This window comes from Chanodichthys erythropterus, chromosome 20 (genome assembly GCF_024489055.1).
Source record: "Chanodichthys erythropterus isolate Z2021 chromosome 20, ASM2448905v1, whole genome shotgun sequence".
Classification (NCBI taxonomy): domain Eukaryota; kingdom Metazoa; phylum Chordata; class Actinopteri; order Cypriniformes; family Xenocyprididae; genus Chanodichthys; species Chanodichthys erythropterus.
This window is the reverse complement of record NC_090240.1, coordinates 3,254,686-3,398,864: the sequence shown is the minus strand read 5'-3', so window position 1 is coordinate 3,398,864 and position 144,179 is coordinate 3,254,686. Positions and strand designations below refer to the sequence as shown.

General features: G+C 40.1%; 4 protein-coding genes and 1 long non-coding RNA gene across 8 annotated transcripts; 2 read left to right on the top strand and 3 right to left on the bottom strand.

The window, feature by feature from the left end:
* Nucleotides 1-27,308: 27,308 nt before the first annotated feature.
* si:zfos-905g2.1 (uncharacterized) lies at nt 27,309-47,848 on the top strand. The gene is made up of 8 exons (XM_067370843.1): nt 27,309-27,967; nt 33,688-33,821; nt 34,568-34,726; nt 34,887-34,949; nt 35,052-35,111; nt 40,744-41,218; nt 46,517-46,720; nt 47,655-47,848. Exons 1-8 carry the CDS (start codon nt 27,718-27,720, stop codon nt 47,846-47,848), a joined length of 1,539 nt encoding a protein of 512 aa, XP_067226944.1. The 5' UTR covers nt 27,309-27,717.
* Nucleotides 47,849-48,399: 551 nt separating this feature from the next.
* On the bottom strand, nt 48,400-61,539 carry zgc:113423 (uncharacterized protein LOC569178 homolog). 4 transcript variants are annotated; one of them, XM_067370839.1, is made up of 11 exons: nt 61,352-61,539; nt 60,046-60,167; nt 59,675-59,743; nt 59,439-59,516; nt 58,808-58,900; nt 56,730-57,081; nt 54,755-54,958; nt 51,994-52,115; nt 51,310-51,511; nt 48,685-48,888; nt 48,400-48,540 (listed from the first exon to the last, which is right to left on the bottom strand). In XM_067370839.1, exons 1-11 carry the CDS (start codon nt 61,362-61,364, stop codon nt 48,401-48,403), a joined length of 1,599 nt encoding a protein of 532 aa, XP_067226940.1. In that variant the 5' UTR covers nt 61,365-61,539; the 3' UTR covers nt 48,400. The 4 variants fall into 4 exon arrangements, with proteins under 4 accessions (XP_067226940.1, XP_067226942.1, XP_067226941.1 ...); XM_067370841.1 differs by having other exon boundaries at nt 48,685-48,771; XM_067370840.1 differs by lacking the exon at nt 59,675-59,743.
* Nucleotides 61,540-76,231: 14,692 nt separating this feature from the next.
* On the top strand, nt 76,232-104,284 carry tnnc1a (troponin C type 1a (slow)). The gene is made up of 6 exons (XM_067370593.1): nt 76,232-76,360; nt 94,015-94,045; nt 97,439-97,585; nt 102,465-102,579; nt 102,663-102,799; nt 103,624-104,284. The coding sequence occupies exons 1-6, from the start codon at nt 76,337-76,339 to the stop codon at nt 103,653-103,655; spliced, it is 486 nt and encodes a 161-aa protein (XP_067226694.1). The 5' UTR covers nt 76,232-76,336; the 3' UTR covers nt 103,656-104,284.
* On the bottom strand, nt 76,419-81,597 carry LOC137009207 (uncharacterized). The gene is made up of 3 exons (XR_010892856.1): nt 81,484-81,597; nt 81,307-81,406; nt 76,419-81,224 (listed from the first exon to the last, which is right to left on the bottom strand). It is a non-coding gene; the product is annotated as an uncharacterized lncRNA (long non-coding RNA).
* A 2,220-nt stretch (nt 104,285-106,504) lies between the features above and the next one.
* Nucleotides 106,505-136,121, bottom strand: atp6ap1a (ATPase H+ transporting accessory protein 1a). Its single transcript, XM_067370592.1, has 10 exons — nt 135,999-136,121; nt 135,434-135,560; nt 134,896-134,970; nt 134,385-134,575; nt 131,534-131,574; nt 131,314-131,399; nt 128,837-129,099; nt 110,327-110,377; nt 107,873-108,110; nt 106,505-107,157 (listed from the first exon to the last, which is right to left on the bottom strand). Exons 1-10 carry the CDS (start codon nt 136,115-136,117, stop codon nt 106,948-106,950), a joined length of 1,401 nt encoding a protein of 466 aa, XP_067226693.1. The 5' UTR covers nt 136,118-136,121; the 3' UTR covers nt 106,505-106,947.
* Between the last annotated feature and the right edge of the window lie 8,058 nt (nt 136,122-144,179).

Sequence of the window (144,179 nt, the reverse complement as noted above, 5' to 3'; positions counted from 1 at the left end):
GCCACATAAACCACTTGAAATAAACAATGAAATAAACAACAGTGACTAGGCAACCACATAGGAAAATTTAGATTGGCTTACTTTTGATGATTAGCCTATAACAGGAGACAACGGGCTTAGAGTTGAACACTGCAATGATTTAATTTTAGTCCAACGATTCAGTCAGTTCTCTCTCAAAGGAGTGCAGGGACATAGGCTGCGTTCCACTCCAGTTTTAGACACGCACTCGTGAACTTCCCTAAACACTTCCCCTCGGGGGAATCCCTGCTGCCATTTTGAAGTGCGTTCCACTTCGTGAAGTGAACGAGGGAAGTTTATATGTACAGACCCCTCGCTCCCTCGATTTTGACAGAGGGAGCGAGTCTACTTCATATGTACACTTCAGGCAGCTTCATAACCCACAATGCAACACGATTATGATGTCACCGCATACCGCGTTTAATTTACCCTACCACAAACAACTCTATGATATATTAATTATTTTTTAAACATTTAAAACACACATCTATACATATAGAATGCTGTATTAAAAAAATTTTGTAAGCGGAAAAAATAAATAATAAATCAGCTCCATTGCAGATTCCAAGTCAGCAAGGGCTTAGGACGTTCCAGTTCAGCCCATTGCAAAGGTTCCGTCAGTAGTGGGCACTCGTGCAACGTAAGCAATGACGTACATCCGAGTCAACAAGACTGAGGGAAGTTAGCGAGGGAAGGGCATTTAAAAAATGTCTGTGTCTCAACATTGTTGCTCTGATACCAGTTTTTATCTGATTTACAGTTGAAAACAATCGTTCAACAGTACAGCTTGTTATGTGTATTGTGATGAAGGCTGGTAGGAGATGGTTCATTCTTGGAAAGATATCACGTGGGCATGCATCAAGGACCTCCACAAGTGATGGAAATGACCTGATATTTGATACCTTTCTTTCCAGCTGCTGAACAAACACCTCATGTTCAGAATCCTCAACAGCAATGTTAAAGTGTGCACCGGCAGGCTGTAAGTCTTTTTGCCGAAGGTGTTTGACTGAGGCAAGCAAGCACCTGCAGCTCTCATTAAGCCGTACATGTCAGCCTTAAAAAATAGGTCTTCAGTTCCATGATCTGCTTGTCTAGTATATCATTCCACAATTGTTTGTGGTAGACTCGATCAGCGTTTCACCCAACTTAGCTGGCAACTTCCTCTTTCGGGCCCAGTGACATCCCAATTCACAATGGCATGCTTTTTCATCAAATCATCCGTCAGTACATTCCTGAATGTAGTGTAGCTCTCCTTAAGCCCTTCGATTAGATCGATGCAATCTGTTACTGATATACCGGCAGACTACAAACCGTTAGTGGCATAGTCACTCGTTTCCGACAACTCATTGAACGTTACAAGTTGAAACAGAATTTTTTTCGTTTGCATTTGTTGCAGTAGTGACTCTGCCTCAAGTTTTGTCTGGCCTGAGCTTTCAGAAAATTCAGCAAGAGTCTCCAATACTGGACCCAAAAGTGTCAGCACTTTACTCACTACACTTGACCATGAGCTCCATCGGACATCACAGAGTCTCTCTGGCTCCAAAATCGTTTTTCCTTGCCTCAGCTGTTGCTGGATTTCCATAAATCTAGCATGCCTATGTGACCCAATCATGAAACTATGCAAGTTGTTAATGACATTAAAAAAAAATTTATACGCTAGGGGACACCTTTGATGCTGTGCACAGGACGAGGTTAAGGCAGTGGGAACCAGCTTCCAGAAGAGATCAGGTGTGCTCCAACAGTAGCCACATTCAAATCCAGACTCAAAACACATCTTTTTACTTATGCATTTGCTGATTGAGCACTGTGCTATGTCCGAACTGTTTGCACTTTATTTTATACATATTATCTTTTTATTCTTTTAATTCCTTTTCCTGTTTTTATTTCATTTTTAATGTATTTTATATCTTTTATGTATCATCTTGTTATTCTGACTTTTAATGCATTATTGCTGTCTGGTTGAAAGAGCTGGGAGAATTAGGAAGAAATTGATTAGGTTAAAATTTGGTAAATTTGACAAACCATGGGGAAATTTAAGCTGTAGTGCATGGTTAAGATATCTCTGGATTACAGTCAGGACACTTTCCAAAGGGGGAAATTTCCAAAGGGGAAATTTGAACTGCGTTCCATAGGTAAGATATCTCCGGAAGGGGGATTAGGGCTGTGTGGTGCAGTTTGAGGTGTCTTGGCAAAAGGGGAGATTGAAACTATGTTTATCAGTTTGAAGTGCCTTAACAGGTAGCAGTCCTGTTGGATGAGGAAGATCCATTCTGATCTGCTTTGATGAATAGATCCGTTTAGATACAACTCTGATGGATGACAACAACAACAACAACAAACTCCCTGAGACTTCCTAGCTCTTCCATCCAGATAGCAAAATTCTCTGTTTTTACTGTTATTTCTATTCCTTATGTTCTATTTTTATCATTCTTTTTTATGTAAAGCACTTTGAATTACCATTGTGTATGAAATGTGCTATACAAATAAAATTGCCTTGCCTTGCCTTAAAATTCGCAAACATTAATTTATTGCACATTTATTGGAAAGTCTGAATTTATCAGAAGTCCGAATGTGCGAATATAAAACCAACTTTACTTAAGTTAACTAGACTCTGATAAATGCAAAACAGGAAATCAATAACTTATGTTGTTAACTTAGCAAGCCTTGACAAAAACCTGTGATCAATAAACAATAAATAAATGTTTCTCATTAATTTACATCCTTTTATCTTTCACCTTTTATACCCAATACAAAAAATACATTTTTCACCAATCAATAACCAACAGCACAGAGTTGGAAATCTTATCTGTTTTCAGGTGGTGTTGAGATGATGATGATGATGATGATGTTGTTAATAACAATGAATGTTCCTTCAACACAGCATACGAGTCAATGTCCATGAAAACCAATGTCCAAGAACACCATCCAAAAGTTTCCCAGTGCAACCTGTACTCCTTAGTGTCAAAATTAGTCCATGCCAAGTAGAAAGTCTCTTAATTCCCAAGTGGCCAAATTCAGTTTAAGGATCCACTGCAGTTGAATCAACTCATAGCCTCTAATCCCACTTTATCTTTCTGACATGGGTCAAAAACAACAGGCATAAGAACAAAAGGATAAATAAACAGAATGTGTCCTTCTATAATTTAGAATAAATAAATTACATTAGGAAAATAACTCCACATAAATTAACCAGTAAACATTTAATAAATACAAGAAACTAAACAATGCTTACTTCCGATTGAGCATAAAACTCACGGTTTCTCAATCAGGACCAGTGATTGTTTGGAGCCATAAGCCATGCCTAATGCCTCCATTACAAATCTGACTTCATGGCTGCGTCCGAAAACCTAGAGAGCTGTCTTGCTGCCTCGCTATCTTATAAGAGAATGACTTGTACGGCAGCGTTTGTGCATGAAGGTACCTCACGAAATTGATTTCGGACAGACTTCTGAGGCAGCGTAACAGTTTAATGATCTACAGCAATATAGCGCAAGCTTTGGTGAGAACTAAACAAATATTTAATTACTACAGTAGTAATTTCTCGATAGAAATGATATCAAAATTGAAATATATTGAACAAAATCGTACATTTATACACAAACTGAGCAGCAAACGCAACCTTCGGACGCCATCTTTATTTTTCTAGCTCAACTGTAACAGAATGGAAAGCACAGGATTGTGGGATATCAAAGGCAGCTAAGGATACATCTATGCTTCCTTCAAAAATCGATCTGATGAAGGTATCTCATGAGAGAGGAAGTGAAGCTAACATTGGATTCGGACGTGCCTTGATGCCTTACTACCTTGAAATGTGTCCTCGGAAGGCAGCATTTTTCAGTTTTCGGACGCAGCCCTTCTTCTTCTTCTGTAGTTTTTATTTGCAGTTTGCAAACAAGATTTGCAGTTTGCAAAGAAGATGGCATTACCGCCATCTTCTGGACTGAGGTGTGAACTCATTTGGATAACAATTATATTATGCTACCATATGTGAGAAAAAACAGCCCACTATATTTTTTACCTATTACTTCTTTTTGAATGCTGTACAAATGTCTTCCTTTCTTCTCCTGATCCCATGTATCCTGCCACCTTCTATTTATACTATCTTTAATAATAACTTTAATTTCTGACTTGCTTAATGGTACTTTTATTTCTATTTGATCTGCCTTCAGAGCATCTTTTGCTAATTTATCTACTTTTTAGTTTTCTTTAATACGTGATAATGTGCTGGAATCCAAGTAAACTCTATATAAATGTTTTGCTGACCTAATCTAAAAATTAATGGACTTATTTCATCTAGAAGATCTTGTCTACATATAGACTTCCCACTTTGAATACTTGACAAGGAGGACATGGAATCGGAACAGATGACTGTCCTATGTGGTTTTACCTCCTCCAGACATTGCAGTGCTATGATAATGGCCATTATTTCTGCTGAGAAGACAGAGAGGTGATCTGTAATTCTTTTTTGAATCATAATATTATATTTTGAAATGAATACTGCTGCACCTGTTTTCCCAGTAATTGGGTCTTTAGACGCATCTGTATCTGTACTGCATCATTATACCAGGTTTCTATATATTGTTGGATATTTTGATATCTGCCTTCATTTTGTATAATATTTTTCACTTCCATGTTTACTATAGGGTAACAAAATAGCCATGGAGGGATGGCAGTAATATTCATTGTTTTACAACATTCAATAGTGTCTATCCCCATTTCTTTTGCCTCTTTTCCCCCACTCCATCCAAAACTACTGACATTAGTCCGACCATACTCCCAGCACTCTTCAAGTACCTTTTTTGAAGGATGTAATTTTCCATGTCCCTGCAGACTTATCCAATAAGACATTTTAAGTTTCAGTCATCTAATCTTCAATGGCATCTCTCCTACTTCTACTTGTACTGATGCTACTGGCGATGTTTTAAAAGCTCCACAATACAAGCGGAGGGCCTTAGATTGCATCTTATCCAAGACTGTCAATAAGGATTTAGCTGCAGAATTATACACTAATCAAAAACAGATCAAATTAGAGCAATATATATCATCTTCATAGATGCTCCAGATGCACCCCAATCATATCCTGACAGAAATTTAAGTACATTAATACCTCGTTTACATTTATCCACCATTTTTTGGATATGGATTTTAAAAGTATGTTTATTATCAAACCATACTGCTAAATATCTTATTACCTTTTCTTGTTTGAGAGATTGTCCATACAATTTAATATCTAATCTAGGGTTTTCCCATTTTTTAGAGAGACATATATATTGAGTTTTCTCAACTGACAAGCGGAATCCCCATTCACGTGAACACTTTTCAACCTGTTCTATTGCTTTCTGCATTCTTGACTCCAGTACTTTAATGTTACGGACCCTTACCCATAATGCCCAATCATCTGCATATAATGCTTTACTCATTCTCTGTTCAACTCCAGAAAAAATATCATCAATCATAATATTAAATAATATTGGGCTACATATGCTTCCTTGCGGAGTTCCATTTTCTATTGGGTAGATATTTGAAGATTCCACACCAATCCTAACCTCAATAGTCCTTTCTCTTAAAAAGTTTCTAATCCAATTAAACATTTTACCACCTATTTCCATTCTATTCAATTTAATTAAAAGCCCTTTCCTTCCATAACATGTCATAAGCTTTTTCTATATCAAATGTTGCTTTATTTACTTGTGCTTTCTGTATTTCATTCTCCAAACAAATTACAGGATCCGTAGTTGTTCTTCCTTTTCGAAAGCAGCTCTGATAAGGAGATAAAAGGTCTCTTTTTTCAATTTCATATACTAACCTATTAGTTATTATTTTTTCCATAAGCTTACAAAGGTTAGATGTCAAAGCTATTGGTCTGTAACCTTTAACATCTGTTTTATCCTTTCCAGGTTTTCCTATTGGAACTATTACTGAATGCTTCCAGCTAGTAGGTATCTTCCCTTGATCCCAAACTTTGTTATAAAGTTTTAAAATTAAATTTTTAGCTACATCACTCAGTTGTTTAATCATTTTATACACAATACCATCTTTCCGAATGTTGAAGTATTTCTAACCCCTAAAAGTGCTCTTTTAAGTTCAAACAATGTTAACTTCATATCAAGTGGGCTGTCTTTTATTTCCTTTGTTCCCAATGCATCTTTGTTTTCCCCAATTACCTTCTTTCTCCATGCTACCTCCTCATTAGATAGATTTTGAGAGCTATGCACTTTAACAAAAGCCTTCGCAAGCATCTCTGATTTCTGTTTGTTTGTAATTGCAATTACATCATTGCACAGGCAAAGAAAATTCCCTTCTAATGCCTCCCATTTTCCTTATTATTCCCCAAATCTCACTGACCTGGATTTCTGTCCCAATATTACAACAAAAATCCCTCCAATATTTCCGTTTTGCTTCTCGTACAATTCTTTTAACTTTTGCCTGTGCTTTTTTGTATTCCATTAAATTGTTAAATTAATGATTTGATCTAACAATTTTAAAAGCTTTATTCCTTTCCTTTACTGCTTTTTTACACTAAATTGACCACCATGGTACCATTTTCTTTTTCCTTGCCCTAGATGATTTACCTATAACTTCTTCTGCTGATTCCTGTATTGTATTTGTAATCACCCTATTTATTTCTTCAATATCATCACTAAAGTATGGCATAACCTCTATTAGTTTATTACTTGCTTTAAAACTATACAGATCCCAGTTAGCATCTTTTATTCTCCATCTTGGAAGCCAGTTCTCCTCTACTTGTAAATTTTGATTTCTTATTTTGATCCAGATAGGACTATGATCACCATTTGTGCTTTCTTCAACCACATCCCACTGACTTTCCCCTGCCAACTGTTCTGATACTATTGTAAGATCAATAGCTGACTTCTTACCATGAACTACATCATACCTAGTGCCTCTTCCATCATTCAAACATACTAATCTGTTTTCATCCATATATTCCTCAATAATCATCCCATTCTCATCTTTTTTTGTGCTTCCCCACCTATGTTATGAGTATTAAAATCTCCACATATTATAATTTGCCATTTCCCTCTCTATGTATATTATCAAGCATCTCTTTTGTTATCTTTTGCCAGGGATTATAAATTATTATTACTATTTTAATTTTTGTTTTGTTGACCCATATTTCAATTATAACCATTTCCAATTCTTTTTCAACACTGACATTTCTATAATTACAACATTGTTGAATGAAAGTAATCACTCCACCTCCTATTGCAGAACTTCTATCTTTCCGTATTGCTGTATAACCATATATTATAAAATCAAGTGAAGGTTTTAACCAGGTTTCTTGAACACATATGATATTTGGTTTAACAGGCAATTCTTCTATAAAATGTTTTAGTTCTTGTCCATTAGCAATTAGACTTCGTTCCATTGTAAAATGGATAATACCATCAATGTCCACCACCACCACATGTTGATTGTGTTTCAGATGTCCCTGCTGTTAACGTTGCATTGATTGATTCGACTGATCGTTCCTCTAGGTATCTTTCTGCCGCTTTTGTGATTATCTTGATCCTTTCTGTTCTACTCCTTTGTTTGGGCTGAGCAGTTGATTACTTCTACTATAAATATTACAAATTTCTTCTTTTCCACAATTAATGTGTCATTTGTTGTTTTGCAGCTTTTTTTGTGTTACATTTTGACCTGGGTATTGAAACTCAGATACTGGTCTAGGTCTTGTAGTTGTTTCCACTTTCCTAACTGCTTCTGCATAAGTAATCTTCTCTTTCATTCTCACACTCTTAACCTGCACTGCTCTTTTATGTGCTTCACAACCTTTATATGCTGCACTGTGTTCCCCTCCACAGTTACAACATATAATTTTTGACCCTTCTTTGCATTTCCCATACTCATGCTCTCCTCCACACTTTGCACAACGAATTTTGCCCTTACAAGCTGCCGCAACATGTCCATATCTCTGGCACTTATAACACCTTGTAGGTGGGGGAATTTACGGTCTTACCATGTAGCTTACATATCCAATTCTAACCCTTTCAGGAATTTTATCCTCATCAAAAATCAACATTACTGACATGCTTTGTTCCCTAACTCCATTCCTTGTGTATGGCAAGCATTTTACTTTAGTCACGCGAATTCCTTTTATGTTTCTTTGTATTTGTTCTTCCGTTATCTCAGTTGAAACTCCTGATATTACTCCCATGACTTTTCCTCTTTCTTCCCATATCTGTGGTTTAATATCCTTCCCAAGTAATGTTTTACACATTAGTCTTTGTTGTTGATCTCCGTTTTTACATAAAATCAGCAAGTTTCCATCTCTTAAAGTTTTGACAAGCCGTACCTCACCTATTAATCGATGAATGGCATCACTAACTTTCAAGGGATTCATTACACATGGGGATTGGAATCAAAGTATAACTTTTATTTCTTTCCCTTCAGTTTCTCTTTCACTTTTATCTTCATCTGAATCTCGTTCCTTCCTTTTCTTTTTCTTGCGATTCGCCTGCATCCATTTTCCAGTGTTTGTATTTCCCTCGCTAACATTACTCCAATCATCAACATCCTCCTCATATACATCAATCTCACTTCCTGAATTCACCTGTTAATCCCAGATCACACCTCAGTCCTCCTGGATCGATCAAGGGGTCTCGCCCAGCCATCTCTCCAAAAAACCCAGAGCGTGGTAATACACTGTCGGCTTTCCAACCATTTAGGTCTAGCAATGTCACTCCCATCTGACTTCTTCTACTCTTTATACTCATTTTATACCTGAGAGTATAGCTCCTTGTTGCCCCCTCATGGAGAGTAGTATCATTACAAAAAAAACAAAACAAAACATGTTAACAGGTTTATAACTGTTACAAGGAAAGGTTTTCTTTAAAATCACATGTAATCCTCCTTTATTACCGGCCATAACTGATGCCCCATCGAACCCAAATCCAGCGCACAAAGCTGGGTCCAGCTGCAACTGCTCCAATACTTCCAGGATCTTTGCTGACATAGCCCTTGAGCTCATGTCACCTGTATCTACACCCCACCTGTATCTAAACCCCACAGGCCTTTCCTTCAACATGCCTTTATCGGATACAGACAGCCACAAGCTCTTTTTTTGATAAGTCTTTACAGTCGTCTGATAAAATTGCATAGTATGTGTCTCCGTCTCATCGTGCAAATCCCCCTTTATTTTGCGCATAATTAATGATGCTGCAATTTCCAGTATTTTCTTTTGGATATCAGGGCTAGTGAGTTTTGTGTTTCAAGGCAATTCGTCCAGTCACCTTTTTATTTCTGGGTGATAGTTCAAGATCAGTTTAAATAATTCTAAGAAGTTGCCTTTGTTCAGTGTCTCTTTGTTTTCATGATGCCCACGCAAGACATTGTCTTGTTTTGCACAGAATAAAACAAGGTCTATTACAACTTTAATGTGTTCTCTATTCCTTTTCACAAACAAACTGTTGACAGCATCTTCGTGCAGCTGGTTAATTATATTTCCCCGTACTGGTTTATGGCTTTGTCTCTATCCTTCAGACATGCCCAGTGCTGTAGCATGTGCCCAGTGCCAGCCCTAGCCTCTTTGGCGCCCTAGGCAAGATTTTTTTGGCGCCCCCTTATATTGCGATTTATCCAAAGGGGTGAATCTAGAATATTATTTATAGGGTGGCATGAGGTCTATGAGGGGTGGCAATACCAAAGCAAGTGCTCATGCATAGTTTTTGGAGATTTATAGCCTTACATACACAATTGTGTTCACAAACATTGCATTACCAGAAAGTATCTATATACTGTTTAAAATTAATAAATAACAAAATTTCAATATCCATCTTGGCACCAAGTAAATAAACTATATGAAAAACTTCTAAATGAGTCTGAACTTGTATCACTAAAGGAGATGAGCAGTTTTATCAGTATTACACAGGCTACTTCAATGGTATAAATCACATTTTAGTGCAAGAGCAACAGAACAATTTTTGAGTTTCTGTTATTAACAGAGTTGGGAATGTCTGTGTGTGTTCACTACATACTCTAGCAACACCCCAGCAACTGCATAGCAAGAGCCTAGCAACCACCCAGAATCTCCTAGCAACCACCTAGCAACACTTTAGCAATCATCCACAACATATATTCTGGACAAACTGACCAAAGTTCTTACATTTTTTAAACAAGACTTGAAGTTGGGTTTATGACAAGCCAACATAAATTTGTCCTTAAAACTTTTCAGTCTCTATTGTTTTTCTTGATTGCTAATGCACAATTCATGAAACAATTCAACATTTTCTCACAGCAAAATACAATATCAAAACTATACACCAAATTACACAAACCTCAAACGTCCAGGTCAAAATATGTTCTAGTCAAAAATGTATTCTTGTCTGACAAAATCAAACTTTGGCATCAGATGACACACAAAACATAACAAATACACAGACTACTGCACTGCCCAGTGAACACTAAAATACCTTTTCATTTTACTATTATAAATTGATCTTTGTGTCAAAATGTTGGTTTTTGAGGTAAAATCATACCGTATATATTGTATTGTTATATATTATGTTGACAACTCATCAATTAAATATTTCCCATCTTATTCTGCATTATTGGGTGTTTTTCAATAAACAACACTGACAAAAACTATACTATAAAAACTTTATACGTTTTAGGGCTGGACAATATGACGATATAACTTTGATATAAGTGATTACGCGGATTTAAACCTACCGATATTTGTATAAAATATTCACAGGCATATTTGCTTTATGTGTCTCCCCGCCGTCGAAATCAGGCACATATAAATGTCAGGAAACACGATTCCAGGCTGCATGTCAATATCCAAGGATTAGGTTTATTTGACAAGTTGTAAGGAACACATTAAATTCCAACTTTTAGCGTAATTCGTTCCCTTTCGATACTTCACTCGCACTGCGTATGGGGAAAAGTCTCCCTTTTTCCCCGTCACTGAAGCCTTTTTCAATAACGCAGTGTAACTGCATCGTCATTGGTTCACTCATAGACAAGTCGTTGAACCAATGACGGCGCGGCATAGCTGCGCGGCCTATGGCGAGAGAGCACGCAAACTTTCCCGCCGAAATGGGCGGGGCAAAGGACTATATAAGCAGGCGTTTCGCCATAGGATTTCAGTCCTTTCTCCTTGAGCGACGACAACGCATCTCTTCGCTGATCTCCGCCTGAAGCCTGAGGAAGCTCGCCGCCTTCAGAAGCTCTCGCCGCCGTCTGAAGAGGCCCCTCAGCGGACCCAGCTGAACTCGCCGGTCGGAGACAGCGCCGGCGCCCTCGCTGACTGCCGCCCCGAGCGCCGTCCTCGAGACGCCCGCCTCCCGCTCCCGCTTCCGGCCGCCTTCTCAGCGTGTCTCCTGCCGCCATCCGGCGCGCCTCTGAGAGTTTCTCCCGCGGCTTCTGCCGTTCTAAAAGAGCGTTCCTCCAGCGGTTCTACCACTCTAAAAGAGCTTCCGCGACCCTCGCCGCTCTAAAAGAGCCCCCACAATCGCCGTTATAACGGCGCCGGCGTTGCTGCAAATGCCGCGCCACTCCTGTGGCACTGCACGACGACGACGGACACAGCCTCATGCCCGCACTGCGAGAGCATGAGCCTTGGATTCTCTGCGCTCGCGGGTCGCCTTCTTCACTGAAGGCGATCTCGCCGCTCGCGCCCTCCCGTCTCCTTCCTCCCGCGAGCCGGCCAGGAAAAGACAGCGGGGTAGAGCGACTCGGCGCCCGGAGTCGTGCGAGCTCACGCCGGCCCAGCCCCCGCGTGCCTCGCCTTCTCCCTCTAGAGAACAATCTCCCGTCCTGTTCTCCCGACCAGAGCAGCGTCCCTCTGCAGATGCGAGCGACCTCGTCTCGTTTGGAGGATCCGACGAAGAGCCCGACGACTCCATGTCTCTTGCGGCTTCTGAAGCGGAAGGATGGGCTGGCGAGCCAGACGAACCCGCTCCCCCGCCTCCTCTGGAGCCCATTGAACACGGCCAGGGTATGGATGCCGAGCTCTTCCGCATCCTATCCAGAGCAGTGGAGGAGATAGACCTCGACTGGGCCCCGCCGGAGGAGCCATCACGCAGCCGCCTGGATGAGCGGTTCCTGCCAGGCCGTCGCCAAGCCCCTCGCCAGCGTTCCGCTCCGTTTCTTTCTGAGGTGCACGAGGAGCTTACGAAGTCGTGGCGCGCTCCGTACTCCTCCCGCCTCCACACAACGCACCGTTCTGCCCTCACTGCTGTCGACGGTGCAGCAGAAAAGGGCTATGAGCACTTGCCGCTCCTGGATGAAGCGGTGGCAGCTCACCTTTGTCCTCCCGCGGCTGTGGGATGGAAAACTAAAAGAGCCCTGCCTTCCAAGCCCTGCAGAACCACCTCTACACTGGCTGGAAGGGCCTACACCTCTGCTGGCCAAGCTGCTTCGGCGCTTCACACCATGGCGATCTTCCAGGTGTTCCAGGCTAAACTCCTCCGCTCCTTGGACGAGTCCGGCACTTATGCACCTGCCTTCAAGGATCTCCGCAGCGCCACCGATCTAGCCCTGTGGGCCACGAAGGCCACTGCCCAGGCCATTGGGCGTTCCATGGCCAGCCTGGTTGTGCTTGAGCGCCATCTTTGGCTCAACCTTCCGGAATTTAAGGACCTGGATAAGACGGCCTTTCTGGACGCCCCTGTCTCCCCTTCCGGTCTTTTTGGGCCAGCGGTGGATAGCTTCACTGAGCGCTTCACAGCAGCGCAGAAGTCGTCTCAGGCCATGAGACACTTTCTGCCCAAGCGCTCCAGCTCCGCGTCTGCTCCCAGCCACCCCAGGACTGTGCCGGCTCAGCAGACCAAGCCTGCACCATCCGCCTCTCAAGCAGCACTGCCTAAGGAGCATCGTCAGCGGCCTCGCCCTGCTAAGCGCCAATCCTCCTTCCCGAGACGCCAGGGACCCCGGCCCAAGATTGTGCTGGACCCGGTGACTCCGAAGACGTCCTGATCCAATAGCAGGAAGGAAGAGGGTCGGGGAATGTCTCGTTACGACCGGACCACCCCGAAAGCTCCCTCGTGCAGTCTCCCCTCCGCCTCGTTTAAACCCGGGCGCGGGAGAAATGCTCTTTGTTGTAAATGGGCCCACACTTGTTGCGCCCAAACAAAACGCCGTTTTCACGGCGAACACTATTTTACTTCCTCAAAAAGAGAGCAAATTTCCTCTTCCACCCCCTTCGGTGCACGGCCCCCTTCCCAGCGGCCTATCACCCGACATCATTCAACCCCTTGTCACTCGGGCCGAGGCCTGGCAGGCCATCCCCGACGTGTCAAGTTGGATCCTGGTTCTGTTCGCTGGATCTGAAAGATGCATATTTTCACATCCAGATAGCCCCCCTTCACAGACGATTCTTGAGATTCGCATTCGAGGGAGTGGCGTACCAATACACGGTCCTGCCCTTCGGGCTGTCTCTGGCTCCTCGCACTTTCACCAAGTGCATGAACGCGGCGCTTTCCCCTCTGAGACAGATGGGAATCCGGGTTCTGAATTATCTCGACGATTGGCTCGTTCTGGCCCATTCGCGAGTCGAGCTGGAACACCACAGATCCGTACTCCTCAGCCATTTGCAATGCCTGGGTCTCAAGGTCAACTTAGCCAAGAGCTCACTGCTCCCCAGCCAACGCATTTCGTTTCTGGGGGCAGTTTTAGACTCAGTCCGCATGGCGGCGGTGGTCTCGCCAGAGCGCGCCCTGGCAGTACAGCAGCTCGCGGCTTCCGTCAAGAACAAAGCCTACCTTCCTCTGAAGCTCTTCCAGAGGCTCTTGGGGCTGATGGCTTCCGCCTCCCCAGTTCTGCAGCTCGGCCTTCTCCGGATGCGGCCGCTACAGTTCTGGCTGAAATCCCGGGTCCCCCCACATGCCTGGCGGCATGGCCGCTTTTGTCTCAAGGTCAATCGGGCCTGTCTTTTAGCCCTGAAACCTTGGATGAACCCTGCTTGGTTCAGTCTTGGGGTACCCCTACAGGCAGTGTCACGAAGGACGGTGCTCTCGACGGACGCATCCAACTCAGGTTGGGGGGCTCTGTGCGAGGGCAGACCGGCCTTCGGCTCGTGGTCCCACGAGGAAAGCCATCTCCATATCAACTGCCTCGAAATGTTGGCAGTGATGAAAGCCCTGCAAGTTTTCCAGGCTCACTTGACGGGACGCCACGTCTTAGTCCAATCGGACAGCATGACTGTGGTGTCATATATAAATCACCAGGGCGGTCTTTCGTCCAGCCGCTTATGCGCTCTGGCGAAAAGTCTTCTGGAGTGGGCAACACCAAAGCTTCGTTCGCTTAGGGCGACTCAAATACCTGGCAAAACCAACCTGGGTGCAGATATGTTATCCCGGAGCAACGTCCCCTCAGACGAGTGGATGCTCCATCCCCAGATGGTTCTCAGGATCTGGGAGCTCTTCGGGAGGGCGGAGATAGACCTCTTCGCCTCAGAAGACAACTCTCATTGCCCAACATATTTCTCAAAGGAAGTAGATGCGTTGGCTCACACCTGGCCCAGCACACTCCTGTACGCATTTCCCCCGATCGCACTGATCCCGCAGGTCATCAGGCAAGTCAGGGAAGACAGACACAGAGTCCTCCTAGTGGCCCCGCTCTGGAGGAGCCAGACTTGGTCCTCAGAGCTGTTCAGGCTCTCCACGAGAGCCCCATGGCCCATTCCCCTGAGGCGGGACCTCCTCTCTCAGGCGAACAAAACAATCTGGCACCCACAGCCAGAGCTCTGGGCTCTACATCTCTGGTCCCTCGATGGGAGCCGACTAACCTTCCCAGGGACGTTCTAGAGACCATATCTCAGGCGAGAGCTCCGTCCACGAGACGCCTCTACGCCCAGAAATGGTCGGTCTTTGTTGGTTGGTGTTCTACACGCAACATAGACCCCATAGGATGTGACGTATCTCCGATACTGTCCTTCTTACAGGAGCATTTGGATCTGGGGCGCTCCCCCTCAATGCTCAAGGTATACGTAGCAGCCATCTCGGCGTTTCATGCTCCTATCGCTGGCCAGTCAGTGGGTCGAAACAGCCTTGTGGTTCGTTTCCTGAGGGGTTCTAGGCGGTTAAATCCTCCTCGTCCCCTTACTGTTCCCACTTGGGACCTTTCCTTGGTCCTTAGGGCTCTCAAAGGTCCCCCCTTTGAGCCGCTGAGTTCAGCTGACCTCAGGCCGTTAACCCTGAAAACCGCTCTGCTACTTGCTCTAGCATCGGTCAAGCGCGTTGGCGACTTGCAGGCCCTCTCTGTGAGCCCTGCGTGCCTCGAATTTGGGCCTAACGACTCTAAAGTCGTGCTGAAACCTAGACATGGCTACGTACCCAAAGTGCTCTCTACTCCGTTTAGAGCTCAGGTCATTTCGCTCTCTGCTCTTCCTCCCTCCACGGATGAACAGGAGCTGGAGTTACTCTGCCCTGTCAGGGCATTGAGGACCTATGTAGAGCGATCGCAGCCTTTCAGGCAGTCAGATCAGCTCTTTGTCTGTTTTGGTGGCCGCACCAAGGGGTCTTCGGTCTCAAAACAACGTCTCTCGCGTTGGATAGTTGACGCGATTAATCTCTGTTACTCCTCCTTGGACATGCAATGCCCCTTAGGAGTTAGGGCTCATTCCACCAGAGGAATGGCTTCCTCCTGGGCTTGGTCTAATGGAGTTTCCATTAAAGACATCTGTGAGGCGGCCGGCTGGTCCTCGCCGTCCACTTTTATCAGATTCTATCATCTGGACGTTACGGCCTTGCAAGCCCGGGTCCTCTCGGTGTAACTAGATGGCCTCTTCGAGTTCCATCTCTCACCGAACAGGAGTTATCTCCTCTTGTAGTGTAACAAGGGTTACGACGGCTTTGCCTTCCTACTTGCTCTCTCGGTCCCCCTTCGGCGTCCAGAACAAGTTATGTCGTTCCCTGCCGTGGCACGGCGTGGTTGAATTCGTTCCCCATACGCAGTACGAGTGAAGTATCGAAAGGGAACATACTCGGTTACTAACGTAACCACGGTTCCCTGAGATACGGAACGAGTACTGCGTTACTTGCCGTGCCACGAGGCTGCGGCTTCAGTGTCGTCGCTTCAGTCGATTGGCCTGAAATCCTATGGCGAAACGCCTGCTTATATAGCCCTTTGCTCCGCCCATTTCGGCGGGAAAGTTTGCGCGCTCTCTCGCCATAGGCCGCGCAGCTATGCCGCGCCGTCATTGGTTCAACGACTTGTCTATGAGTGAACCAATGACGATGCAGTTACACTGCGTTATTGAAAAAGGCTTCAGTGACGGGGAAAAAGGGAGACTTTTCCCCATACGCAGTACTCGTTCCGTATCTCAGGGAACCGAGTACGTTTGTTTTACTCGCGTTTTCACAGTTTCCTCTATTAAATCCAGTCACGCAGCAAGTTCTTTTGCCACTCAGTCCACCTGAGGGAGCGCGCTTTCGGCGGGAAAGTGACGTCGATGCATACCCTCTATAGGCAGCTGAAGGTTTTTTTCAGGGTTGGAGCTAAACTCTGCAGGACAGCGGCTCTCTAGGATTGCCTACCCCTATACTAGCTATTCACTCAAAACATAACATGCTGAGGACATCTGCTGGTTAAAGCCATGTAAGTGCAACAAGAACAGCAAAAACATGTTTGCACATTTTGAAACCACAGCATGTGAGCTTTTGCCTGGCTATCACCAGACCAAGCTCAATTTAAAATTGAACATTGGTCCTGGGAGTCTGTACGTATTTTCTACTGCACAAGAGGCGTGATCAACGAGCATTATTCACGCAATTGGATAGTCCTTCAACCAATCAGATCAACGATCCGGGTGATGTACTTTGCAGAGCGACGCGAAAACTTCAGACAGGTTTAGTTTGTATTGGTTTGTAGCATTGATCAGCGGTTTGCAGAAGCAGCAATGGTATCAAGCGATTTTTGCAGGTTGTGCAAAAAACAAACAAACATGAAAGTGAGTGGTATTTACACCCACTCGAGCGATTTGTTTGCTAAAGTAAAGAAGTGATTCAGCATCGTCGAGAGGTTAAAAGGAATTGGATTGACGGTCGTGTGAGAGACGGGTAGATCAGATAGAGTTTGCAATCGGTTTGCAAACAGGATCTGCTTGCTTTCGCTACTCTATCGTCATCGTGTTATACCCGCCAATAGCAAGCAAGGTGGATAAGCCAGTCTTTGATTGGTTCCCGCAAAAGTGTAACAGAAGTAGTAAAAATGAATGTACGGGTTTCCAGACTGAGTTGCTGGGCGAAATCAAATCGCCGGCAGATCAGGCTGGGTTTACCCAGTCTATGTGAGCTTAATAAACAGACTGTTATCGTTCATTGGTGTGGAAGCAAATATAGTTATCATTATAGTTATCTTAATAGTTATTGTTCTTGGTGTGAATGGGCCTTAATGAAGAGTGAGAGAATCACATTCAGCTGAGGCAGATCTGAGCTATGTCCTCCTGAAGATGAAATGTGAACGTCTGAAAAAACCCAACAAGATGTAAGAAAATCAATCCAAAGGGCAAGAGAAGCGAATGTCAGCTGACAAAAGGTAGCTTGTGCAGGTGCTTTATACACTCTGGTAGGGACGGCCCTTTCCTGTCATTGAGCATGTACTTCTGTCTGTCAAGCCAGACTTGGTGAAATTGGATGCTTCTGCAGAGGTCAGGTACAGATGTCCTGATCTTGAACACAAGACAATGAAAGAGAACACCCTGGAAAGTCCATATAAATATTATATTGTAGTGAATGTGACAGACATAATTCACCTTGGTTATTAAGTGTAGTTCAGTACACTGTGTTTCTTCATAACTGTTCCGGGATCGCGGTCCCTTTACTGTGACCACTTCTCATCGGCAGCAGTCTTCTGGCGCCCAACAGCCTTCAGGATTGTGTTTCTATCATGCAAAGTTTGGAACCAAGGCTAACAAATGCCGTCCACCATGCAGTTTCAGTGTTTCGGGAAATGCCAGGGCCGGCGCTCAGTAGTGGCCATGAGTGTCGGCCACGTTGGCAGGCTGCTTTTCATCCACGATAGCATATCCAGACGCCGTTTTCTGTGTGACACGGGAGCACAAAGGAGCGTCCTGCCTGCATCCCGTTTGAACATGGTAACCGACAGCCATGCCCCCCTATGGAAGCTGCCAACGGTAGCCCCATCCGCACATATGGAACGAGGTATGTCGAATTGTGTTTCGGAGGACAGCGTTTCGGTTGGGACTTTGTTACTGCAAAGTTTGCCGTGCCCCTCCTCGGCGCTGATTTTTTGTGTGTATGTTTTCAGCACACCTGGCTGGCAAGGTGATTTTTTCCAAGGTGGACCTTGTCCGGGGATATCATCAGATGCCAGTACACCCACTGGACATCCCAAAATGGCAGTGATCACGCCGTTTGGTCTGTTTGAGTTCCTGCACATGCCGTTCGGCCTTAAAACGCCGCCCAATCTTTCCAGCGCCTCATGGACTCTGTTTTGCGGGACCTGCCTTTCCTTTTTGTGTACTTGGATGACATCCTGGTAGCGAGCACGTCCAAGTCTCAGCACCTGGCGCACCTCTGAACCCTTTTTGAGCGGCTTAGCCACCATGGACTAATTGTCAAACCCGCCAAGTGCCAGTTCAGTCTCTCCACCATCGACTTCCTAGGACACAGAGTCACTAAGGATGGGGCAGTTCCTCTCCTATCAAAGGTACTGGCAGTCGTCCAGTTCCCATGCCCATTCACTGTCAAATCCCTACAGGAGTTCCTCGGCATGGTGAATTTTTATCACCGCTTCATCCCTCGAGCCGCTCAACTCATGGGGCCCTTGCACGAGGCCTTGAAAGGTAAACCCAAACATGCTGTGGACTGGACTGATAGCAGAGTCAAGGCTTTTGATGCCACTAAAGCAGCATTAGCGAACGCCACAATGCTGGCGCATCCTTCTCCTTCTCCTACGGCCCCCATCGCCATGACCTCGGATGCCTCTGATTATGCTGTCGGTGCTGTTTACGAGCAGTGGGTAGGTGGGGCCTGGCAGCCGCTGGCTTTCTTTAGCCGTCAACTGCACCCTTGTGAGCGGAAGTACAGCACTTTCGATCCGGGAGCTGCTGGGTCTCTACCTCGCCATTAGACACTTTCGTTTCCTGCTAGAAGGCTGACACTTCACTGCTTTTGTGGACCACAAGCCGCTGACTTTTGCCATGGCCAAGGTGGCTGAGCCGTGGTCCCCCCGCCAGCAACGGCATCTGTCTTACATTTCAGAGTTCACCACAGACTTGCAGCACGTTGCCGGTAAGAGCAACCACGTGGCGGATTGCCTATCACGGGCTGTGGCAGGGGCAGTCCATCTTGGTTTGGATTACAACCGCATGGCCGCGGCTCAGATCACAGACCCAAACGTGCAACATCTGAAAACCTCGACTACAGGGCTGCAGATCAAGGACGGGTTGGTTTTTGGCAATGCAGGCACAATGCTCCTGTGTGACATCTCCACAGGTAGTCCTTGGCCTATCGTTCCCTCGGGGTGGAGGCGTCAAGTTTTTGATGCCATCCATGGTCTCTCCCACCCAGGTGCAAAAGCTTCACAGAGGCTTGTTTCAGCAAAGTTTGTGTGGCATGGCCTCAAGAAGGAGGTTAGGGACTGGCACTCAACCTGTGTTGAGTGCCAACTGGCCAAAGTACACCGCCACACTAAAGCCCCGTTAGAACCGTTCCCAGTTCCTGAGAGGCGTTTTGACCATGTAAACGTGGATCTGGTTGGTCCTCTGCCCTTCTCTCAAAGCTTCACAAATCTTTTAACCATGGTTGACAGGATCACCCGCTGGCCTGAGGCTGTGCCACTGAAGTCGGTGGCGTCTGTTGAGATGACACGAGCATTTATTGGCACCTGGATTTCCTGTTTCGGCACCCCTTCAGATATTTCCTCTGACCGAGGCGCGCAATTCACATCCGAGCTTTGGGACGCTGTCGCCCAGAGCCTCAGAGTGAAACTCCACCGCACGACTGCCTATCACCCGCAGGCTAACGGACTCTGAAAGTTTTCATAGATCGATGAAGGCTGCCCTGCGTGCCAGCCTCAAAGACAGCAACTGGGTCGACAAGCTCCCATGGGTGATGCTGGGTATCAGGACTGCACCAAAGGAGGACCTTCAGTCCTCGTCTGCGGAACTTGTTTACGGACAGCCACTGCGTGTACCAGGGGATTTTGTCTCTAGCACCACGATTCCCTGGTCTGCTACTCTCCAGCGGTCTACTCTACTGGATAATGCAAAGCTTTTTGCACCTGTCCTTACTTCCTGTCACGGCCTCCCTCAGTCGCACATCCCCACTGGACTTCAAACAGCCGACTATGTTTTCATTCGCCACGATGCCCACAGGGGACCGCTACGCCCACCCTACGAGGGCCCATTCCGGGTTCTGGAGACAGGGGACAAACACTTTGTGGTGGACAGGGGTGGTAAACCGGAGCGACTCTCCATTGACCGCCTTAAACCAGCTCATTTGGACGTGGCCAGGCCCATTGACCTGGCCCAGCCCCCGCGACGAAGACGGCCCCCTGCTCTGCCCCCACCCCGTGCTCCCATCCCACCCAAGCCTCCCACACCCCATGCCCCTCACCCGTGTAATGACGGTACACGGGCTGCAGTGGGGTCTCCCTGACCTCCGGTACAGCGCAGTCGCTGTGGCCGGCTGATACGCCCACCTCCCCGTTGACTGTTGGGTTTTTCTGATATGGTGAATTCTGGGGGGACGTGTGTAGTGAATGTGACAGACATAATTCACCTTGGTTATTAAGTGTAGTTTTGTATACTGTTGTTTGTATACTAAATACTACGAAGGAATTTGACTAAACTACTAAGGAAAAATGAGTAAACTACTAAGAAAATTTAATCAATAATCAAACAGAAACTACAAACTACAACACAAATGGATGTTAACAAAACTGAATGCCAAGTAGATGAACAACGGATTGGACGAAGCAATGAATGAGTAATTAGCAGTCTATGAGGGAGTCAATTGTGGTCTTTCTGGATGCTTGTATTGAAAATAAGTAAATAAGCATTTACTCTGAATACAGATAACGTGTCTAATGTATCTATCTGTGTACGCTGACCCTAGACAAACAGTCTCTACACAAATAGCAATCTCATTTAGCAACAACCTAATGCCAAGGCTTTTGGAAAAGGTTTGGTTAGCTTATATTTACGTTTCATTTGGTCGGGTGATCAGTCCGGGAATGGGAAACGTTGTCCACTGGTATCCTTCCGTGTGCAGTGGGAGACTGGATTGCTTTCCAACAGCTGCAGAGCTGCTCTGAGTGCTGGAGGTCTTTGTGTAATCCAGAGAACTGTAGGTCAGATGGTGGTCAGTCCGTAGGATCTTCTGTAGGTTGGAGGTACTTGGGTTATGCAGGTCAGGAGTCAAAGTCCTCTGCAGAAGCACTTTGGCTGCTTGATCCGTGCGGTGAAAGGTTTACTCGCAAGAGTCTCACCTTGGTCGTGCTGTTGTTCTTCCCTCGTCAGGTCAGAAACTCAGAACAAGGGTCTGTTCACTTGGGGAAACTTTTATTCCTTCTCATTGGGGAGGGGATTACTAATCCCACCTTTCCCGATGTGGTGATGTTATTGGGTCACAGCATTCCAGGTGTGCATCCTTTAACACGCCCACCTTACATCCTGTGAAACTTGTTGTATTGTTCCAAAATACACAGTTAAATAAGACAACGTCTTTAGGACCTTGGAAATGCTTTATTTCTTTTTCAAACCTTTCTCAAAGTCCTTGTGGCAGTGTTCTGAACTCGTAGAGTCCAAACTTGATGTGAATTGGTTGAGGTATCACACTTCTGTCTCAGTGGGTGTAGTTGCATTGGCTTTTATTCCAGGTGTGGTTTCTACTGTGTGTGCACAGTTTCCTGGATGAGTACAAGGACACATAGGACATGTTCCTTACAGTATTCCTGTCCATTTTTGGTGATTTCAAGCCAATATGTTTAGAAAATGTCTTCCTTTCGGAGCATTTCTTTGTTCTTGCTGTGCTCTAGCCAGAACCGGTTTGGCAGCCCTAGGAGTCCATGGTCATTCGCACCTTGAACTAAGTGAACAAAGGCAACTCGTGATGAGATTAGCCTATCATCAATGGGCCGTTGATGTCATCTTTCCTGTCTTCCACCTTTGGCAGTCCTGATTACAATAGTCGTTTACTTGACGTTGAGGGTCCGATCACATTCTTTTGATTAATCAAAGTGGGAAAAAAGAATGTCTGTTGTGAAGCTCTGGTGCCATCACGTCTGTTGTTCACTACACTGTGTTTCTTCATAACTGTTCAGGGATCGCAGTCCCTTTAAATGACGTAAGACACTCTTATCTTTCTTTTTCTTTGTTTTCCCTTAAAAAAATAAACTACACGCATTCATGTGCTCAAAGTGAGAAGTTGTCTCTTGCAAATTACTGCAATTTCCACGATATAAGAAAAAAAAAGAGAATATGGGTTTCATGATTTGAAAGTGTAGATTGGGAAGAAATTGTCTGTGGAATGTGCAGAGAATATTGTATTAACTGAGAAGGGAATTTTGGAAAGTTGAGCTTTATGACCAATCATACGCATTTCTGTTGAGTGCATGAATGCAGTGGCCAAACAAAGGCATTTAGATTAGTCACCAATGATAAACAAATCCACCGAAAAAGCCTGATTTTGTTCAGAGCACTGAGTTCTGCAAATTCTCTCATTATAAACAACGTAAATTTCTGACTCTGGTTTAGTCCAAGGCATCAATCTCTTCCAGCTTAGAAGTGCCAAGAAACCCCTCTAAAACTCACCAATATAGACAATTGTGACCAAGTTGGGAGACCAGCAAACAATCTTTGACTGGTGAAAGCAATTAAAGGGGTGGTTGATTATGATTTCACTTTTTTTTTAACAGGAGTTAGTGTGTAATGTTGCTGTTTGAGCATAAACAACATCTGCAAAGTTAGGATGCTCAAAGTTCAAAGCAAAGTGAGATATTTTCTTTTAAAGAATTCTCTGTTTAAGGACTACAACAAATGGCTGGTAGGGACTACAACAAGCTTCTTCCTGGGTTGGTGACATCACAAACCCTAAAATGTACATAAACCCTGCCCCCGAGAACACGCAACAAAGGGGGTGAGGTCATGTTATTGCAATACAGTATAGACAGTTTTCTTGTAAAGTATACAAACAATACTGGATGCTATGCATTCAGGGGCAAAACCGCTAACAGGTGTTATGCCGAGTTCTGCATGCACGCATGGGAGGTAACAGTCATTTATGCTGAGAAAAGAGGTGGATGCAAATCTCTACAGGTAGCCTACAACATCTGTTCTGCTGAATTATTTATCACCATTAATGAATCCCACAAAGAATATTATATCGTTTTTAAACAGTACTTGGAGGTACATGCAATTCTTGGCATGTAACGTTATGCAGAACTCGGCATAACACCTGTAGAAGATTGTAACGTTAATCAACCATTGTAATTAATGTAGATTTCGCATTGTTTGTAAATTCTTGTTGACTCAATAATAAACTGCCATTTCAGAGTTGGATCTGTTTGTTTGTGTTTCATTTGCATATTAATATAAGACCTTAGCTAACAACAGTTGACTAGTAACCTAAGTTATAACATTAGTCATCAGGGGCACGTTCAAGCTCAAACCGGTATGCAGCGTTTTGCTAAGGTTTCCATGTTGAACGACATGTTTCCTGGAAACGGTGTGCAACAGGTTTGAGATACGTTTTCTCTTGTTTGGTGGGTGTGTCAAAAATGTTAGCCCAATCAGCATCAACATACATATAAACCACGCGGTATTAAAGAAACAGCTCATAAATGTAATTAACATCAAAATAAATTTACAAGAGCAAGTATATTGTTTGCACATTTATTTACATTAATGGCAAAATAACTTAAGAGCACAAGTATAGAATGTGTGCTAGACACCGATTAATGTAACATAAAAATACCTTGCTGGTTATCTCCAGGTTATTTTTTTGACTCTGCCTCTGTGGTTGTCCCAGTTAAGACGGCAGAACCTGCGTTACGAGACTAACAAGAAAAAAAATGACAAGGGCTCTCAAGTTTTGAACTGAGTTCAGAGTGAGGTTTCGGAGTGTTGTTTTTCTTCAACATTGTAATGTTAAACAATATAAACATGGTAACCATATTCCGACTCTAGTGTACCTTATACGTTACGTTCGGCATGATAACTGGCGCGCTCTGCTTTACTAGTGTTTTGTCCCGCTCGCTGATTGAGCCTATAATGCTTTTATTCTTTAGGCCTATATTTTTTGTTTACACATATTGTTTAATGTTTTAAACTGAATGAAAACCTTAAGATAAAACACAAACTTGTTGTGTATATTACCTAATCATAAGTTTGTTCAGAAATGGTGACGACAACTTGAATAAAAAATTAAAATAAAAAACGTCTCTCATTTTCTCAAAATAATCGTAATTTAAAGCTGCTGTCCGCGATTTTTGGCCCTCTAGCGGTTAATAAACAGAACTGCGAAGGAACATAGGCGGAGCTACTTTTCTCCTTGTATGTCTCATGGTATGTCTATGGCGAGTCACGAAGTTACATACTCTGCGGCGAGTCCTACCAGTCCGGTCTGAAATAGTCTATAAACACTTATTATAAGTGTACCGTAATGATTCAGGATAAGACAGAAACACGTTTGGAAAATGGATTCATGTATATTCTCATTATATAATTTTTGTACATTTTTAACACAAAAAAAGTTGCGGACTGCAGCTTTAATACACGAATATTCGTTTTTTTACTAGCCCAAAAATATTCGAATACAATATTTTGGAAAAATGCCCATCACTACTAGCCAGGCAAGTTCACGTAAAAGTACTCTGGACAAACTGTTAACTAACCTACAGCTGCCTGGACACAAATATTGCCCAGCAATTTGATGAGATGACTTACTGTATATAGGATATGGTCCCACATCGATCACGATCAGTCTGTAGCCAGATGTGAATCAATGTGACTGACAGATGTCCTCCTCTGTTGCTAACTACTTCAGCGGGCATCTGAATCAGTGTGCGAGCCCGGGAATCACAGAATGTGTCGTTGGAATCAGAACATAAACATTTTTGTGGCGGGAATATCTAAATCTTACCCGGATACAGTATTTCTATTTTCTGATTGGCTGTTCGGTAGCTATTTTTTTTTTATTAGATTAACTGGTGCGTGGCAGGGGGAACTCTATGGGGAACTCGCTTGATTCCTCTAATAGCGGCGCAACTTGTTGTGCATTATCCTGGAGATTTCTCTGCGTGAGAAATACAAGGTGTGGCGTGTGAGCGTGTGAACGGGTTGAAATGCAGCCAGGGCTCTCAAGTCTCACGCATTGGGCGTGAGACACACGCATTTCAACCCGTTCACACGCTCACACGCCACACCTTGTATTTCTCACGCAGAGAAATCTCCAGTATAATGCACAAGTTGCGCCGCTATTAGAGGAATCAAGCGAGTTCCCCATAGAGACGTCTGCAAGACGTCTGTTAAAGATCACTTCATCTGGAAAGCATCTGCTGTTTACAAACATCTAATAGACGTCTTTAAGATGTCAGTTTAACATACATTCTAAATCATAAACATCTTAAAGACGTCTTCTAAACGTCTATTTGACATCTAACAGGATATGTCCTATAGACGTATTCCAGATGAGCAAACACCCTAAATAATACGTCTTCCAGACGTAAACACGCACATCAAATAGACGTCTCTGAGATGTACGTGTGCTACAACATGTTCAACTTTGACAGGGCTGTACGTGTGTTTGTCATTTTTGGCACACAAAAAGTATTCTTGTTGCTTTATAATATTAAGGTTGAACCACTGAACTATTTTAAATGTGTTTAAAGGGTCTGAATCATGATTCAGATTGTGTGTCAAACTGCCAAACGGCTGAAATCACGTGACTTTGGTGCTCCGTACAACAGATTCGACATGTTAATTCATTTATGCTCCGATGCTTCCTGATCGGCCATCACTATAAGTCGTTATTTTTTTTGGCGGACCAAAAATATTCTCGTCACTTTTTAATATTAATATTGAACCACTGTACTCACATGAACTGATTTAAATATGTTTTAGTAATGGATCTTGAGAGAGGAAATGTCACAGTGCCATCGGATTTCAACTAAAATATCTTAATTTGTGTTCCGAAGATTAACGAAGGTCTTACAGGTGTGGAATGGCATGAGGGTAATAAAGAGTAATAAATGACAGAATTTTCATTTTTGGTCAAACTAACCCTTTAAATATCTTTCTGGGCATTGAAAAAGGGAGTGTTATTGCTGGCGATGCAGGCCTTACTGAGCCATCGGGATTTTATCAAAAATATCTTAATTTGTGTTCTGAAGATGAACGAAGGTCTTACGGGTGTGGAACGACATGAGGGTGAGTAATTAATAACATCATTTTCATTTTTGGGTGAACTAACCCTTTAATCAAAGCTGCTATGTGCTAACATGAGCTCCTGAAACTCCGCCCTCTTCTTGAGAGCAGCAGCTCATTTGCATTTAAAGGGACACACACAAAAACGGAGCCTTTTCACTCACCCTCAAAAAGTGACAAATTTAACATGATATAAAAATGATCTGTAGGATCTGTAGCCTACATAAAAAGAAAACTGTGATTATGCTGATAATCATAGTACATTGTAAAGTATACTGAATATACGTTGTGTCTGTTCAACTCTAAAAGCATGTATGCGCTACTGCTATCATACACATACACTTCCAGTTCATCTTCATCCATGGTCTTCTTCCTCAACATCCCATATGACTACCTATGCAAGTAATAATTTTTAAATGAAAACATTTTATCTGACTCTGTACTGACCTTGATTTTGAGAAAGAAGAATTATTCCATACAGCCTATTTTCCAGTCATCATTTAGGAGTAAAAATAGTCCAAATTTGGACTTCTCATAATATTCCAAATTATTAATAACAACAATCACACACATGATCAATTAAACATTTTTAATTAAAATTATTTGTTAAAAATAACAAAACTATGAAGCTTGTTTCCGCCACACAATATGAATGAATGAATGAATTAGGTATTTGTGGCTTTTTATCTCACAATTCTGACTTTCTTCTCAGAATTGAAGATAAACAAATTAAAGATATACCTGTAACTTCAGAAGAAAAAAAAGTCAGAATTGTGAGATATAAAGTTAAACTTAGAAATGTGAAAATATAAAGTCATTACCTTTTATTTTTACTCAGTGGCGAAAACAAGCTTCCTTGCAAAAACTATTGTTGTTAAGTGACAAATTTAACTTACCCATTTTTAGTGAAGAGAACATAAATGATTTATGCCTCCTTTATCTCTGGTAAACACTCGTGCTGTTGTAATGTGTAGCCTACTAGGCGGAAGGGAAAATAGTTCCTATCCTGCCAAACTCATCGTCGACATAGTACATTTTTTTAATTTCGCCACTTGTGATATGCACTCATTTCATGCTAAACAATTATTAAAATTACTAGAAATATCTAGTATCGATATCTTTAAATGAGGATATATCCTAGAGTATTTACGTCAGCTATTTAAACATTGATCCATCCGCCCATTCCTACTGAATTCGACACACAGCTAACTTACTCAAACGCGCTAGCTGCACTCTTCATGAACGTGAGCCTGTCTTAAACTTAAAAACAGGCTACAAATTCTTTGGTAAGGATCGAACAAGACTTTGCTCTGTAAAAGCCTCGATAGTCCGCGTGGTTACTCAAAATGAAGGTTATACTTCATTCTGACGCTGACTCGCGCCCTCAAAGTTTCTCAAACAGTGACGAGGGCGGAACAAACAAGTTCTGCGACAATCAATATATCGTTGTCAAGCTCGAAGATGAAGATCCAGAAACTGAGATGGATCTAAGTATATTCGCTCCTGTCGAGTCCTCAGAGTGTGAGGAAGATGATGATGATGAACTCTCAGACTCATCCGCAGTTTCTACCTGGAGCAGAAACATCCGAGAGCGAGGTTTGGGTTTTTTGACCTAACGTTACATCTGATTATTTAAAATCTTATACATCTCTGCCTGCCTTCCACTCAAACCTAAAGACATTATAATACAAGGTTTTAAAGTAAGGAATTGCGTTATAGTAGTATATCTTCATTTTTTCCGAGCTATTTTCCAATAGTGTTCTGGTGATTTTAGTACCTTTTTAAATGTGTTCTCAAATTCACCCAGGTTTAGTTCATCACATTAACTATGTCAAACAATAATGTTTAAAAACCACAAATAGTCCAGGTAATTTTTATAAAAGCGTTAACCCTCTACTGCACACATGTTGATGGCACATGAAGAAAAATATTCCACATCATTTTACTCGGGTAAAGTTGTTTTTATATTCGCACATTCAGACATCCGTATTCAATAGCCTTGTTAGTCACACTACATTGGACATTCAGTGGACATTCACAAGTAAATATGCCATTAAAACAATACTTGCCTATTTTGATCGACTGTGAAAAATGTAAGTTGACAATCGTTGGTTGTCAATATCATGTCACTGCTTAAAATTCGCAAACATTAATTTACTGCACATTTATTGGAAAGTCTGAATTTATCAGAAGTCCAATGTGCGAATATAAAACCAACTTTACCCAAGTCATCATTTTTTGGTTCATTTGGTATTTTATTGATAAAAGAAAAGTTTGCCCCACACCCTCCCCAAACTCCAAAATATTTTTTCCTTTGCCTCAGGGCAACATTGTGCAACAATGGAACAGAGTCATAGAGAAAATTATAATCTATATATATATATATATATATATATATATATATATATATATATATATATATATATATATATATTATTTCAGAAATCAAGAAATCATTAAGTAAAAAAGGAAAAAACACTTGAAAGACATTGATATATTGAATTTGATACATGCATAGGTCTGTATCATGTAGTGTGCTATGCCATATAATGTACTTCATGTAATAAGATTTCACTCTGTACACACCTCCAAAAAGCAGTTCTTCTCTGCTGTGACATAGTGGTGTATGTTACAATTTTTGCACATCACTTTGGGTGTTCCTGCACATCCTGGAAACCCTGCATCTTCCCTTCTTATAATACATTGTGGCCAATAAGAGGTACTGTCTAAAACCTCCTCGAAAAGTACGTCTTATCACACTACATTGCCCTGAGGCAACAAAAAGAAAAACTGAATTTCTGAACATGCAAAATAAAAAAAACTTCATCTCTACACCTTCATATACATACACACACACACATATTTTTTATGTACAGTTCATGTCGTTGTAAATAAGATTACTAAAGCAAATAATATTGCCTTCTCACACCATGTGCTCATGTGACCATGTGTCAGAACAGGACGTCCCACCTTTAAATGGTGCTTGATATTGACTCCAACACCTTACTGAACTGTTCTTTGGTACTTTCTCGATCTTTCTAATTGGTTATCATTTAAAGAAAAATTTACTAAACATAGGGCTAAAGAAAACTTTCCATTGCCTGAGGGCAACGCTTTGCTGTAGAGGGTTAATTTTGGTACACTTGTCCAGTTTGGGGCCCTGAACATTTTCAGAAATGGAGCCATCGCAAAAATGCCTCTTATTTGCCATGGCAACCATTTTACTTTCTAGCATAACCAAATTATGTATTTTGTATCATATATCCTAAATCAAACATAACCCAGAAAAAGTAATGTCTACTCCTATGTTTTGATGGTCAAGGATTACAGTGATACCATAAAACATCATAAACTGTTCAGGTGAATAGTTAATAGTGATGTAAGTGACGTGAGAAGGAAATAATAACAGTATCTAAGAACCGTTTTATACAGTCTATGCTGAGAACCTAGGCTAGACTTTATAATATCATGTCTGTTGCATGCATGTTGTGTAGAGTTTCAAAAGCTTAATCCTTTTGTTTAGTAACCCTGACAATACAGTGACTTTAAAGAGCAGAATATTCAGTATGACCTTAGCAACATGGCTTAAAGGTGTTAAAGAGGATGTTTTGTTTTATACATTTTTGCAATATTTCTTGAAACTGTCTTTACTAACTGATAAAAGACTATTTATTAGGTGCACTGAAAGGAATAATATTAATATACATCATCTGTGGACGAGGTAAGGCCTTAAAAACATAAGCCAATCGTTTACGCGATCATCGCGTAAACGATTGGCCCTCTGGCTTGTCAATCACTGCCGTGACATTCCTTGTGAGAGACGTGCGCAGATTGGCCCTCTGGCTTGTCAATCACTGCCATGACGTTCCTTGTGAGAGACGAGCGCAGCTGCGCGCTCCAGTAACTTTCCACACTCCACAGGCACCGCATGTGATTTTTTTTGTCCGGAGACAGGAGTCCGACATAATGAATCCACTAACACGATACAGTGAATGCCGGTGGTAAAGCGTTCCCTTGAAAGGAGGGGCGGTTGTTCTTACGCATGCGCTCATTTCAAAAACTCAGTAACAGTCTTTGGTTTCTCAGTCGACGAAAAGATCCTCTTTATCACCTTTAAAATGATAGTCAAACAAAGATTTACTTAAAAATCTACACTGCTCAAAATTTATAATAAGGGAACACATTGGATTTCAGTGAATGAAATATTCAATTTGAAAATCTTTTTTCATAAACATTCTGTAATTTGTTAAAGTCCATGTAAAGTCAATTCTGAGAATCGTTTCTAAACTTATTATAAATGTTACAAATGTATTGCTGAAACGCATTACAAAGACTGTGAACTCTAGTACTGAATTGTAGGGGTGTAACGATACACTCAGGTCACGATACGATACGTATCTCGATACGGAGTTCACGATACGATACGTATCACGATATTTTGAACAAAATGAAACTGAAATTCAAACAAGATTTATTAAAAAAAACATTAACAAATTTCAATAATTGTCCTTGTACACACAAGATCACATTTCAATAAAATAAATAAATATAAAATTTTAATAACCTTCTGTATTCAAATTAACAGTTGAATAGGGCTGTCTGTCACTAAAAATTTTTTTTTAAATTTAACATGAACTTAGAATTATGAATAGGGGCCGTTCACATATCGCGTCTAAAAACGCGTGGAAGGCGCGGCCGCACCGCTTCTCCTTCTTTCCAAAGCGCTTGCGCTCCCGTGGCTTCGGTCGTTCCTATGCAACCTTGAACTGGGCTCTCCAAGAGGATCAGGATGTTTCTGCAAAGGATAAATGGTTTCTAGCCCTTGCATTAGTTTTACTACGAGATATATTGATGGAGATAAGATATAAAAACCACCATGTACAGCTATGATCAGCTGTTCGGCTGAGCTTTTGATGTTTTGTTACGGAAAGGCTAACTGATCGGTTGATTCTTGTCACACGACCTGCGGTGCGCTTGCGGCATTCTGAGAAGTTGAGAATTGCATGCGCGTCGCGACCGCGTTGATCCCATTATGAGCGCGCCTGCCGCGCGGCTACATTTGAAAATAATAACTGACTTGCACGCGGAAAAGACGCAATATGTGAACGGCGCCACAGAACTTAAAGCAAAGAATCGCAAGCGTCTTTTGCTTTTCTGTGAGCACAGCTGTTGCTGTGCACTGCGGTGAAAGAAAGCCACGACTTTTCTCACGCGACCATGCAAGAGACTGACATGAGAAACGTTTAAACCTGCTTGCAAGATTAAATGTGTGCCCGAAACACTTACTGAACTAGAGAGCTGATTGAGACACACCATCTACGATAAATCGTTACACCCCTAATACTTATAGTAATTTAAAAATGTGGTAGCATTGGATCTGGACAGGAAGGATAACTCTGGGAGTTGGAAGGGGTGTGTCGCGATTCTGCCTTCTCACATCGCGATACAGGTTCGTGGACCTGCGTATCGCGATTTCGATTTCATATCGCATATCGTTACAGCCCTACTGAATTGTGGAGTTAGACCATTAAACCATTTTTCACCAATAACAAAATTATGACAACAGTCAAAGGTAACCAAAATCATCAACACAATGAGGGCTGGGTTAAAAAAAAATCATACAAAATTAATGTAAAAAAACTGAAGCTGCAGGCTGATCCAACTTGCATGAAGTTCATCTCAGCAACTCATAATGTAAGTCAGTAGTGTGTAGGGCTACACAATGAATCAAATTCCTAATCGATGCCACAATTACGTAATCATTTAAAAGTGCAAAAAACAAAACAAACAAAAAAAGTCCACTTACAGTACATTATTTTGTGTGCTTAAGGTTTTTTTTATTATTTCTTCAGGTTATCTTAAGAGGTCTTTTTTTTTTTCATTTTAAATTTTAGTTTTAGTATAACATTATAATACCATATACAATATTTTTTACTTTTTTTATTTAAAAAAGAAACCAAACCAATGACATTTGAGGCTTAATGCCATAGTAAAAAGTAATAAAGGTTTTTCAGGAAGAGTGTTTTCAGCTTGCTTATTTTCATATAAAAATATGGCATGCAGTTGCTTCAAACAATTGTGTAAAGCTATTCAAAACATTATTAATTGTAAACTGTGTTAATCGTAACTAATAATTACAATTAAAGTTTCAAGGCAATTATTTTTTTTTGTCACATCCCTGAGGTTCTCAATTGGATTCAGGTCTGGGGAACGTGAGGGCCAGTCAGTGGTATGAAAATATTATTATTATATTTTAACTGGTCAAGTTAAAATTTCTTATAATTTTATTTATCTTAGCTGAGTAACTTAAATTCATATTTGAAGTTTACTTAAATAGTCTATGTGTGCAAAAAATTGTAAAAGTAAAATTAAGTAAACTTTCTTTATTTTATTTTATCTTGCATTATTGGAAAACTTTGCAAAAAATGCGCTCCACGGAGAGCGCGTTTTCCAAGATCATGCTGATCTGCTTGGCAAGAGCTCTCTTTGCCATTATTGCGATAAGGAAAAAACACAATCATGTGATTTTACAAGGGAAGTTTTGTCACCATATATGGTTAATTGGAGGCGTTTCTGAATGCTAATGACCTTGAACGTGAACGAGCATGGTACTTACGCACACATGGGATTTATCAACAATGATTGCTTACTCATGTGCGTAAGAACTGTGTGCGCACGTTTGATAAATGCGGATTTTCTTGTACTTGGGCACATTCTAAATTTCATTCGTTGGACAAAATATAGAACCTTTTCTATGCACTGTTGATAAATGAGGGCCCAGAACTTTATTCTTTGGTTTTACTCATTGTGATGAATGATTAAGGGAATTTGGCCTTTGTGTTTCCTCATGTTTATACTCCTGTGGAACAAGAAGTCGTGGCTGGACATTTTCATGTTCTTGATCACCCTGGTGTGCTAAAAAATGTAAATATGAATGGCAATATACTTTAGAGATATTTTACTCATAAGAATTTCTAGGGGTGCCAATAATTGTGGCCAACGTGTTTTTGAGAAAAACATTAATTTAATAATGTTTTTTTTTTTTTTTTTTTTTTTTTCCTCCACTTTCAATTGTTTTACTTCAATGAAAGGTTAGATTTTTCAGAAATTTTTGAATGAAAGATCAAAAGGATAAACAATGCAGATTTATTTTCACAGCTGCCTTTGCTCATATTTACTAAGGGTGACAATACTTGTGGAGGGCACTGTAAATGCTGTTTGGTTTCATATTTTCGGATCTAATGCAGTAACATTAAGTGTCTGTATATGGACATATTTGGGTCTGTTATATATTTTTCTTATAATTTCTATCTCAGAAAACCAGGAGGATTCTGCAGCCCCTGAGAAACAGTCTTCCAGGAGGAGTTTAAAAGGACACCATAGGAGCCGACAAACCTTTCTGGCTGAGCAGAGACAAAAACAGAGTCTTGACTGTAGTGTTGCAGACAGGGTATTGTGCCAGATACTCATATCATTACATTCTTAGGAATAGTTCACCCAAAAATTTGTCATCATTTATGGGTCATTTGGATCCTACGGAGACACTGTAATGGGAAAGAAATAGGAGATTGGAGGAAAAATTATATTTCAATGCTTTTGCATTCTCTCCCAAAAGTATTGAGTTCTCCCAAGTAAATTTGTGTTCACTTGCAAAAGTACTGAAATATAGTTTTTCCTCAGGGGAACATGAAACTGTTGCTAACGAACAAAGTCATGGGTTTGATTCCTAGGGAATGCAAGAACTAGTGAAATGTAAATAGCTTTTGCAGCATTGCTTTAGCAACTGACAAATGCAGAAATGTACATTTACTCACCCTTATGCAGTTTCAAACCCATATCTGCTGTATCTTAAATCAAATGGTGCCTCAGTCCACCAGAGGTGATATCAAAATGATTGTTTTTTGCATGTAATATGACCAGTCACTGTTTTATTGTTTTGAATTGACCGTGGGTATGAATTAGATTTGAGAGCGAAAAATGTCAGTCTGTTCCCCAAATAAAGGTATTGTATGACTTCAGAAGCGCTGGAATATAGCACATAGACTACTTATATTCTATTTTTATAATGCTTTTGTCTGTTTTTTTGTTTTGTTTTTTGTGTGTGTGTATGTGCTTGGCTGTAAAAGTCATCCTTTAACTTAGAGTATCAGATAAACAATGTTGTTCATGGCAGTAATGATCATTCTCTTTTCAAAGAACATGAATGCTGGACTCCCTTCTGAGGAGCACACATTCCACCAAGCTGTGCCTCCATCTGATTCAGCCAGAGGTCCTGTAGAGATGTCTGGACTGAACACGGCAGTCAGCCCTTTAGCTGCCATGGAGCCTCCAGTATTTCCAAATGCGCCAGTACAGGTTTATTGAGACTCATAAAAAGTGTTGATGTTGACACTAGTTAATTCAGTTCATACATGAACCCATTCAATGCATAAATTACCCAATTCACCAATACACTGTTACACAGGTAAAGGTCAGATTCCTTTTTCATTGATGTCCTAATTATTTTCTAAACTAGAGCAAATCTGTTGTCGGGGAGGATAAGCAGAATATACTGCTTGAGGTCCTGAACTACTGTAGGGTAAGAACTTCTGTTTTCAACTTTAAAACACATTCAGATGTCTGATCAGACTCAAGGTCTTGTTAAAAAAAGTTAAATGCATCTCATCTGTTTGTTTTTCAGTTCCTCCATGCAGCAGTGCAGAGGCTTGAACAGAAGATTGACATACAGATGTCAAATGAGGTGCTGTATACCCTTTACCCTTAGTGATCCAGGGCTTATATTTATGCATCAGTTATGTTTGTGCATGCATGTTAGACCAGAGTTTGAAGACCTCTGTGTTAGGCCGGGTTCACACCATCAGCAGAGCGTAAGCAGCGCATATTTTTTTCGGCTCCCATGTTAACAGATGAGAGCATTCACACCGCACACAGAGGCTGCGCAGCAGCGCGTAGCAGAAGCAGAGCAGAAGCAGCAGTGCCGTGATCGTTTCGGCGCTGGGTCTATTTTTGCTGCGCTGCTGATGCTCAAAACACCTTTGATGGACAAAATAAATATGATTTCACACAAAAAGTGCTCAAAATGCACAGAATAAGTATATCTAGTGTGTTTTAACAAGAATTGAAGTATGTCAGAAAAGAAAATTAATATTAACAATTATATTTATAGAAGATTTACTCATTTAAACTTGTTTTTAATTATTCAGTTTGGGTTAAAGTATGGTATATTATAAAAAACTAAACTAGCCAGAAAATATGATATATAAACATTATTTTAGTTATTACACAGACAGCAATCTTGCATACCCAAATCAAACCTGAGTTTGCTGCCTTTTTTCGCTGAGTTTGCTGTGTTGTAAACATGTTCATGTGTCAGATGATGTAAAACACAAAGCTTACCTCATTTGTGTGCAACAATGGATGACACAAAGCTTTTTTTTAATTTATTTTACGTTTATATGTGAGTGTTGTACACCTTGCATGTTAACAAACTTTCAAGACTATCAATTTTAACAATGACCAACTTATAAAAACAAATTTATAGCTGTCTTTGTAAAGAAATGCCCACTTTATATGCATTTGAGCCGCTGCTGTGACGCTGTACAAACGCTTCCAGTGTGAATACTCGCGAGTCTCTGCAGCTGCAGTTCATGCTCACGTGCTGCTGGCGCTTGCGGTGTGAACTCGGGCTTAGAGGGTTTTACAGCTGCTATTGCATAGTATGAACCCTTATAAAAGTTTTTAATTACTTAAAAAGATATTTGTTGTAAATTTTGTAAAATATTGTGAAGAAATCTTAAAGGTCCCGTTCTTCGTGATCCCATGTTTCAAACTTTAGTTAGTGTGTAATGTTGTTGTTAGAGTATAAATAAAATTAGGGGTGGTTAATCTGTCTGATTTCCCGATTCGATTCGATTACGATTATTGAAGTCCCGATTCGATTACAGTCGATTTTCGATTATTAACGATTCTCGATTAGCGATTATTGATTTTCCATTTCACAACAGTAAACGAAAATACACTACAAAGTGATTGCAGTATTAAAAAAAAAGTCAGCTACTGAATTACTTAACTCTTTCATTGAGTAACAACAACTCAAAGCACTTTCTGTGTCTTGTAGTTATAACTTCAGAATTATTTGTATGTAGCTTATGTTCTGTAGAACACAGAAATGAATACATCACATTGTGTTGTGACTCATCAAGTTGAACTAAACAATAACAAATAAATGAAAGGCTTATTTCCTTTAGGAAGTAGATCAGAACCAACATACTGTAGAAATTGGACAATTTTCTTCTAGAAAGACAATGTGTTCAGGTGGAGGAAGACTGCAGGTTGCAGTCGAAACATGTCAAGGTAAAGAAAAAGTTTCGGTGGTTTAAATCGGCGCTTGTGACTTAAAGTCGAGTGCTTTTACTGTAATTTAGGCAGGCGCGCTCATAATAGAAGCGATTGAGAGCGCGGCTCATGGTTGCATAGCAACGACAGACGCCACTGGAGCGAAAGCGCATTGGAAAGGAGAATGCGGCGCGGACGCGATATGTGAATGCCCCTTAGAACGGCGACTTTTTCTTTGCATATCAGACAGGTAGCAACTAGAGAATAAGAATAAGAATAATTTAGCGGGCCGGATTATGTTTTATTTTTGAGATCAGTTGCGGGCCGGCAGTTTGAGACCACTGATCTAACGTCTTTGCTGCTTACTTGGCGGCCACGGCCAGTGCAGCTGGCATCCAACTTTAAGGTGCATTGCTGCCCCCTACAGTACTGGAGTGTGAAACAGATTAGTGGGGGAAAAAAACAGATGATGACTGCGTGCGTGGCGGTGGGTGGTGGGCCGGCCCGCCGGCCGTCCTGGAGTACCGGCCGTTCTGTGATTCTCCAGATCACACAGATGGCCAGTCCGCCCCTGGCTGGGTGGATCGGTTGGTTGCTCGTTCCTGGTTCTTCCATTTTACACACCTGCTCTGGCTGCCGTTACACGCGCTTGCTAACTGGAACTGGGCGCGTTCGTGACGTTCAACTCCCGGTATAACATTTTTTACAAAATAAAATAATGCAAAAAAAAAATAAATAAATAAAAAATCGATTTTTGAAAATTTAATAATCGATTCATACTCGTCCATAACATACTCGCGGTTAATCAATAATCGATTTTTTTCACCACCCCTAAATAAAATCTGTAAAATTTTAAAGCTCAAAGTTCAATGCCAAGCGAGATTTTATTTAACAGAAGTCACCTACATCGAACGGCCAGTTTGGACTTACATCCCTCTACTTCCTTTTTTACTAACCTCCGCCCACAGGAATACACAAAAAAGGGGGCATGGTCTTGTTGCGCTCCCATGGAGAAGAGCAAGAGTTGCGTTTGTAGAGTGTGTTTGTCGCCATGTCGTCGAAATGCTGTTATTTTCATCCCGCAGTCCAATCACCTTTGTTTGGTCTTCCCAGGGACGCTGTACTTAGAGATCAATGGTTACAATTTATTGTTTAACTCGGTTCCCGAAAATTATAATTGTGGTATCCTTACTGCAATAGTTAATGTTGGACTGCAGTGCACATAATGGCCACAAGAGGGGACTATGTTTATGTATATGGCTGTTTTCCGTATGAGGTACTCTTCTGAGTGAGTGCTAACGTTGTACATTTTCTGTCGCTGCTTGTGGAGATTAAAGAGTTCAGTCTCTCGGGCATTACTGTCTTTTGTGTTCATTCGGCACAACACCACAATAATCCACATGTAAAACGATGTGCAGCACACGTTATGGTAAGAGGCGTGACCTTTCCAGGCAAGGAGCGCTAAGCTGCTGTCGAATCACAACACAGGAACCGCTGGCACAATCAGAACTCGTTACGTATTTCTGAAGGAGGGACTTCATAGAACAAGGAAGTCATCATTGAATCATTGGGGCATTGAATTTTGCATGGAAATATTAATGCGAAGGGCCTTGCATCACCAGTGCAGACCACCATTAGAAGCTGAAAGCACGCCTGGCATCGGCGATTTACGTGACTGAATTTGGTGAGTGATGGTTTTAATAATTTTAATATTTTCTGGTATATCTAAGTTAAGTTACCCAGGAGCTCTGTTGACATAGACTTAGCTAACGTTAGCTACAGCTTGAGTCATTGAACACAGCAGGAGAGAACGCAACGTTAGCCAGCTAGCTAAAGCTCCGGTGGAAAATTATTAGCTAACGCTACCGTTTTTGAGGAGGTAGATTTTGAGGTGAGGGGACTGACAAGGCAGAAGGTAAAGTGGTCCACCGTTCTATCACTAAGCAGACCTGCCAACCTGTACGCAATTTGCATAGCGGATACGCATTTTGACTTTAAAGTACGCTGGTACAATTTGTCACTCTAAACTACGCAAAAACCTGGTGATGCCTCTGCACGCACAGTCCTCAAATCAAGCAACAGCAAAAGAAGAAGAGTTCGACCAATCATAGCGCTAGGTTCTTCCCCGAAGTTGCAAGTGGGGATGATTGACAGATGCGTAAAGCCTATCATTAAAATGAGACTGAAAATCGACACCAATAAAGATTCCCGCTCGATCCCCCTTCATAATACTTAGTAAGGAGGCCATAATAATAATTGACTCATGGCTGAAGTTAAGTTTCTCCAGCTCTCCCCAGGTTGGCAAAAAAAGCATCTCAAAATGCATCAGATTGATGCTTTAAAATATGGAATATTTAAAATTTTCTTCCTGGGGGGCATGCCCCCGGACCCCTCTAGCAGGGTAATATCCTTCTCACCTTTTTCACCCCTGACCCATTTTCATGCCTGGTGTTTAATTAGGTTTGGAGCTAAACCCTGCAGGACAGTGGCCCTCCAGGAGCAGGACAATTGGGTACCCCGATCAAGAGCTTGAGAACTATATCATAATTTAGTGATTAACGGGGAACAAATAAAGTAGTTGTGATTAGTTCTAGAACTGACTGGTGATTTCAGTTGCTGACTAAGGTACTCTTACATGACAATGATGTACTAAGAATGGAAAAGTTTTTCCTTTGCAGTTTTTTTTGTATAAACGATAACGTTGTCAACTATCCCCATTCACACAAATCTGTGAAAATGACTAAAAGCACTGTATTATTCATTTCAGACCAGTAGTTGATGTCACATTGTAAAGAAAAACTATGCCCCTATAGACTGAACATGTAATACGCATGCGCATGCCATCACCTTTTTTATAAACAAACACCTTTTTCAGTTTTGTAGTTTACATGGAGATGATAACGGTAACTTTGAAAGCCATTTTCAAAAGTTTGCATTTTCAGGCCCCTAAAATTTTGTTATCGTGTAAATGAATGGACAAAACGGGGGGAAAAATGTTGTGTAAATGGCCCCTAAAACTAGGAGACAAAATAGACAAGACTTCCTTCTAGTTCATTAAGCATAAGACGTAAGTCAGTGCACCTTTGGAGTACTTTGGAGTAATAATACAATAATATGCCCAAAAGGAATTTTCTTTTTTATCTATTCACACTTTTTAGGCCCCGTCCACACGGAGACGGGTTTCACTGAAACCGCACAAATTTTTTAGCGGATAGGCGTTTCGTCCACACGGATCCGGCGTTTTCTAAAGGTGAAACCGGAATTTTTTGAAACCGGGTCCCAGAGTGGAAAAATTTGAAAACGCCGGCTTGGCGTTGCCGTGTGGAGTGGGCAATCCGATGATGTCATCACCCCATGTGTCGACCCTCGTCAGACACGCTAACACCACAAAACGGCACCAACAACAGCAATAGCAGACTCTACATGCTTGCGTTCGTGCTGCTGTGTTATTTCTAAACTTTGCTAAAGTTTGTATTCAGCGCGCAAGGTTTATGCGCATGCTCCAAGTCTTCTTTGCTGCTTTAAGTGCATTTCCGTGGCAGAATTACAGCGCCACATAATAGCCTGGCATGTATACTACATCGTTTTGAGTCATTTCAGTGGTTTCGTGTGGACGCAGATATTTTTTGAGACGAGGAAAAAAAATATCGGTTTAGGGTAAGCTCCGGCTTTGTGTGGACGTAGCCTTATTTTCCTTCAGTAGGCAAAACAAAACACTTCATTTTACAGAGGTATTATATCAAACTGCATGTGTCTGTCACAATTATGCATTGATTACTGGAACATATCCAATAAATAATAACAGTAAAAAGTTAACACCACCAGTCTCACCATCAGGATTTTACACAATATTCTCTATAAATGGCATGTATCAGGGGTCTGTCCAGGGCTCATATTGGCAAAATTCAGCAGAGTCCTTCAGACAAAGTCTGAATAACCTGCTGAGTTATTTAAAAGGACTTTATTAACCTATTGTTGGGATACTTGCCAAGAATGTTTTTGTCACTTAAGCTGATAATGTGTCCTACATCTCTCAGAGACAGGCATCTCTACCTGTTAAAGAAAGGCAGCTGTCCTGCTCTTTGGCCCAGCGTCTTGGTCCACCAGTCCAGAGAAACCCACAGTGGATTCCTCCATGGAAGCGAGGGTTGGACAGGGCAGATTTTCAGCAAGCTGACAACAGCAGCCTTCAGTCAAAACCTCCTGGTGCAGGACGAGGGAGAGGCAGGGGCAGGGGCAGAGGACGTGGACGTCGGGGGCACAACAAGGGATCCCAGCGCCAGTCTCAAACTCCTGATCCTGCTTTGCTCATGTCAGGGCCATTTGGAGATGAGACAACAGATGATACACAGCCATCCCAGATAATGAAGAAAGCTTCTTTGTGCAACACAGGCTCAAAGCATCAGCAGAAAAGAAAGAAAGGCATGGTTCAGGTGGATGGGGAGAAAGTTGAATCTGAGAAGATGCCCAACAATAAAGAGGCCACGTTTAAAGTTCAGGAGGACAACAAAGGTAGGATATGGACTTGACTAGACGTGCTGATATACGGTAATACGATATATCACGATAATGAACTTGCATGGTATTGTTATCGTGGGCACTTTAATAAAATATTTATTACGAATTATTCAGATTTTTAGGATGCATTTTAAAAATACTTTAACATCTGCATATACCTATCATAGTTTCCTTACAAAGATTTGGTAAATAATTGATGTATAGGGAAAGGGCCTAAAATTGACCCTTGAGGAGACCCATCTTATTATTTTGTAAATTTATTTTAACACCCTGATCTCGAGATTCTAAATATGATCTAAACCAGTTGATTGCCTGCTTTGAGAAACTGAACACATTTAATCTATGCAGGAGAATTCCATGATTCACTGTATCAAATGCCTTTTTGAAGTCTCTTAATAAATTCTGTTAGCTAGCCATTTCTGTTGAATACTTAGGCCTAAAACCAAACTGTCTAGAGTGAAGTAGATTTTTTTTTTTCTTTCTAGATCGTTCAGCTACCAACTTATCCAGAATTTTAGAAATTGCAAGGAACATTAGAAATTGGTCATTAATAAACTTATAGACTTAATATTTTTTTTTACTTATTTAATCTTAAACTGATGATGAAAAATACTTTTAAAGCATTTATTAATCTTAGTTAATGTTAGTTTCCACATTTAATAATACATTACAATCAAACCTGTGCTAACATGAACTAACTCTGATCAGTTTTTAACTAGTACTATCAAATAACTTCTGTAACAAATGTAGCTATTGCTCATTTTTAATGTTAATGCATTAACTAACATTAACTGAGACCTTATTGTAAAGTTTTACCTTTTGTTCTAATTATTTTGCACTTTAATTTGTTCAAAATATTTGTTTATACATTTAATTTTGTATTTTTATTGTATTTAAGTGTTCAGTTCTTTTTGTTATGAGAAAAAAATTGCCATTTTGTGATAATACATATACTGTAATAGAAGCTTTAGCAATTATCGCTGCAAGAAAATTTGATACCGTCACATGTTTAGACTTGACAGTATGATGTAATTACTTGGTGGGCAGTGTGTCATGCTAGGGTATTAAGGTCAGTAACTGATATGATGAAAGGAAATGATTTTTTAAAAATTATATTTTATGGCCAAGTTCTTAGAAATGTCATCTTAGAAGTCATGTTGGCTTATGCTTAAAAAAAAAGAAAAGAAAAAAGATTACATTTTCAACAAAAGATTTGATTTACCTTTAATGATATAGCTGTTCTTCACCGATAATTCACAGTTGCTCTCAAAAGTGGAGGTTCAAAGAATGTGTGCTTGCAGGGAGAAGTCTTCATGGAAGATTAAGTTACCACATTTTTATTAAACATTGAATTCAAAATGATTTCTATTCTATGTCAAAATTCTATCAATTATCTATGCAGGGTTCCTACGCGGTTTGGAAAAGTATGGAAAAGTATGGAATTTGATTTGAGTAATTTCCAGGTCTGGAAAAGTATGGAAAAAAGAAATCAGAGTATGAAAAAAATATTTGTGTTTCCAGACTATTGGCTCTATTAAATTTTTTTAATTTATCACTACCTGCAAACTAGTCACTTTTTGGCAAAATTAGCCGTTTTGAATCAAAATACGTATGTGAATCGTTTAGATCCAAAGTCTTTTTCGGGGCGAGTGTGTGCTTGTCACAGGATTCTCACAAGAATCAAAAATCGGCTACTTTCCCATAAACTGGAGCCAGTCGCAATCTTTCTTGGTGCTCTGTGGCATGATAGATCGCTGTAGCACTCTTGAACCAGCCATCTCATCCGCTTTACACAAAATAAACATAAATGAACTTCCAAAGGTATGTTGAAATATGCAGTACAACTTACCGAAATCTGTATCATGTCACATGCAATTGATCAATCAGTGTTTCGTATAAAATAGCTTGTAAAAATGTCACATTTAGCCTACCTCAGAAAAGCCATTAAATGTCCAAAAACTCGTTATTTAACTACAAAAATTAACTTTGAGAGGAGCATTTTTGCCAAATATATGCACTTTAGGGTATTGGATATTCATTGTATTTGTACTTAACATGTGCTTCGATACTGAATGTATAAATCCATTTTATGACAGCCACCATTTAAATGTTTAGCCTACATAAAAAAAAAAAAAAAGAGGAGAAAACTAATTGACAAGAAAGATTTATTAAAAAATTATTATAAAAATGTCATTATGTGTAATTTAGCCTATATGTAAGTAGCTTACAAATCCATTTTAACCTATTATTATAATGATGTACCAGCTGTGGTTCCCTGTACAGTTTACAGCATTGGTTGAGATTTTTTCTTTGAGGAAATTTGCCATGTACTGTACCTAATAGGCCCCAAATTAACAAATACTGAATCAAATCAAAATCAAATCGCAAGCTTCTGAATCAATATCGCATTGAGTTGTGAAATTTGTCAATGCACAGACCTAGTGCCAATTTATTTTTATTTATTTATTTTTACTTGTTTACTTCATGTTGTTTTTTTCCATTTATTTTCTCGTCAGAGTGCACCAGAATGCTTCGTTTACATGTTGAAATCACAAAAATCTTCTCCTGGGGGAGGATGCCCCCAGACCCCCCTACAACTATTTACTTCATACACATCACTTTTTTCACCACTCTTCAATTTGCACATATGTTTAGAAAGTTCAACATTACTAAAATATTAGATACTGAAGGGATATTGAAGACTAAAACTATCATACTGCACTTGTACCAGCAACTGCTTCAGTACCAGCAACTAATACCAACAACAGAGCAAACATTGACCAGAATGGATAAATCACAGAAGGATGTCTATAAAGTAAATGTATAGATTTAATAGAGAAATTAAATATTTACACTTATGTAGCAAGTGGTATGGTCTGAAAGGGAAACAAACTAAGTCACTATGTCACCCTGTTAAACAGGGAATATATTAGTACTTGTAGATTAATCCCTAACAAAAGTCACACAGGTATGTGGTTTTAAGAAGAGAAGGGCCTAGACGTGATTACTAAATACAAAACTTCAACAATCAAACACTAATTTAAAAATCACTAAAAGACTGTAGGACCCGGACTATAAACATGTAAAAGAGAAAACAGAAAAGGAGACCGAGGCTTACCAATGGCAGAAATCGTTTGGAAGGTCTGGACATTTGAGTATGGAAAAGTATGGAATTTTGAAATGGAAAATGTGTAGGAACCCTGTCTATGGCATCACAAGTTAAGGGGGCTTTCACACTGGGCACGTTGCTTCTGTCCGAATGCCAGAGCGATTGTCCTGGTGCCCCTTCAGGGTTGATCACACTGCGTTTCACACTCACTTGATTCTGTTGAATCCCGACGCATTTGTGTTCATCTTGCATCACAAATGTGTATGCCGCATGATAGAACAGAGAACGAGGGTCAATATTCTGTTGTTAATTTGTTGATATGTGCAGCAGAGTGAACGACACTTGCCTTTACTGTATGTGTCGCATGAAGGCAGCTTTCTGCTGCGTGCAAATGGACTCTTTTGAGTAGACTAATTGGGAGCCATTCATTTGCCACTCTGATTACACTCACTTTGCATGATTACACTGCATGCTCACTCTCACTCATATTAAAAGTAAATCAACACCACTGTAGTGATGTAAGCTCAAAATAAATGATAATTAATCATAACTAGTTATAAATAAAGTAAGTTAATAATCAAATTAACTTAATGTAATAAAATTTAATATTACAATCAATTAACCTGTTTGGCCAATGAACACTCAGTGTTAATTGTTTATTAATTCTTAGAAATGTTTCTTCCCAGGTGATGGGCAACAACATTCTTATTGTACAGTACTACTCAGAGCATGTAGTCAAGATCTGATCATTTAAGAGCCAATTTATTCACAGACGGGAAGTCAGAACCAAATATGTATTGTGCACAAGTTTTACTAACTAAATCACGAATACATAACTAACAAACACAAACATACATACACGCAAGTCTCACATAAATGGGTAAAATTATAAGAGTAAAACTGGAAGTGGGAAACAGTAGGAGCTATGAAGAAACCAAAAACCAGGAAAGAATCATCAGTATTCATCATAAAAACCCTTGTTAATAAAGGAGGTTCACAATTTTAAATAACCAGCAGCAGTTTAGTATATTGTACGATACTTCCATTAGGCTCTTTTTTTGAAGAGCGTCTGGGTATATTGTTGCCGTGGTACTGAAGTTGCAATCAATGTCTTCTGTGTTGAACGAAGAAGCAGTAACAAACTTGCATGGTTAGTTTGAATCTTGTCGTAAGAAAAGAGTTCTTTCACTCTTCTAGAGGAGCACATGGCTGGGGTTGAAGGTTTAGGATTACAGGCCTTGAAGGCCCATAGGCCTTGGCCTAAAGAGGCCTGAAGCACAAGGGGTCTCTTCAGTCCGTCCCAAAGAAGCAAAAGAGAGAGGCAGAGTTGTGCGTCTTCTCTTAAGGTCTGGGAGGAACCACACCTCTTTGGGTGGAACTGACCAATGAGCAAAGTGGAACTTCTGTAGCGGGAACTTCCTTGGTGGGGGAGTTCATGGCTCTTATCTTCAAGCCTGACTGAACTGCCTGAGTTGTTTAAGAATAAACTATTAAAGAATCTTGTAATATTGATTTGTTGCACGGGTATCGACATATCATATACACAAGCACTTGAATCTCCTCGATACGAACCCATAGACACTAAACATGGCATAATTGAAATTGCATTAAATGTATCATAAAACATATGACTACAATACTGAGTACAATACAACAAACAGTAATAACGGATACCATTTTCTATGGCTATGTTCCTTTATAGCACAGCCAGTCTATAAATTAATGCAGGAAAGTCTGTTTTTGAGGGTTTCCTATGTGTTGGGTTCGGTACCCTGGTGCACTCCCGTGTCCGCGTGATAGCTTTCACCAATTTCATGCGAACCATGCCATTTTAAACTAAACTGCCAGTGTGAAAGCACTCTAAATGTGAAGTAAACTCTGAAAGTTGAGTGATTTAACACCATTCGCTACAAACTTGCTTTCTGCTCCAACTTGACTTGAAGGGCACATGCAATGTTGTGAAATGATAAAAGAAGTCAACAAAACTCTTCTTGCATGTTACAATACACTAACTTAAAATGTACGCCAAACTACTGCTTTGACTCATATCTTTGACTTTAATATCAAAAACAAAACAAAAAATGGAAACAATTTAAAATTTTACTTTGGTTTAATATTTTTGGTTTAAGTACCAGTGGTATAAGAAATTTATTAGTGAATGGTCTTCTTTTTTTCCCCCTCAGTTATGATCGGGAGCCCCTTGCGAAAAGTGTGGATCCCATTGTCTGTGTACAAGGAGGTGTTTAAGGAGGTGGAGCCCCAGAAGGCTGTAGAGCCTGTGCTTCATGCGCTCTTCCCCATCAGCACACTGTCATGCAGTGCGATCACAGGCAACCCTGAAAAGGGCATCCAGCAACTCGACCCGAACAAAATAGAAGCCCTTCGAGGTAAATAGTCTCTTCTAGATTTTCTTTTTTCTCCATGAAATGGTCAGTAATATTTGATGCTTAACCAGAAATCATTGTTCATCAACTTCACAAGGTCAAATTAAATATTAATCTATAGATGTATTTATTTATTTATTTTATAAATGGGCAATGTCATGTTGTGTGCAAAAAGTATTTAGTCAGTGCTCCCAAACTATTTTATTTGTTGCAAAATTGCACACGGCATGCCACTTTACCTTTGTTAAAGGATTAGTTCACTTTCAAATGAAAATTACCCCAAGCTTTACTCACCCTCAAGCCATCCTGGGTGTATATGACTTTCTTCTTTTTGATGAACACAATCAGAGAAATATTATAATAATAATATTTATAATAGTCTGGCGGAAGCTATATATTTTACTTCATAACTTGTTAGATATGGTTTTTTTTTTTTTTTTTTTTTTTTTTTTTTACACAAACGCATCGTTTCGCTTCAGAAGGCCTTTATTAAACCCCCCCCCCCCCCATGTTTATGATGGATGGATGTGGACGGAGACGATTTCTTCAGCTCATACTCATTTGGTAACGCCTACTGCCATTATAAAGCTCAGATGCGTCAGGATATTCATATTTCTCCGATTTTGTTCATCAGAATGAAGAAAGTCATATACACCTAGGATGGCTTGAGGGCGAGTAAAGCTTGAGGTAATTTTCATTTGAAAGTGAACCAATCCTTTATGCATAAAGTCAAAATTATAATTTCAAATAAAAAAGCATATACTTAAACTTTTAAGGAAGAATTTGTGAATCAAGGTTTTTTTTCCCAGGAAAGTTTAGTCCTAAATTTAAATGTGTGTCATTTGTGCACCATTAGCATTATTAATGGAATTTAAAAAATATTGATGGTTTTCAAGCAGGGACCTTTTTCTTTTTATACTTTTGTGTGTATGTTTAGAGTTTCTGGCCGAGATGTACCCCCAGTTTGACGTTGGCGTGAGAGGTGTGTCATGGGCACAGTGTCTTGGAGTGATCAACAACATCACCAAAAACCTCAAGAAAAGAGCTGAAAAAATGTCACATCTGCCAAAGGAGGTGCATTTTTCCATCATGCCAACTAGTTCTCAGCTAGGACTTATTTTACCTATATAATATACTCTTTCATTCAGCAGTTTAAGGGGCAAAACCAACTTTGATTAAACAGTGCTACTGTACTTTATTTCAGGTTGATGAGACAAAAAAATGATCCTTCATACTCCTGAGGGTCTGTTTTGTTTTGTTTTTAATCCAGACACACATACTTTACACACATATTAATCATCTGAGCTCCAGATACATTGTTCAGAACTGAAGTGCAACAGCTGTTTTTTCCTCTTTTCTATAGCTGCTATGTTTCAATGGCAAGAAAAGTTTTGGTTACATAATATATTAATTTCTTTTGTTCTTAATAAATCAATATATTAACATTTTTTTGTTTGTTTATACAACTGTATTTTTTTTTTTTATATTACCAAATAAAGGTGTTTTTTTTTTGCAGATTTCCTGTTGAAAAATATTAAAGTAAAAAACACAAATGAAATGAAATACTAGTCACACATTCTAGAAAAAACACCAGTAACAGCTACTAGCATGTCTTGACACAAGTCACACTTTACAAACACCTCAATGTGATTGAGCAGTTTTTTTATCGGCAGATGCTCAGTGCTAGCGTATCCCTCTCTTTATGCCCATCTTGCGTTCATATCGAAACTTGCGGATGGTGCTGTTTATAGCGCCCACGCAGACCTTCCAGTCGCTTCCATCTTCCTCCAGCTTCATCCAGGGAAAACGCTCCAAGAGGTGCTCTGAAAAACAGAAAAGTGAAAGAAGCTGTGACTGCGGTTGTGAACCGAGAACTAGTCCTCATTCAAAACTGCATCTTTTCCACCGCTGGGTGCTTGTACCAGAGCTGGCGCCCAAACTACATTGCCGCTAATCAAATATCTCACCTCGCAGTGCAGAGATCTTGTTGTGGTCGAGAGCCTGAATGCCGCGCCGCATCCCACCATAAACGTTACTGCGTACCAGCACATCCTCTGGGAAGATGAATTTAATGAGATACCGCGCAATAAGCTCAGGACGTGTTCGCAGATGTGCTGCAGACAAAGCAAACCCAGGAACCTTCACATCCCGATGAGGGGGGCCAAGATACACTGCTCAAAAGTACATACAAATATAAGGAATAAGACAGAGTAGCTACATTTACATGAACTCTTTTTGTCTGAACATACTGTTTACATGAATGCTGAATAAAGTGATGGGTTGATGTTATATATCAACCCAATATATTAATCAAGCAGTAAAAAAAATGGCCCTTCCCATGCCCAAAACAGGGTGTCTACAGAGGACCAGTGGGATGACATTGTCCTGCAGAACATCACAGATGGTGAGTGGAAGGATAATTATAGAATGACATGACATGACAGTAATTTATGACACTAAATTCAGCAACAGCAGCTTGTTCAGTGTCATCATACGTCATTGTGCCATTTCTCTGTTATACAGATTCAGTTTTCAATCCAATCAAGTGTTTACATGTCCTATGAAATTATGAAATTGTAATCCTAAATGAAATTGTATCTGGCCAATCCATTCTGATTGATGTGGTTACATGCAGGGCTGGAAATGGAGGAGCATGGGGGGGACAGAGTCCAGCGAGTGAATTTCGAGAGTAGGGCATTCCAGTTCAAATTGGTTCATTTATATATATATATATATATATATATATTTTTTTTTTTAATTAAATGGATTTTATTCACTCAATAGCCAACGATTCAATGATTCAGCTCAAAAACAGAATAAAAAAAGCAGAGTATTCTATGGTTGAATGTTGACTTATGTGATTGGCGATAATATCTGCAGGTTGCTGCCAGTCGACATGGTTCTCTATCAGTGCATGTCCTCAAAGAACCGATCATCAGAGAAAACCCCTTCAGGTAAATTAGAATGAACCAAGATTTTTGCCAAAAATCTGAACAGAAACCATTACTTTAATAGATTTGATAACAGAAAATTTGATATGGATCAAGCTGCGTATCTGGAATTATCCAGGTTTAATTGGATTTAATGTAATGTCTAGCCTGAAAAGACCCTGCGTTTCTGTTAATGAGACATATATTGTAAAGCTGCTTAATCGTTAAAAGATTGCGTGCATGGAAAGGGGCGCTTTTACTGCTTGATAAATATAAGCAACATGGCTAAATTAGGACCCGAAATGGATAAATTAAATTTACTTTCCTTTAAGAAGCAATGTAGGAGAATTAGTATGCGAAAAAAGGAAAATTCTGTATATTCGTGTAGTGTGCGCATGTCAAAATTATAATCTTGACTTAAATGCTCACATCAACCCGATCAATTTATTTAGCGGTCATGTAAACACTATGTTTGGATTCATCAATCGGAATTAATTTGGATTTAAACAAAAGGTGTCCATACAAACGTAGCTACTGATGTCTACGGCAGTGATCAAAATGAGAGTAAATCACCTTTTTGAAAGTAACTTGATGCTTCAAATAAAGATTGATTACATCGTTACACCAGTATGTGGTGACAAGTGACTGTTAAAAAAATTTATTTGTCATTGAATCATTCATTCATGATATTCATTTAAAAACTCTGATTCATCCAGTAATGAAACAAGTGAAGTATTGAGTGAGTCATTGAATCAATCATTTAAACTTTTTTTTTTTTTTTTTTTTTTTAATAATTCATTCAATTATACATTTACAGATTGCAGCAATTAAAAATGTCAGAACCTATAGTAAATTGCATGCTTTTAGTTGTCTATAGAGAATCAATGTATTTTGACTAAAAAAAAAAAAGTACAAATATTAAAATTCACATGTAAAAATTATATTACATTTTGACTTCACCTTTGCATTTTTAACTAGATATTTTCTTGCAGAGTTTCACACAGCTCATTTTATGGTAGAACAGGGGTGTCCAACCCTGCTTCTAGAAGGCTACCGTCCTGCAGAGTTTAGCTCCAACCCTGATCAAACACACCTGAAATATCTTACCAAAGTCTTCAGGATTACTTTGAAAATTATATATTGTATCATAAATTAACCTGCAGGACAGTGGGCCTCAAGGGCTAGAGTTCGACACCCCTATTTTACCATAAAATGAGCTGTGTGAAACTCTGCAAGAAAATATCTAGTTAAAAATCCAAAGATGTAGTCAACAAAATGTAATGATACCAGTTTTACATATGAATATTAACATTTGCAACAATTTTTAAACTCAAAATAAATAGATTGAGAAGGGGGACTGTATAAAGGAGGCCCAGAGGCCAGGGAGGGCTATAAAGGTCTTCCCTAAGGGCCCCGATCCTGGAATAAAATTTATGAATGATTATTACAGAATTTGGATGAAAAATTTAGTCTCTTGTAGGGGGCATGAGAAATGAGTATGTATCCTGCGGTACACATTACCTGTTTAAGGGTTCATGTTAAAAAAAAATAAAAAAAAAGTGTCAGTCAAGCAAGATTCAAATTTGTGATCTCTTGACCCCAAAGCACAGCCATAATAGGAATTACATTTCATGATAATGTGATGTTTTAGTCTGTACTGACCGCTGTTAGTTTCCCAGTCAGAAGGCATGTCGTATTCTTCTGTGATGTGGCTCATCAGCCCTTCCTGCTGTTTCTGCTCAGTGTCGCTGTCAGACAGTTCAACATCAATCTCTGCAGCCGCTTCACACATAACTGCTGTAGGTACAGATTCTGATGTCACTGATGTTCGGTTCTCAGGTTTTACACTTTCTTCAATCTTTAGCTGTGAAAGAAACATTAACTTACAAACAAAAATACTACTCCAAGAAAAATCTTGTGATGTATGCTAGACAACAAATAACATTAACTACTTTTTTTTCACCATTTCTTAATCACCTTTTAGCTTTTTTTTTTGCAGTTCATTTAAATAATCCTGTAGTGTAGCAAATTAATTTTTAAAAGTACTTCCAATTAATGAGGTAATTTAAAACCAACAATTTTAAAACCCACGTAAAAAATCCACGTAAACTGCCTTATGTGCAATGTAAATGTTTGTACTCCGTTTTAGTTATTTGAGTGATTATTAAATAAGTTTGATTAATTAATTATTAATTTATTATGTTTTCGTCCAAGTTCATCCAGAATTTTCGGTTTTGGCCCAGAATTTTAATTTCGGTGCAACCCTAGTTGTCATGCAGTGTAGTCTTTAATGTTAAGCAGTGTCTGTTTTTGCTGATGTTAGAGAAGAGTTACTGTTATTCTCACCTTTCGTGTCTTGTCCATGAACCGATAGTAGCGGGCCATTGAGTTAATTACAGACAGACAAATCTTCCAGTCTTTGCCTTTCTCTCGAAGATCAAATTTTGGGTATCTCTTTACTGCCCACTCTGTGGAAATACACACCATTGTTAAAACTAGTGAATTTCAACTGCTAGATATTAATATATGAAGTGATGTATAGCCTTAATCAAAATCTCTACATCGTGTATCAAGTCTGGAGAAAAAAAAAAATCACTGCCACCACCACAACATATAAATGCCTCAGGAAAATGTTCTTAGAAATGTCAGTTCTAAGAAAAACTTAAAGGGATAGTTCATCCAAAAATGAAAATTACTCCCATGATTTACTCACCCTCAAGCCATCCCTAGGTGTATATTTACATTTACATTTATGCATTTGGCAGACGCTTTTATCCAAAGCGACTTACATTGCATTATACTATACATTTGTATCTGAGTATGTGCAATCCCTGGGATCGAACCCATGACCTTGGCATTGCTAGTGCCATGCTCTAACCACTGAGTTACAGGAAAGCTTATATGACCAGGGTTGGGCAAAAATACATCAAAATGTATTTTAAAATCAAATACCTTCATTTTAAGTGTATCAAAATAAACTACAAAATACAGCAGCCACACCATGTATCAAAATAAACTGTTTTTAAACTGTATTTTAAAACACTGAAAAATGCTTTTACAAGGGAGCATGAAATTTCTTCACAAACCTTCCATAAACTGGCCTATTAGATCTATCCCTTCACCATTACACTGACTCAGGCAGAGAAAAGCTTTGTTTACTTAATCAACTGAGTCATGCAATAAATCTGACATATGCAAACCAGTTAGAGGCACAATATCTACAGCATATTTTTGTATTTACAACATGACAATGTGTAGCTGCCAAGCTGGACTACTGCATCTTCTGAAGCAGCGGCAGAAATATAGGAGGCTGGTATGAAAGGCTTTATTCCGCACTTCGTTACATTGTCATTTTCTGCTTGTCTTGCACTTTGCAACAACACAACCTTGTTTCTGAAGCGACTTTCCACACGTTTACTATAACGTCTGATGTTTACGTGCTGTGAGAAAGTCACAAAAACCATGCAAAATCCAATCAGAGCAGATTTCCAGAAATGTCAAACCACATATGGTATTCATACGAATTCCATGTGATATTATTATTATTATTATTATTTATTTATTTTATTTTTTTGCCATTCACACTTGCTAAATCTGATTGGATTTCAATCAGATATGCACAAAAATTTTGGGATTTGGACTGACTGTGTGAATGTAGCCTAATTCATATGAATTGAGCAGTTTAGTCCAAAATTTCTAAAACGGCTCAATCACTTTATATGATTAACTGATACAGAATCTCAACTGAACCTGCTTGATGCGCGAGAACAAACCTCTTCTAGAACCTAAAACGTGCTGCTCAATATGAGAATGAACCTCATTGTTTCTTGCGGAAGCTGAAACGTGCCGCATAACATGAGAACGAAACTCATTGTTTCTTGCGTAAGCTCAAACATGCTGAGTAACATGAGAATGAACCTCACTTGTTCTTGCAGAAGCTCAAGCGTGCTACATAACAAGAGAATGAATCTCATTGGTTCTTGTGGAAGCTCAAACATGCTGCGCAACACGAGAATTAACCTTAGTGGTTCGTGCTTGAAGCTCAAACATGCTGCGTAACCTAAGAATGAACTTCATTGGGTCTCGCACATCAAACAAACACACTTGAGCTTCTGTTTTCTACAACTGATGTGTGAGTTGATGAATGTTTACATGTGAATATAAGCCCAAATTCAATCTGTTCATCATAAGTGATCGTGTCTCTTCAGAAAATTTGGACTAAAACACAATTCGTATTCATGAACTTTTTGAAGCATCAAAGTGGCAGCTGTGTAGCTGTCAATGGAGGGACAGAAATCTCAGATTTCATCAAAAAGATCTTCATTTGTGTTCCAAAGATGAATGCAAGTCTTACAGGTTTGGAATGACATGAGTGTGAGTAATTAATGACAGAATTTTCATCTTTAGGTGAACTATCCCTTTAAAGTGTGTAAAATTTAAGTCCATGATTTAAATGCAATTTAATAAAAAAGACCACACAAAGACAGTGTTACCAACTTGAACTTAGTGACTTTGTCTCTAGATTTAAAGGATTAGTTCACTTTCAAATAAAATTTTCCTGATAATTTACTACCCACATGTCATCCAAGATGTTCATGTCTTTCTTTCTTCAGTCCAAAATAAATTACGGTTTTTGATTAAAACATTTCAGGATTATTCTCCTTATAGTGGACTTCAATGGCCTCCAAACGGTCCAAAGGTCAAAATTAGTTTCAGTGCAGCTTTAAAGGGCTTTTAACGATACCAGATGAGGAATAAGGGTCTTATCTAGCCAAACGATCTGTCATTTTCAAAAAAATGTAATTTAGGAAGTGGTTCCGCCAAAACCGCACTTTTGTATTCTTCGAAAAGCTTACGCTGTATGTCCTATGCCTTCCCTATTTAACGAACACAGTGTCAGTTTCGTTTTTTCTGCAAGTAGAATAGGTGTGTACAGTGTGTGAGCACAGATTAGGAGAGAAAACAGATGTAAATATCCTACGACTGGTGCATAATGTCATCTAGCGACATTTCGCAACTTTTTGAGAAGGCTTTGGATACTTTCCATTGAAAATAGTTGGCAACACTTCACAAAGAAGGCCATTCATGAAATATAGATCCAGCTCACCTCTGATAGCATTGATCTTGTTTGGGTCGAGTCTCTTTAGGCGTCTTGTTGGGTTTCCAGTAGTGCTGCTTTGAGAAAGTTCCTCTGCTGTGAAAATGTTTCGTGTGAGGTACCGCACTGCCGCACCAGGTCGTGCCATTTTACCAGCCCTCTGTAGGATAAAGTTTGACAAGAACACCTTCCTATCAGAGCTACCCAGACAACCTACAGGAGTAGAAACAGACATAAATGGCAGCATTAAATCATTACGATGAAATTCCATTTAGTGAGGTTCAAATCCCATTAAAAAAAAATGACAATGGGGTAAGAAAATACACTTTATTTACACTTAAAGTGTGCCCCCTTTATGCTATTTTAAAGGTTCCTAATTTTATTTTGTCTCCCACAATAGGTTTACATGCATCCATTCCAAGGTCAAAAACACTGTAATTTTCTCATAATATACATTGCAGCATCACCTCTTTTCTCACAGTGTCTATGGCTGTGTTCACACAGGTTTGGTTTGATTAAAACTAACTGCGATTAGTTTGATTGCTCTGTTAGTGCAGTTCATTTGAATAAGTGTGAACGCTGCCATCCAAACCCTGGTGTGCACTAAACAAGTACACAGAGACCCCTGAAAAGATGGGTTTGATTGTGTGTTGGAGGGATTCCTGCTGCTGTTTTGACTTCTTTACACATTTTATAAGCTCCACATGAGTTGTGAGCTCCATCATATAGCATCATATGTACTCTAGGGCTGGGACAATACTATCGATGCTTCACGATTCGTGGACTGTTCTGATATTTTCCAAATGCATCGCAAATCTATTCTGAGTTTAGTTTTTAAAAGCAGATGGTGATCTTAGGCTATGTTTTAACAGCATGCTCAAATGCTAACAAAGAAGAGTGCTTATGCTTTCAGCTGAGTCTGACAATGTATTTGCACCTCAGATTGCTTTTATGACACAAGATTAATGCAAAACAGCCCACTGCAAACACCCTTTTCGAACTTTATGAATGATTATTTTATAGAATGTTCAAGTGGTGTGTATAAAGGAATTGGAAGGAAGAAGAGTATGGCTGTTTCTAAAGCACGCAGTACCATCTGCTGTTGAAAACAATCGTTTTGAGAGAGAGTCGTGATACATAGGGAAAATATTAGAATCGATCCAGAATCATTTCTCAATTTGCGATGCATTGATGTATTATCCCAGCTCTAATGCACACGCATACAACAAGCACATTTAACAAAGCATTGTTTTGGATGTTCAGACAGTGCTGTCACAAAATATACATCATAAAAGGGGGTTTGTTTCGATAAAGGATTCAGTCTCTCTACACACCTTTCGAGAGCTGAATCTGCTCTGATTTGTCAGAGGGCCCAGTCTGTTGTGATTGGTCTACCACTTACAGCGTGCCTGGGAAACCAAATGGCCATTACCATATCTGATATTCAACTCCAGATCTTCCTCCGCACTTGTTACACATTGATCTGAACAGTAATGATGTGTCAGTTTTACCATATTAACTCGAGCAAGAATTCATCCTTTGGAAGTACAGCAAAGTAGATCTGAAAATAGCACCTTCTTGACATGTCAACAACACAAACCAAACTCTAAGATACAATTACAGTGTTTGAGGGTCAAAGGAGACATTGTTCGCTAGCAGCCAATGAAGATAGGCTGGCATTATGCACATTTCTTATGTAGGTTCAAGCAGGAAGTAAGATGACGACTCGTTTCAGGCAGTTCAGAATCAGTTATTTCGTTTAGGAGTCAATAACTCAATTTATCATGCACTTTGTTCTTAGAAATTTTCCAACTATTTACAATCACAAACAGCTATATTACACACTACATGAAAGGTAACATCTGCAAAAGCATAATAGGGGCACATTAAATATATTTTCTGAAAGCAAGTCGTAGCATGTTACAAAACAGTGCTTCCCAAGTGCATTTCTTATTTTAAGAATGTTTAGATATTTTTCTCTTACTCGTCTTAGAAAGATCTGTAGTTGAAGCTGGGTCGCTTCTCTCTGAGCTGATGCCAGCTGAACTCTTCACTCGCTCCAGATGTTGCTGCATTAGACTCATTTTATTCATGCTGAGAGGTTCTTGTGTTGTGTGAGGTGGTGCTGTGGCCCTGGCCTGGTTCTGGATAACAAGTCGTGGAGGGCTGGGCACCTCTGGGCCGGGAGAGAGAGCAGGAGGTTTCCAACTTTCCACAGATGGAATGGGAGACGTAGAGGAAATATGAATGAGATGGGGCATCGACGCTTCAGAATTGATCATGGCTTCAGACTTGGCCTGGCAGCTGTCTCTGTAGCCGGATGACAAATGTGTCCTCTAATACGAGAGAGGGATAAAGTTAATTTACAGTCAAGACTGCATATGGGTGTTTCTTCAACTGCAGGCACTTTTATGTCTCCAGAGTTTTTTATTTAAACTAACAGATTTATTTATTTATTTATTTTTGACAAAGACAAATGTGAAAATACAGAGCTGTTGATTGTTGTCTGCATGTATATTTAACTACTGTTAATTATTATTATATACTATTATATATACATTTAAGCAAAAGTGTTCTCTACAAAGTGATCTTAGGTTGATAATATCTGTGTAGGAGTAACATTAAATTTCATTCAGTAACATGTACAGTATGACATGCAATAATTCATCTAAAACTAAACAAAATGTTTCTAATTTTTGTATAATTACAGTTTAACAGTTTATTTTTTAATCACCTCATATTAATTGGGAGTACTTTTGAAAATTCATGACTGAGGGATTATTTAAATGAACTGAAATAAACAAAAACTTTAAAGGTGATTGAGAAATGATGAAAACTTAAAATGTAGTTAATAGCCTGTTATTAGGATTTATGAAGTGGTGTTTGCTAGGCAAAGGGTTAGTTTTATGCAAGTTAGTGCTGTTTGTGGATTTCAAGCAACATCACAACTTTAATACGCATTAATAAAGTATTCAACTGATTACGGATGATTTTATAATATTAGTTTCTCTGTTTTGAGTAAAATCAGGTGTTGCTTGTATAACATTTGTTATGAATAATCATGTTTTGGTTTGCATCCATATAGAAAACGATCAAATTAGATTAACTAATATATATATATATATATATATATATATATATATATATATATATATATATATATATATATATATATATCATTCACTTAAAAAATAAATAGGTATTACCATGTTTATTTAACATATAAAATATATATATACAAAAATGTTTACTAAATGTAACTAATGTCATTTGTGATGCCCAGCCAAAAAAAGTCACTTTGGATTTAAAGGTAGATACATCAGAGTCTATGACTGGATCATTATTGCAGTGATTATTATGTTTTTAGCATGTTATATGTTTGGCAACAGTTCTTCTAACCCTAATTGATGTAGTGTGTAGCTTATCATTTCTTAACAACCATGTAGGAAGATGTAGCATGGCTATATTCCAGGAAGACAAAGCCAAGATTTATAAGGCTCAAATTGTGAAAGAATGGTTGGGAGGGAGCATGAAGAATCATTTTCACACATGAATTGGCACCTCTGAGAAGTCTCTGGGATGTGATGGAGTAGAATTTATAGAGTGCTTGACTCTTGCATTGTCAATACAAGATCTTGACCAAAAAGTGATGCCCCTCTTGATGAAAATAACATCACACCATTTATTTCCATCAAGAGGTGGATCAATTTTTGGTCCCAAATACTTTTAATGAATTTAAGATTCAGAGGTGCCAGTTCATGTGTGAAAATCATTCTTCATGCTCCCTTCCCAATTATTCTTTCACAATTTGAGCTTGATGAATCTTGATATTGTCATCCTGGAATACGTCCTGATAAGTCTTCCTACATGGTTGTTTAAAAAATTAAAAGCTACACACTCCATCATTTAGGGTTAGAAGAACTGTTCTCAAACATAACATGCTAGAAACATAATGACTGGATCATTATTGCTTTGATTATTACGTTTTTGCCTATTTAAATCCAAACAACTTTCTTTTTTTTTTTTGGGTCAGGCAGTGTATGAGTAAAGTGTTACTTTTACCTGAGAGAGGACAGCTGGATTCTGGATGCTTGCTACTTTCGCCTGGAGCATCTCAAACTTCTCATCGAGTTTCAGAATGGCTCCATATGTAACCTGCACAAAGACAGGTAAGCTCTGCCCTCCTTTACTACTGTTACTCCCTAAGACTCGCTATAGAACATCTCATAGGAGCAAATGGGAGATTTCTGTTGATGAGCAATTTCAGTAAAATGTGTTCATAAAAACTACTGATTGGATATGATTGTGATGTGTGACAGCATTAATTGTGATATTGCAAAAGCATTTTATGTGGAGAAAAAAAAGAGAAAAAAAACATTTAAAACTAATAACATTGGTGTGAGTGAACAAAACTGTTCTTAAAGTGTCTACAAGCCAATTCACACCGCGCCGACAGTCACCAGATTAAAGCACATCACTTCTCACATTCTAACGTCGATTCAGCATGTGCAATCGGCGAAAACAAGTACCAACCGATGGCAACAGACTCAGACAGGGATAACACACTGATCTGACAAAAACTGATGAAGTGTCTGTTGCCATCTGTAGGCGTGGTGTGAATTGGCCTTACAACAAACAACAGAGATGATTGGTCAGTAATGTTTTAAGAGCAAATCAACTACAACATCAGTACCTGACAGTATGCAAGAATCTCTCCCAGAGTTCTTTGCAAATCAGCTCCGTATATCTCAGTTGAAATGACACTTTCTGCCTTCATGTACAACAACAATAAAAGAAAGGCTTTAGAAAAAAGTTATGTAAGTAAGTTAAGAAAAGTTAGGTAAAAAACTGCAACAACAAGAAATCATGGCAACTTATTGTAGCCCATATTCATTATAGGAATGAAGTACGTCTGTGAAGAGCCATCACCTCATGTGAATCACATGGTATTTCATGTGTGATTTCATTAATGAGAACTTCTTCATCCGCCTCAGACATCTAGCAGAAAATAAGACAGTATAGGACCGTTTCATGTCTGCATTTGCTCTGTCAAATTACCAATAGAACTGAATCACATATTACATATTCTTGCCTCTTACTAGAGTTAAAAAAGCTAACAAAAAAAAAAACCTTGTAAAAAATAAACAAATATATAAAATAAAAATCAGGGCAGCATTTTGTGAAAAAAATTAAATATAAACATGTCGGACTGACTGCCACAGATGGTTTACTTACCATCGTGAGCAGTTCTGTTGTATTCCTCTCCAATAAGTATGAAAATGTACAGTGTGATACTCTACCATACTGTCACTGAGGGGACTGGGGCCTCTGGATCTCATCACTGCTGTGCTGTCATTGTCCACACACTCTAGACTGTCCTCTTCCGCCTTCAAACCGCACAAAACACTTCTCCCCCTGTTAACTGGAGGCAGAAAACATTGATATGTGTGGATTACTTTACTGTGCCAAAGTTGACTTATAAATACTTGTATAGTATTTCAGTTGTGGCATAGGTGTGCTAATTACAAACAAATGACATCTGAATCAGAGGTTTGACTTCTTTTGACTGGGTGTCACCTGAACATACACTGCCGTTCAAAGGTTTGGAGTCATAATAACAAATGTTTCTTGAGCAGCAAATCAGCATTAGAATGTGAGAATCATGTGAGGATCAAGTGACACTGAAGACTGAACATTCAGCTTTGCACAAATGACATTTTAAAATATATTACAAAAGAAAACTGATATTTTAATAATATTTCACAATATTAATGTTCTTACTGTATTTTTGATTAAATAAATGCAGCCTTGGTGAGCAGAAAATACTTATTTCAAATCTTCCCATGTTCCATGGGAAAAAGTTATTTAAAGTGACTTAACCTTCTGTACAAAATTATGTTATGAATTAATATTATGAATGAAGTGCCTGAATAGTGTTACAACAATACTAGCTCTACTAACAAAAACTTAAAAAGTTAATATGGTTTCTGGACATTTACTGTACCATGGTTGTACCTTATTATGTTGTATACCTTCTAGTATATGGAACATAAATACAGTAAAATTAGTGCCTTTTTGTTTATGAAATATATACAGGAGTCCATGGTAACCCCATCCAATACTAATTACCATGTACCATGGTATAATATGGCAATTATTCAAGTATATTATGTCATAGTATATCAAATTATCTTGGTACCATCATCTGATGCTATGTACTATGGCAGCATCACAGAACGCCATAGTTAATACAATAGAAAAGAAAAACTGGTTTTAAACATACATGTGGACATAATAGTACCATAGTTGAAATATCTTTTAGTACCATGTTAATGCCATTTCTAAGTGGTATTTGGTGTTAAGAACAGACAATACAAATCGTTCCAAACGTTAAAACAGCTGACATTCGTTACTTCCGTTCGCCTTTGGTCGTTCACTTCGAAGTAAACGAAGAACGGTGCACAGCAAATATGAAGCTACTTCTGTTTTTAGAGCCAGCAAAACATGATAAAGCGATAAACATTACCACACAGTTTTATGTATTGTTTGAGCCCGTCACATTTAAAGCGTTCAATGTGTATTGTTAATAAGGAGATGCACTTGTACCGTGTACAGACATGCTCGGTCCGCCGTTGTCACTCGCGTAGTATTAATCGTACAGGTTTATTGTAATTTATCACCTATTACTTAAGTTTGTTGTTGATACTGTAACGGTTTACTTAGGTTAGGCTGTTGTTATTGTACGGGATTTTTAGATTACATTCAAACCACGCCCGTTCTGCAATGTCATTCCTCTCTGCGCATGTCTGAACGCAGCGTGGCGTTCACTTTACAAAGCGTTCCTTACGCCCCTCCTGAGAAACAGCTAGAAGTAGCGGGTGTGATGGCTATGGGCGGCGCTTTGGTGCCCTGACGTTTTCAGAGACAAATTTACTGTGCATTTAAATGGCTGTTAAACTTTCTCGGTGTCATTGTTCAGGTAACGTTACAAACGATGGTTCTAAACAGGTGTCTAAAACGGTACGTAAACGCGCTTAGAGCGCCGTTGTCATGTGGTATCTGTTACTTTTCTCAGCGCTAGGCAGGATGGAGCAATCACAGTTTACGATGATGGCTAGATATAGCATTTTCTAAATCATTTTACATATAATTTATAAGGCGGATTTTCAGTTTTATGTCAGGAATAAAAAAAAATGTATGTAAATTACAATTCGTTTGTGTCTAAAATATCCAGCCAAAAAAAAAAAAAAAAGCCATGAGATCCGAATGAGGATTCAGTTTTCTGAGCCACGGAGCTCCTCCTGGCTACAGCCTTTTTAATCTAATCATAGTTTATGTTTTAATTTATTCGGGGCCAATCACCGAAGGTTTCCTTTTCCTCTGCCATGGGAGTCTGTAGTTGCGCCCGAAATGACGTACTATGTACTTATACTCTATGCACTTATGCACTTTGTACTCGTATGTTTTTTTGTTGTTGTTGTTGTAATCAAACAAACTGTGTTTGAGAGCAAAAATAACACTTCGGTAAAGTTAGTTTTATATTCGCACATTCGGACATCCGTATTCAATAGCCTTGTCAGTCACACTACATTGGACATTCAGTGGACATTCACAAGTAAATATGCCATTAAAACAATACTTGCCTATTTTGATCGATTGTGAAAAATGTTGTAAGTTGACAATCGTTGGTTGTCAATATCATGTCGCTGCTTAAAATTCGCAAACATTAATTTATTGCACATTTATTGGAAAGTCTGAATTTATCATTAGTCCGAATGTGCAAATATAAAACCAACTTTACTTAAGTAAAAATAACTACATTGTAATTAAAAAATGAAACATTGCAAATAAAAAGTCGCCTTAAAATTTAATTGCAAAAATAAAGTAATTGATAGTAAAACTCTTTGCAGTGCGATTAAATCTGTTTTTCTTTGTGCAGTTTTCATCACATATGCACAAATTTGCTTTCTGTTCTGTTCATTGTTTGCAACAATTATTTACAATATTTTACTTTATTTTTTACAATTAAAACTTTTTATTTGAAATCTTTTATTTTTATATACAATATAATTATTTTTGCTTTCAAACACAGTATGTTTGATTGAATAAAAAAGACACAAAAGTAACACCATACTTACCCATGTAGTGTGTGAATTTTATAAGGTTATTTTGTCATTTTGTTATTTAAAGTGCACTTCTTCTTTTTGGTATTTCAAGTGTGAACACACTATACTTTAAAACATCATATAGTATGCGAATGAGACCTATATGGCAGCCCATAGAACCGCTTGTGGGAAAATTATGAAATTTGGCTGATAGATAAAGATAGAGGTTAACCATAGCAATTTCATAGCAACCATAGAAATCAATAACTCAATCCCTATAGCGCCACCAACTGTCTAAATTTGCATTTACGTTTATGATAACTTTTGAACTGTAAAGCTCACTGTATACTTCACTTCACAACGTACAGTGCGCGTGATGCCAATCTCATCAGAAAATTATGCGCATACTGTACTTGCACCACTGCATTTTTGTAACCGTACCTTGTACGCGCAGGTCGCACATGCATAAACAGAACAGACCGTAATGCATGCAAGCTACAGTGACGATGGATGCTAGACGAGAGATTGTGCAAAGAGGTTAGAAAGTACCCTCATTTGTACAACTCTAGCATGAAAGAATACAAATATGTTTACATGGGTTGTAACTCGTGGCGAGATTGCTCAAAACTGTGCATGTGTCAAACACCTATGTTTGCGTACGAGTCAAATGAAGTATACTTTTCAAGGCTGTGTGTTCTCTGAGGCTGTATCTCTGCAATGCTTTGGCATATTGACACAAAACTTAGTGTGTGTCATTGTCACCCCACACTGACCACACCACATAAATTTGGTCACACTGCCACCTATTGGTCAAAAGGGATAAGCGATTAAATATGCAATATGTAATATTTTTTGCAGTAAAATATCCAAAAAACACTAGGCCAGTGTTATATATTTTGTTCGCTTGAGTACTTACAATATCCCAAATGTTTCCAACAATTTGTAAATCGTGAGAAAATTGCAATTTTATCCAAGGCTCTGGGATGTGTGAGCTTTATTTTTAGTAACAGTAATACAGAATTTTCTCCATCATACATTTTTAAATGAATTGCATGTCATTTATCAACAAAAGCCATCCAGCATTTAATATATTCTAACTGCAGTGTGTCTCAAACAAGTGTCTCACAGCAGCCGCCGAACGAACGCACAGAGTAACGTTATGACCGGAAAAGCACCAGCGACTGTGGCATAATAAAATTCCGCTACTCGTGAGGCGTGTGTTGCGCATTTGCTCCAGCGGCCTCGTTCAGCTCCCACAACACTCAGGTCCTGCTCTGTTTCATACTACAATAGCATTAATAATCGCATCCATGAACATTATTTCTTCCCGAGTCCTATCCCTATTCTTTTGCACCATCCGTTGAGGTGAAGACCACATGTCCCAAGATTCCGTGCTCAAACTTGGCGTCATCAAGCTACGCCTTTGTTTTGAATAGGCCTCTAGTGGACAGAATTCTTACATACTGCACCTTTAAATCATATTACTACTGATTTTATTTAAGATTTTTTAGCCATTTTGCCTAAAATGATCTAAAATGTCTTTAATTACTTATTGTTGCAGTGGTTCTGATGCTTCCAGCCATGCTTGCATAACTCATTATGCCTTGCATGCTATATGTTTGATTGTAATTGTATTGTTATTTTACTTTATTTGTTACATGGTTTTTATACAAGTTATTTTGTACTATTTATTTATATATATACAGTGGCATGAAAAAGTATGTGAACCCCTTGCAGAATCTGTGAAAATTAGAATTATTTTAATAAAATAAGAGGGATAATAAAAAATGCATGTTATTTTTTGTTTAGTACTGTCCTGAGTAAGATATTTTACATAAAAGATGTTTGCATTTAGTTCACAAGACAAAACAATAGCTGATTTTTTTTTAAATGACCCCCATTCATAAGTATGTGAACCATTGATTCTCAATACTGTGTGTGGTTACCTGATGATATACGACTGTTTTGTGATGGTTGTTTATGAGTCTCTTGTTTGTCCTGATCAGTTAAACTGAGCTCTGTTCTTCAGAAAATTCCTCCAGGTCCTGCAGATTCATCAGTTTTCAAGCATTTTTGCATATTTGAACCCTTTCCAGCAGTAGCTGTATGATTTTGAGATTCATCTTTTCACACTGAGGACAATTGAGGGACTCAAACTCAACTATTAAAAAAGGTTCAAACATTCACTGATGCTCCAGAAGGAAACAAAATGCATTAAGAGCCGAGGGGTGAAAACTTTTGAATTAAAATATCAAGATAAATTGTACTTAATTTTTCTGCCGGGAAACATGCAAGTATCTTCTGTTGGTTCCGAAGGGCAGTACTAAATGAAAAACAATGATATTTAAACAAAATAAGAAAAAATGTGACATCTTCATCCTGTTCAAAAGTTTTCACACCCCGACTCTTAATGCATCATGTTTCCTTCTGGAGCATCAGTGAATGTTTGAACCTTTTTTAATAGTTGTGTTTGAGTCCCTCAGTTGTCCTCAGTATGAAAACACAGATCTCAAAATCCTTCAGTCACTGCTGGAAAGGGTTCAAATATGCAAAAATGCTTGAAAATTGATGAATCTGCAGGAGCTGGAGGATTTTTCTGAAGAACAGTGCTCAGTTTAACTGCTCAGGACAAACAAGAGACTCATGAACAACCATCACAAAACAAAAAAAACAGTCGTGGATCAGGTAACCACACACAGTATTGAGAATCCATGGTTCACATATTTATGAATGGGGTTATTTTAATAAATCCAGCTATTGTTTTGTCTTGTGAACTAAATGCAAACATCTTTTATGTAAAATATCTTTCTCAGGACAGTACTAAACAAAAAATAACATGCATTTTTTATTATCCCTTATCTCTTATTTTATTAAAATAATTCTAATTTTCACAGATTCTGCAAGGGGTTCACATACTTTTTCATGCCACTGTGTGTGTATATATATATATATATATATATATATATATATATATATATATATATATATATATATATATATATATATATATATATATATACAGTGGTGGTCAGAATTATTGGCACATTATTGGTGCTTCTTCTCTTCAGTTCACTCCACTCATTTTCTTTAGGGTTCAGGTCAGGGGACTGGGATGGTCATGGCAGAAGCTTCATTTTGTGCTCAGTGACTCATTTTTGCTTTTATTTTGCTTTGTTTGATTTGGATCATTGTCCCGATGGAAGATCCAACCACAGCCCATTATTAGATTTCTAGCAGAAGCAGTCAGGCTTTGATTTTTTATCTGTTGGTATTTGCTAGAATCCTTGATACCATGTATCTAAACAAGATGTCCAGGACCTCCAGCAGAAAAATAGGCCTTTATTTAACTGTGGGCATAGGGTACATTTTTATCCCTGTTTGCGCCAAACCCATCTGGTGGGTTTGCTGCCAAAAAGCTCTTTTTTTATTTTTATCTGACCATAGAAGCCGGTCCTGGTTGAAATTCCAGTCATGTCTGACAGCTGAATATGCTGGAGATTGTTTCTGGATGAGAGAAGAGGATTTTTCTTGAAACCCTCCTGAACAATTTGTGGGGATGTAGGTGCTGTTAGACAATTTTTTTAGGCTTTCTGAGACTCAAGAGTCAACTAATCTCTGCAATTCTCCAGCTGTGATCCTTGAAGAGTCTTTGGCCTCTCAAACTTTTCTCCTCACCGCTCATTCTGGCGATTTAGACACACGTCCTCTTCCAGGCAGATTTGTAACATCTTTAGTTGATTGGAACTTCTTAATTATTGCTCTGATGGAAAATGGAGATTTTCAATGCTTTAGCTTTTTTCTTATAACCACTTTCTATTTTGTGAAGCTCAACAATCTTTTGCTGCACATCAGAACTATATTGTTTGTACTCCTGTGGAACAGGAAGTCATGGCTGGACAATTTCATGCTCCTAGTCACCCTGATGAGCTAAAAAGTGTAAATATGAATGGGATTATGTTTTTTTTTTATGTTTTTTTTTTATTTATTTATTTTAGTTCATTTACCATCGTCTTGGTTATAGGTGGAAACTGTGTATCTTGTCTGTTCCACTTATATATATATTTTTCTTTTTCTTTCTTTTTTTTTTCTTTCTTTCTTTCTTTTTTTTCTTTTCATAAACAATGGACCCCCACCTATAAGCTTTCTTTTTTGCTTCTTTGGGGGATCCATTTCACTGTACCAATGTTGTATTTCTGTACCCCTTCTGTATTACAGATTGTGTTGCTAGTGGTATTTGTGAATAAACTCTGAATAATAATAATAGAATATACTTCAGAGATATTTTACTCATAAAAAATTCTAGGGGTGCCAATAATTGTGGCAAATGTGTTTTGGAGAAAAATAGGGCTGTGACGGTGGCAAATTTTATACTACCGCGGTGGTAAATCACCAACAAGCACCGGTGTTGCGGTGGTGGGGTCCAAAAGGGGTGGGGGGTTGTATAAATATATACACCATAATTTTATATATAAAAATCATTATACAAGAGTCTATTTTTTTTTCCTTCTTATATACTGATTTCTTCTTATATACTGATTTCTTCTTATATACTGATTTCTTAGCATTTATCTCTCTTTTGTACTTTATATGATTCGTGTCTCTACATGTGTCAACAGATAGACAATGGACACAGAGGTAAGTGTACATGACAACAGGTTTATTTGAAATGATGAAGATAGCACAGGCAAGAGGACAGTCCAGGTAAGCGGGCAGGGAGTGGGAAAGTCTTGAATGGCTTATCTGAGTCTGATCGTGCCTTTGTTTCTCCCAGGGGATCCTGAGGCAGCTGTGAAGCATGGAGTCTGTGGTGAACAGCAGTGAGGGAGAACTGGAAGGTATCACAGGAACGACAGGTAAGTACACAACAAGTAAGTGGGTCAGGAGAGACAACATGGTATAGTTGAGACCAGACAGTGAGTGAATGGGAGGAATGCAGCATATATAGTGCAGGCTGATGATCACTGACAGGTGAATGTGATCAGTACTCAGATGATTGGGATCTGGTTACTGTAGTGGGTGGTGACTGTGGTAACTGTGGAGATGGTGGTGACTCCCTGACAGTATGCAGTCTGTTTATGCTGAGTGGAAATTTACTGGCAGGCTAGAATGTTACAACAACTTGTTTCAGAGACTGTGAACACAGCTGCATGTTTTTGAAACTATCTTTTGTAGGAGCTAGGTGGACTGCTAGGAACAGAGGTGAAATTTTGAGCACTTTGAGTACTTTTTCATACTTAATACTGTTGTGAATGGCCTTCTTGCAAGAATAAAACTTAAAAAAGACACAATTTGGTCTAACTGGTTTAATGCAAACTCACCACAAATAACTGAATATTAATATTTCCATAACAATAATCTTTGAATCTTTTTTCTACCGATATTAATTCACCATCTCATTTAAGACTCCACTGCTTACAGCCATCACCAGGTCATCACAGTAGGGCTTGTGTACAAATTTAATGTCTTAAAAAAAATAAACAATACATTTCAAGAAAATCTGTCATCCTTCAAACTGCCTGATGTGAACAATGTTCCCATGTTGTGGTAAGACTAAAGGATAGTTTATAATTTATTACAATTTATTGAGCATTTTATCAAAATTATTAATTTATTTTGGTTTTTATTTGTTTATTTTTAATAGGTGCTTTCTTTCTTTCTTTTTTTCTTTTATGCTTATTTGCAGTATGGTCCTACACATTTTCTTCTGCAACAGCCCTTTGACCTGAAAGAAAAGAGATAATCATGAGTCTTTGCATACAAGAACCAGTAGAATAGAACCATATAGAATCTATAAGCGAGGGCGAAGAGGATTCACTTCCTGCAAAGACATCTCACCAAGTTCCTGCTGACATTTGGATAACATATTATAATAAAATTTAACCAGATAGCTCAGCTGCTGAGTTCATACCTGATGTATGAGACAGATGAATTTGTCCTTTTGGCTCCGCCCACACTCAGACTGGATGGTACCATTGACATGCTACAAGCAGAAGATGGTGGTGGAGCGCAGTCCCCTGTAGAGAGCACGTCACAGCAGGGTTTGGGAGGGTACATGTTCGGTAGCAGGAATGTGACGCTGTCTATTAGGTGCTGTGTAAGATAATTACACAGCTGCTGTTCTATTAGCTTGATGCGGCTGTCAGGAACACTGCAAACACAGGAAATGAGGTAACACTTTAAAACAAAGTGAACTTACAATAAAAATACTTTCAAATCATTTATTAATCTTAGTTAATGTTAATTTCAATGTACTAAATTATTATTAAAATCCAACTTGTCTTATGTTTAGTGTCTTTAACTACTGTGTACTAACATATAAATTAATAATTTGATACAATGCACTTATTGTGTACATAAATGTTTTACGTTGTACTAATATTTAAAAACTACCTGCATGAAATTATATCTGTAATTAATTTATGTAAATACATCTATAGTTACACTGTTGACTCTTCCCTTACACGTTAACCCACCCTTAAACCTACCCATACCACCAAAAACGTCCCTAACCTCACCCATATCCACCTCAATAGTAGCACAATATATTTCATATTTCAATATATCAACACAATAATTATTATATATTTATATATTTTTTTGATGCAAGTACATAGTAGTTAAAGACACAGACACCTAATATAGTGTGACTGTAACCGTTAATATTATTTAATGGACTAGCATTACCAAAGATTAATAAATACTGTAACAAATGTATTGCCCATTGTAAGTTGTAAGTTAATACTAGTTCATTCATTTACTAATGTTAACTAAGGAGACTACTTATTGTAAAGTGTTAGCAAAAATAAAGATGTTCATGGTGGGTTTTCATAAGGGCTGTTTATGTCAACAAACAGCAGCATATATCTATATTTTAAAAGGCCAATTTTGGCTCGACAATTTTTTAGAAAAAATCGTATTTTCTCCCTTAAATAATTGACAAGTTCAAAACAGCATAATATACACATATAAATACTCACTGAAAAATGCAGGGTCCAAAAACTTCTGACAAGTCCTCCGATGACATGTGGTTGACATGATATTGGGCAGCGACACGGGACAGGAAGTGGATGAGCAGGGACAGGATGTTGAAGGTTTCAGGTGCATAACTGCCCAGGACTTTCTTTGCATGTTCAAGGATTAAAACCTTCCCTTTGGTTTCTGCAGGTTAATCAGAGAATCAAAGCAGATTTGGTCAGATTTGCATGTGTTGCAGAAATCTTCGTGAGATAATAAGAATATTCTTGAGTGTGAACGTACTTGTATAGACTCTCAAGAGCTGTTTGGCGTCCCTGTCTGGGATGAGTCCATGTGGCAGTTCTCTCAGGAAGAGAATCACCAAAGAGGCCACGGCATGGACATCATCGCTGCAAAAAGTCTGAACCTCACCACGATCCAGACTTTCCCTCAACGCATCGCGCTGTGCCTCTGATCCACTGGCACGGAACAATTCACTCTGATGGAGACCTCAAATAGAAATTATACACATAATCTAAACATACATTTGACATATAAATAACTAATCTGAGAGGAGCACTTTCAAAAGCACACCTCTTACCGTATTGTTCCAAAAACTCCAGCATCTGTATGAGCACCACAGGAACGCCCTGCCGCATCTGTCCCGTGTCCCTCAGTTTTTGAAGGGAGACACCAAATACAGGCTTTGGCTTAGGTGCTGCAACATGGTAATCTGCTGGATCTGAATCATCAATATTAGGCTGCAAAGAAATGTCCGGTATTGATACAAAGATATTTGTACAAAGATATCGGTATTGACCAAAGAAAGGTCCGGTATTGATACAAAGCAAAAAGATGAAACTTACAAAACTTCATCATTGTAGATGACAAAAAAACCTACATCATTGTAGTATTTGTTTTCAGAAAATAAGTCTGAGTTTAAAATGTCTATACAGGATAATATTCATACATGTATTACAGTAATGAGTAAATGTATCTAAAAATAATAATAATAATGGTCCTAAAAATAGGCAAAATATACATTTTCTTTTTTTAAGGTGAAATATGACCTAGATATTTCTTTGTCCAATTATGAAGATTGAGTTGTTAAGAATACTTGGTGATTTAGGTCAGGTATAGGCTACTTACCCAGCAGCACAACGGCATTACTTTGCACATTATTATTCCCATAATATGTTTGTTGTTAACAAGAGACAAGACTGTTTGTCAGTGCTCGAAATATACTAGCCAAAAAACAACTGGAATAAAATTGACTGTGTAAATGTACAGGTACTGTTCATTGTGACATCATGGAATGTACAGGTGTTCAGTAATAACAGAATAATGGAATGTGAATCCAGAGGTGCGTCTCAATTCGTGTACTTATGCACTATTCTATGACATTTTTAAGTATAAATAGTGCAAGTAGTGCGTTCACACTGAAAATTCCAAAAAGGAAAAGTACACTTAAAATACTCAGTTGATGCACTAAATTAACGGGGAAAAAAAACAAAGTGTGGAATGTTGGACACTTCATGCACTCAACTTTCACAGCTTTTATTACGTAGCGGAGGTGGAGGGGGTATCAGACTCTGTTGTTAAATTCAAAATAACCTTATACAACCTTATACAAGCACCACATGAATTTGTAGGCCTACATAGTGCATAGTGTATAAGTGAATAGTGTATAGTGCGTCATATGGAACGCAACTCAAGTGTTGCCATGCATTGAATATATACCACATGAATATATGTGAGTGGGATCTATTATCATGTTTGTCACTAGAGCATCTCTTGAGATGAGAGGAGTGAGGTTTTACTCACACAGTGACTACTAGCTGGCCTCCGTTACACTCACCCTCTAAACCTCACTCCCATCCGGGTCACGGCACCATTGTGACCGGTCTGCACCTTCTCTCTGCGTTGTGTTGACAATTGAGGGAGACTGGACAACAGAGATGCCTTAGACCACATTTTATTCTGGATGAATAAAAATGAAAATTAAAGAAAAAAGTCAATCCGTGTCCTTCACAGTTTTGGCATTGACCTTTCCCCAGCCACGCTTACGCGAACTGAAGGAAAGCAACCGGAACTCATTTCTTAAAGGGGTCATGTACCATTATTTAACGATTACAACAAAACACTGAAGAAATGAACATATAAGCATAGAAAACAGCTCAAATAACAAATCAATATTAGATTTGAGATTTTGTGAAATTATAAATTGATATAACATCTGTTGCAATGGCGTGAACCCACCTACGGTCCCACACCCAGCCAACATGTCCATGTGGGCCCCACATGGGTTTTATCTGGGCTATATGGGCTTCATCTGGTCATGGGTTCAGCGTGGACACATTGATGGGCTGAATGTGGGCCCCATTTTGAATACATTTTGGGGCCCAGTTAGGTTGCCCACATTGTTAATTTGAGGGTCCCACATGGGCCACATTTGGGCGGCTTTATTTAGAATTGTAAAATTTTGTTTTTTATAGTTGTTTTGTACAATTATGGGTAACAGCTTAACCCTAACAACTGGTTACATTTATTCAATTTTTAGTATTTCATGTTTTATAGCCTATATATATATATGTATATATATATATATATATATATATATATATATATATATATATATATATATATTTAAAAAAAAAAATTCTTATAATCTAAAATCTACCCAGCCAACATGCATGTGGGCCCCATGTGGGATTTTGAAGGGCTGTCACTTGGGCCCTGCATGGGCAACCCAAGTGGGGCCCATAGAATTTTGTCCACCGGCTCCACACAGGCCCAATGAGTGTTAGCCCACAGGGGGGAAAAGATGGGTCCATAGTGGGCTCTAAGTGGGGCTCATTTGTGTGTTCATTATAGGGGCCCACATGGGTCACATATGGGTTCTAATAAATGGGGCAAATGTGGGCCACATACAGAACCCTTATGGGTCCCAAAAGGGTGATAACACTGGACCCACAAATGGCCCCTCTATAGGGTTTTGTGGGACCACAGTGGGTGAGAACTGGGCCCCATTTATATTTCTTTTTTATTCCTGTAGATGAAATTAATGTGCTTTAATGTGCTCATTTGCAAAAGAAAGTTATGTTTTAGTAAACCTGTACCTGACTTAATATAATTTAAATTACATGAGAAAATATTTGTACTGAAAATGAAATGACTTTCAACTCAGAATTTGTAAACCACCTTTTTATTGATCATAAGAAGAAAAATAAAAGTACAATAAAACAGGATAAGAGCATTGAAAATTCTTCAGTCCATCACTCCTGGGTTGGGGCAGACCCATCACCTTCATATCTAAAGAACAACAATGAGGGAAAAAACAGAAAAAGCAATTATTTTAAAATACTATCAAATCATTAACAGGAGCACTCTCTTAATAAAGGGTCTACAAATGTTAGTAACACATCAGTTAATGATGAAATAGTGTACACTTTACAATAAATTTCACAAATTCCATTAATGAATGCTTTGTTGAATGTAAGTAATGATAGTAAAAATGCATATAAACATGAACAACATATATGTTAATGTTCAGATGGTTTGCACTTCAGAATTATGTTTACAGCCCAAATGCCTCGTTAATAAATAATGCTGATAAGGTACACAATGGTATTTTTACCTTTAGGGTAGATGAGTTAGAAATGTTCACTCTTAGTGTGTCAACCGCTACACGTTGACTTGCACAGTCAACGTGAATACATGTATTAATATATGCGTGAGTTAACTAGGGCTGGGCATTGACACATATTTCACAATTGGAATTCGATTTCGATTCACAAGCTTGCCATTCGATTTTGATTCGATTAAATTTGATTCAATACTAATTAATTTGGGGCCTATGCACAACATTCTTTTAAACAGCCTGTAGTCACTAAAGATATGCATCTTCATCCTACAAGTAGTGTCTCAAAGTTGATGAACACTTGGGTTTCCCAGTTGTCACCTTTATTTATATAGTGTTTTTTACAATGCAGATTGTGTCAAAGCAGCTTTACAGTGAAAATAATTTGTCTGCACAGCAGCTCTAGAAGAAAATAGTGTCATTGTCTAGCTTAAAGCTACAGTCCGCAACTTTTTTTTGTGTTAAAAATTGACAAAAATTATATAATGAGAATATACAACATGAATCAATTTTCCAAACCGTGTTTTTATCTTATCCTGAATCACTATGGTACACTTATAATAAGTGTTTATATTCGGACTATTTCAGACCAGACTGGTAGGACTCGCCGCAGAGTATCGCACACAGTAACTGCGTGACTCGCCATAGACATACAGTACACTGAGAAAAGTAGCTCCGGCTACAATGTTCTTCCGCAAGATGCGTGCAGTTCTGTTTATTAACCGCTAGAGGGCCAAAAATCGCAGACAGCAGCTTTAAGTAAGTTCAGTGTTGATTCATATCCGTTGTAAAAATCATAGTTATTAATTTAGTTAATTTATCTATACAGGAGCTCCTATACAGGAAAAAACAATGATGTCATCGTCCAGCTCAGTTCTCAGTTCAATTCTCGCATACAATGGTGTCAATGCAGGCAGATCAAAAACATTGTTGAATATCAAGTGTCCCCAACTAAGCAAGCCAGAGGCGACAGCGGCAAGGAACCCAAACTCCCATCATGTGACAAAAATGAAGAAAAAGAAAACCTTGGGAGAAACCAGGCTCAGTCGGGGGGCCAGTTCTTCTCTGGCCAACAACGAACAGTGCATGATTATGTTGCAGGCAGCGTTACGGGTTACAAGACCTTGAACAAACTCATCATGTGGTTTACTCCAAACTCAATGGCTACAACTGTGCAGGTTTTAGCAGTCTCCTTTCTGCTTTGGTTTTATAACCAGCAACAACACCAACTTGGGTAGGAGAAGCACAAAGATCCCTCTGCACGCTGGTAATCTCACACATACCTGGTTCTATGTGACGTGCAGTTTTAATGGTCTCTATTGTCTCCATTCATTTTGATCTCAAATTTAATCTGATAGATTTTTTTTTCTTTATTGAACAATGATGATTTTTTTCATTTTTTTTTATTTCAAGTTTAGCTTAACAATCACTAACACACAGACCATTTCTCAATACCAAATACTATTATTAAATACTAATATTATTTATATAAATGATTATTTATTGAACAATATTTAATAAACAACATAGCTATTATAAAAGTTGCTAAGCAATTCAGTCAAAAGTACAAAGATAGCGCTCTGAGACAGCAATAAAGTTATATAAAGATATAAAGTTGTGAAACTTTGCCATATTAACAAATTAACAAAATAATAGATTAATGAGACCAAAGATTGTCTTTTAGATATACCCAAAATGAATTATATCTGATGTTTAACCACTATAGACATCAGAATCAATGGTAGAAGAACTGCCTTAGGCTGTTCTCAGTGGTGTACATGAGTGCTGAACAGCCGCTGGTGGCCTGGAGCTCACATCCGAAAACATTAAAGCAAATTTTCAAACAGGTGCCATCTTTATAAATAAACTACATATTTGAAGTTTAAACAAATACATTCTCACCAAAAGAGTCTCTTAAAACTACATTCCATGACACAACAACAGTAGCATTTGTATTATGGTGGGTTTGCTCCTGCGCCATGACACTCGCTGTGAGAAATTCTGCAAGCAGAGTGATACAAACAATGAAATGGTTCCTGTGGTGATACTGAATATTGCATGACAGGAAAGACCACTCAGCCAATCATAATCAAGGACCAGAAGTAACTGTTGTATTAAACTCAACAAGGCTGTGAAAGCGGATTAGTGAGTAAATTAGTTTTCCTGTTCAGCTTGTGAGTTTAATGTCCTCTACAACCTGTAGTCATAATTAGCCACTTGTTAGCAACCGCCTTTTTCAAGACAAGTAAAAGCTTTAATAAAATCAGAAGTGGGTATTACTGATGTATTTTATGTCCTAGAATAAAACGAAGATATCTTGTATTTGTGTTCACCACAGACCTTATTTCAGGCATTTAACCAAAAACCCATTGACTTCAGGACGATGGCACCATAAGTGCTAAAATGCCAACTCGTTTCCGGGGTTAGGCTTACAAAAATCCATAATCTCTGCAGCCATCGCGATCATGTGACACTGACGAACGCTCTGCTGAGGCAGAGCAGCCTAAAAATGTAATTTTTAAAACATTTTGTCATCCTAACAACAAACAGAGCTGTGCGTAAGGGGGTGCAGCAGAGCAGCCTAAATTTCTACACATCACATTTTATTAGACACTAAAATCATCAGCAGTATATTAGAAACACATCCAAGTGAAAGTGAAATTCTTTGTACAATCAGTAACAAAGATGAGATAGTTTGCTGATAGTTTGCCCTTCCATTCTTGATCCCCCTCAACCCCCCCCATCATGACCACATAACTGATTTATCAGGATAGAGTGACTGTGATGGACTATCCCATACTCAAAGGGGAACATGCTGTCCTGTTCTCCTGCTATAAAGCTCTGTGTCCTGCTCTAGCAGCACTTCATCTGATCTCCTCATATCTCCTCACAATGAACGATATCTACAAAGCAGCGGTAAGTCTATGCAATTTTCGATAGAGCTTTCTTGAACTGAGTTTAAAACAAAGTCTTCCAACACTAACACTATAGGAAGCTTAGATATAACACATAAAGCATTCATACTACTTATACTTTTTCATGAATAGTTTTAACTACAGTTTCAGTATATGATACATCTTAATACTTAGCTATTCATGTTTGCACTTTTAAAGAGTAGGGTATTCTTAAATTATTTCTCTTGACACTAATATGTTGAATATTTAACTTTCCTGTGTCTGTTTGTTTATTTAAGGATTTTTTCTTTTCTTTTTTTTGTGGAGTAAAACATATTGCTTTTATTTTATTGTAAAAAGATAAAGTTAGACCCTTGGGGTAAGATGACTGTCCCAGGATTGGCACAGAGGGCCCCAATTAATTTAATATTTATTGTAATTCACTGGGTTATTATTCAATACTTCCATGATTTATATGTACATTTCAGACATCTCCACTATTCATTAATTGAGTGAAATCAGTTAATCAGAATTGCCTTTATATATCACAGAATGAATTTACCTTTCAGAAGAATCTCTAATACTCTGCTTTGTCTGAGGGTTATTTTATTTTTGAACTAATTTGTCAGAACACAATTTTAAGTAGAATAGTTGATTTAATATTTTACATTTATGACAATTAGAAAAGTGTATGATCATCTTAACATGCTAAACTTAAATCTAAATATGTTACAATTTAAAAGTAAAGGCACATTGCTGCACTTAAGAATGGCATCTTCCCTTATCTTGCCCTATAATGCATTACAGTAACACATGACATTTGGCATCATGTGTTGTAATCCACTGTACCATTTAGAGGTAACCATGCATAACCACGAATATTTATGTTTATCACAGCTATGATTTAAAAATATTTATGTAAACTTACTCATTATAAGGCTTCATAAACACATTATTACAGTTTTTGCCCATTGCTTGAACACATTTTGCAAAAGTTCACTCATTGTGCCAAAACTCTACACAAAAGTAAACATAACACAACACTGGGAAATATACCATTCACATCTGTGTCAAATTGAAACTCTGCCATCAAAACCTAACATTGCTTTGTCAAAATGTAACTCTGATGACAAAATGACACACACTTGCATCATATGCATACACTTTCCGATCAGGGGGAAAACACTAGTCTACTTTATATAAAACACTGCAGTCTTTAATTTACACTGTTTTTATTCAGTTCATCAGTTAGCATTCTGTGAAGCTCAATGCAACACTTACAGATTTTGTTCTGTTTTTTGTTTTTTCCAACAAAGGTTTTCACAACAACCAAAAATGAAAGTAATGAAAGGTTACAAATGACATCAACTCAATACTGCACATCACAGTACTATACTTTACAGTACAGTATAGTAAATGCAGTAACACAAAAATAATACAAAAATAAAACAAAATACACTACTGTAAATACAGTAAAACAGGCCAATTGTGCATGGGTGGGATTATAGATCCTGCCATCTGTTTGGGTCTGGCCACATGATCCACCACCATTGCTCTAATATCATCTGAAATATTGTTCCGTGCATCGCCTCTTTGACCATGTCCTACTCATGTCCATGTCCAAACATCGTCTTCCTCGGCCTCCACCTCTTGCTCTCCATGCTTGCAAAATTCTCAAAATGGCTTAACTGAGGGCTTTTTGTAGCTGGCTAATTGGTGTTCAGTTTTGTAAGTAAGTGTTTTGAGGTGTGTATTTGAGTGGTTGCAATTACCCAATGTGCTTTGTATTTTGGATACATATGTTTTCCAAATGGCACCCTGAGATTTCATTTTTGAACAAAGTGTCTTACGTATGAAATAGTGTGCAGTATGCAGGGCCAAGTGTGTTGCATAAAGGAGTAAGTGTGTTGCAGAATTGCAACTAGAGTGCAAAGCAGCGCTTTTGTTTAAGGTATGGGTACATGTGTTTGAGGTATGGTAACAAAAGCTTCAAGTTGTGTTACTTTAGTCTAAGCATGGGTATATAGTGTTCAAGCAACAGGCAAAAACTGTAATTCATAGAAAAGTGACTCAATAATATCTGAGGCTATTATGCAAGGATTTATACAACTACATATTAATGTTCAAAATCAAATACAACATTATTATATTCTCTATTGCAACCATGACTGGAAATCATATTATAATGTGCATAAATGATGCATCACTCAAGTGCCAACATAATGGCGTAAGCCTAAAAAAGACAGCTCAAAATACCTTGACTCTTGAGCATTATCAGAGTTAGATAGGAGCCACTCGAGAGGGCAGAGACACTATCATTCATGACTACAGATGGAGCACCGCCTACCTCCCATGGCTAATTTTGGCATGCTTTACTCAGCCGTACATGCTGGAAAACCAGGCGCTTAAGATAAAACACTCAAAGTCAGATTCCAGTACTGTGGGTTGGTGTGTGTGTGTGTGTGTGTGTGTGCGTGTGTGTGTGTGCATGAGGGGCACTAAGTTATCTGCACTGATCTCTATCTGAGATATACATGAGACTGTGAGTCTGGGAAGAACTTCCTGATACATGTTTAAGTGTCACATCAGTCTGGTGGTTTGTGTTGGATCCGGCATGGAACTATAGACAGTAACTCTTACTTAAGCAGCTGTCTCATGAGTTAGCTTTGCTGGATTACCCATCCATTGTTGGGCCACCTCATATTATGTCCTTTATCTTTAGTTTGTTATTTTTAACTCAGATGTTGCTTTATCTGTAATGTGTAACTCAGATCAAACCTCAGTCTGTGTCTTTGAATAAAATATGAGTTTGGACTAAAGGAAATATGTTGTTATGGGGACACAACTTTGAAATATGTTTTGGCAATTTACACAAACAAGGTACACATTTATTCCAAACATTTCTCTGGCTGGGATGTATGGGCGATTTGTGAAGCAAGTGTGAAGCATTTTAGTCTTGGGGCATTCTCTCTTGTGAAATTTATTTTATTTACTTATTAATTATTTTATCACGATAACGATATCTGCTTCTCTCGATTGATTTTAAATTATCGTCACCATATTGGCCTGCTCTATGAAAATGAACATAATTTGGAAATATTGGAAGTAATATTAGGAATTTCGCTGTTTTATCTTTTGAAGTTCCTAAAGGTTTTACCAGTTTTCATAATGTTGATCAGCTAGAAATGATTTTTCTTTGCTTTACGAATTTGCCGGGCAATTTGAATCTGGTTTGTCTTATTGCAAACGAATTGTGTTGCTTTAAAATCTAATGTGAATACATATTACAAAGCGCTCACCAAAACCATGTTTTGTATTGATTTACCATCTAACGAAGTTATCATAGTTGGTTAAATTTAAGTCTTTGTGCCTACAGGCCTTTTGGGTGAAGTGTAGGTTGGTAAAGAACTTGCAAAATAGCCATAGTTACATTACTCTTTTGATAGAATAAACATGATTAATAATCGTGATTATAATTTTGAGGAAACTGTGGCACTGGCTGTCGTGTTGATGATGTCTTCACAATGGATGATCTAGTCGACTCGATCTAGTCGAACGCCCAAACACGTGATGCAGCGATTGTGCCCATCAGCAGGGACCAGGGAACGACCACACCCAGTAGGGCACAGACGAAATGACATCTTTAAAAAGACGCAGGGTTCATCTGGAAGTCTCTTTTAGAAGGTGAAATTTTCAGCTCTTTTAGTGCTGAGGCACGCAGGGAGCGTAGCCAACGTGTTTATATAAACACGGGAGGCGGGTAATAAACTCTAGGCGCAGGCTCCAACGAACTGCTCGTGCCATCACTCCAACACCAAAAGCTTGAAAAGGCTTGAAAAAGAGTCTTGAAGCTGCAGGACACCATGTGTATGGCTCCAAAGTATGGCACTCACACACCACAGCAAACCACAGCACGGCACACCTCACTGTGAATACTGCAATCAGAGGAGCCCACCACCACAAGATGCTACACTGCTGCCGCCGGCCACCCCACTCCTGAAGGGAGAAAAGAAACAATTTAAAACACATAAAGTAGAACAAGCATCACATACAGCAACCTGGTTCCTAACACAATCAATTATCCCAAAAAACTGCTGGTTACTTAGAGTACCTCAGCTACTAGATTATCAACCAGCTGAGATAGGCAACACATCAGTAAAAGAATAATCACAAAGACACATATACCAAAGAAGATACACCGCACAGGTCACAAAAGAAAATAAAGAAAATTAATTAATTCAACTGAATTGACCAACAGACATCAGACTACAAACTCAAACCAATGATAAACAACAACAAAAAAATAGAAACCAAAAAAAGGACAACAATAATAATAATAATAATAAAAGAGAGAACACAAAACAATACAAAATAAACAATTAAATCAAACACAATAACCCCAACAACAACAAAAAAAAAAAAAAGAAAAGAAACAACGCTAGTGACAGTCAAGTAGTAGCTACCCTGTCGCACGCCACTTTTAGCTCAGTTACTCACGGTACTAGTGGAAGTGACCACCATACCCCAAATCCAGACCGCAATCCAACTGATCCTGTAAGGATTGAAATGCGGCAGCAATACACAGTTAACGTATGGGAGCGACAAAATGTTAATCAGCTGTTAACCCAGCGTCACCACATACAGTGCAGGTGGAAGATGATACAACTCCAGAGGCCGGATATGTAGAGGAGGAAACGCAGCTGAGCAAGCGAAACAGACCAGACAGATGACGCAGCGCGAAGCAGCTGTAGCTCGATAAAGCAGGCAGTCAAGCGGCCCACATCAAAAATGGGGTTAAACAATGCACATAGCGCAGACAGCCACACAGCAAGCGACAAGACCCCTACAGCAGCCCACTGTACCGTCCCTTGCACACTGACCCGAACCTTAAACAGTGAAAACATACTTTTTAGTCAGGCAATCATGAAAACCCATAAAGTCAAGAGTAACGTCAGCGTCAACACATACCTGTACTGCAGCTCACGAAACACGGATGCAGATGTATGATAAAAATGTCTCCATTACATGCAGCGATTAAAGGGCTTCCTGAAAAGCTCCCCAGTCCACCCTTAAATGAAATCAGTTCATAAAACACAGTGTAATAAACCATAAACATTGCAAAACACTCATTGCCAACACACCTACCTCGCGGCAGATCATACTGCTACACATGCAAAGATTTAAAAGTGAGCAGGAGAATTTTGAATTTACAGTTTTTTTTTCGATTGCTAAACGACAGTGAGCACAACTGGAGCTACATGTGCAAAACTCTAACTACAGTCTGCACTACCAACAGTCACCTGAGCTAAACAGTTAACACATGGCTCAAAACAGGCTCAGTGCAGCCAAACACTATGCAGCACAACCCTCACTGAGATAACACACACTGTCACTCAGAACACACGGAGAGTAAAAACACTAGCATCAAACACCAACACAGAAAATACAAACTTTTCATCTTTACATTTTGAACAATTTCAGTGACTTCATACAAAGTAATATTTTCTTCAAAGAAAAGAGTGACATTCTTTCACATGATTTATTTACATTTTTAGAACAACAATTCTTTAAGGTAAATGAAAATTAGCAGTTTGCTTCAATAGTCTGTAGTAATTTACAGAATTACAGTAATAATAATAATAAATCATGTGAAAGAATGTCACTCTTTTCTTTGAAGAAAATACTACTTTGTATGAAGTCACTGAAATTGTTCAAAATGTAAAGATGAAAAGTTTGTATTTTCTGTGTTGGTGTTTGATGCTAGTGTTTTTACTCTCAGTGTGTTCTGAGTGACAGTGTGTGTTATCTCAGTGAGGGTTTTGCATAGTGTTTGGCTGCACTGAGCCTGTTTTGAGCCATGTGTTAACTGTTTAGCTCAGGTGACTGTTGGTAGTGCAGACTGTAGTTAGAGTTTTGCACATGTAGCTCCAGTTGTGCTCACTGTCGTTTAGCAATCGAAAAAAAACTGTAATGGGTTTTTAGTTAGTGTGAAATGAATGTAGACCTATTTTAAATACATTTTGGTAGGGTTTTTTCACTAGGCAGACTGTGCAAATGTTTTAAAGGGTTAGTTCACCCAAAAATTAAAATTATGTCATTACAGTATTTCACAATTGCTAAAACACTAAACCCCATTCTCTGAACCCAATGCTCAGTGGCCTAAACCCATTTGTCGAATCAGTCACTTTGTAGGCAAAACCTTAAACAAGTTCAGGTAGTTAAGACACTGTTTGCAAATCTCATCCACTCTTTTTGCAAAACTCTAAACACATTCTTACTCACTAAAACACATTTTGCACTGTGTTGCAAAATGGTAAATACATGTGGCAAAAGTTAAACACAACTACAACACAGTTGTCATCCTTTAAACACAATGACTCAAAATTATTCACACTTATTTCTAATGATGTGATCAGATCAACTGTATAAAATATAGGTCAGTTCAGAGTGCACAGGTGGCACAGGTGCTGAATGATGATACCAACAATAGATGGAAACAATCTGAAAAGTAGAGGAGGAAGAGTATGTGTAAGAGGATGATGAGGAGAAAGAGCAAGGGGTGTGGAGACAAGGCTGGATCCGGCACAGGTTTTTCCCTTTGCCTGGCAAGAGACGACATTGCCTGTGATGTGGAAAATGTCCTCAACAATATTCAATAATATTCAACAATATTATTGATCTGACAGTACTGACATTATAGGATGAGAACTGAACTAAGCTAGCCTAGATGATGACATCACTGTTTTCTGCAGAACTGCTTTATAGAGGAAAATAATTACAGTAATTTACATTATAATTGATGGTCTTATAATGTAAGTGAATCAACACTGAACTGACTTCAGCTGAACAATGACACTATTTTCTTTTAGAGTTGTACAGCCAAAATGAACCCTCTTTGCATTACTGATCATCATGTGCCTGTTATCACTGTAAAGCTGCTTTGACTATACTATACTATACTATACTAGACTAGACTAGACTAGTATCTGTGTAGTATAAATTGCAATTGAAATAAAGGTGACTTGACTTGATTTAGGCCGGACCCAACATGAAGACATGATGCTGAAGCTGAATGAATCTCTCAGTGACTCTGAACTTTTTTGTGTGTGTGAGTGTGTACTGTATCATGCTTTTTATTTAGAGTTTTCTTTGACCTTTTAGTCATTTGCATTTAGACTGCTGTATGTTTGCAGTATGTAAGTACTGTATATACAGACATTCAATACTATATAATATTGAATATAATACTGTACTTGCAGTACATACAGTATACTTTAAATTCACATTACTTGTGATTTCTATACATTTTATGTAATGGCAAAATGTGTTTACTGTGTTACAATATACTTTTTTTCTGTAACCTCATGTTCTGGATGTTGTGTTTTCCATTTTTTAATGTAGTGTCTAATGAATGATCTGTAGTGTTTATATATTGTTTAATATGTGTATGATCTGAAAGCTTTGTTTGATTTTGCCATAAGAGTCAGAGGTTTTGTGAAATTAGTTTGAAGATTGGATTTGTGTTTAATGTTTTGAGAAAATGAGTGATGGTTTCAAGAAATGTGTTTTAGCAATTGTGAAATACTGTAATTACTCACCCTCATGTCGTTCCACACCCGTAAGACCTTCGTTCATCTTCAGAACACAAATTAAGATATTTTTGATAAAATCCAATGGCTCAGTGAGGCCTCCGTCGACAGCAAGTTAATTTACACTTTCAGTGCCCAGAAAGGTAGTAAAGACATATTTAAAACAGTCCATGTGACTACAGTTGTTCAACCTTAATTTTATGAAGCGACGAGAGTACTTTTATGAGTTGTGCTGATGTTCATGTGCATTTTAAATACATTCTTTCTATCATGACTTGAAAACACAGTAACTACTGAAGCTAAACCTTTCCTCAGATCGAGGATATGACAACGAGTATGGGTAGGAAAATTAACATGCTGAGTCAGATTAAAACATTCAAAAACAGACATTAATTGATTAGTGTTAGAGCAAACAGTATCGACATGAATATTGAAGTCACCAAGCAGGAGAATGGGAAATGACAATGAACAGGCAAGGGTTAACAATTCACTGATTTCAGAAAGAAAGTTGGACAGGGCTTTACGCGGATGATATAGCAAGATAATTATAAGATAGTCAGCCTTCAATACCATATATTCAAATGAATTGGTATCATGTGACTTTCCCATGGTCTTTCCGCGCTCGTGGGCAAAGGAGTTTCTCTGAAAGGCTCGCGCAAGACTGAACGGAACGCGGGAAATTAAGTATACCCGGGCCTTAACCGCTCTAAATTGTAATGGACTGGAGCTCACGTTCACATCGGGAACATGGGAGCACCGTGATGCGACCGCAAAAGGCACTTTCACTTTCACGATCAAAGTGCACGCCACTGATGATAAGCATTGTAAATGCAGTATTACAGTATACACATACCAATGAAACGCACAGATCTCCTCTCGTGCTCCTCCACTGGATGAGGCAATATCACTTTTGTTTCTGTTTCAGATATCTCTTTTATAGATGCCATCAATGCTTTTGCCTTTCAAGATGTAATTACCGAAATGAAAACAGTCCATAAACTATAAATCCCCACGAAAACTTCAGTCAAGCCAGCTCGCGCGTCAACCTGAGAGATCAGCCTCCTTAGCTTAAAGTGTCAAATTCTCGGTTTCTGAATGGATGGTTTGGCTTGATTGACAGACCCTAACGTTCGGCATGTTTATATACCATCGACCTGTCCTAAAACGTTAACACGCTTTGATCAATGGTTTGGAGATTGTGAGTTTCTCCGTTTGAGAGTGCATTTCCTTTTCTTCACATCTACAACAAAACAGTTGATTATTTACGAACGTAAGCAGCTCTTATCAAAAGTGCGGGGGTCGATTTCTATCTTTTCAAAACTGCGGGGGTCCTGACCTCCCTGTCCCCCGTGCCAATGGCGCCCCTGTCAACTGCAGAAAATCTCAGTGAGAAGAAAAATGTCAAGCTTATTGTCAGTGATAATTTCATTGAGATAAGGGGCTTTGTCCGATATTGATCGACAGTTCAGAAGCGCAAAATAACGATGCAGGTAATTCAAGTTAGCGGTATGTTGCTGGGCATCAATGAGATAAATGATTCTCAGTGGGTGCGTCACTGAGTGGGGAGAACCTGTTTAATATTTTGATCAGAATGGAACATCAGTGTTTTGTCCCACAACAAAATACTTAAATACATTGAAGCGGCAGTTTCAGAGTTATTTCAGAATCGTCTCAGGTTACGTATGTAACCATGGTTCCCTGAGAACAGGGAACGAGACTCTGCGCTGATTGCGCTTTGGGGAACGTCACGTGACCCAGGTGTCTGAAAGCAACTATCCAATAACTCCAATCCCTATTGGCTGGCAACAGCCTATGACGTCATACGGCGCGACCCGGAAGTATAAAGGGAGCGCCTGGAGAGACAGAAGACATCTATCGTCTTGAGGGACTGTTCTGCAGGCAGGCAGCCCGAAGCATGGCTGGAAAGCGCAGAGTCTCGTTCCCTGTTCTCAGGGAACCATGGTTACATACGTAACCTGAGACGTCCCCTTTCGAAAAGGGAACTTCAACTCTGCGCTGATTGCGCTTTGGGGAACGATATACCCACGCCGCCATGCTTGAGGAGAATGCATGCCAAAAAAATATGGCTGACAAACGTCAAGCAGTTTCGAAGGAAACGCTTAGCAACTCACCCTCGGGTCACACCAGCTGTCAGTGACAGCATTCCCTATGGCCAACAGCCCAAGCTGAGCCAACAGAGGCCTTCCAGAGATAGAAGGCCTACTAAGGCCGCTAGAGGCATCTGAAACCAACTTTTCCACAGACAAAGTGGTTTCTTTAAGGGAATGAGGCCAGGGAACCGAAGGGAACCCCGTCCAGTCACTAGAGGGGAACAAAGTTACCCCTAATGCCACCAGGGAGGCCGACCTGGTCTGTCATAGGACAAACTTGGCCAACCCTGTCTGAGTACAGAATCTCCATAACGCATTCTTCATAGAAGAGAGCAGGTAAGAGCAGAACTCAGCTGAGTGCTATGAACCCTCTTAATGAGGGGAGATAATCCACTCATCCTAGGATCTACTCAGTGCTTAATTAACGCACTGAGGAGGCTGTGCGCTAGAGAACCCTGATACAGGGGAGCACAAACCAGCCTGGGGCTGAATCTTAGGAGGAGGCCTGATAAGGCCTACCACCATGATCAGCTTAGGGAGCTAAGCACCATTACAACATTACCCCAAAGGGGAAGTACAAAGCTCACCTAACAGGTAGACCATGCAATGGGCACGTACTCATGGAGGCCAAAGAGGAGCCTACAGCATGATAGTAACTATATGTGAAACAGAAGTATATTCAAAAAGTGGCCTGAAGGGGCCACCCTGAACACCTGTCTGGCTGCAGCAGACAGGCAACTTCAACGGCAGCATGGGAGACTGCAAAGCGCCCGTATGATAATCTACCCAACACAATCCAACGAGCAGTGTACTCAGTAAAAGCACCTTTTTACTCTTTCAAGCAACAGGAGTACAACATACGCCGACACATAGTCGAGGAAGGCCCATACGGGCCTATCACCTCAACAGACACGTGGGCATCAGCTCGTGGCAGTGTTCTTAGGCACCAAAGAACGATAAATAACCGACACCAAGGAGGTTAAATATAATCTGGGAACCTGGCCAACCAGAAGTGTATATAAAGGTTCTCAGAGAGAAGTACACATCAACATATACCACTATGTTGAAAAAGGGCGGCCCATAGGGCCTAGCAACCTTTAGACATATGGCATAAGTCCAGTGGCCATCTCTAGGAGCATGAATAGATCCACCTTAGACCTCTAGGTGGCTATTAGCTCAACTAGCGTAAGATCAGGCTCAGGGAGACGGATGCAGTTCAAACCAAACCTCAGTAAGGTTTAACCACAGCATACATCCTGAGGGGCTAGCCACTCAAGTACTCGGAAAAGCACCATAAATTCTCACAGCGAGAAGAGTACGCAGCTGAACTCCAAATGCTACACCAGAGGCCGAGAAGAGGCCTACCTTAGTAAACATATGGCATCAGCAAGCAGCTGCCATAACCAGTCCACCCAAAAGCCATGTATTTAGCATTGAAACTTCCTCAGAAGAAATACATAGAACGCTGCCACCCAACGTGAACAGGCCTGATTAGGGCCTATCCGTCGAGGTGGGGCGCGGCCTTTTAAGGTGGTCAGGTTTTTTTCAAAGCATCCTGCCAACAAATCAACTAAAAAGGAGGCCTAATGGGGCCTACAATCTCAGCGACAAGTGGCGTTCAGCAACTGTTGAAATGAAACACAGACTGTGCCAGCATGTGAACTAGAAAAGAGGCCTGTTGGGGCCTACCAATCTAATGACACATGGCTTCAGCCCGTGAAATGCTGTACACTATGTGAGCAAACTATGATCAGCTAACAGCACTTGTTATAAAAAACAATTGCTAACTAGAAGGAGGCTAATTAACCATAAGAGCCTACGATCAAAGTTATATGCAATATAGCTGTTAACAAGATTACAAAAAGGGAGCTAATACAAACCAGCTTTTCTCAAAAAGTGGTTCTATACTACCCTGAGTATGCAATCCAACAGGTGGTGCACTCACTAACACCAATAAACCTACTAATGGGGAATATAGGTCACCAGCATCTCCCATAGCGGCTACATAAAAAAGCCTGCTATTATGGTAACAGGTGCTAACCTGTGGCAGCATAAGTAAGCTCACATACAATCTAGGGCAAAAGTCTAGAACTTCAAAGCAAATGCAGCGCTTTGATGTATATGCTGTTTTCAAAGAGGAAAATAATTCTCTCCATACAGATTCTCAAATCTGTACTGAGCCATAGAGGATGAATGCTAAACCCTAGCAACGTCAACTCAAACTTGATTAGAGAAACAAGTGGCTCAGAGGAAAAAACACATTTTCCCTAGCATAAAAGTTCTAGAAAGTGGGGCCTTTCACACACAGCATGACTTATCTACGCAAAGATAAGGGCCTACCACCTGAGATAACAGCATCAGGAAGTCTAAAAAAACAGTCTACAACCTAGCTGTTTAAACTCAACAATTGCACCTACATAGTTAGGGGATAATGGGCATACGGCCTGACAACTCCCTCGGGAGGAGACCAGAACTAGGAACTATACAACCTGACAAGGGATAGTATGCATAGGGTTATATGCAAATAACACACCTAACCTAGCTCTAGCCTGGCCGCTAAGCTACAGGCCTTCTTACAGGGCTACAAGCCTAGTGAAGCCTGGGCTTCACCTTCAAATCTCATGGAAAGAGAAAGAAAGCGAAGCTCACAAGCAAACAACGTCAGGCGGCCAATTAAGGCCGACCTAAACATGCATAATAACTGAAGTGACGAGTGCCAACTCAAACTACCCTAGAACACAGCAGATGAGAAGCTACTTCTAAACAACAGGCAGCTAAGAGGCGGCCATTTTGTGGCCTGCACACTAGCTAGCCTATCAACTTCAGTTTGCCCAAAAAAAACCCTACTTTTTCCTGACTGCATGCCCAGAAAACTATACAGGAAAATAAGGTCTTATTTTAAACACATAAAATATAGACCCCCCTGCGGCTCAAAGACCAAAGACTCCTAATGCTCCTTTTTTTACATAAAAAGGATGGAATCCAAGGCCCTTTTAAGCCTAAAAGTTCCTCTTACTATCAAACAGAAAAAGCGGGCTGTCATGAATAATCACTATGGGCCCAGCCATCAGTCTGACCATAAGAAGCATCTGAGCATGAATATGTTTATATACATATACATATGCATATGCATATGCAATAAACATACATATATATACATACACACATATATATACACATACAGGAGGCGGAAGAAGAGGAGAGGGTAGATATAAATCGCCCTATGTAGCTGGGGAATCGATACAAACGCAACAGTGTTTACAATCGATCACCCACCTCGCTCTTGCTTCTTCCTCCTCCCGTCTGTCTGGGTTCAGATACAAATCTGGACGGCTAGGGGTTTTTCCATGCCCTCCCGATCTCAAACGAGGAGATCAGAAGGGAATGGAAAGTCATGGAAGCCGCTGCATTAATGGACAGAAAGGAACCGCTCGTCGAGCCATCCGCGGCCCCTTTCTTAACGCGCTCTCACGGCAGCTGCAGCCCGCCGTGAAGCGCGTCCCAAACACAGCAGCTCCACACACACACACAACAGCCAGAGGGGCGCTAGCGCCGGACACGATGACATCAAACAGAAACAAACTCATCTGCGAGCCCTATGATCGCAGCCACCGTATTGCCTCAGCAAACGGGGCCAGTACCATAAGGCACAGATGCAGACACTTCTTCCCTCGGGAAGAGTGTCAAACGAGAACGGAGCATCCCGAAAAGGGAGACGATCTCAGTAAACAACAGTCAAACACAGACAGCGCCCTCAAGCACTGTGTATGCTCGCTCCTCTCCAGACAGAAAAACGCCCAGAAAATGTGAATATAAGTGTCAAACCCGGGGACACGAATAAACACATCCTCTTGAACGTTAGTAAGGCATATAAAAAACCCTACCGGAGTTGAAATAGTCGTAATCAGACAAAACAGGACCGAAAGACGAAAAGATGTCTTCTGTCTCTCCAGGCGCTCCCTTTATACTTCTGGGTCGCGCCGTATGACGTCATAGGCTGTCGCCGGCCAATAGGGATTGGAGTTGTTGGATAGTTGCTTTCAGACACCTGGGTCACGTGACGTTCCCCAAAGCGCAATCAGCACAGAGTTGAAGTTCCCTTTCGAAAGGGAACCACCCCCTTCATCCTACTGTATGATGCAGCCATGTTCAATTAAATTCCCAGCATACCCAGTTAAAAAAAGTCACAGCTCGCCACTGATTATATATATATATATATATATAATGCTCAGCGTAAATGAGTACACCCCCCTTTGAAAAGTAACATTTTAAACAATATCTCAATGAACACAAAAACATTTTTCCAAAATGTTGACAAGACTAAGTTTAATATAACATCTGTTTAACTTATAACATGAAAATAAGGTTAATAATATAACTTAGATTACAAATTTTTCAGTTTTACTCAAATTAGGGTGATGCAAACATGAGTACACCCCACAACAAAAACTACTACATCTAGTAGTTTGTATGGCCTCCATGATTTTTAATGACAGCACCAAGTTTTCTTGGCAGTTCACACTTACAAATAATCAGATAGTAAATAGTATGCGTAGTATGCGTATTTGGCGTGCTGTCCGAGGAGAGGGCTCCGAGCTCGGTATTTTGGCCCGAACCCATGTACTCCCCCAAAAATTGCAAACCAATGCAGGACAGCAGCCGGAACATCATTGATGACCCCCAAAATTGCCTTGCTTAGGCTGAATCCACTGCTGGGAGGGTTAGTAAAGGACCGGTAGATTTCTCGTCATATGGATGAAGACATTAGACAGCGCTGAGGTCCTGCGGGAGCATGGGCGACATCACTGCTGCGGCAGTGGAGAATTTAGCCAGAACTGAGCTCCTGCGGGAGCCGAGGCGGCATCACTGCTGCGGCAGTGGAGGAATTAGCCAGACTAACTTAGCTCCTGCTGGAGCCGAGGTGACATCACTGCTGCGGCAGTGGAGATATTAGCCAGAATAACTGAGCTCCTGCGGGAGCCGAGGCGGCATCACTGCTGCGGCAGTGGAGGAATTAGCCAGACTACCTTAGCTCCTGCGGGAGCCGAGGCGACATCACTGCTGCGGCAGTGGAGGAAATAGCCAGAAGACCTGAGCTCCTGCGGGAGCCGAGGTGACAACACTGCTGCGGCAGTGGAGGAATTAGCCAGAACTGAGCTCCTGCGGGAGCAGAGGCGACAACACTGCTGCGGCAGTGGAGGAAATAGCCAGAAGAACTGAGCTCCTGCGGGAGCCGAGGTGACAACCCTGCTGCGGCAGTGGAGGAATTAGCCAGAACTGAGCTCCTGCGGGAGCCGAGGCGACATCACTGCTGCGGCAGTGGAGGAAATAGCCAGAAGACCTGAGCTCCTGTGGGAGCCAAGGCGACATTACTGCTGCGGCAGTGGAGGAATTGGCTTGAAGAACTGAGCTCCTGCTGGAGCCGAGGTGACATCACTGCTGCGGCAGTGGAGATATTAGCCAGAATAACTGAGCTCCTGCGGGAGCCGAGGCGGCATCACTGCTGCGGTAGTGGAGGAATTAGCCAGACTACCTTAGCTCCTGCGGGAGCCGAGGTGACAACACTGCTGCGGCAGTGGAAGAATTAGCCAGAACTGAGCTCCTGCGGGAGCCGAGGCGACATCACTGCTGCGGCAGTGGAGGAAATAGCCAGAAGACCTGAGCTCCTGCGGGAGCCGAGGTGACAACACTGCTGCGGCAGTGGAGGAATTAGCCAGAACTGAGCTCCTGCGGGAGCAGAGGCGACAACACTGCTGCGGCAGTGGAGGAAATAGCCGGAAGAACTGAGCTCCTGCGGGAGCCGAGGTGACAACACTGCTGCGGCAGTGGAGGAATTAGCCAGAACTGAGCTCCTGCGGGAGCCGAGGCGACATCACTGCTGCGGCAGTGAAGGAAATAGCCAGAAGACCTGAGCTCCTGTGGGAGCCAAGGCGACATTACTGCTGCGGCAGTGGAGGAATTGGCTTGAAGAACTGAGCTCCTGCGGGAGCCGAGGTGACATCACTGCTGCGGCAGTGGGGGAAATAGCCAGAAGAACTGAGCTCCTCCGGGAGCCAAGGCGACATCACTGCTGCGGCAGTGGAGAAATTGGCCTGAAGAACTGAGCTTCTGCGGGAGCCGAGGTGACGACACTGCTGCGGCAGTGGAGAAATTGGCTTGAAGAACTGAGCTCTTGCGGGAGCTGAGGCGACATCACTGCTGCTGCAGTGGAGAGAAAAGCCAGAATAACTGAGCTCCTGCGGGAGCCAAGGTGACATCACTGCTGCGGCAATGATAGAAAATTTTCGTTATATTGGAATGATGGTATTGGTTGAGTTGGATATGGTGGCTTGCGGGTATGTGTGAGAGAATGAGCTGGAGCTGAAACTAACCGATAGGTGTTCGTTGGGCTTCTTTAATATGGAAGCGATTAGATCGGATGTAGTTCTTAAGCTTCCAGTGACCAAATGTTTGAATCTGATGCTGGGAGTGGCCTTTTTGGGTGGCTGTAGTTGCTGCTCCTATGCAGAATGGATTGTAGGGTTCTAGGGGAGGCAGCTTGAGGAATGAAGTTGAGAGAGGTGTCAAGGAGAGTTTTTTGTGGGTATTTTATGGAAATATCAGCTCAGAATAAGGTACCGGGGTTGAGAATGGGTCCACCTCTTGTGACAACAGCTTGAATTTGGTGAAGAGGATCTGATGTTGTTGGCAACATGGTTTGGTTCCAGGGCTGTAGCATTTGGTGGGATGGGCATCAGTGTAGTAGACAGGGTGAACTGCGTTTGCTTGTGGGACAGAGCAAGGAGGAAGAAAGGCCGGGACCGAGGCAGTTAGCGGAGGCAGCCTCACGCTTGGTCGGCCCCTGGAGCCAGGGGAGGGATGAGGAGGTTAGAAAAGAGGGAAACTGAGAAAGGGAAATTGCGGCATCTGGGCCTACACCGTTAGCGGAGGCAGCTTCACGCTCGGGTTTGCCCCTAGAGCCTGGGAAGGAACAGGGTGGTTAGAAAAGGAAGGAAGGGAAAGTAGGACATCTAGGCCTGTGCTGATAGCGAAGGCAGCCTCACGCTCGGTCGGCCCCTGGAGCCAGGGGAGGGATGAGGAGGTTAGAAAAGAGGGAAACTGAGAAAGGGAAATTGGGGTGTCCGGGCCTGCACCGTTAGCAGAGGCAGCCTCTGGCTCGGGTTGGCCGCTGGAGCCTGGGAAGGAACAGGGTGGTGAATATATATATATATATATATATATATATATATATATATATATATATATATAATTAGGGTGATGCAAAAATAAAAATATCTGGAGCAAAGCTAAATTTTAGACTACAAATGTCTAATTTAACAAGAATTCATCTAGTTTACCATGTCTTGATTATATATATATATATATATATATATATATATATATATATATATATATATATATATATATATATATATATATATATATATATATATATATAATCAAGACATGGTAAACAAAGGGAATTTAAAGGAATTTAAAAGCGAGCCACTTTGAGCCACTCAAAGACAGAAAACAAGATGTGTGTAGGGTCTTGTAAAATCCTGTCAGCCAACCTGTTCACTTATAGTGGAAAGGGTCTTAATAGGAAGTCAAAAAAATTAACAATTTAACTATTTCTACTCTGAAGGTTGATAGAATGAAACCAGCAGACAATGGAGAATGTAATGGCAGTTTCAATATAGGAGTATTAAAACAAAGCGAGAATGTTCGTATTGACCTCAAAAGAACTGAGCATCCTTAAAAGGTATTGCTGCTGCTGATATTTCCGAAGTATCTCCTCCGTTTCTCTGGTATACTTTTTTTTGTTTTGTTTTTATTTGATTAGAAACCTGTTTTATAGTTCATTTAATGTTTGTTAAAAAAATACCAAAATCACAAATCCACTTATCAAATATCTGTGTGGATGCATGTTTGTTTATTTCTGTAGTGTACATCATGTTTTGTCATAATTATTGATCCAATAATGTCTTCAACAGGCAGAGCAGCTCACTGATGAACAGAAAAATGGTATGGTATACAGCATTTGGTCTCAGACTGGCCAAAAATGTTATGCAATATGTTCTAAAATGTCTCTAGTTTATACTTTTTTTGCTTCCTACAGTGCTGTAAAAAGTACATGATAACACTGTAAAATAACAATGAAAATAGAAAATGGAGAAAATAAAAAAGTCCCCCCACACTATTTTAATTGGATTTGAGATTTGGATGTTAAATTGACCATCTCAAGTTATTTCTTTGTGGTTTTGCATGTGTTGGGTCCACCGATTCAAACAGCAGGGGAAAAAAGATAGAAGTACGGCTGAATGGACAGTCAAAAACTGCACCTTTGAAATGTAATCCGGCCTTGGGTGCAATATGACCTTAACCAGTTCAGGGGCAAAGTGTAGGCAGGATGGGTCAACTGATAAGGCTTACAAATCTGATACCGGTTTTAGCAAAGTTAACACTAGTAACAGAGCCACCTTGAGAGTCAGAAACTTCTCTGATGCTGAAACCAAAGGCTCAAATGGAGCCTCTGATAATCTTTCCAGGACTATGGAAAGACCCCATGAAGGCACTCATGGTCTGCAAGTAGGCTTCAGCTGTCTGCACCATGAAGAAAGTGAGATATCAGGGGATGTCTCCCCACAGTGATTACATCTATGTGGTCATGTCAAGCATATATAACAGCCACATATACTTTAAGCATAGCAGAGGATAAACCATCCGAAAGGCACTCCTGAAAAAGCTCCAGCACTGAACCAACCGGGCAATGAACTGGGTTAGATTGGTGCATTGACCACCAAGACTCAAAGAGATGCCACTTCATGACATACAATTTTCTAGTGGAGGGAGCTCTAGAATTCAAAAGGGTCTCAACAATCTCGACTGAGAGAGCGGAATGTATGAGCTAGAACCCCTCAGGGGCCAGACCCACTGCTTCCATATCCCAGGCCAGGGATAAAAGATTGTGCCCTGAGCCTCCCACAGAGAGCCTACTTGGGCAGGTCTGAATGGAGCTACTAGCAATGGGAGAACTTTGTCCTGACGAACTCTGGCTAGAACTCTGGAGAGCAGAGCAATAAGAAGAAAGGTGTACAGATATAGCCTAGGTCACGACTTACCATAGCACCCAGCCCTAACAGATCTGGAGGTATGAGGGAGAACCATAGAGGACAGTGGGTGGATTCCTCAGAGACGAACAGAAGAAGTGTACATCCACTTCACCAAACCTACTTGAGATTTGCACCACTCTTGAATTCCCAGGCCTTAGCCCATGCCTCGACAGGATGTCTGCTCCCACATTCATGTGCCCCAGAATGTAGACCACTGTCAGAGAGAGCAGTCTGCCTTGAGCCAAGAGCAGAATCTGTTGCACCAACCTGAACTGGGGTCGAGAACCTGACCTGCATCCATGTACTTTGTGATGTACGGGGTAATAAAGCTAGGCCGATACTTGTACATGTCGCCCCTGAAAGCAAACCTGAGATACTTTCTGTGTTGTGGCAGAATCTCGACATGAAAGTAGGTGTCTTTGAGATCTGTCGTGACAAACCAATCCTTCGGATTGAATCTGAGACACGTTGGCTTTGAGAGTTAGCATCTTTAACCTGTAAGTCTTCAGAGTATGGTTCAAAGCCCTCAAATCTAGAATTGGATGCAACCACCAATACTTCTTAGGAACTAGAAAATAAAGGTAGTTGAAGCCTGACTTCTCTTAAGGCCAAAAGAAAATGCAACTCCTGCACTAATAATAGAGCTTAATCTTGTTTCACCAGACTCCATTGAATTGAGGTTGAAATCCGAACTGAATTCTGTAACCCTTTTCAATCGTTTAAAGAGTTATTGAGATACATTTGAACAAAGTTTCCAAATTGCCAAATGCTCTGAAAAAGCAATTAATCTCTTGACTTTGACTTGCTATAGGGGGGTAAACTGTTCACAGTTTGTGTGAAGGGGTGGCTTTGAGCTATGTAGTGTAGAGCTACCTCCATGAGAATGCAATGAACAAGCTTTTGGGGGTGTTGAGAGCCAGCTGTCTGAGCAAGTTTAACTTTAAACTTGCTGAGAAATAATACAAAAATTGTCAAATTCACTCAGTTTTACTTGATTTAATTCACTGCTATCCCAATTACAATTAAGTACAAATTAATTGAATTAAGTTGTGCTGTAGACACTAAAACAGTATGTTATAATCAAACTAATTTTTTATGTTGAAATAATGATTTCAGTGCCACCCTAGACTGGTTGCTGGTCCATGCCTTGCTACCCCTATGAACAAATCCTGCCTCTACCACTCACTGTTCAGGGCCCTGAAACAATGCGCTGTCAGCAGACCATTGAATTTTGGTTGTCAGAGATTCGTAGAGAAGGGAGCGCCTTGCTTGCTTGAGTGATGTAGTGTCCTCCATTCACTCCAATTTAGCTTGAACTATTTTTGGGTGCCACTCTCCAGTAACTGTGTTGAGCAGAGGTTGGGCGGAAACCCTGCCGAGCACTACTGCCTCCTGAAACACCAAAGGTGATTTGGAAAAGACCTCTGAGGGCTTTGGTCTTGATCTTGTGTCTCGATTTCACCCCTGAGGGGGCATGCCTTGAACACCCTGCAGTCACAACCTTCAGGACTGCTTCTTTCTAGCCATCATAGCAGCACTGATCAGATCGGCCCTAGCCCTAGGTGGCTGTGTGCAATGCCCAGTCCCCTGACCTTGATGAGAGTGAGCACTGGCAGCCACACTGGCCCTTTGCCCTGCCCTTCTACTCTGGGAGGAGCTAGGGCCTGGCCAGGGCTGGCTCAAGGAAATCTCCAGCTCCTGGCTCTGGTGAGGAAGAAACTGCCTGAACACCGCCAATTGCTTTTTAGTCATTGAGTTCCAGTCATTGAGTTCCACTCCGAGAGGAACAGCAAACATTTTGAGATATAGGTGTGGCCTATACTTTAATACATATTTTTACAGTGTGTAATACCTTTTCACAGTACTGTATGTTTATGAATTTGAAACTATTGTTAAATTGCATCACTCCCAGTGAAAACAAAAACTGGCTGAATTTAACACCCATGCCCAACTAATAAAAAACAACAACAGAATTATTTATAGCCTCCCTGCTAAAAATCCAGCATTGGTGGGAAGCAGAAGGGCCTGTGGACCAGCTACACCAGCTCAGTTTTCCTTGAGAACAGCATGACTATGCTGGTCTGCCAGCTAGATCAGCACTATTCCAGGTCTAGCCAGAATAAACCAGCCTGGACAAACATGGAATTAATGCTGGTTTATGCTGGATTTTCAGCTGGGCTATATGCAATAAAAATTTACTAAACTGACTTACATTAACAATATCATTAAGTTGTTCATGAGAAAGACACTATACTGTACACAACTGCTAAACTAGCTGCTAAAGATCTGTGTTCGTGTTTTGTAGAGTTCCGTGCAGCATTTGATATTTTCGTTCAGGATGCTGAAGATGGCTGTATCAGCACTAAGGAGCTCGGAAAGGTGATGAGGATGCTGGGCCAAAACCCCACACCAGAAGAACTCCAGGAGATGATTGACGAGGTGGATGAGGACGGTAAAGTCTAGAACAATCCAGAATAAGTAACGTTCCAGAATCCTAACCTGTAAATTCAACTAGTGTTGTAGTCAAGTCCACCTAAACCGAGACCAAGTCAAAACTGAGACCAGTCTGTGTTGAGACAAAGACAAGAATTGGGATGGGTACTGAAACCCTGTATTAACTGAGCACTGGAGCTAAATTATGAAAGACGGCAGTATCAGTAAGCTTTGGCACTATCTGTTCTGCTGTCAGTACTGGAGAAATTAAGAAAATGCACTTACTAGGCCTATTTATTATTGCTATATAGACGTTATCTTGCAAATTGTATCCTGCCAGCTGTTTCTTTATGCGATAATATTAAGAAATTTGTCTATTATGCATTTGTTGATATTCACAATCCAGAAGAGAGATCTGTCATGTGGAGCTACAGCGTGTACAAAAGCCCCTGCTTAATTAGTGACAATGAAGGAGAGAACTAAACATTTAAACGTCTAGTTACACTTTAGGCCTGTGAGAATCTAATTTTACTTATTATATTTCGATTTTGGCTTTCAAGGATTATAAAAAGAAGATTTGCAACGATTAAAAACTAACCACACAAATTTATTTAAACATATATTAAATAATTAAGACATTACTAACAGGTAAAGTATAAGCTAATATAGTGCATATATTTAGCAAAATGCTCCCCTCTAGAGTTCATTTCTCTAACATGCTGTGGACAGTAAATGACTTGCCTAAGGTAAATATGCTATGTAAGATATTATTTTCAAGCTGTTTTATTGATGTCTTTCTGTGGCTGAAACACTGCTTGAAAGATTAAGCTAAGTTTACACTACAGGACTTTAAATGTCAGCAGATCGCTGTGCTGTTCAGACTACATAACTTGCTGTGGAGTCTTGAATTCGTTGTGGTGTTCACACTACGTGACACTACGTAAATGATCCACAACAGGGAGTTATGCAATACACGAGCTGACAACAACTCAGTCACCCAACGACTTTATTTGAAAATGGATGTTGAATTAAATTTTATTAAAATTAAAATAACCCTTTCACACATAAGGTGACTGTTATTTTAGAACGTTTCCCTTTATTGTTTCCATGATGACACATCATGCTTGTGACAAGACACACCGCGGCCAGCCGGCCACACTGTATGACAGATGTATTGCTTTTCTCACCATGTCATCAACTATCTGATATTCCGATTCTCAAATATGTGCAAGTGTGTGTTTTGTCATTTAAAAAACTATATAATGACCTTGATCTTAATATATGACATGAATTCATCCATTTGTCCCAAAATACATGTGGCCATTGAACTGGTCACTCACACTGTGTATCTAATATGAATAACAGCTCGGCCGACAGCTCCAGATATTTAGCATGCTAGATATTTAGCATGCTAGATATTTGTCAGGCGTCTGCGAGTTGCCGCCGACGTGTCAGCGAGCCTCATTGATGCGTCATTGGGTAGTTCACACATAAAGATTGGAGAACGCCAATCACTCGCTGATTTTCTCCGATCACAGCCCGACCTGACGGCAAGCTCGTTAACAGGCTTAAAATCCTGTAGTGTAAACTTGGCATTACAGGCATATCCAGATCATCTGTTCTTCTTCTTCTGCGCTTTTTCCTGTTGTGGTGGTTAGCAAACAGCATTGAATTTCTGTGCACACCCCCTTCTGGATTGGAGTGTGGATCGCCTGTGACTGACTGTATTCGACGTCTAACTGCATGAACCATGACTTCCGTACCGTACGTTTCGGGAAGAATACATGTACTCTTAGACCCCTAGTTTATTTATGTTTGATTACTTTATTAGATTTCTTTTGTAGGCCATATTTATTTATTTATTAGTTTATTTAAAAGGGGCAATGTAGTATAACATTGCTACAATTTCAAGCAGCTGATGATCCACATACAGGCTTCTAGCCAAAAGGCTAATTTGCAGCCCCAGTCCCTGGTTAGGCTTTTTTAACAACAGTAAAACAATGATCACACACAAAAAAAACTAAGCAAAAAGTAAAAAAGATAACAATTTAAAAAAAACTGTGTGTGACGATCAGTGTTCACAAACCTGCTTTTGTTGGAACCACTTTTTTAAATTTCTCTGTTTGCATTTTCAGTTCAGCTGGTAGGCTGTTCCAAAGCAGTGTAACTTGAACTGAAAATGTGTATTGTGCAAACTTAGTTTTCTCTTTGGTACTGTGCAATTCTGATTAGTTGCACCTCTTGTAGTGATCTCCTTACTACTCTGTTTTGATATTAATTGGCATATAATTTCTGGAGCAAGATTATTTACACATTTAAAAACCATTTTAATAAGATATAGTTTCAAAACTAAAAAAAACAATATTTTTGTAAAATATTACTATGATGCCATCTATTTGGTTTCTTGTCCAAAATGTTTAGTGTTTGATTATATAGAGATCTAAGAGGTTTGATAGTCAGTTGAGAAACTTGACTCCAGACAGTCACACAATAAGATAAATGCGAGAAGACCATTGCTTTTAGAGATATATATGTCTAATCATATAAAAACAATTCAAGTTTGTTCTGATTGTTCTACACAGTCTCTTTACATGCACATCAAATTTCAAATGAGAATCTAAAATAACACCTAAATATATAAAATTGTTAACTGTCTCTATTGCCGCTTGATTGATCTTAATTATAAAACCATTCATTTCCTTCCTTCTAATTGAAAAACACATTGAGACAGTTTTTGAACAAGGTCAAACTGTTGTTTTGCAGCCACTGTGACATGTATCTGTTAATGTATCTGCAGCTAAGCATGGAGTCTGTGCCGATACTGTGTCATCTGACATTTAGATAACTGACATTTAGATTCCATAAGTGTAAAAGTAATCTGTACACCTACCAAGTAGGGATGGGCACATCGATATTTAAATTATATTAATGCAAAATGTGGGTTTTGGCATCACTTTCAAATGTTTTAAGTACTCCTAACACCTCTGTGATATTTAGCTGGCCTGTGTCACATGACTGTGAAAAATAAGCATAGAGCTATGCAAAACATCTCAGGTTACGCATGTAACCATGGTTCCCTGAGAACAGGGAACAAGACTCTGCGCTTGATTGTGCTAAGGGGAACCGTCACTTGTTACAGGTGTTCGAAATGCCAAGAATCACAAGACTCCAATCCTATTGGCAGATGACAACCTATGACGTTGTATATATATATATATATATATATATATATATATATATATATATATATATATATATATATATATGGGAAGTGAAGGAAGAAGAGGAGAGGGTAGATATAAATCCCCCTTAAACTAGCTGGAGGATTGATTACAAATGCAACGGTGTTTACAATCGATCATCCATTACTCTCTTTTCTTCCTCCTCCCGTCTGTCTGGCTCAGATCCAAATCTGAACGGCCAGGGGGTTTTCCATGCCCTCCCGATCTCAAATGCGGAGATTAGGAGAGAATGGAAAGTCTATGGGAGCTGCAACATTCATGGACAGAAAAGAACCGTTCGTCGAGCCTTTCGTCGAGCTGTCCGTGCACGGTCCCTTTCTTAACACGCTCTCACTGCAGCCGCAGCCTATCGAAAAGCACGTCCTAAAAACACAGAAGCTCCACATACCCCAGCAGCCAGAGGACCACTCGCTATCGGACGGGGTGACATCAAACACGGAAGTCACCATCATCTACTCATACTCGTAGCCCCGGGGAAGCCGAGAGAGAATAAAGTTCTCTCAGACTTCCCAACGAGCTCATCTGCGAGCCCTATGATTGCAGCCGCCATACTGCCTCAGCACAAACGGGGCTACAAACACCAGGCACAGATGCAGACACCTCCTCCCTTGTGAAGAGTGTCAAACGAGAAAGGAGCGTCCCGACAGGAGAGACACTCACAGTGAACAATAGATAAACACACATAGACAGCGCCCTCAAGCACCGTTCGCCCCTCTCCAGACAGAAAAACGCCAGAAACGTGTAAATCAAGTGTCATGGAGTAATTTCCTACCGGAGTTTGTGAAACAATGGCACGAACAAGACAGTCCCGAAAAGACGAGAAGATGTTGACTGCTTCCTCAGGCACTCCCTTTATACGTCACAGTTCGTGCCATTCGACGTCATAGGCTGTGGCCGGCCAATAGGATTGGAGTGTTGTGATTCTTGGCATTTCGAACACCCGTCACGAGTGACGGTTCCCCATAGCGCAATCAAGCGCAGTGTTGAAGTTCCCTTTCGAAAGGGAACCACACATGCACAGAGACACTCACTTCCACATTAAACTGAGGAAGATAGAGAGAATGGCAGAAAAGGAAATGTAGTTTTCACCTGTAGCAAAATGTACAGCAAGATCCAATGATATATGATATATGGTATTTTAGTTTATTTTATTCATATTTATGTTATAATAATCTACTTTATTACTAATCACAACATTTCTATAAAATATGAGATTATTTTCACACATTTTTAATTGTGCTCATATTTGCTTTTGTGACAAATTTGTTATTAATGGCCAGTATGTGTCATCTAGTTTTGTTTAATGATTTGTGTAATAAAAAAAAAAAAAAACAAACATTATTTTCAAAAATCACATACCTATTTAAGAAATAATCAGTATCGGTATTGTTAAAATTGTAATAAAAAGTGTTGGTATCGTACCGAAAAAGTTTATTATCTTATTTAGAAATGTAGGGTTTTTTATTAACGTTTTTACCATCGACACATCTATTTATATAGCTGAATAATATATACTAATATTTAAATATTATTTAGGGAAAACAAAACATTAAAATGCTGTTTAAAGCATATAAAATAAAATAAAATGTCAGTGCATGTATTGTCAATGAAATTCACTATCATGAACTTAAAATGATTGTTGGTGCATGTATGTAGGCAGTGGTACGGTGGATTTCGAAGAGTTTTTAGTCATGATGGTGAGATGCATGAAAGATGACAGCAAAGGAAAGTCGGAGGAAGAACTGGCAGAACTCTTCCGTATGTTTGATAAGTATGTGTATTTAAACTGAATTAAGAGAATTGACCTGTGATGGGTTTAGTGGTTTCTGATAGATTTTAATTGTATCTGGACAGGAATGCAGATGGGTACATTGATCTTGATGAACTGAAGCTGATGCTGGAAGCTACAGGTGAAGCAATCACTGAAGATGACATTGAGGAACTGATGAGGGACGGAGACAAAAACAATGATGGAAAAATTGATTATGATGGTAAGCATGTGTTATTGTTGTGTTAAGTTCACTTAACCCCTCTCACCTATGATTCTGATGGAATATACATGTCAGAAGAGTGTCAGCTGATTTATCTAATAGATCTGTTTCCTGCTCCATACAACTTAATACTGATTACTGTAGTGATTGGTACTCATGTCACTGCTGACGTTGTGATTTTTGCATCACATGTCACTTAAGGTGTGGTTTTTAGTACATCAGATGACCACTTCCACTCTCTCTTAGTTCGGGGCACCAGCCAAGGTCTTTTACCTTGGCAGTATGAGAAGACTCCCATCAGGGGGCTGTTCAGTCATTTAAAATCAATGTAAACTGAGGGGAATTGGTCAGCTGATTTATCTGAAAGATTGGTGAGACCATTAACTTGTAGAGCCTCTTAGACCTTGTATTATCAGCACAAGGAAGACACAAGTGTAATAAAATAAATCCTTTTTATTAACAAAAGATAAACAAGAATAACTAACACAACTGCTAAATGAATACCATGAGTGATATAAAGTGCATGATTAAGTTGAGCGTGGCTTTGGAAGAGTTAAATTATCTTATGGAAAGATAAACTGTTGTTTCTCTGAAACTAATAAGTTGGACAACCTTATTATGCATCAAACATAAAAAAACAAACAAACAAACAAACAAAAAATACGCTGATGGGGAAAGAGTTAAAATTGTTCATTTTGATCAAATAAAGTCAGCAATGGTGTCAGGAGGCAGTGTCCATGCTGTGATGTTTTGGAACAATGGGAGATTGCTTTAAACGTGATGCAAATCTATCCTTATTCATCTCCACTATCCTTATATTGCAGAGTTCTTGGAGTTCATGAAAGGGGTGGAATAAATGATGAAGGAATGTCTTTGCTGGTGTTTCTCCCTGGATTGTCATGCGAAAGAATAGTATATATTCAAGCTAGATGAGAGAGAGGAGAATCTATGATGTATCTATTAATATGACTACAATTTTCAGGACAATATTTTAAGAAGCTTCATTTATTGTACACACTTGTAAACATATTTTGAAGTCAAGGCCAAGTTGTGTAGATTTAAGGCTTTCCTTGGGTTTAATTTATCTACTAATTCATTATTTTACTGAAAACATTTTATCTTCACATTTATTTAGTAAATCAGTTATGATTAGATATACACTAATCAGACTTGGAATCTGAGCCTAAATGTTTGTATGACTAAAGGCTAATTTCAAATAATAAAAAGGTGCTCAAAGTGTGTCTGACATTCTGCTCTATTCCTCAAATTATTTCTCTAATTTAATTACATTCTACTACAGTCTGTTTTATGCTGGGAAAGAAATAACTATCCTAAAAGGAATTCCCATAATCCACATCTTTCAATTTAAATTTTTACATTTGTTTACATTTGACAGTGTATTGTTTTCAAGCCTATCTGTCAAATTAACAAAATGCTACTTGTCTGCTTGTTCATGAAAATAGAATAAAGCTTTTGAGAATTTTGGCTTGATTTATTCCTTGAGTCATGCATTAAAACATAACATGGATGACCGGTTTCACAGACAAGGCTTAAAATGTCTTAAAATGTCACTGCCATTGTTGCTGCTGTAGAATACAACCAATTAAAAGATAATTGTGACTTTTTATCTCACAATTTTGACTTTTTTTCTTACAATTGTAAGTTTACATCTCACAATTCTGACTTTTTTCTCAGAATTGTGACATAAAAACTCACAAACTTTTAGATTAAAATATCCAGTACAGTTACATATTTTGTTGACGTGTGTACTTACATTATCTCAAATGTTGCCAACAATGTTTAAATCCAGAGAAAGCAGCAATTTTAACAAGAACATGGACTGTGTCATTTTGTTGCCTGTCAATGACGTCATATCCACATTACCCTCGATTTCCAGTTTTACTTTTGAAGAAACCATGGAAAAACCAAAAACACTTTTATATTTTATTAGACAGGTGAGAAACTGTTTAGATACTTTTATCAACAAAAAACTAGTAATTGTTATATATAGCTCAACATGGTTAGTCTAATTGTTTCAATCTCTTGTTTTCATGATTTACCACGAGTACCATGTTTTTACCATGCCTCAGACACAACACTATTTTGTCAAGTGGCAAACATAGCATAATCAGAGAGAGCTTTTTCCATTATATTTTTTAATTAATTGCATGTCATTTAACAACACAAGTCATCCAGTTTTTATTTTTTATTAATATGATTCTAATATTGATCTAGATTACTGTAAAGTGCAACAAGTCTCTTATACCAGCCACCAAGTGAACACAGAGTAAGGTTATATAAAAGAAATATGATCACATCAGACCAATTTTATCTACATTAAGTACCTGTCAGGTTTTGTCTCGGTTTTAAAATTCTGCCAATTAAGCCTTGAACTGCCTTGCTTTATTGTATTAAAGAAATCTGGCCTGTTGATAGTACCCAAAATGAAAAAAAAATCCACAAAAGGAGGTAGATAATTTTCCTACCTAGTTCCTAAACTAAACTGCTATGGGATAGGATAAATTAAGTTCCAAACAGTCCTGTCAATCATCATTTTGTGCATACAAAAGCAGCAGTCATTGCACCATCCCAGCAACAATTTGTCCGGGATCCCTCCACCTCCCCATCTTTTCTCTCTTTCTTCCTCTAAGTAGCACTGTTATAGGGGGCTTTAGCTTGGAGCTTGAGCAAAGTTCATTTACCAATAACTATTTAGACTGGATGGGCATGGCAAATTATGAAATTATAATCAAATGTGACTTTGTAGCCTGGACCATAACCATATAAACCTTCATAACCACATAAACTGTAAGGTAAAAAAAAGTTCAAAAGTTGTGTCTCAATTAAGTTTATTTAACACAGACAATATACAAAATTAAGAGCATACACCTCCAAAACTTGCCAGCATGAGATGACAATAGACAACCTTTTAAGCTTTTAAATATAATCCAGACATGCCATCAACATAAGACATTATTTATGAGAGTTATTTGTGCAAATGATTCACCACAATAAAAAGACACATGCTGATATTCAAACAAAAACAATATGTCAGAATGTCTCTGGTAACCTTTTTTCTAATATTTGAATATGGCTCACAACATGTTTCACTTTAAATCAAAACCCATATTGGTCATAAAACATGTCAGTTCTCACAACAACTCACAGAAACATCTATGAACACACACTGGACACAGAATGAGGCAAATACAGTGGGGGAACTCAAAAACAAACACTGCATTCAAACATATGCATACTACCAATAAATAATACTTAATCTAATAACTTATAGAGCAAAAAAAAAAAAAAAGCCTCTTTTCATATTTACAGCACACTAAAAACATTAAGCTGTCCGTTTATAGATATTTCTTTTATATGAATAATTTATTGTGTAAAGTGTACAATTTACATTTAATGGTGCCAATCTGTAAATATAATAAGATTTTTTTTACTGGAAATGTAAACAAAATATAAAAAGAAATTATAATGTAGTAGATTTTTAGATACTTAGCTCAAAAGTAGTCTTAAGAATGAATCTCAAAAAACTTGTCAAGGACATGCTAACAAAATTATTTTTTGCATAAAAAGAAGCCTATTTTAGTACCATTAAAATTTTTACTATGTGAGGTGAAATATTTAAATAGTAAAATATTTATACATCATGATAATACATGCACTTTTTTTTGGGGGGGGGGGGGGGGGGGTTTCTGGAATTTAGAAATTTTAATTAAAAATGCTTTGCATTACAGCAATGAAAGTCTCAAGAGAATCACCACTGAGAGAGTAAAAATGAACAAAAAAACAAAAGTAAACCATAATGCGAATTTGGGGGAACTTGTACTTGTAATTGTAACAATAAAGTCACAATGCAAAAAATCTTAATGATCCTAAAAATTATTCTTCTTTTTTATTATTTATTTATATATGTATGTATTTGTTACAATATGTATTTGTTCTTTTTTGTTCTGGACACACATTCCTGAGATTCATTCATAAACATGATTAATAAAATGATTATCACAGAAAAAAATCAAGCAGCACCCTAATCACATGTAATGACAAGAAATGAATAACATTAACAAAATATTCTATAACTAAAACAAACACTGGTGCTGTGAGGATGAGAAAGGAAACTGACTCTGTGTCTTTTACTCGGTCTGAGGCACAGAGATGGCAGGACCCTTGGGGTCATCGAAGCGGTCCATGGTGCGGAGCTGCATGATCATGTGCAGGCCATAAGTGAGAACCAACACCATGAGCAGAGACGTGACAAGACCCATCCAGATACCAGGAGTGAAGAAACTAGCACAGTCACTGGCGTAAGAGAAATCCTTCCCAGCTATGTTAAAACCCTGGATCTGTCACATGAGAGAGAGAGAGAGATTCCTGGTTTGAATAAAAAAAAAATTGTAAAATTTTTGCATTTCTTTAAGAGTTCCCTAAAGGGCTGAATGGGGGGGATGGCACTTTGAAAAAACCAAGGCATTTGTGATATGGGAGATTGATGCCCACTGAACAAATTGCTACAAAATATAATTTTGATCAGAAATATGTTTTTATCATATCACTAAATACATAATTTTGTGTCCAAGAAGCTTAAGACAATTCTGGGTGGGCTTGGTCTATCCCTGTTAGCGGAACAGCTAAACTAAATGTCCTCTCCTCGACTGGTGCTTTTAAAATATACTCATGAATTTGAACAGGGATAACTTAAGTTAGGGGACTATTGGGAGTTGATCTTGGGGAGGAATTTCAAGTAGCAGACTGGAAAGTGGAATGTGAGACAGACACCCTTCTACTTAGCAGGTAGACACAGACAAAGTGAACGTAGACATAAAATGAACCCTAATGTATCCAGTCTCTGCAATAGATGTAGGAGCTCTGAGCGAACACTAATGTCCAACAGTTTTAGTTGGGTGTTTTTCCTGGAATTAAGAACGATTTTCTCTTGCTCACTGTAACAACAGACTAAGGTCTGCTTATTGGGTCTTACTATGGAACGTGTTTACTATAGACTTTAAACCATGGGAACCATGAAGTAGTTGTTTTTAGTTTCATTGTCTCAGAACCTACCTGGAAGTCATCAAAAGAGATTTGCCAGTCGTTGGCATTGTCCTTATCTGAGTGGGGTGACAGCTGAGGGTAGTAGGAACTGCTTACAGATTCACAGCGGTACGAGAACTCAGCTGGGGCATAGATGTGACGGCTGGCATTGAATGAGGCAGTTTTCCCATCATACTCCAGCTGAACCAGATCCATGGTGAACCAATGACGGGCAGAAACCTTATAGTAACGCCGGTTCATTACAAAACTGAGGAGAATATAGAACACGGTTCAAGCCAAATAGACAGTGTGTGTGTGTGTGTGTGTGTGTGTGTGTGTGTGTGTGTGTGTGTGTGTGTGTGTGTGTGTGTGCGTGTGTGTGTACAAGTTTGTCTATGCTTGTGAGGGCCAAATGTCCTCACTTATACAGTGAAATATTATGGCAACTCACTCATTAGAAATACTGGTCCTCGCTAGTTAAAAAAGCTTATAAACAGAGGTGGAAGTAACGGATTGCAACTACTCGCGTTACTGTAATTAAGTAGCTTTTTCGGGTACTTGTACTTTTTTGAGTACATTTTTAAATCTGTAATTTTACTTGTACTTAAGTACAAATTAAGCTAAGCAATCTACTTCGCTACTTGTAAAATCACATTCCGTTACTGAGTACAATTTGAATTAATATTCCAACCTTTGACCAGCTTATCGGTAGCAAATAAAGATATCCGATCGTAAACAGACCAATGAAAAACCTGATATTTTACCAGCGGCGTGTTCTTATTCTCTCATCTCTCCTTCAGTGAGTTTGACATACACCCGCCTCCTCCTGCTGTCACTCACTCGTTTGTTACAGCACGGGATTGCAGGTATTGCGCATAATTTTAAAAACGATGCAAGCTCTCAGATATATAAGTGAACTGCCTCTCCTCTCACTCAGATGAGTGCTTGCTCTCAGACTGTGTCCTGTGCAATCGCAAATCTCTCCATGCTCTTCAAATAAACATTGTCAAAAGTTATCAAACAATCAGAATAGACCCTTATGACTGACATATGAAAATGCTACAGGAAATCTTATTGGCTATAAGTAAAATTCACCAGAAAGTCTTTCAACAACACGGATGTATGTTTCAGAATAGGGCATTTAAATGATTTGTACATATAAATAACTTAGACTGTCTAACTGCATCACTACATTGTATAGACATTACAGGTCAAACCCTTCTGATGTTCTTTTTTATCTAAATAAACATATTATATAAACATATTAAAAATAAACATATGGCTCTTAAAGGGTTAGTTCACCCAAAAATGAAAGGTTTCTGACCCCAGAAGTAATTGCAACTTTCAAGGCCCAGAAAAATAGTAGAAGACATCATTAAAATAGCGCATGTGACTACAGTGATTCAACCTTAATGTTAATGAAGTGACGAGAATACTTTTTGTGTGTAAAAAACAAAAATAACGACTTTATTTCCTTTATTTATATTCAACAATTTCCTTTCTTCTGTGTCACTCTCTGATGCTGATCATGTGAGCATCATGACATATGCGTGTGATTCTGATGCAGCCGGCATTCTGACGTAGAACCTGGAAGCGCTGCACTGTGTTTACCACGTGAACAGTGTCAGAGACTGACACAGAAGAGAAGAAATTGTTGAATGAAGATATTATTGATGTTTAAGTGTGTAATTGATGTTTAAGTATGTAAACAAAAGCCTAAATTAAAATCTGTTCATCGTATAAAGTGGACATAACTGTTCAGAAGACCGGAATTAAACCGCTCCATTCAAATTGATTACTGTTACGAGACTTGTGCTTTTTGAAGCTTGAAAATGGATGTACATAAAAAATTGATGGACATAAAATTTAGATATTAAAATTAGATATTAAAATATCTATATGGCAGTAAACAGTATGTGGTAGTTTTCCCCATGATATTTAAATTTATACTGAATATTGATCATTTTCTAGGTATTGCATTGAAGTTAGAAATTTCAGTATCGTGACCACTAATTCATGCACTTCGTCAATAACGGGAAAGTGCTTTGTTGAAAAGCACTTTTTTTCTACCTAGATCTATGATTTGATTGAATATTTTTTGGTAATTCATTAAATATCACCGACTAAAAAGCAATTAGTAATTAGTACTTTGAGTAATTTTTGAGAAGAGTAATTTGTACTTTTACTCAAGTACTTTTTTGACACCAGTACTTTTATTTGTTTTATTTAATTGAGTAATATTTCAGCAATGTAACAGTATTTGTACTTGAGTACAAATTTTCAGTACTCTTTCCACCACTGCTTATAAATCAGCCAAAATATGTTTTGATTTAAATCTAATGTTTTGCATGTTTCTGAGATGGGTAGGTTTAGGGGTTGGGGTTGGGTTGGAAAGAATATAAAAACATTATGCTGATGGAAAGTCCCCACAAAACATGAAAACCCAACATGTGTGTTTGTGAATGAAGAAAATGAAATGCTTACATAAGCTTGAATATACGGTAATCCAGGACATCTTCATACTTCAGAACCAACCTGTATTTCAAGAGAAAATTCACAGGTGAAATACTGTGGTTCATGAACTGGAAACATTAAAGGCTGTGAAACACCATGCTGACATCAAAGAACTAGCAGTGACGAAAGCAATGTTGCCGCCTCGCATCACCCTGCATCTGGACCAAAAAACGTTGCAACACACTGCCAACGACCAACTAGCACATACGTTATGCGCTATTTAGAGAAATCTTAAACGTGCCATAGAACCCTTTTTCACAAGATGTAATATAAGTCTAAGGTGTCCCCTGAATTTGTCTGTGAAGTTTCAGCTCAAAATACCCCATAGATTTTTTATTATAAATTTTTTTTAACAGACTATCTTGGGGCATAATTACATATGCGCCAATTCAGTGCACGTCCCCTTTAAATGCTTGCGCTCCCCACCCCCAAGCTCACAACTCTATAATACATTGCATAAACAAAGTTCACACAGCTAATATAACCCTCAAAATGGATCTTTACAAAATGTTCGTCATGCATGCTGCATGCATGCATCAGATCATGTAAGTATGGTATTTATTTGGATGTTTACATTTGATTCTGAATGAGTTTTATAGTGCTCCGTGGCTAACAGGGCTAATGCTACACTGTTGGAGAGATTTATAAAGAATCAAGTTGTGTTTATGAATTATACAGACTGCAAGTGTTTAAAAATGAAAATAGCGACGACGCTCTTGTCTCTGTGAATACAGTAAGAAACAATGGTAACTTTAACCACATTTAACAGTACATTAGCAATATGCTAACGAAACATTTAGAAAGACAATTTACAAATATCACCAAAAATATCATGATATCATGAATCATGTCAGTTCAATCATGACAACTCTCGGAGTGAATAGATTCAACCAGCATTTTATTAGCATGGAGCATGGAATGTACATCGGCTTGATTTTGGCGGACGAGATCTGCTTACGCTGCTGCTGAGCAAATACATAATTGTTCAGCTTAGTCAAATATAACAAGAAAGGAAAGGCTGCTGCAGAATGATAGAACCCCCTCAAAGCAGTGGACCTTGGTCCATGCTGCACGAATAGAACGTGGCCGAGTTACTACTGCCTGAAGCCCCCACCCAGCAGATCTGCACGCCAAAATATGTGTACTGCTGCTGCTCCGTAGAGCTATAAGCGTGTGTATGGCTATCTATGTGTGCCTGGGCCTGCTTTGCCGAATGGCTTAACACTAATGAACTTACCTGTAAATGTGCCTCTTGCCTAAATAGTAGTTACTGAGCAGACTCAATGTGTGACATGCCTATACAATGTGACAGAATATCTACTGTAGTGCTTTTTTTTATTTTTTTTATTAGAATTTGTGAATTGAAGTAACGGAAAATGCTGGAAGCCCAACCCCGATTTTTTTTTTTTTTTTTTTTTTTTTTTTATATGCTCATTTTCTTTTGACCTTCAATGATGTCTTTGGAATTAGGTCTAATGTAACGTTCGTCAGCAGACGAATTCCAGCGCCCCATCTCTTTAAGGGTAGCGGATGACACTCTTGGAGCTGCTGTCATTGCTGCGCCGATTCTGAAAGAGTGAGGGGCAATGTTCCCTGTAATTTTTTTTCTCGCTGAGCAAAACTTTTCTCTGTTGAGCGCACATTTTGGCCACCTGAGCAAAAACATACTTTATATCAGACCTCTACAATGAACGTAAACACACACACACAAAAATGGTTTTATCATGCAACTGTAACATTTAACTTTAATGTGCCATTTCTATTTTATCTGACCCTTGATGTAACTTAGTGATTTATTAAATAATATGTTTGAAAACAAGCAGTTCAGTCCCTAAATTAAGCACATTTTAGGTTACTTGAGATTTTTTTCACATTGCTGTATTAACTGTACCAGTCTTTACCAAGATATTCTATTAAAAAATAATTTCTGTCCTCCTGCAGGACAGTTCAATTCTTTATACTAATATAATATGAGCAGTTACAATGATGGTTTGGGAAAACCATAATGTGTTTTTGTACAGTCAATTATTAGCAACAGACAGTGTTAAACCATCAAAATTACGTTTATTGCTTATGAATTTCCCTGATTTTATATACCAGGATGTTAAGATTTTTCGTGACAAGGAGCCCTAAACAATCCCCTTGTGAGATCAATTTTTTTATTAGGCTTACATTATAATATAATAAAATATAATATAATATTTAAGTATTTAAACTGATATACAGTATTATATCAGTTTAAATGCTTCCATTTGTTTTAATATATTATATAGTGAAAACAAACTAAAGCATTTAAACAGATCTGATAGCTAAATATTTTTAAGAAAAGTGAACGTTAACTCATTTATAGTTATCTAAACATCACTGAAACCCACAACACCACCACACACAATAATCTATTTAAACTGAGGTATATCACTGATGTATTTTGAGTTTGCAAGCTACACCTGTGGTGGGTGTGTGATTGTAAATGTCTCAGAGTTTTGTTACCATTCTGTGCCCATCATCTGTTATCTCCACCACTTTTCATTAAAACATGACTTATTTCACATTTCTTTTCGTTTCGCGTTGCCTCTCGTGTTGAAGTATTTAGTCCGCAAACATGACAGTATTCTTACTGCAACTGATTTGGCTCAGGGCCAGCTAGCTCACACGAGCTCAATCGTTCTTTCTATGAAACCTGTGGACCGCATTCACCGGTTCTAACTCTATAGCGACAATAACTCTATAGCGGTTGTCCAGAGCACTGCAATTATTTCTCATTTAAACTACTACAGTCATTTTCATGTCTGTTCTCTGCGCGGCAATTATTTCTTCTGCGCGTCCGCGGTTTCAGAAGTGCGCGGCCGCGCACGCACGCAGCTTAGAGGGAACATTGGTGAGGGGTGTATACTTCGCTGTTTAATCCACAAAGGTGGCATAGCTGTTTCAGTTTAGAGGAGAACCAAACGCTGGTCATAGGTTTGCCGTCTGCTGTGAGGAACAGTGGGTCTTGGGGAGCGGCGTTTCTCCAGGATTGCAGATATCTTGACATGGAAGAAAGAGGGCAAAACACAGAATTAATCTAGGATAATAAAATGTGCGACCCTTTGTTGAATTTGTTGTTTTTGAGTGCTTTAATAGTAAAGAGAAATGATTTTTGAACAAAGTGATGTCGGCCATAGTAAGATCGATATCAGGATTGAATGATACAGATTTGCATGTGAATTCCCCGCACCTTAAAAACCCATAAAAGGCAGTGAGAAAGACTGCCTCTAGGAATGTGTTGGTATAAAAATCGAAAACACCCTTTCTGAGTCGGTGAAGCATTTTGTGCAAAAGAGGTAGAGTATTAGGTAACCGTTTGTCTTTGCTTGCAGGAGAAGTCTTCGCGATAACGTTCAATAGCAGACGAATAGTGGGATGTTTGACAGCTTTGTTATTGTAAAAACCTTGAATAAAAGCTTGAATAAAAGTGGCTTTAAGAATGAAATTCTTTGTGATGCTTAGATAAGGCGTCTGATTAAACGATTGATGAGAGGAATAGCTGAACGGCTTTTGTTGATTATTTCTACGGCAGCTTGGTTATCACAGAGAATGGTGATCTTTTTCCTAGACCATTCGTTTCCCCAGAGTAAACATGAGATAACAATAGGGTAGATTTTGAATAGCACGGTAGATTTTTTATCGGATGCAAGGTTAAGGATCTCAGATGGCCATTTGTGCGCAAACCACTTGTTCCCGAACATCCCCCCGAAACCTATGGATTGAGCAGCATCTGTGAAAAACTGAGGGAGCTAGAAGTTTCATTGTAAAAGAAAGAGATTCCGTTCCATTCGTTTAGTGGGTGGGTCCAGAAACGTAAGTCAGAAAGACACCCTTCGTCTACTGCAGGGGTACTCAAGTTCAGAGGCCAAGAGGGCCGCATTTTAACCAAATGAAACGCGAAGGGCCACAAATTATAACTTGGATCGTAAGACTTTTATTTAGGCCTACTTAAGACAATATTTGTAGTTTTACTGTTTATTTACTAAAAGTGCAGTTTTTAAGGTCTGGCTGTTGTTCACTGGCTGATGAGAGTTTGTCCATAAGACGAAAACATTGCACTTTTTTTATAGTCTTTTTATACTCCATTGCACCTTTTTAACACTTTTTATAGCACCTATTTATACTCAGAGAATAAATGTTTTATTATTTGTATTATTATTACCTACCTTTTAATTTGGTCAGAATCCACAAATATTTTTTCTTTTTTTTTAATGTTCAATCACAATTTTATAAATTATCTAACTATAACCAACGTTGTAAACATGATAAATCAGATATTCTCCGTGAGCTCAATTATGTGATGACAGATCTGTAATGGGAGCGCTGCTTGCTTTCTGTTTATAACACATTGACATTAAGAATAAAAGGTGTGTTTTTCATGCTGCTCGGCAACTTACACACTGCAAAGTTTGAGGAATGTCAACTGCATTTCATCATGGAAAAATAAGGTTACTTTGTTTTTTACTTGCGCGCACAGTCTCGAGCCTTTGGTGGCGTTCACGAACACAAGTGCTCGACACATGCGCACTAGAGAGATTAATGCTTGTCTAGTCTTTTTCGCTCAAATAGTTACAATAAAATCTCTTTGTACTGGTTTAAAATTAGAGTTGCTGGTATCTTTTAATCCCCTCAAACGAGCGCTCTTCAACACGGTAGGAGTTTGTTGTTACTCTTGTTCTGTCTTCTCCGTTTCTTTTCAGACTGAAACAACAGCCCGTTTCAGTGCTGACACCTTGTGGACAAACTAAATTAGTGCAAAAACTATTCAATGCACGCGTGCAAAGTGCCTTCAGTTTATATTGTTCTTTGCGGTTAGAAAAACTGTGCTGCGCGTGTACACTATACGTCATGTGCACTGTACGCTTACCCTTTTGTACGTGTAAAAAAACGAAGTAATATTCACGCTAATTTTGAACGCCAATTATAATAAAAATACATTTATATGTAGCATGATGCGGGCCACAAATGTAATGCTGACGGGCCGGATGCGGCCCGCGGGCCGCCTGTTGAGTACCCCTGGTCTAGTGTGATTATCGATCTCGGGGGAGCGTCAGCCCAAACAAACGGGTCCCCGCATGCCAAGACGCCGAGGCCGACTCTCATCACTGCGGTCGAAACATCCGCGATCTCCTTCCGTGTATTCCTAGTCCTGCCCATTCTATCATTCCTGCCATAAAGAAATGGACAACAAGGCAGTCGAGCACCAAGCTCGAGTCTCGGGCAATGCCGCCTCTTTCCGCGAAGGAACGGGCCTTTGTTCCAGCATCAGGCCTCCGCAGCAGGCCTTCAGCAAGCCAGAGCCGCGCCGCAGCGCAGATTCAATCCCAGCCAGCTCGGACTTTCCTCCCCATCGACTCAACCCCGTAAAAGCACAGCTAAAATCCTTCTCGTTTTCCGTCCCTGAATTAATTTCCACATTATGACATCTGTATCAATGCTGATCGGGGGAATTCACGTTTTAAACTGTTTCTGTAAAGTTTGCCGTTCTAATTAACGTGCCGCTTGTGGTTTAAACACTCAATCAGCTGTATATGCTCGTAGCCTATGACGTTCAGATTGCACGCACGGTCGCATAGATTCATTGAAACACAGAACTTATTGTCATCGCTGTCCTGCGATTCATCAACAAATCGCTTAGAATATGTATTTCTGTTTCGAAGTATAACCACAGCTTCACTATTGGAGACGCAGAGACTGGTAGGACAAATTCTTTTCAAATCGTTATTTTGATGCATTTAAATAAATCTTACCGTAGACAGATAACCAATGAATAAACTAATTACATTACAGTTTGGAAAGTATGGAATTGAGTAATTTCCAGGTCTGAATGGAAAATATAATAAATATAAATAAACAATATTAAACAAGCAGCATGTCCATGGTTAAATACTAGTGATTGTTGAAAACAATTAATTAATTCAAGGTGCAAAGATTTTTATTATGCAAAGCTCCGTCTTTTACAAATGTGACTCAAACCAGCAACAGTTAAAAGAACAAGGATCATCCAAATCATATTGTACTTCGTTTGATGTTGGATGATCATCAGACAGCAATGATAGTACAAACAGTACTGTCATTTACAGTATCAAACCATTGTGTCAGAGGTGAATATATGCAGGTTTAAAGGATTTTAGGCTGCTTCTGAGAAAATAAGAATTTTTTTCCAAATTCAAAAACTGTTACCAATCTACATGATTTCACGAGTTCACACTTACAAATAATCAGATAGAAATCCACAAAATTTTTAATTTGGAAAAAATTATTTTGAGTTTAGATAGAGAGCGATCAGCTGGGGAGTTGGGAAAAACGACCTTGAGAAAATCGTCTAATAAATGTAAAACAAATGGAAGTTTACATTTGTTTAGCAGAATCCAGCATAAAGCTTCCGAGAGACAATCGAAAATCTTAGGGCTACTGCGGCAGCCAAAAGTTAAACGCACTGCGAAGTACATTTTAGATCTCCATCTGACACCGAAAAGGTGCCATTGAGAAGGATGTAGCAGCATGATTTTAAATGCGTCTGTTATGTCTGCTTTGCTTAACCAGGCGCCTTCGTTTTAATTAATTGGATAGCGTGATCTATAGTAGCGTACGCGAGGGAAAAAGTATCCTCTGGAATTAGGCTGTTAATGCTAGGTGTAGGAGAATTGTGGGTGAAGAGAGATCGATAATTAATCTTTTTTTGCCTGAATATTTCCTAGTAGCAATGCCTATAGGGTTTATGCGGAAGGTAGGAAACGGAGATTTACTAAAAGGACCAATTAGGTAGCCTTTATCTAATTCTTTTTAAATTAGATTATCCACAATTTCAGGTTCTTTCAGGGCTGACAGTAAATTTTTGCATACGTAAATGGAGGAGGGAATTAGACCAACCAGCTAGAAAACCTCGGTTTAGACCTGTAATGATGAAATTAACCCAACAACGATTTGGATGAGAAGATACATTTTTAGACAGTTCTTTCACATTGACGGGGGTAGAAGGATGTTGCGGGTTCTTGAACCTGCGGGAACAAACACTTCTAGGATGACTGTCACCACACAAAGAACAGCAGTGAAGATATCTACATTTGGTGTAAGGGCACACAGATTTGTTAAAGTTAATACATAAAGGAACAGCAGATTTAAATGTATCATTTACCTGTTTTGGCTGAAAAAAGTTTGTCCCTGTAGAAGTTTTGCAGGAATGTTGGAACTTCGCTGGGTTTGAAGGTATGCCATTCTGGGGCATAAGCTTTCGGTGTGAGAGAATGAGCCACAAACTGAACACGAAATCGCTCTGTGGCCGGTGAAGTGCCGGCTGATCAGTTTGAGATCTATCACTAACCAGTCAATTTTTTGGTTGAAACGGGAGATATACAAAGCTGTTTTCGCTGAAAAAGACTTATAGTATTTGTAGAAGAGTGAGCCGCCGTAGTTAAGCGCAAGATCAGAAATGATGGCGAGATAAGTATCTAGTTCAGCTCTTTCTATTGGGGAAAACTTTGCACAAAGTCTCCCTGTAAACGCCGAAAGCTACGTTGAATTCAGCTAGAGACAAACTTTTGGACAGTCTTGGGCACAATCTTTAAAGACAACAGAAATATCTCCACAATCAACAATGCGTTTATCGATTGCATTAGTAGAGTAAAGCAGGATTTTAACCAGGTTGATATTGTTACCTGAAATGATCTGATTTCTCAGGTTGTGAGGGATTGCTGCTGCTGGAGAAATGAACGGAGATCCGTTTGGTGGAGCTGGCAGCGCTGAGGCGAGGGTGTGCCGTGGAGATGAATCGATGCACAATGTTACGGTAGGATGGTCTGTCGGAGGTGCACCGGATGTCGAAGGAGAAGGGCTGTTCTTTTCCAGAGTAGAGACTGTTCTCCAGTTTCCCGATGGAGTCCCTGATTTGAAGGAGCACAGAAAGTACGGGATCGTTGTCGTCCAAAGGGTCGCTGCAGGACCTTTTTGCTGGAAGCATAGCAGCAGGTTATATTCTTACGCTTGGCCTTAGCTTTGGCCGGTGCAGGGCTTGATGGAGGAGGAGGAGGAAGCTGGCTTGGAGCAACTTCAGGAACAGAGAGGTTAGAGAGCAAAAAGTTCTTGGTGGGATAAACCAGTTTTAGGTGTGATGTTCTGATTGAAGAGGTATTCCAGAATCTTATGTACTGGCCAGTCGTTGATAGAAACCTGGCGTTGCGCCAGACGAACGCTCCGTCGTATAGAGCTGTGGGAGGCTGTCTGGATCGTTTCCGTGGAAGGAGAATTTGGGTTCTCTGTTTCGGAATCGGGATCTGGATCGGGATCGTATGCTTGATCTACCAGAGATAATACCTCATCAACCTCCAGATGAGACATTATTCCGAGTAGGTCGATTGTAGAAAACAAAAAGAAAATGATTATAGGAGTTCTCATATTGTGCGGCATGCTGATCGCAGCTAGGATACGGTATAAATAAAGCCACGTAAATGAGGAAGTACCTCCGATTGGTTGGTGTCGCAGTACTAAAAGAACCAATCACAAATCAATTTCCATAAGAAGGAGAAAACAATGGTGTTTGAGACTTACTGTATGTAATTTCCATGTACAGAATTCTAATTATTTAACTATGCCGAGGTAAATAAAATTTTCAGTTCTAGGGCACCTTTAAAACATTAAAAACGTCTCGGTTACGTATGTAACCCTCGTTCCCTGAAGGAGGGAACGGAGACGTACGTCAGTAGTGACCGACGAATTGGGATATCGCTTAGAGAGCCCTATCATCTTCGTGTAAACTAAAACAAGCCAATGGAATTGGCGTGCGATATTTGCATAATGCGCACCGCCCCCGACAGGTGTATATAAATAGGAAGCAGATGCAATCGCACTCTGTTTTTCGCTGAGGAGACAACTGGTGTCCGCACTACAGCGAGGGTACAGAAACTGTGGCGACGGGACGTACGTCTCCGTTCCCTCCTTCAGGGAACGAGGGTTACATACGTAACCGAGACGTTCCCTTTCAGTCGGTCACGTTCGACGTACGTCAGTAGTGACCGACGAATTGGGATCCCAACTAAAGCGCCACAGTTACGAAACCCCTTCCAGTGCCCAGCGCAAGCTCAGCCGCCCATAGCACCGGCTGGCGGTGAAGGGGGCAAGCTTACACCGAGAGAGTCTACTGCTGTCTAACCACTACCCACTAAGTAAACTAGACACACTGGGGAAGCGAACCCGTAAGGGACGCTGCGGAAACCACTACCTACCCAATGGGGGAGGAGTTTACGTGGGAATACACACATGGACTGGCCCGGGGGGGCAGTACGCATATGGAGTCCCTGGGATGGCTCCACCTGGTTAGGGGGAGACTCATCTGACAGGTGACAGCAGAGCTGGCTCTGCTAAGGGAAAGACACGGACTCGGCCCATAGGGAGTTTTAAACCGTGGAAAATACACATATGGGACCGCTCACGTAGAGGGGTCACGACATATGGGCCCCAGCCAACAGACAGCGTCAGCGACGGATGTAGGCCTGGCATCAGACACTCCGCAATGTCCGAGCCGAAGGGGGAGGCGGAGGAACTCGACAGGGTTCGCCAAGCGGGGAACACGACGGGAGTGAAAGTATGCACGTATCCGGCCAGTGGCGGGAATGGCATTGCAAGCCGACACTTAGAGTGGGTACAACACGTCTACCGACTAGTGGATGCGAGTACACGCGAGGATACCGGCTCTACACGTAGGCTATAAAACCTAGCGAACGTGTTAGGTGTCGCCCAGCCCGCAGCTCTACAGATATCTGTCAGCGAGGCGCCATGAGCCAGCGCCCAGGAAGAGGCCACCCCTCTGGTGGAGTGGGCTCTCAACCCGAGCGGGCAAGGCACGCCCTGGGATTCGTACGCCAAGGCGATGGCATCCACTATCCAGTGGGCCATCCTCTGCTTGGAGACAGCCTTTCCCTTCTGCTGGCCTCCGTAACAGATGAAGAGCTGATCTGAGGTCCTAAAGCTTCGCGTTCTGTCCACGTAAACGCGCAGAGCGCGGACGGGACAGAGCAAAGCTAGGGCTGGGTCTGCCTCCTCCGAGGGCAGCGCTTGCAGGTTCACTACCTGATCTCTGAAGGGAGTGGTAGGAACCTTGGGCACGTATCCAGGCCGGGGTCTCAGGATGACATGAGAAGCACCGGGCCCGAATTCTAGGCACGTTTCGTCGACCGAAAATGCATGCAGATCCCCTACCCTCTTCAGGGAAGCCAATGCAACCAGAAGAACCGTCTTAAGAGACATTAGTTTCAGGTCGACTGATTGCAAAGGTTCGAAGGGATGACCCCGGAGAGCTGTGAGAACCAGGGTCAAATCCCAAGAGGGTACGGAGGAAGGGCGAGGAGGATTCAGTCTCCTGGCCCCCTCAGGAATCTGACGATCAGATCGTGTTTCCCCAGGGACTTACCCTCAACTGCATGGTGATGTGCGGCAATGGCGGCAACATACACCTTGAGGGTGGAGGGAGACAGCCTTCGCTCCAACCCATCTTGCAGAAAGGAAAGCACGGATCCGACCGAACATGACCGGGGGTCCTCTCGGCGAGAGGCGCACCATTCGACGAACAGGTTCCACTTCAGCGCGTAGAGATTCCTAGCTCTAGCGGAAGTGATGGTGTCTACGACCGCTTGCGGGAGATCACTCAGAACCTCCGCATCCCGTCCAGGGACCACACGTGGAGGTTCCACAGATCGGGAGGCGGGTGCCACAGGGTGCCCCGTCTCTGAGTCAGGGTGTCCTTCCTCAGAGGAATCGGCCAGGGAGGTGCTGTCACGAGGAGAATGAGGTCTGAGAATCAGGTCCGAGTGGGCCAGTACGGAGCCACTAACAGAACCTGCTCCCCGTCCTCCCTGACCTTGCACATGAATAGAGCGAGAAGGCTCACTGGGGGAAGCGCATGTTTGCGCAGACCCGGGGGCCAGCTGTGTGCCAGGGAATCCGTGCCGAGCGTGCCGCCGGACAGGGAATAAAACCACTGGCGGAGGGCAGTTTCCGGGGAGGCAAGCAGGACTACCTGGGCCTCGCCGAACCGCTGCCAAATCAGCTGGACCGCCTGGGGGTGGAGCCGCCACTCGCCCGCAAGTAGATGCTGCCGTGACAGCTCGTCGGCTGCACGGTTGAGCACACCTGAGACACGAGTGGCCCGAAGGGACCTCAGATCCTTCTGACTCCACAACAAGAGATGGCGGGCGAGTTGCAACATGCGACGGAAGCGTAGACCACCTTGACGGTAGGTGTACGCAACGGCCGCAATGCTTAGTGAGCGGACTAGAACGTGCTTGCCTGACAACAGCTCCTTGAAGCGGGCCAGCGCAAGACGGACCGCTAGCAACTCGAGGCAATTGGTATGCCAATGCAGCTGAGGCCCCGTCCAAAGACCTGTCACTGCATGCCCGTTGTACGTGGCCCCCCATCCCGTGGCAGAGACATCTGTGGAGACCACAGCGTGCCTGGACACTCGTTCGAGGGGTACTCCGGCCCACAGGAACGAAGGGTCCAACCACCGGACAAGGGTGCGACGGCAGCTCGGTGTCACGGGGACACGGAGCGTGCCGCACTGCCACGCCCATCTCGGGACCCGGCCGCGGAGCCAGTGTTGAAGCGGTCTCATATGAAGCAATCCGAGCGGCGTTACCGCGGCTGCAGATGCCATATGCCCCAGGAGCCTCTGAAAATCTTTCAGTGGAGCCGCTGTCCTGCACTTGAGCGAGCTCAGGCAGTTCAACACCGACTGGACGCGCACCTCGGTGAGACGCGCAGTCCGTGCGACCGAGTCTAGCTCGAGACCGAAACAAGAGATCCTCTACCCGGGGGCGAGTTTGCTCTTGTCCCAGTTGACCTGAAGACCCAACCGGTTGGGAGCTACAACCATGTCGGGTAGGACTTTGTACTGACATGCCCGACCCTCGAACGCAGACCGACCTAGGAAGGGTCTGCGTCGAGGCAGAATCGAGACATGAAAGTATGCGTCCTTCAGGTCTATTGCTGCAAACCAACCCTGGGGACGGTCCAGGATTGGCCGTAGCCCACCGCCCTTTTACGGTACAATGAAGTAGGGGCTGTAAAACCCCGACTTCATATCGGCTGGAGGGACCGGCTTGATTGTACCCTTCGCCAGGAGGACAGCAATCTCCACCCGGAGAACAGGAGCAGTGTCCAACGACACCGGAGTGAAGTGGACAGCCCTGAAGACCGGGGGACGCCGGGCGAACTGAATCGCATAGCCGAGTCTGATAGTACGAATGAGCCAACTGGACAGGCTGGGGAGCGTGCTCCACGCTTCCAGACACTGAGCCAGCGGGACCAAAGGCACCACAGACGCACCGGGGGTGGGGCAGCAAGGCAGAGAGGGACCCGACTCGGACGGCTTGAGGGCGGCCCGGAGTGGGGTCGGACTCTGCGAGGCAGCAGTGTGCATGGGAGACGGCGCACGGGACGCGGTCTGCACCAACACACTGCCACCTGCTGGCGAATGGGGAGGGAGCTGACAGCAGCGAGGCGGAGCCTGGCACACTGGCAGACACCCCCTGTTGCGACCTGGAGTTTGAGGAAACTGCTCTTTTTGTGGCAAAGTGGGTACCGCTGGACTCCGGAGAGCCAGCGGCGGTAGATGGACAGCCGCCACAAAATCCCCCCCGGCCCTCCTCCGGGGGTGGGAGAGCAGATGGAATACTCTCCCAAAGGGCAGGAACCTTCCGCTCCAGGTCGCCCGTCTCAGGGCCGAGTTTTCCCCGACCGCTTGCCACCTGGCTGGCAGAGACGGGCTGGGCACCACGTCCACGCCCGGCACCCTGCTGTTTGGCTGGTGTAGGCTGCTGCTTTGCCAACTTAGCAGGGGCGGAGGAAGACGCAGGCGGGCGCCCTCGGCGACGAGCGGGCTGAGGCTGAGCCACGGGCGGCTGGGTGGAGGCAGCAGCGGACCGCCGTGGCATGACATGTCTGATAGCCTCAGCCTGCTTCTGTGCAGCGGAGGACTGTTGGGCACAGTTCTCCGCCGCGTCGCCGAAAAGGCCGACCGGAGACACGGGGGAATCCAGGAACCGATGTTTGTCGGTCTCCCTCATGTCTGCCAAGGTCAGCCAGAGGTGGCGTTGCTGGGCTACCAAAGTAGACATCGCCTGGCCAACAGAACGCGCTGTCACCTTCGTTGCCCGGAGGGCAAGGTCAGTGGCAGCGCGCAGCTCCCCAAGCAGCTGTTGGTCAGGACCTTCCTGGGGCATCTGCGACAGCGCTTTTGCCTGATAGACCTGCAAAAGGGCCATCGCGTGCAGGGCAGAGGCAGCCTGCCCACAGGCACTGTAAGCTTTCTCAGTCAGACCGGCTGAGAGTTCACAGGCCTGGGACGGGAGACGCGGCTCACCACGCCAGCCAGCGGCCGTTGGACACAACTGCGTCGCAACAGACCGCTCGACTGGCGGGATCTTCGCGTACCCCCTGGCTAGCCCGCCGTCCAGGGAGGTGAAGGCAGACGAGTGACCAGGCCCTGTACGAGCCCCATGCGGAGCTTGCCAAGACCTGGTCACCTCATCGTGTACTTCCGGGAAGAAAGGCATTGGGGCGGGACGCTGGATTTGACCAGCGCGACCCCCGCCAAGTACCAATCGTCCAACCGAGATGGGCCGGGACAGGGTGGAGGGTTCCACTCAAGCCCGACGCACAAGGCGGCCCGGGAGAGCACAGCCGTGAGCTCGGGATCCGACTCGGGCAACGCTACCGTCCCGGGCGGCAGCGCGTCCGAATCCTCCCCCGAGGACTCAGGCTCACCTTCCGATGCAGCGATCGACATCCGATCCGCCGCCAGCACACCAAAGGTAACGGCTGGACAGTCCGTAGAGGGCCCAGCGGAAACCAACGGTGGCACGATGGGTTGCGGTGCTGATGAGGCGGCAGGGGCCCGAGGAGCGTTTCCGCTCGGCGGGGAAGCCCTGACCGTAATCCTCCGGTCACCCTTCCTATACAGCGCCGTACCGTCATTCCGGTTCCCGGGGCCGGAAAAAACGGTCGTACGCAGCATAGGAGAGGGGACCCCCGCTTCCTGAGACTTCAGGAAGGAGAGTCTCGACCTCAGCATCGCGATAGTCATGTTCCCGCAATGGGAACATGAACCATCCACAAAAGCTGCTTCAGCGTGCAGAATGCCCAAACACGAGATGCAACGATTGTGCCCATCAGCAGGGACCAGGGAACGACCGCACCCATTAACGCACAGACGAAATGACATACTGTCAGGGTTCGTCTGTAAAGCTCTTTTAGAAGGGGAAGTCAACTCACTCGTGCTGAAGCACCCAGGGAGCGACGCGATGTGTCAGGTACACCACTCCCTGACACACCGAGGAACCGGCCCAAATCGCTACACACGCACACACTCTTTGTGTTGCTGTGAAAACAGCAGTTTTCGAGCTTATAGCTCAGCTCCTCGGAGACTCGCGACCTCGCTGAACGTGCCCTTTCACCAGCACTGAAAGCTCGCTGTAAATCCTCTTCTGAGGCAATGTTTTAGAATAAAACAAACGAAGAAAGGAGTCTTCTAAAACAGGACACCAGTGAATGGCTCCGAAGCGAAAGACAGAGTGCGATTGCATCTGCTTCCTATTTATATACACCTGTCGGGGGCGGTGCGCATTATGCAAATATCGCACGCCAATTCCATTGGCTTGTTTTAGTTTACACGAAGATGATAGGGCTCTCTAAGCGATATCCCAATTCGTCGGTCACTACTGACGTACGTCGAACGTGACCGACTGAAAGGGAACATATGTTATTTAGAGAAATCTATGTGATTGTATTTAACATATGTAAAGATTGTAGTGCCACCAAACGCTCTGACTGGTGTATCTTCCAGGGCTCTAGACACGTGATTTAAAGGTGCCCTAGATTCAAAAATTGAATTTACCTTGGCATAGTTACATAACAAGAGTTCAGTACATGGAAAAGACATACAGAGAGTCTCAAACTCCATTGTTTCCTCCTTCTTGAATCTCATTTGTTTAAAAGACCTCCGAAGAACAGGCGAATCTCAACATAACACGACTGTTACGTAACAGTCGGCGTGAACGCCCCCAATATTTGCATATGCCAGCCCATGACTGAGGCATTACACAAGCGCAGCCAGTATACGTCTGGATGAAAGGCATTAGACAAGGGCAGAACGTCTGGATGTGCACAGATGCATCAACAGACTAGGTAAGCAAGCAAGGACAACAGCAAAAAATGGCAGATTGAGCAATAATAACTGACATGATCCATGATATCATGATATTTTAGTGATATTTGTAAACTGTCTTTCTAAATGTTTCGTTAGCATGTTGCTAATGTAGGCCTACTGTTAAATGTGGTTAAAGTTACCATTGTTTCTTAATGTATTCACGGTGACAATAGCGTCACTATTTTCATTTTTAAACACTTGCAGTCTGTGTATATTTACTGTCTTCATTCTTTATAAATCTCTCCAACAGTGTAGCATTAGCCGTTAGCCACGGAGCATAGCCTCAAACTCATTCAGAATCAATGTAAACATCAAAATAAACACTGTACTTATGCGATTAGACATGCTGCACGACGAACACTTTGTAAAGATCCATTTTGAGGGTTATATTAGCTGTTTTAACTTTTTTTATGTTGTTTAAGGCAAGCGCGAGCTCTTGGGGCGTGGAGCACGGGATTTAAAGGGCCACACACCCTGAATAGGCTCATTTCTAATTATGCCCCAAAATAGGCAGTTAAAAAAATGAATAAAAAAAATCTATGGGGTATTTTGAGCTGAAACTTCACAGACACATTCAGGGGACACCTTAGACTTATATTATATCTTTTTAAAAAAAAGTGCTAGGGCACCTTTAAAGCTTAAATAATTTTGGCTGACAAGTTTATGGTTGCGCTATTGCATTTTATCATCTTTGCTTCTATAGCGATGGAGTCTTGAAATCAAGCACCGCAAACCCGCACATTTTTCATAAGCATGTCGAGCTGAAGTCTGCCCATTAAAAGCAAGAGGCTCTTCAAATATATACCTGAATGGGGAAAAAAAAGTTTTCAATGAGTCTGTCTAACAACTAATGATGAACATAAGGTGAACTGCACAGTTTTCCGAAAAGCAATTTCTTTTGCTAACCTTGGACTGTGCTGCTAAAGGGTATGCATAGACCTATTGTTTTTAATTTGGATAATATATTAAAATGTATTAATATAACATTCAATACATTATCAGAGTAGACAGATAATTATTATAATTTAAAACATATTAAACTGATCATTAATTATTATCAAAATAATATTATTTAGATAATTATTACGTAATATTACTATTATTAGGTAATAATATTATGTATATTTTATTACCTATTATGAGAATGTTATTAAGATTATAAATAATGTTATTTATTAATTTATCATTCATATATATTTACATAAAACGAGATAAATATAAAATAAAATATAAAAATGTTACAAATAATTATATAAAGGAGTCCTAATTTAAAGCTGCAGTCTGTGAGTTTTGCCTCTTTGTCGCCATCTTTGTTTGAAACCTGCAATTGCAGTTATTTGCAGAATTATAATCTTTAAGTGTGTTGTGCGTCGGCACGACTCCTCAGCACGGATGAAACTAATGTTTGCTGTCAGTCACCACTGGATATTGTACTTCGGATTCTACGTCTTGGAAGTATGACCAAAATAAGAATTTTCACTGGAAAATGTCATCTGAACAAATAAGTAACATGTATGCCAATTACAATAAATATTATTAGCATTACAATAAATCGCGCTGCCAATGGTGATTAAATCTAATGATCGCTTAGCTCGGATCACGTCAAATCTTATTGTTGTACTTTGTTCTCAAATTGTTAATGTTAACAACATCGGCTTTGCATGACTATGTGTATTTAGTGTGTATTAGCGTTAGTCCGAAGTCTTTTGCTTTTTTACTATGGGTGAATCTCCAGGTGTCACTGATGATTTTCATTTGGACCTTTCTGGATTACAATCCGCCATCAAAACAATATTAATTATTGCAGCTGCTGTGAGAAAAGGATTTAAATGATCCGCCATTTTCAGAAATCTCCACATTGCATATAGCCTACTAGGACCCCTTCTTTTAGTAAACAGACGTGATGTAATGACGCAAAGAGGAACGGCTGCATGCTCGAATTTCCCATGAAAACCCACCAGTACCACTCGAATTAGAAAACATTATTACAAGCTTACCGTTGATGTTGTGTATCGGGCTAAGGTAATGAGATAGTTTTGAACACTGGCTGGTTATATACTTGCTCAAAAATAGATTTTGGATCATTTTTAACAAAAAAAAAAAAATTACAGACTGCAGCTTTAAGTAAATTAAATAAAAATGAAAAAATCATCCCATTCAGGTAACAGCTGCAGAATTGGCTAAAAAGTGGTTCCAGACAGAATGACTGCTTAAGACACATAGACATATTCCGGAGGAGTTTTAAAAAAAATAAATAAATAAAATAAAATGTAAAATAATGTAAAATGTGTTCTGTTGCAAGTTCACATGCTTGATCTCATGTTTTATTGTGCCCCTTATTTTATCATGACAATTACTATTTTTTATTTCATGAATAAACAGGAAATGTTAATATTACAAATTGTTTATTTGCATTTATTTTGGATTTGTTGTCAGAACTGGGCTCTCAGTTTACATGGATAGGGTACTTTGTGGGTGGATGGCTATGCTCGTCTGACACCACCAAAGACCATTTTTGACCCAGGAGAAACCCTGCTGGCTTTATACCAAATCGCCCCCATACCCACATTCAAACAGTGAATTCAAACTCTGAGTGCACTGCTACACCACTACAAATGGTGGTCCCCTTTAAACAGTGCACTATATAACTTGGCTATAGGGCCAGTTTACTGCTTACTCTTTTCACAAATAATATTATAACATTATCTGACACGAATACATGTAGCCTAACTGGCCATGGCTTTGGACACAGGGAAAGTCATTTGTCATGTATGCAACATGTTAGGGTCCATATAAAAGATTGGTAAAGGGAAATGTTCAGTCTTTGATATGATTAGCCTTTGGCTTTACTACATTATCAAACAGCTAATAATGTGTTGCTATTGCTAATGTTACAGACACCATGTTCCTGTTCGCTATCTCAGACAGCATCCTTAGAAATAATGCTAGAAAAACCCCACCCCACATTCATGGGATTGATTACAAGTTTGTGACGTAGAAATTAGGGTCGGTTTCAAAGCGTGTTTTTGAGACGGTCTTTGGTACAGAGCAGTTTTAAGGAGAAAATACTCAGTGGTGTTCAATAGCAAAATATTCAGCAGTCAATGGTGTTGACTGATGAATTTGCACATGGTTTGTCTTTAAGCATATTAAACACACCATATAGACATATAAACAACATTAAAAACCTGATTTTCACCATAGGTCTTTAAAAATTTGCTACACCCCACAAGCAGTTGGGCACTATTTACCGAGAGTGAGACTCATTGCAGGATGATCCAGACAGGTCGGGTATCACACCTTTACCAAAGGTTTTGGAGGTAAGGTCATGCCTCTCCCACTTTCCTGAGCGATACTGGCTCACCACCAGTTTCTCGGCCCACATGAGAATGCAGGTGGAGCCCTTCTCCTTAAACTCCAATGGTGGGTTCGGAGCAGAAGGTTCCTCACCACGCGACTGCAGTAGGGATCTTGACCAGACAGAGTGGACAGCTGGAGACGCGTCCTCAATCACCTGAGACAAACACAAGCCACCTCATATTACCTTCAATTTACAGTGCTCACATTAAAGTTCTACACACTGCAACTAAATTCGGTTGTCAATTCACCTTTTAGTGCTTAATCTTGTTCTGTACACACAGTTCAATAATTTACGCGAATGACAACCACATTCTACAACTGAATTAACAGTGCAGGTAAAATGCAGGTAGTGACAACCGCATTGAAAAAATTCTACATAGTGTGTACGAAACCGAACTGAGCAACTAGTTGTTAAGGATGTATTTTTAACATGCATCAGAAATGTTTCTCTCTTCTTTATGTGCGGTGCAAGAAATCACAGGGAAAGCAGCACGACCCTTGACTCATTCATTTTGTCAGATCTTTCTATAAAAACAGCGAACAAGAACAATCCCACAATGAATCAAAATAAATCCAAATGCTTTTTGCTGAAAATAAGACCAAAATATCATGACCTGCACCTGCTGACTTCAATAACTCTGTAAACTTGATCGCTTTATGAGCCCAGGTTTAACAACAAACCCAAATGTGATTATAATAAGTGGACATAGCAACACTGCAAGAGTGCACTCTGTTAAGCAGCCTTTACAAGCATAAGCAAAATATGACACCTCCATCAACTGTGCTTTAGTTAATATTGCTGAACATAACAAGTCTTTTGTCGCTGTAATATTTCTTTGGTCAGTATAGCGGTTACCAAACATGCAAGAGGCCATAAGGTTGCTATGGTTACCACGCCATCAATCGTTGTAATTTTGTGAGTGAGTCGTGTTCTGTACACACTTGGAATGATAATTTAATAAATACTTCTGCATTTCAATGCAGTTGTCACTCCTGAAACTTTTCAGTGTGTGCAAGGCCATAGATTAAAATTCATATATCATTAAATGCTAAAATCATTCGGTAGAAAAACAGTGACTATGTTTACATGTGCACCAATAATGTGATTATTTCTCATAATCAGAGTAAGATGTTTACATGACATGAGCAGAACTCTTCACTCCAGTTTACATGCAATTTTCATTACTCTGATTATTCGCTAATAAGTTTTTATACCACACTCAGATATGCATACAGTGTGCATGTTACCGGTGTTGTGCTGAATTACTACCCCTGCCAAATTATTTACCCCCCAGTATTGGTAGGTTTAGATTAGGTGTGGGGGAGGGGTTAGGATTAGGGGTGGTGTTAGGATTGGGCAATCAGATAACGAGAGGGGTAATAATTTGGCCAGGGAGACAAAATTCGGGACACAACACAGGCCATTGTTTTAATCTACTCGCATTAAATTTTAAATTCAAAATACATTTTTATGGACGTACTGGATATTACTTGGCGCCGTGATGAACAACGCAATGCCGGGTTTGCCTAAGCTGACATTGTGTTCTTTGCGCCTTCTGTATGAAGATACGGAGCAGAGACTGCGCAGCAAGTTGTGTTGAGTTTAGCAATTTGGTGAAGAGAAAACTTCAGAATAATGTCACGGAGTTCATTCATGAAATTGTGTGAACAACACACGGTATCCGTGTACGTCCAGGCACATGCGCACTTTGGTAATAATGAGATTAATGAGCCTGTTTATTGCGACTGAAATCATTTAATGCGATTACGCTAACTACGATTCTGAGCTTAATCGCATTACTTTAATCGAAGTATTGCATTTACATGAGGTAAAGTTTAATCGCAATATTGCAAAAAATCCCATTATAATCGCGTTATGAGAGTGCATGTAAATGACGAAATGTGATAGATGGAACTCTCAACCTTTATGCTAAGGAGGAAATCCAACGCAACTTTGAGGGGACCAAGCAAACATTATTATGCATTTCTGCTCAGCTAGCTTGGGCATCAACCACACGGCAAATGCTAATACTTTTTCATATACTTCTTACTTTCTTTGTATAACAGTTCTATACATAATAACATATTAGACAGGACTGTTAAACAGATCATAAAACAAATGAAGAAGGAGAATGGAAGCGCTGTGTGCTCTGCGAATGCAACAAGGAAAATGGCCCCACGGGAACATTTAATTCTCCTATAACTAGGTTCCTATAAATACCCAGTGTGAAAGCCACTAATATTGCATTGTATATCTTGGTTATCAGATAAAATTACTCATATTATAATATAAGATTTTGGTCATACTACGTAACCCTAGCTGAAGGTGTGTAAGTGTAACGCAGAGTTGTTGAGAGGTCTTACTTACCCTTGAGGGCCACAGCGCAGTGAACACTGCAGTAAACGGCACAGACTGAGCTTTCATGATGCTCAGCACCTGACCAATTACCTCATCTACAACAAACAACAAAATGCCATTAATTTGTGTGAAAACACATCTTTGTCATTTTATCTTGCCTTTTTTTTTTTATTTATTTTTTTTTTTTACACAATAATAACAACTTTGGAACTTTGGATACTACACATACCATTTCCATTGAGCACCTCTTTAGTAGACATCATATCAGCCCTGCAAGAAAAAGACAACTTACAGTCCTAATAATATCAAGAGTTTTGGTTTCCCCATCTTCTTTTCAGACTTAAAGAAGGCCCAAAAGGTGTGTTTTCACTTTCAAAAAAACCTTTATGTAAAGAAATGCTAACCCTACAAATGGCTGTGTTCAGAATTGCATATTATACTATCGTACCACTCTAATACTTCTGCAGTGCATAATAAGCAAATTTTCTGTAATCATGAACCACTCTAATGACAACTACTATTTCAAAATGTACAGAATACGACATAGCACACTTGTAGCTTTTCACACTTGAAATAATTAATCCTGGGTCATTCTAAACCTTGGGTAAATGGAATCCTGGGTTATTCGTAAGCTGACGTTTCAAATTGTACATTCCTAAACCTTGGGTTTATGTCCTTATTTGCATATTTGCGGTGTCAGTGATTGGATGAACGCAGTACGCGACCTGTTTACATAGCTCTAGCATTGCGCATGTCAGTTGCTAAGCGTCTGACTGTAACATCATTTCATGTATGCATCATTTCACACTGTACATAATGCGATGTTTTTAACTTGACCATCCATTAGTAGGTGATTTTAACATTAAGTGGCATGGAAAAAGCCATCAAACATGCCGCTATGTTTTGTGGCACATCCAGTGTTTTATGGCTTGTTTTCACAGAGCGGTACAGTACAGTACGATTCGGGACAATAAACCCTGATCTGGTTTGCATTTCCACCACCAACAGTATATGCAGGAAAGTAGCGATCAACGTCATTCTCATGTGAAGAAGAAAGCTACACAGCAAACAACAATGGAGGACATACAGCAGATCTTGTTCTTGCTTCTCGGCATGTGGTTGTTTGTTTGCTATGCGCCCAACATTGTGTTGCAATGGTATTGTGTTTCAACTATATATTTGAAAAATGGAAAATGGCACCTCTTGTGTTGTCATTCCCCTTGTAGCATGCACAAGTGACAATTCTCTCTCAACGTTCTGCAGTGAGTCTAGCTCTGCATGTGTCTGTTAAGTCCATGAGACCGTAGGGTGTCCCATTTTTCAATTTTAAGACTCAGAAGGGTGCTCGCGAGCGCCCCCTTTGCGGTCAATATGCGCTCTCGATTCACACTTTTGCTGAGCCTGCACTGGTGCAAGCTCCGCAGCAGAAATCTTCCCGACAGTCATAGCAGCATTACGTCACAAAAGTGTGGACTTGTAGGAAGACCGTGAGTGCTTAGGGTGCCATTTGGGACAGGGCCAGAGTATGCCGTAGCGCCTCCAATGGTGACTGACACATGAGCTGAGGAGTCGGCAGCTATACTAATGTACGGTTGCGTTTCTGTTTTATGTGCTTAGTAGCTGAGGTCAATTACGTAAGACTAGAGCACTCTCACTATCAAATACAGGCAAAAATAAATAAGTAAAAAATATAAAAAATAATAAAGTATAATTCTGGAAAATTAAATCATATTTATAAATTATTAATAATTTTCAATTAATGTAGTCAGTTTGTGGCACATCTGCTTTTGAGTGAATGTAGAGTAATACAAGTGCTATTATATGTTGCTGATCATGCAAACAGCCTATTTTAAAAAAACTTATCAAGGTTCACTATGAATACTGCACTAACAGTGCCATCCATAACTTTAAAACAATTTTCAGTGCCGCATGCCATAATCCACTGACACATGCCACTGAAAATGGGATGTGCCACTGAACATAGTGGAATATGCTGATGACTTGTGTGCGTAAGATTCCATACCACATAATATTAATACCAGTACTTCATCTCTAATAGTGTGGTAAATGGACCTTGAGCAATATTAGCCACAAACTTGCTCTTGATTCGTTATGTGATCAGATATGTATAAGGGTTGAAAATACATTTTAGCCCACCGGCAACTATAGTTGCCGCACATTCAAATAGGTTTTTTTTAAGAAAAAAGGAAAAGAAAAAACCTGGGGAAAATAAATCGGAACATGTTCACATAGGACACTATTAACAGGACTATTTGCATGAAACCATTAAGAAAAATTTGGGCACAAAAGGTTTAACTAAAGACCCACTTTTACTTATCTAAAGTTTGCCTATTATCACAACTTAAACATAGTTGTTGCTCACTTTGAATGTCTCAACATGTGTTGTTGTCACATTGTATATTTAGCTCATGTTTTCCTGAACTCAGCCTCTCTCATCCTTTTTATTATGCAGCTTTTCTAAAGACTTTCTCTACCTGTCATTCTCTTTCTTTTAGGTAAATTTCCATATACATGCTGGCTACAATTAATGTTACTATTAAGTATTATTATTTAATGCATTTACTATGAAATTACAATTTCAAGTGTAACTTCAAATCAGTGATGTAATAAATCATCTTTTTTTTTACAAACTGTGCAAATCTAGTTATCCTACTGCCTTACAAATGCATCACATCCCACATATTTTCCACATGGTATGCTACTCTAACTGTGCTCATTTCCATCATTAATATAAGTTGCAGAGGGTGGCAATACATGAGAAATCTGTTTATATCATCATACTATTCACATTTCGTCAAGCATTTCAACATTCCCATAGCATGAACCACTGTAGTGAAATTACCCTGCACTGGCAAAAGTTTTACACACTAAATATGTAAAATAACTATTTTTTGGAGATGATAACTGGAAGGCACTTACTACTTGCATTAATGAGGTCATGTGTCAGTGTAACAGTACTGTTTGAAATGTATCCCATTGCATAATGAATTGTTTCACATACTGTTTAAAAATTGCAATCAGATTCTGAACTCGAACCAGTGTCAAATAGATTAGTTTACCCGCCGCTGTAAGGGAGGCGGAAAACCAGCAAGGCAGCAACAGATGTATTGAGGCGGAGTTGAGCAAGAGTGTCTGGGTTCATGTAGAGAGGAGCCGCATCAATCTGATTCTGTAGCAGTGTAGAAACCAAAGCAGTGGCGGACGATGATACAGATGGCAACCATAAGGAGGAGGAGGACAGCAAAGCCGCCTGTTAACACGAAAAGAGCTTCATATATCAACAAAACTTGAGAGATGCTTGTTAATATTTGTGCTAACAAGCACTTTTCATGGTGTTTTTATCTGAAATAATACACCTTGGCAAGCACTGGTGTATTCTAAAGAATATATCTTGGCTTCACAAAACATAAGTATTTAGTTTCATAACACATTTTTGAAGAATTATATTGCCTGATGCTAATCTCAGTTGATAGCACAAAAACAACCTCCTGTAAGTTAACTAAAGTCAAAATCATAAGCAGTAATAATAAATATCAAAAGCAGTGACAGATGGAAAACACATCAACATACCTCAAGATTTTGGAAGACACTATCCTGTTTGTTCCCAAATACTCCTCCGTAGATCGTGAAGTCATCAACACTTAACTGAATGAAACAAGGAAGGATGATAAGATCGGCACTGTCTGAACTAGCCTTATGCCAGTGGTTGATAGTGCTAATGTAGCAGCACTGGGTTCATGTGTCACTTGAGTTTTACACTTCACAATAGCAAGAACCAATCACTTCAGATTGTTGTCTGTATTAAAACTGAACATTACTTCTGACAATGTTTCTCATGTTAAAGCATTCAGAATTCTATATCCATCATGGGTGATATTATGATATTTTTTGTGGCTGTTGTTCTTATTTTTTTGTCCTTTATAAACACGTGGCAACACACTGACAGTGCATTATGTATGCAGTCATGAAATTAAGAGACCATATTTTATAGGACTCCTTTTTCAATCAAAAATATGGATTATTAATATATATATGCAGAAGGAATTTTTAGAAATATAAAATGAATAGATATAAATCTGTGTAATGTGTAAATGTATATCCTATATACTTTATCCTGCAGGAAGAGCAGTAGATTATGAGGTGTAGTGCTCAGCGCTTGGTTCAGGTATGATTCCAGCTCATCCACAGACACAGTGTGTCCTGCTGATGGAGTATTCACAGGAGACAAGACAAACCTACACAAGCACAAAACATTATAAGACGACAGGTCTAGAAAAACACATATCATGATCATTAGACAAACCCATACAATTAGAGTTATGATTACAACTTTTACAAACAACGCAAAAATCGGCTTCAAACAAATGTTAACACTGTACTGCTTATCTAGACATCTATGACGGTCAAATGCTGTCTTGACAGGTTACTAGGTTGACAGCCATCATCGGTCAACATTACTGTAAACACGCTTAAGTTTGCTTATAAATATGGAATTAGATGACTAAATATGTGGGGTTTGTTAGAGAATTTAAATGCTCATATTAAATGTGACGTGTTTGCTCAGAAGGGTTTTCAGTACTGGACAGCGACCGTGTCATTCACTAGCAAACTGCCGAAGCTAACTATCGCCATCAATTCTCCATGACTAATCTCATATAATATCAGTCCTTTACCCGTCACTCGCCCATGCGACCAGAGGGACTTGCTCATCGCTCTTCGCTACTGCGAAAAAAAAGAGAAAAAAGTGTAAAATCATCCTGGCGTTACCAGAGCCCGTCCTCAAAGCGGCCATCTTCAGCACGATGAGCCGTGATGTCACAACCAGCCATCTTCAGCGGGCTGAGCCATGACGTTCCCTTCCGCTGATTGGTTAACCAAAGATCAAACCGTGCCGTCATCAATTCTTCCTTTTTTTTTTTTTTTTTTTTTTTCTTCTTTTTTTTTTTTTTTGCCAAAATACTTAGGCTACATGAAACTTTAACAAGTACACAACAAGAAGAACGGAGAAAATAAGAACAAGAGAAAATAATATATCAAAAAAATAATACAAGTAAAATACCGAGAAGATCCCGATCACAGAATAGTTATGTAAGAATCTAAACGTATTTTAGCTTTTCTGGATCGCTAACACATTATAAGTGATTCAGTTGGCCCACTTTCGATTCGTTCAGTTCTCAAAACAAAGACACACTTCCCAAAGCTTTTAACAATGACACCATTAGCAAATAGATAGCAAAACTGATGACACGTTACACCAGTCAAAATCTGAGAGAGAGCTGAATGAATAATTTACAGGGGTTTTAAACTTACACAGTACCAGTACTGAGGGAAATTTCCCTATGTACAGTAAACTGTAGCACGTTGTACACCCTCAAGCCATTTGTTATACTTTATTTTGCAGAACTGAGAAATGACTGCCCTTGTGAAAAAAAAGTGCACTTTAGTATACTTTTATAAAGTGTACTTATTGCAAAAATAATATACTTTAAAAGAACACACTTAAGTGTGAATTAAATGTAATGTTTTCATCGCTTAAGTGCATTATATCTGTACTTAATTTCAAATATATCACATATTAAGTTCATATTAAATGCAATAAGTTGAACTTAAGAGTGATTTTTTTGAACAACTAAGTGGTACTTTAATACAACTTTATGACAACCTTCGTAATTGCTTCTAGTACCTTTAAAATATAGTTAAAGTGCACTGCCCAATGCACTAACAAGCAATTAATGTGAACTAAAATATATTTTAATATCAGTTATCAATACACTTAAGTGTGAATTAAATGTAATGTTTTCAGCCGCTTAAGTGCATTCTATTTGTAATTAATTTCAAATATATCACAGATTAAGTTCATATTAAATGCAATAAGTTGAACTTCTGAGTGATATTTTTAAAGCACTTAAGTAGGACTTTAATACAATTTTTTATGTACTTCAAAATATGGCTTCCGAATGTACTGACAAGCAATTAATGCGAACTTAAATATACTTTAATGTAATTTACATGTACACTATTATATAATTTAATACATTTGTAATTACATTTTTTGTACATATAATAATGAAGTTACAATTTAGTATATTTCAAAATATTACAATCAACACAAATGCAAATTGAAACCCTCTACATTTACTGACAAAATAATCTCTAAAACAAATGCACAAAAACCTTTTTGATGATGCACAAGAAAAACCCAAGAAACACTATACACAATCACAAACAATTACAACACTTTAACTCTCATTTAGAAAGAGTCTGGAGGACAGTGAGGCTTATATGCACTATAATTTTCTCCATCACATACAAAGGTACCTAAACCTACCATCACAATTGTCAGATATAATAATTTGGAGATCAAGTATTTTAAGAAGATCTTTCAGGTTGAGCGATGTAGCACAGAAAAGCAGGTATACCTGGGTACCAATGACTAGACAGACACATAAAGTGCAGTTCAATCATGGCACACACTTTATTGTCCAGAGTTGCATTATATAATTAGAATATAAGAAGTGAAACTAGCAGTTCAGTGACTGAAGTACATAAAAGGAATATAAGGTCACTCGTGAGGCCTGCATCTCTTACAGAGAAAGATCACATGATGAAAAGAGATGGCACAAGGATGTTTCTAGAATCTCACAATGGCCACTTTAAGACAGAATGTCTTACCTATGGAACATCATTGTGCACATAAGATCTGATTATTGTAGACATACACACACATACACATATATCCTTTTTTAAACACTTTGAAGTTTCCATACTTTCTTGTGAACAGGAAAACATGATTCTGTTTGAATATGGTTTCTCAAAAATGATCTCTTCCAATCTTGGTTCTTCCTCTAGGGAGCGCTTAGCTAATTGAACAATATTTTCGCTGAATGTTGCAACAGCTTCTGCAACTGAACACTGTAAAACTCTAGAGGTGGTATATCCATTAATAAAATTTGGCCCTTAGTGCATACAGAGGTGTGTAAGGAGTTAACACTGTTTGGCTCAATGGGCCATCTATCTTCTGGCTTTGGATAACCCCTACCTCACTATTAGAGGTAGTTCCTTCCTCAGCTTAATCAGTGTTTTGCTCCTCCCTGTTATGCAGTAAGGTGAATCCCCATTTGAGATTCTATTCTGAATTGGAGCTTGCCTGCTCTCCTGTAGGACAGTGCTTTATTCTCGAAGCGTGTATCCACTGTGGTTAGTAATCTGTCAGAACTCCTGTCCTCGTTTCGGCGATCACTGTAGCTGGTCCAAGATACTTCGGTTCTCCCACCTTTGTCAGTTTCAGGCTTTTGATCAGCATACTCTGTCCTGGAACAAAGGGGTAAGTAGGCTTTTCTAAGGGGAGAGGAAGACACAGAAAAACATCAGCATATACAGAATTCAGTTTCTTGATGAGGGAAGTTACGTAGTCCTCCTGTATCAGCTCCAGATCACCTAGGGAAGTAATGCCTGCGTGGCCTTTGACCCATGGGGTCAGGAAAGGTCTACCCATTAGTATTTCAAACAGCGATAATTTAGTAGTGGAAGATGGAGTCATTCTTATTTCTGTCAACACCATGGGTAGCAAATCTCGCCATTTCTTTCTGGTATCTATGCAGGCTTTTGTGAGCCCTCCCTTGAGGGTTTTGGTTAAGTTGTTCCACATCAGACAATGACTGACAATGTGGAAGGTTGTGTTGAAATGCCAATCAATCGACAATGCTTTGGCCAAGAGCTGTGTTACCCTAGACGCGAATGGCGTCCCATTATCACTTTCAATAGTGGTAGGTATACCAAATCGAGGAATAATTTCTTTGGTTAGAATCTTTACCACAGACTTAGCATCCTCTTTCGGACATAGGAATGCTTCTGGCCACTTTGAAAATCTATCCACAATTACCAAAAGGTATTTCAAAGTACTATTGGCGGCATGTGCGCAAAATCAATCTGCAGATTCTGAAACAGTGTTTGCGGATGCGGCAGTGTGTCATGTTTATCTGGTCTCTGCGGTTTTACTTTTGCACATGTAAGACATGCATCTAAAACAAGCTTCGCCATTTTGTGTACATCTGCGATACAATATAATTGATTGATTACCTGTACTACTTTTGCACAGCTTATGTGTGACAAGCCTTGGTAGTGCCTGATAAGGATTATTAATCCTAAATTCAGAAGTGCTATTCTTCCCTTTTCATCTCTCAAGATCCCATCTTTATCTGAGGCACATCCATGTTTTCCCCAATGCTCCAAGTCAGCCTATGTTGGTTGACTCTGCAGGATCTTAATGTCAATGTTAGGTATATTCGTTATATGAGTAGTCATAGTTACCTGACTCTGGTTACCCACAACAAATGTCGATTTGATTTGGGTCTTTGCCGCTTCCTTAGCGGCTTCATCTGCGTTTCTGTTTCTGCATCTTATTCATCATCCCCTGGTGCTTGACCTTTTAACCTTTACTATGGCCACTTCGGAGGGTAACTGTACTGCCTTAGTCAATTGTCCTATTAGGTTAGAGTGTGCTGTGGGTTTGCCATCTGCTGTTTTAAAGTCTCTAGCTTCCCATGTTTTAGCAAAATTATGCACCACCCCCCATGCATACTTCGAATCAGTGTGAATAGTTACACGTTTTCCTGCCATCAGTTCAGATGCTCGAGTTAACGCTACTAATTCAGCAGCTTGGACTGAATTATAATCCAAGGCAAAAGCCTCTATTACCTCTCCAGTGTCTGACACCACAGCATAGCCACAAAGGTAGACGCCATCAGAAGGTTTTGAACATGACCCATCAATATAAATATTCCCCCCCACCATCCAGGGGCGTATCCGAGAGATCGGCCCTGGAAGAACATGAGGAAGGCAATTCAATGATACAGTCATGATCTGTCGCATTATCTACCATGCCAGCCATACCTAGAACGCCTAATAGCGCAGGGTTGATGGATGCTGTTTGCTTAATAGTGAGGTTTTTGGTAGCCAGCAGGATTGCCTTATGGCCTGAGTGTCGTTGCATTGTCATATGCTGTATTTTGCATATTGTGTAGGATAGCTCCTAACTGATGAGAGGTATAAAGGATCAGTGGATGCGATAAAATCATTCTTTCTGCCATCTGTACAACCAGAGCAGCCGCAGCTACAGCACAAAGACATGCTGGCATACCTGAAGCTATATTATCTAGTTTCTTAGATAGGTATGCTAATGGTCTATACGTGGAGCCATGCTGTTGCAACAGGACGCCAAGAGCCACCCCTTCCGCCTCTCGGACATGCAAATGAAAATCTCGAGAATAGTCTGGAAGGCCCAATGCGGGTGCCGTAGTGATGGCTTGTTTCAAGGCAGTAAAATGTAACTTTGCCTCATCAGTCCATTTCAAAAAAGTACTTGGGGGAGCTTTGTGGTCAATCAGGTTCCGCAAATGCCTATCATGTATGGCACAATCAGGTATCCATGATCTATAATAGTTCACTAACCCCAGAAAGCTTTGTAGCTGCTGTACAGTTCGAGGGGACTTCATTTTTCTGATCATCTGGACCCTATCAGTCGAGATAGCTCTCAAACCTGGCATTATAATGTGTCCCAAGTATGTCACCTTAGACTTGACCCACTGAAGCTTGTCTCTCGAGGCCTTCAATCCAGATGGGCGAGCACATTGCAGACGATGATGGAGGCCTTTTCACAGTCCTCTTTTGTCTCCCCGGAAACCAGAATGTCATCTGCGTATTGAAGCACACAAACTGTAGAAGGCAAATCAGTCATTTTAGCTAATGTTCTTTGCACTGCTGCCGAGAAAACGGCGGGTGAATCAATGGACCCCTGAGCAAGACATGTCCACGACATCTGTTTACCCTGAAACGTAAAAGCTAAAATGGGCTGAGTATCTGGATGTACAGGTACAGAGAAGAATGCTGCGCAAAAATCAATAACCGTGAAATATTTGTGCGTACACGGGATAGAGTTAACAGTTGGAACGTCAGGGACGATCGGTGCCAACGGTGTTATCAACTGATTTATAGCCCTTAAGTCCTGGGTCAATTGCCAAGTTTTTCCATCAGCCTTGACTACTGGATTCACAGGCGTGTTGTACGGCGAATGTATTGGTACGAGGACACCCTGCTGTACAAAATTATCAATTAATGGTTTGATACCATGTTCCGTATCTGTAAACAAAGGATATTGTTTAATATAGACTGGTTTGTTAGTCTTCAATTTAGCTTTATAAGCTTTATATATATGTCTATGAAACCTGTGTTGTCATTGTATTGTGACCACAATGATGGGTTAATCATGTGATGTACCATCTGAGGTGTGTCAGGCTGTGGTGAGACAGGCTGTGGTTCACTGGGCTTCTCCCATGTAGGCAAAGGATTCACTGAGACCTGCAAACTGGACTGGAAGGAAAACACAACTTGTTTATCAGTAAATTTAATATCCATGTTCAATTTATGCATATCATACCCCAATAAATTAATTAGAGTTCCTGTTATAATTGTAAATTTATGAAAAAATGGTTTAAATCCAGGAGCTCTTACTTCTACAAGAGGTGTTATGGGACATGCAATGTCAGTTCCTGATATACCCACAGAGTTAACTACTTGATTAGAGATTGGACCCTCATAATGTGCAGAGGTCACTGATGTCACATCTGCTCCCGAATCCAAAAGGAACGTTTGTGGCTGACCATGCACCATCAATGTAATATAGGCTAAATCTTCACTATGATTTGAAAATGTAAGGGTCATCATTGATAAGTCGGAACTGACTCAGACTGGGGAACTCTGGCTCCCTTGTTGTTGGTTATCATGCTCTGTATTGGGATACGTGGCTAATGGTGGTTTATTTCTCTGTTGTTGTGGCTTCACCCATTGCTTCCTCCTTTGGTGACCTTTTAATTTCCTACAATCACGGCGTATATGACCTTCTCACCTACAGTAACAGCAGACTATTGCTGAGTTTCTTAGCTGGGTCAAGGGTGGTTTTACTTCTGCTTTTTAGTCATGCACTATCCCTTGAGGTGTCTGTTTTGCACCGATGCGTTTGACTAAGAAAGCTCTCAGTTCCTTAAAAAAAGGTATTACGGTTTTCAGGCTCTTCCCAGTAATAAACATGGGGCGAGGCAGCTGTGCTGGACATTCATTGATTAACAATGTCTCAGTGACATGTCCTTCCAACGTAAGGTAATCTGCTCTGTAATCTGCACCTGTAAGGTGAGCATATTTTGTATGCGTTTGCAGAACAGTCACGAATTTACCAGGGTTCTGAGGAGAAGGCAGGCTTTTACACATTGACTCCATATCAGACATTTTTAGTGGTTTCACAGATATCGCATTTCCAGCTCTTAGCCATACCATTGCGTTCAGGCTGGGCGCCTCAGTTTCGCTTCCCCTTTTTACAACTTTCAAATCATTCTGCAACTTTTTTGGTTTTATCACAGAAGGTGCAGATGGTTCAATACCCATACAGTAGGGTGGGGTTTTTCTGCTACGAGTGCCTTTTTCTGGGCTACATAAGCAGCTATCTGTTTCTTTTCTGGCCCCTCATCCCAAATTTTCTTTATTTCTTTCCAGACATTAAAACTTTTTGACATATAATCATAATCCCATTGCGGGTCCCCCCATCCCTGCTTCACTAAACGTTTAGCCAATTGCATATTTTCTTCTGTAAACGAACCCTCTCGGGGGTATGATACTTCAATTTGTGGTTTAATTTGTTCTGACCACCCTGCCATATTACTGACATAGGGTTCAATGTAAAATCCCTGATTGTTTCTAAACATGAATTCAACTGGCATTTCATTAGGTAGTGGTCTAGAGACCGAACCCCCCATCTTCCACTTCAGTGTTAGTAATTGATTTCAGTGTTAGTAGCGTACGCAAATTTTTCTGTACTCAATTTCACAACCTCAATTGCCGTACATGCATCGTATTGTGACGTGGGTGATGGTCCTATGTTAGGCTCACACAAGACTTTTCGTCCTGATCGCCTCTATGTCACCTTCTTTTTTTTGGGTGTTTTCAGCTAATTTTGGGCTCTCGCCAAATTAGTCCGGCTCCCGCCAAACTGAATTCGGGTCGCCCCTAGAACACCTTTTTTTTTATGTCACAATATATCAACATGCATTAACAATTGAAATCATTTTCATCAATATCAAAATATTAAAACTTTTTTCTTTTTTTTTCTATTTTTTTCCGCAAATAAATATACGCTGCCGTGATCCGAAGTACAGTGTGATCAGTACTGCACTTCCAACCACCCCAGTTAATAGCTCAATCAAAGCTACTGTTGCCAGCCGTAGTGTCACAACAATGGAACTGATAGTCCACTAACATCTGGTGATTCAACCCAATCACTCTTACTCTAATAGTTAAATAAAACTACTGTTGCCAGCCGTAGTGTAACAACAATGGAAATATTCCACTAGCTACTAGTGATTACAAAAAAATCCTCTCGTATTTCCACGAGATGTTATAATAGGATCCTACAGGGGTAAGTGCATACTTCATTTAAGAAATATCCAAAAACACTTACCCCCTTTTCCGTAGGTCCTCCGATCCCCGGCGCGCTTTTCTCTTTTCCCAGCTCACAGGGAGAATCCCCCCCGTTTCGCGGACGAGCCCCCAAACTGTCAGATAAAATAATTTGGAGATCAAGTATTTTAAGAAGATCTTTCAGGTTGAGCGATGTAGCACAGAAAAGCAAGTATACCTGGGTACCAATGACTAGACAGACACATAAAGTGCAGTTCAATCATGGCACACACTTTATTGTCCAGAGTTGCATTATATAATTAGAATATAAGAAGTGAAACTAGCAGTTCAGTGACTGAAGTACATAAAAGGAATATAAGGTCACTCGTGAGGCCTGCATCTCTTACAGA

Excerpts from the sequence above, each read along its gene's own strand:
- si:zfos-905g2.1 (XM_067370843.1), top strand. The coding sequence starts at position 27,718 with ATGAAGGTTATACTTCATTCTGACGCTGACTCGCGCCCTCAAAGTTTC. Across the intron at positions 34,950-35,051 it reads AGGTCCTGAACTACTGTAGG|TTCCTCCATGCAGCAGTGCA; the intron begins GTAAGAACTTCT and ends TTTGTTTTTCAG. Across the intron at positions 35,112-40,743 it reads ACATACAGATGTCAAATGAG|AGACAGGCATCTCTACCTGT; the intron begins GTGCTGTATACC and ends TACATCTCTCAG.
- zgc:113423 (XM_067370839.1), bottom strand. Across the intron at positions 52,116-54,754 it reads CAAGATCAATGCTATCAGAG|AGTGGGCAGTAAAGAGATAC; the intron begins GTGAGCTGGATC and ends GTATTTCCACAG. Across the intron at positions 51,512-51,993 it reads TCATGGACAAGACACGAAAG|CTAAAGATTGAAGAAAGTGT; the intron begins GTGAGAATAACA and ends TTTCTTTCACAG.
- tnnc1a (XM_067370593.1), top strand. The coding sequence starts at position 76,337 with ATGAACGATATCTACAAAGCAGCG. Across the intron at positions 94,046-97,438 it reads CACTGATGAACAGAAAAATG|AGTTCCGTGCAGCATTTGAT; the intron begins GTATGGTATACA and ends CGTGTTTTGTAG. Across the intron at positions 102,800-103,623 it reads TGGAAAAATTGATTATGATG|AGTTCTTGGAGTTCATGAAA; the intron begins GTAAGCATGTGT and ends CTTATATTGCAG.
- atp6ap1a (XM_067370592.1), bottom strand. The coding sequence starts at position 136,117 with ATGGCCGCTTTGAGGACGGGCTCTGGTAACGCCAGGATGATTTTACAC. Across the intron at positions 110,378-128,836 it reads TGCAATGAGTCTCACTCTCG|GTTGGTTCTGAAGTATGAAG; the intron begins GTAAATAGTGCC and ends CTTGAAATACAG. Across the intron at positions 108,111-110,326 it reads TACCGTATATTCAAGCTTAT|TTTTGTAATGAACCGGCGTT; the intron begins GTAAGCATTTCA and ends TATTCTCCTCAG.